General features: G+C 43.3%; 1 protein-coding gene across 2 annotated transcripts; it reads left to right on the top strand.

Moving 5' to 3' along the window:
• The first annotated feature begins 2020 nt into the window (after nt 1-2020).
• On the top strand, nt 2021-59957 carry waplb (WAPL cohesin release factor b). Of its 2 annotated transcripts, none has more exons than XM_063003211.1 (20): nt 2021-2074; nt 9039-9529; nt 17252-17900; nt 19432-19718; nt 23275-23396; nt 28488-28583; nt 30053-30217; nt 32287-32423; nt 32514-32625; nt 32797-33024; nt 35243-35354; nt 36319-36416; nt 39442-39518; nt 44477-44622; nt 44707-44822; nt 47314-47478; nt 48426-48636; nt 49229-49317; nt 55430-55525; nt 58143-59957. In XM_063003211.1, exons 2-20 carry the CDS (start codon nt 9061-9063, stop codon nt 58206-58208), a joined length of 3441 nt encoding a protein of 1146 aa, XP_062859281.1. In that variant the 5' UTR covers nt 2021-2074; nt 9039-9060; the 3' UTR covers nt 58209-59957. The 2 variants fall into 2 exon arrangements, with proteins under 2 accessions (XP_062859281.1, XP_062859280.1); XM_063003210.1 differs by having other exon boundaries at nt 19432-19742.
• The last annotated feature ends 62410 nt before the right edge of the window (nt 59958-122367 follow it).

The following is a 122367-nucleotide window of genomic DNA, read 5'->3' as shown; positions in this document are numbered from 1 at the left end:
AAATATTTGCAAAAATGTGAGGGGTGTACTCACTTTTGTGATACACTGTATATATATATAGAGAGAGAGATATTACATATATATATATATATATATATATATATATATATATATTTTATATGTATATATATACTGTATATACAGTGAGCGGACAGCGGACAGTGTTTTTTGGGTGTTTTCTTTATATTTTGTAAAATTCTATATTAAAATGGCCTCAAAGAATGTGCAGAGAAAGTGTAGTGGTGAGAAAATGAACAAATCTATTACATTTCAGACATCCCAAGTCTCCCGGAAGTTCCTGGAGTCTCCCGCATATACATAGCGGCTCCCTGATGCCCGCAAGTCAGATAAAATCTCCCGCAATCTACAACGAGCGTCCAAGAGCGCACACACACACACACACACGCACACGCAGGGACACAGACTTTTTTCCCGATTGCACTGTGTAGGGAACATAAATCAATTGTTTAATATACTGTCTACTGTGCGCTAAGTGCAATAAGTAGGGAGCATGAATTCATATCTAAAATACTATCTAGTGCACTATGTAGGGAACATAAATCCGTTAAAACACATTAATGTGTTTGTGACGCGAACACTTAGCTAAGTAGCTCAGTTAGCAGCTTCTAAAAGTTCTGTTATCACCCATCCTTTGATGTGTGCTAGAGCTTTTTTTTTAGCTTTTTTTTTTTTTGCTTTTTTTGGGGGTGGGGGGCGTGGTCCGGGGGTACCTCCCGGAAATGAGTTTTTGCAACTTGGGATGTCGGACATTTGTTGTTGTATAATTACTCCTGCCAGTAGGTGTCACTGTGTATCAGACAGAGGGGACAGTGAGTGAGAGAGAAGAAGGAATTCGTTGAGTAAAGTATTATTTCTTTCATGCAATTACACCTACAAAATACGACACTACTGAAATAAAGAAGGAAATAATAGAGAAATATGAGAGTTATTGTTGTTTCTGGTAGATAGATTTTATAAAAAAAGAAGGAAATGTATTATGGTGTATGGTGCAGCACACGTACTGCACTGAAATGTGATGTGTGTTTATGTACAGTACTACTGTGTATTGTTGTTTATTATTGTTTATTACAGGAATGTATATTCTATAATGTAAAATTTAAGGGAAAATATACTTGTATTTATATTAAAAAAGAGCATTTAAGACATTAGAGAGGTTAGGTAAGGGGGGTTTGGGAGGTCTGGCACGGATTAATTCTATTTACATTATTTCTTATGGGGAAAATAGGTTTAACTAACGAACATTTTGACTTAAGAACAGAACAGAATTCGATGATTTGGATAGGTAAGTGATTACTTTTGGCAATAAAGTGTGTATGCAATTTTTTTTTGTTTCTACCTGCTTTTCATACTGCTGTTATGAGTTAATCTCCTCAAGAGGATCAATAAAGTCCTATCTTATCTTATCTTTTACCTTATCTTATGACTAGTGTGCACGGAGCTGTAGGATTATTTACATCCTGAAAGGGGCGGCACGGAGGCTAAGTGGGTAGCACTGTCGCCTCACAGCAAGAAGGTCCTGGGTTCGATCCCCAGGTGGGGCGGTCCGGGTTCTTTCTGTGTGGAGTTTGCATGTTCTCCCCGTGTCTGCGTGGGTTTCCTCCGGGTGCTCCGGTTTCCTCCCACAGTCCAACGACATGCAAGTGAGGTGAATTGGAGACACTAAATTGTCCATGACTGTGTTCGATATAACCTTGTGTGAACTGATTAACCTTGTGTAATGAGTAACTACCTGTCCTGTCATGAATGTAACCAAAGTGTAAAACATGACGTTAAAATGCTAATAAACAAACAAACATCCTGAATGAACTACATTACCCAGAATTGAACAATCACTACGTTTACACGTCTCACGTTCAACTACAACGGACACTTCATCCAGCCAATCATATTGACGCTATGCAAATCTCTGGCTTGTGATTGGTGGAAATCGGACTGCGAGTTCGGTGACGCTGTGTCAATAGCGAGAGGGCAAAGGGAGGGAGGAAGTCGAATGGAGGCGGTCGGTGTGGAATCGATACAATCGACTAAGAAAGCAGCGCGGAAACCTGAACAAGTAGGTGATCATTCCTCCCTCCTGCTGCGGATCTGAGTGTGGAAGTGTCGCGGTGTGTGTGTGAGTGCGGGTCGGTGCAGATTGGCCGCGTTTCGGGGTGATTTTTCGGCTTGTTTATGTGCTGGAGTGGAGCTGTGGATCAGCAGGCCGAGCCGCCTGTAGCACACTGACAGCTGCTAGCGCGCGGCTAGGAACCAGGGCTGTGTCTCAATTCGCACACTACTTTACTACGTAGGGCGCTCGGTTAGTGCGCTACTACAGTAATTGATATACAGTTTCGGATTACTTTATAGTGTTTACTTTGCTGTTTGGGACGCAGCCTATAACTACCGTTAACTTTGTTCGGCTGTTTACAGAAATTGCTTCGAAGTTAACTCATACAGTTCAGAAAGCGATTATAATTCTTCAAGTTACATTTTAAACAACATAAATATTCGATCTGCCTGTTTTATTTCCAGACATTGATCATTTGTGCTGAGTTAGCTAGTTGGCTAGCTATCTGGCTAAAGCGTTAACCGCCTGTGGATGCGTCCCAAACCACAACATTGCGCACTACGAAGTGTGCTTTCCCACTGACGCCAGTATGTTCAAATTATTCTACTATACAGTACACAAGTTTGCGTATTGGAACACAACCCGTGTTTTCCCCAAATACAACTACTACAAACAAGACCAAAGCTAACAGGCTAACCGGCCTGAGCTGTGCTAATAGATTTAAAGATCGCTCATAATTCGCAATCAATAATACAATGGAATGAATTAGTAATGATTTTTATCTTCATATTTTTCCCACGTTCGTTTATATCAGGTTAAGAAAAACACGTCAAACAGAGTGCTAAAGACGTTAGCCTGCTGTGGCTAATGCATTAGCAAGTTGCTAAGCTAACCGTAGCTCCGCGTTCTGTGCAGGTATGTGTACTAGTTTAAGCTGCTGAGCGATACGATATAGACCTGTTATGTATCGCGATATTTCGGTTCAGCAGACAGGACAGAACATTATATTATATTATAGTTTCTTGTATTATTATCAGAATCATAAATCTCGATACGTGACGTATCACTTTATTGATGTTTTGTCAGTAGAACAGAATTGTGGATGTTTTGAACTTTACTGTTGATTAAATGCTACATTTTGGCCTGAAACCATGTAGTTAAAGGCACTTACATTGACTTTTTTGGCATTTAGCGGATACTTATCCAAAGCGACTTACAGTACAGTTACAGTATACAGTCTAAGCAATTGTGGCTTAAGGGCCTTGCTCAAGGGCCCAACAGTGGCAACCTGGCAGTGGTGGGGCTTGAACCAGCAACCTTTGGATTACTAGTCCAGTACCTTAACCACTGGGCTATCACTGCCCTATCAGCCGACCGGGCCTCTTTTCAGACAAGTTTCATTCAGGCTTTGTCTCATTCAAAGCACTGCAGTGGATTGGTGCCCTGTCCAGTGTACACTAGGCTACAACGGCCCTGTTCTACCACTTGAGTGGTGCAGCAGCCTATTACACTAGTCCACCATCGCTGGGATCGGGGTTCGAATCTGTGCAGTGCTATCATTTACATTTTCGGCATTTAACATTTAAAGCGACTTACAGAACAGAATTTTGAGCAGTTGAGGGTTAAGGAACTTGCTCAAGGGCCCAACAGTGGGCACCTAGTAGTAGTGGGGCTTGAACCAGCAACCTTTTGATTACTACTCCAGTATCTTAACCACTAGGCTACAACGGCCCTGTTCTACCACTTGAGTGGCGCAGCAGCCTATTACACTAGTCCACCATCGCAGGGATCGGGGTTCGAATCTGTGCAGTGTAGGGCTGCAACTATCGATTATTTTTGTAATCGAGTATTCTATCGATTATTCCAGCGATTAATCGAGTAATCGGATAAGAAATACTTTTGCTTTAATAAAGAGCAAAAACAAATACATATTAGATTAAACCTGAATCTAAATCTGAAACCAAACTGTACATTTGTATTCCTTGCATACAGGACAGTTTAACATTTTTTAAATGCAAAAATAAATCAATCAAAAATAAATCAATTTACTTTTAAAATGTAAACAGGCAACCTGAAACATCAGGTCATCAAGTCATAAATAATAATAAACAAAAATACATGAACATAAGCCTGTAATTTGTGCAACTTTCAAAACTCAAAGTTTCAGCTACAGCTCACGCAGAACATAAAGCTTTAATATTTTGTTGGGAGGTTTTGTGGTGTTTGTAGGGGGATAAAAATCTGTCAGGATTGGGTCTCTAGATGAGGTAGATCTGGTGTGTGTGTGTGTGTGTGTGTGTGTGTGTGTGTGTGTGTGTGTGTGTGTGTGTGTGTGTTTGCCTAAATCTTCATAAAAGCCTGTGGTGGTTGAAACGAAGTAAAGTCAGTAAACATGAGTAAAGTAAACACGACGCTCTGATGGTGTGGATGTTATACTGAGTTTTAGTTTTATCAGCTTAAAATGATCTCAAACTTTCTGTGGTTTTCTCTGTCCAGTCTCCTCCTGTTCGCTATTCTCTCTCTATATCTCGCAGTCCGCGCTATCAAATCTCGGCTGCGTCCTAAACCGATACGTTCAGTTCGCAGGAGCGGCGGACGTGTCCAAATACGTAGTGTTCATTAAACTGTCCGCAAAAAGAACCCGGATCAAGTCCTGTTAAGTTCTGTTTATGTTTCAGATATTTGGGACGCAGCCCTCAGATTCTTCACGTCACCTGCACACAGCGTTAAACACGCTGCGCAAAAGTGAAAGTCGTCCGTGTAAAACACCGTGAGCTGTATATGGTTGTGCGGATTAAACGATTCCTCGATGATTTTTAGTAATCGATTTACTCGAGGAATCGTTTCAGCCCTAGTGCAGTGCTATCATTTACATTTTCAGCATTTAACAGACGCTTTTATCCAAAGTGACTTACAATTATGACTGAACAGTTGATTATGATTTGAGCAGTTGAGGGTTAAGGGCCTTGCTCAGGGGCCCAACAGTGGCAACTTGGCAGTGGTGGGGCTTGAACCGGCAACCTTCTGATTACTAGTCCAGTACCTTAACCACTGGGCTATCACTGCCCTATCAGCTGACCGGGCCTCTTTTCAGACAAGTTTAATTCAGGCTGTGTCTCATTCAAAGCACTGCAGTGGATTGGTGCCCTGTCCAGGGTATTTCTGTCTTGTGCTCAGTGTTACATTTTTGGCATTTAGCAGAGCGACTTACAGAAGTGCTTCTATAGTAAACATTTCATTACTCTAGTTTAGGTAAGACAACAGGCCAAGAACACACATCTGCTGAAATTTGTTACCCACTGCGACCGTGATCAGGATAACGAGGTCGATGAACTGGAAGTTGTTGTTTGTGGCTCAGTGTTTGAGATACATGGGGAAGTGAGAAAAACACACCACGATGTTATGTTTGGTCACGTTTAAAAAACAAACGGTACAACGATGTTATAAACAAAACCTGGAATGGTTTGGAATGGAATACGCAACGTGACGCACAATTCTGAAACCAGATTGTTTATACCGGGGGTGTCCAAACATTTCTTGTTGGGGCCAGATGGGCAGTTGTAGCCTAGTGGTTAAGGTACTGGACTAGGAATCGAAAGGTCGCTGGTTCAAACCCCACTACTGCCAGGTTGCCACTGTTGGGCCCTTGAGCAAGGCTCTCAACCCTCAACTGCTTAGACTGTAAGTCACTCTGGATAAAAAGCGGTATGACCATGGTATCATGTATCATGGTATTTTTTAAGATTCTGGCGGTTTCATGGTATATCACGGTATGTTTTTTGTTGTTGTTGTTGTATGGCTGATTCCACTGTCATAAGTACGTAGAATATAAAGGTTTTAATTTCAGCATGTATATAATAAAGGGTTTGATACTATCCGCTTGTTAAGTGGTGACGTGTCGACCTTATGAAACGTCACATCCGGGTCCAAGTTGGCTGAGTCTCTCGTATTTTCAATATGCCACAGTGCTGTGTGCCGTACTGCTTCAACAGGTCCGAGTCGAACATAAACGACCCAACTGTCTTTTTACCGCTTTCCTTGCGATTAGATATCATGAAGTAATATTTTTGTTCATAATTCAATGTAAAAAGATAAACTGTCATTGTATATTCATTACACGTGTTTCAAGCTTTTTTTTAAAATTTCATATAATAATGTGAGATTCTGGATTTTTACTATATAAGCTATATTGATTAAAAGTAAAACCAAAGAGTTAGAAATGTCAGTTTTCATGTAATGAATTAAAAATATGACCGCTTACCTCTTGATGAGGTGACATGAAATGAAATAATGACATGAACTTTTCATGATATTCAGATTACCTGAAGTGCACTAGTGTACTGCACATCTTGTCTTATTTGTATCTTAATGTATGTTTCTAATATATATATATATATATATATATAATATATGTATATAATAAGACCTTTTCTCATCCAGACAGCTATTGAGAAGGACTAGACATTTATGACTCGGGTAATGTTTGTAAATCCAATTTCCAACGACAGCAACACGAGTTCCTTAAGTTTTCCACAAACAGAATTTATTTGAACTTTCTTCTTACATTGACTCATCCGTTAATCCAAGTTTCTTATAAAAACTCACTATGTTCGCAATTGGCGTATAACAAACAAAACTACGATCATAAATCTGTTGCTCCACGTCCTCTTTCTTTCCGTATATTTGATAAATATTGTCGGTATATAGAGTCAGTACAATTCTGCCCCCCCGCAGGCTCCACCAAAGAGGACTAATGAATAACAGCATACACTGATTACCAGGAAAAATCATCAATAGCTGAAATACCAAGTCACCTCAAATAAGTATTCTTTAACCAAACAGAAAATATTTATGACAATAAACATAGATCATTACAATTAGTGCAATATGGATCTTACAATATATATATAAAAAGGTTCACAGGTTTAGCCATAGTTGTTTGCGTTTGCGATTAGGTTAGTTTGGCCCCGGAAATGACGCGTGACGTCACACTTAACAAGCGAATAAGCTTTGCTCGGCCCCACGAAATGACACAATATGTAACAATATATCAGTCTGTGTGAAACAGTTGCAATAAATACAGTTTTTATTGTTTATTTAATATTTAAGTATTTTACAATTACCTTATAGCTCTCCCTTTAACAAATAAAACCATGTTTGCAAACCTGACCACTGGTCTGTTGTAAAAAAAGTGGACAATTTTAAATATCTCTGATTCCAGTTGGCTTATAATTGACCTGAAGTATTTTTGCCCTGTAAGACAGACCTGGAATCCAGTGTTTTAATTATCGCTCTGATAGCTTCTTTCTCGACTGTCTGTAGAGGAATCGTGTCCTTGCATATGTGGATTGTTACTGCGTTCGTAATGTCGTCGTTTGTAACAGCCGTGGCTGGACGCTCGCTGTAGATAATTATAGTGTTTTAGTCTGTTCTAAACTGCCCACACACCTCATTTCTTTGCCAAGTTCCTGTGGTGCATATTTGGTCTTCCCCTCTTCATCCTCCATCTGTTTTTGTTTATTTTCTTTCACCATTTCGAGAAAGCCTCTCTCATCTGTTAACACTGTCATGCCAAAGCTACCTGGCTAACTAGTGAGCTGTGTCCAATCTGCACGGCGCTCCATAGTGCTTTTAGCGGCGAACAGTATTATATGATTTGCTGCCTACTGAAGCCTACGGGGGGGCACGGTGGCTCGATGGGTAGCACTGTCGCCTCACAGCAAGAAGGTCCTGGGTTCGATCCCCAAGTGGGGCGGTCAGGGTCCTTTCTGTGTGGAGTTTGGATGTTCTCCTCGTGTCTGCGTGGGTTTACTCCAGGTGCTCCGGTTTCCTCCCACAGTCCAAAGACGTGCAAGTGAGGTGAATTGGAGACACTAAATTGTCCATGACTGTGTTTGATATAAACGTGGCCTAGTGGTTAAGGTACTGGACTAGTAATCCAAAGGTTGCTGGTTCAAGCCCCACCACTGCCAGGTTGCCACTGTTGGGCCCTTGAGCAACGCCCTTAACCCTTAATTGCTTGGAAAATATTCTGTCACAGCACTGTAAGTCGCTTTGGATAAAAGCGTCCGCTAAGTGCCGTAAATGTAAATAAATAACTACCGTTCCTGTCATGAATGTAACCAAAGTGTAAAACATGACGTGAAAATCCTAATAAACAAACAAACAAACAAACTGAAGCTTACAGCTGTTGTATTAACTGTGCTACGGTATGGCGGTATATTAAAAAATCGGTACGGTATGAGGAATCAAAGCTGGTACACCGAATAAACCGTCATACCACCCAGCTCTAGTGTAACGTTAATGTTTTGAGTCGGGGGAAAGAAGACGGGGAGAGTTTTAGATTTGTTTTACGCTACAGCGACACCCAGAGTTCAAAGAGTTCAAGCAGTTTTTTTAAAAACCTGCTTAATTTCTAAAATACCTCGTGAGTTGTTTCAAAAATGGTAACGGGCCGGTTTGGATACCCCTGCTGTACCATAATGAACATGCCACTGTGATGTGTTTTAAAATCTTTCTGTCCATAATCAGTGCGATGATTTTGAAAGTTCAGATCTGTGTTGAGCGCTGAATCCGTTTGTCTGAATGGGCAAGCCGTAGCCTAGTGGTTAAGGTACTGGTTCAAGCCCCACCACTACCAGGTTGCTGCTGTTGGGCCCTTGAGCAAGGCCCTTAACCCTCAATTGCTCAGACTGTATACTGTCACAGTACTGATGAATTTGAAAGTTCAGATCTGTGTTGAGTTGTTTGTCTAAATGGGCAAGCCGTAGCCTAGTGGTTAAGGTACTGGACTAGTAATCAGAAGGTTGCTGGTTTAAGCCCCATCACTGCCAGGTTGCTGCTTTTGGGCCCTTGAGCAAGGCCCTTAACCCTCAATTGCTCACGGTAATGTAAGTCACTTTGGATAAAGGCGTCTGCTAAATGGCTAAATGTAAATGTAATGACTGTCCCGTTTCTTCTTCCTCTGCAGGGAATATGAAACGCTCGCCAGAATGACCTCTCGAATCGTGAAAACCTACAGCCGCAAGGGCGGCGAAGGGACGTCCAAGTTCGACGAGGTCCTGTCCAACAAGCGCGCCACACTCAGCACCAAATGGGGCGAGACCACCTACAAAGCCCAGCTGGGCTCCAAGAGACACGGCACCAAATCCGATCAACCCGATCGGACCAAGAAGCCCAAGATGGTGGAGGACGACGGCTCCGAGGATCCCTTCGGCTTCGACAGCGACGAGGAGTCCAAGCCGGTGTCTTCTCGCGGCGCCTCCAAGTCTCCGGCCAAGTCGGGCTCCGTAGAGGTCAGCCTGACCCTGGAGCCTAATAGCAGAGTGAGCCAGCCCGCCAGCGTGCAAGCGGTGGCGCCTAGCCGGCCACCTAACCGCGCCTCGTCCACCCTCGCGGCCGAGAAGAGCGCCGTCCGGGTGCCGGACGATGGCGGAAAGTTCTTCAGCAGCTCCACAGCAGGTAAGCACACGCCTGTCTTTAGAAGAACTTTTTTTTTTTTTCTTCCCCTTTTTCTCCCCCTTTAGCGCATCCAATTGTTCAATTAGCATCGTGCTTCCTCTCTGTCTATGCCGAACCCCGCCCTGACCGAGGAGATCGAAGCTAACCAACATCCCCTCCGACATATGAGCAGCAAGCCGGATGCCTTTTGCCACCCACACATTTATGAGTTTGGCGCCACCTAGCGTTGCATGCGGAGAGACACACCCTAAGGGCACTCTTCCTCATCAGCCGGCAGAGGTCGTAATCGCATTCTGACAGAGAGAGACCCACATCCGGTTCTTTGTCCCGCCCCCCAACTGAGCAACCGGCCAATCGTTGCTCATACAGCCACTCAGCCTCGAGCCGGGGAAGCAGAGCTGGATTCGATACCATGTACTCAGAATCCAGCTCTGGTTGCAGCGTGTCTTTTTACCGCTGCGCCACCTGAGCGGCTGTCTTTAGAAGAACTCACATTGTTCTCAGAGTGGATTACTTGACTGATCTTAAAACCCCTTAATGTTCCAAGGGGCAAAAGTATAAGGACGCTTTATTCCAGGGTTCATGTCTGAACATTATCTCGGAAATCCAGACTAACCAATCACACCTCATGAGATCAAAGCTCAACATAATGATGGCAGTTGATGTGGGCTGTGTCCCAAATCACACAATTTACTGCAAATGGTATAGCTACACACTATGTGGCAAACAGGATGCAGTTTGGGACACAGCCAGAAAATCCCTTCTAAACAACGTCCATGTAAATAAAAAACACGTCACTTATCACTGGAAGCTGAGGTCTGAGCGCAGGGTCAGTTATTAAACAACAACCCTGGAGCCGAAAGGTTAAGGGTCTTGCTCAAGGGCCCAACAGTGGCTGCATGGCAGAGCTGGGATTCGAACACACAACCCTCTGACTTACAACCCTAAGCTCAACCTGCTGGGCTACTACTATTATACACCGATCAGCCATAAGATTAAAACCACCTCATGGTTTCTACACTCACTGTCTGTTTTATCAGCTCCACTTACCATATAGAAGCACTTTGTAGTTCTACAATTACTGACTGTAGTACATCTGTTTCATGCTGTTCTCCAATGGTCAGGACCCCCACAGGACCACCACAGAGCAGGTATTATTTAGGTGGTGGATCATTCCCAGCACTGCAGTGACACTGACATGGTGGTGGTGTGTTAGTGTGTGTTGTGCTGGTATCAGTGGATCAGACACAGTTTTTAAATATCGTGTCCACTCACTGTCCACTCTATTAGACACTCCTACCTAGTTGGTCCATCTTGTAGATGTAAAGTCAGAGACGATCGCTCATCTATTGCTGCTGTTTGAGTCGGTCATCTTCTAGACCTTCATCAGTGGTCACAGGACGCTGCCCACGGGGTGCTGTTGGCTGGATATATTAGGTTGGTGGACTATTCTCAGTCCAGCAGAGACAGTGAGGTGTTTAAAAGCTCCAGCAGCAGTGCTGTGTCTGATCCACTCATACCAGCACAACACACACTAACACACCACCACCATGTCAGTGTCACTGCAGGGCTGAGAATGATCCACCACCTAAATAATACCTGCTCTGTAGTGGTCCTGACCATTGAAGAACAGCATGAAACAGACGGACTACAGTCAGTAATTGTAGAACTACAAAGTGCTTCTATATGGTAAGTGGAGCTGATAAAATGGACAGTGTGTGTAGAAACAAGGAGGTGGTTTTAATGTTATGGCTGATCGGTGTATCGAGTAGTGCAGTGGTAAATCATGCTAGCCCACTACCGCTGGAATCCAGGGTTCAACTCCCCACAGGTGCCAGACAGACATCAGCCAGACAGACGTGATTGGCGTCCTGTTCGGGGTGTGTTACAGCATCGCGTCCAGTGAATCTGGAAATAACAGAAACACAGTGACACTGACCAGACTTAAGCGGTTATAAAACGTGAGAGAAAGATCAACACTCATTGAGCACTTTATTAGGAACACCAGTCTGGTCCATGTGTTCAGCGATTATTTGCTGACACTGTCAGTTTGGGGTTTTACTACCATTATTTTTGTTTGCAGAGACCCTGATCCACCTGAAAAGCACACACACACACACACACACACACACACACACACACCCTCATCCTGGCCCCCATGAACGTGTGTCAACTCCTAATATTATTAACTGTTTTTACAAAAACATCCTCATTCAGAACTGGAACTGATCAACAGGTCAGGATCCGGATCTAACGATGGGCTTCTCTCCTCGCTCACAGTCGAGCAGGTTTCTTTCATCCAGCTAATTCGTTCAGAGTGAAAGATCTGAGCATCATGGAAGACGTCAAGCTTTCTCGCTTCTCCGCCGCCGGTTTGAAGTGAGCAGAAACACAAAGCCTTTAAAGCCCACTGGACCTGGAAATGGATTTCTATTGGTCTTTTAGTTCCATTTCCGCTCCGTAACTGGTGTCGGCTCCACAACTGTCGGCTTCTCCTCCAGGCTCTCGGATAATGATCTGGCCGATTGAGCCGTCAATTAGCTGAAACACCGCGGCGGAAGAGACGCACAGTGAAGCTCTGTTAATAGAAGAACGTTTAAAGTCCAGTCGAGCAGGAACCCAGAGTGTCCGACTCTATTAGAGAGTAGATGATCCACGTTATGATCTGAACGCAGGGTTCTTCATAAACAAATCATAAACAGTATTTAATGTGAGATCCGTGGAACGCTTCAGCTCGTACCTGCAACTGAATCACCACATTTACATTTTTTGGCATTTAGCGGACGCTTTTATCCAAAGCGACTTACAGGTGTGACCGTATACAATCTAAGCAATTTCAGGGTTAAGGGCCTTGCTCAAGGGCCCAACAGTGGCAACCTGGCAGTGGTGGGGCTTGAACCGGCAACCTTCTGATTACTAGTCCAGTACCTTAACCACTAAGCTACCACTGTATCGTGATTTATGATTGCAGACGCCCTCTTGTGTGCAGTGTTTTTGTAGTGTGTGAGTAGTGTTTGTGTACTGTACTGTAGTGTAGTGTGTGTGTGTTGAGTGTGTATAGTGTTTGTGGTGCAGTGAGAGTGTAGTGTGTGTGGCATAGTGTATTATTAAAAGCATTTCACTGTACTATGTATGATCTGTATGTGACAAGATTTGATTTGTTTTTGATTTGATTGTGTGTGTAGTGTCTGTGTAGTTTGTGGTGTGAGCAGTGTGTGTGTGGCATAGTGGGTGTAGTGTCTGTGTAATATGGATAGGGTGTGTTTAGTGTGTAGCATTGTGTGTAGTATTTGTGGTGTAGGGATAGTGTGTGTAGTGTGAAATTGTGTGTAGTATGTATAGTGTGTGTAGTGTTTGTGTAGTGTGTGGCATTGTGTGTAGTGTCTGTGTAGTGTTTATAGTGGGTAGTGTTTGTAGTGTGTGGCATTGTGTGTAGTGTTTGTGTAGTATGGATTGTGTGTGTGTGTAGTGTTTGTGTAGTATAAATAGGGTGTGTGTAGTGTTTGTGTAGTGTGTGGCATTGTGTGTAGTGTTTGTGTAGTATGGATAGGGTGTGTGTGTGTAGTGTTTGTGTAGTGTGTGGCATTGTGTGTAGTGTTTGTGTAGTGTGTGGCATGGTGTGTAGTGTTTGTGTAGTGTGTGTAGTGTTTGTGTAATGTGTAGCATTGTGTGTAGTGTTTGTGTAATGTGTAGCATTGTGTGTAGTGTTGGTGTAGTGTGTGGCATGGTGTGTAGTGTTTGTGTAGTGTGTGGCATGGTGTGTAGTGTTTGTGTAGTGTGTGTAGTGTTTGTGTAATGTGTAGCATTGTGTGTAGTGTTTGTGTAATGTGTAGCATTGTGTGTAGTGTTTGTGTAATGTGTAGCATTGTGTGTAGTGTTGGTGTAGTGTGTGGCATGGTGTGTAGTGTTTGTGTAGTGTGTGGCATGGTGTGTAGTGTTTGTAGTGTGTAGCATTGTGTGTAGTGTTTGTGTAATGTGTAGCATTGTGTGTAGTGTTTGTGTAGTGTGTGGCATGGTGTGTAGTGTTTGTAGTGTGTAGCATTGTGTGTAGTGTTTGTGTAATGTGTAGCATTGTGTGTAGTGTTTGTGTAGTGTGTGGCATGGTGTGTAGTGTTTGTAGTGTGTAGCATTGTGTGTAGTGTTTGTGTAGTGTGTGGCATGGTGTGTGGCATGGTGTGTAGTGTTTGTGTAGTGTGTGGCATGGTGTGTGGCATGGTGTGTAGTGTTTGTAGTGTGTAGCATTGTGTGTAGTGTTTGTGTAATGTGTAGCATTGTGTGTAGTGTTTGTGGTGTAAGTTTAGTGTGTGGCATTGTGTGTAGTGTTTATGACATTGTGTTCAGTGTTTGTATAGTAAGGATACTGTGTGTTGTGTACAGTGTGTATTGTTTGTGTAGTGTGTGGAATTGTGTATAGTGTTTATGTAGTGTGTGTGGCACTATGTGTAGTGTTTGTACAATGTATAGTGTATGTATTCTTTGTGTATTGTGTGGCATTGTGTGTAGTGTCTGTGTAGTATGTATAGTATGTAGTGTGTGTGTAGCAGTTTGTGTAGTATGTGTGTAGTGTTTGTAGTGTGTGACTTTGTGTAGTATTTGTGTAGTATGTATAGTGTGTAGTGTTTAGTGTGTGGGACATTGTTCAGTGTATGTGTAGGAATAGTGTGTATTGTGTACAGTGTGTGGTGTTTGTGTAGTGTGTGACATTGTGTGTGGCAGTTTGTGTAGTATGTATAGTGTGTAGTGTTTGTGTAGTATGTATAGTGTTTGTGTAGTATGTATAGTGTGGAGTGTATGTGTAGTATGTGTAGTGTGTGGCAGTTTGTGTAGTATGTATAGTGTGTAGTGTTTGTGTAGTATGTATAGTGTGTGTAGTGTGTGTGGCTGTTTGTGTAGTATGTATAGTGTGGAGTGTTTGTGTAGTATGTATAGTGTGGAGTGTTTGTGTAGTATGTGTAGTGTGGAGTGTTTGTGTAGTATGTATAGTGTGGAGTGTTTGTGTAGTATGTATAGTGTGGAGTGTTTGTGTAGTATGTATAGTGTGGAGTGTTTGTGTAGTATGTATAGTGTGGAGTGTTTGTGTAGTATGTATAGTGTGGAGTGTTTGTGTAGTATGTATAGTGTGGAGTGTTTGTGTAGTATGTATAGTGTGGAGTGTTTGTGTAGTATGTATAGTGTGTGTAGTGTGTGTGGCTGTTTGTGTAGTATGTATAGTGTGTAGTGTTTGTGTAGTATGTATAGTGTGTAGTGTTTGTGTAGTATGTATAGTGTGGAGTGTTTGTGTAGTATGTATAGTGTGTGTGTGGCTGTTTGTGTAGTATGTATAGTGTGTGTGGCTGTTTGTGTAGTATGTAGTGTGTAGTGTTTGTGTAGTATGTATAGTGTGGAGTGTTTGTGTAGTATGTATAGTGTGGAGTGTTTGTGTAGTATGTATAGTGTGGAGTGTTTGTGTAGTATGTTTAGTGTGTAGTGTTTGTGTAGTATGTATAGTGTGGAGTGTTTGTGTAGTATGTATAGTGTGGAGTGTTTGTGTAGTATGTGTAGTGTGGAGTGTTTGTGTAGTATGTGTAGTGTGGAGTGTTTGTGTAGTATGTATAGTGTGGAGTGTTTGTGTAGTATGTATAGTGTGGAGTGTTTGTGTAGTATGTATAGTGTGTAGTGTTTGTGTAGTATGTATAGTGTGGAGTGTTTGTGTAGTATGTATAGTGTGTAGTGTTTGTGTAGTATGTATAGTGTGTAGTGTTTGTGTAGTATGTATAGTGTGTAGTGTTTGTGTAGTATGTATAGTGTGGAGTGTTTGTGTAGTATGTATAGTGTGTAGTGTTTGTGTAGTATGTATAGTGTGGAGTGTTTGTGTAGTATGTATAGTGTGGAGTGTTTGTGTAGTATGTATAGTGTGGAGTGTTTGTGTAGTATGTATAGTGTGGAGTGTTTGTGTAGTATGTATAGTGTGGAGTGTTTGTGTAGTATGTATAGTGTGGAGTGTTTGTGTAGTATGTGTAGTGTGGAGTGTTTGTGTAGTATGTGTAGTGTGTAGTGTTTGTGTAGTATGTGTAGTGTGGAGTGTTTGTGTAGTATGTATAGTGTGTAGTGTTTGTGTAGTATGTATAGTGGGGAGTGTTTGTGTAGTATGTATAGTGGGGAGTGTTTGTGTAGTATGTATAGTGTGTAGTGTTTGTGTAGTATGTGTAGTGTGGAGTGTTTGTGTAGTATGTGTAGTGTGTAGTGTTTGTGTAGGATGTGTAGTGGGGAGTGTTTGTGTAGTATGTATAGTGGGGAGTGTTTGTGTAGTATGTATAGTGTGTAGTGTTTGTGTAGTATGTGTAGTGTGGAGTGTTTGTGTAGTATGTATAGTGTGGAGTGTTTGTGTAGTATGTATAGTGTGGAGTGTTTGTGTAGTATGTATAGTGTGGAGTGTTTGTGTAGTATGTGTAGTGTGGAGTGTTCGTGTAGTATGTGTAGTGTGTAGTGTTTGTGTAGTATGTGTAGTGTGGAGTGTTTGTGTAGTATGTATAGTGTGTAGTGTTTGTGTAGTATGTATAGTGGGGAGTGTTTGTGTAGTATGTATAGTGGGGAGTGTTTGTGTAGTATGTATAGTGTGTAGTGTTTGTGTAGTATGTGTAGTGTGGAGTGTTTGTGTAGTATGTGTAGTGTGTAGTGTTTGTGTAGGATGTGTAGTGGGGAGTGTTTGTGTAGTATGTATAGTGGGGAGTGTTTGTGTAGTATGTATAGTGTGTAGTGTTTGTGTAGTATGTGTAGTGTGTAGTGTTTGTGTAGTATGTATAGTGTGTATTGTTCGTGTAGTATGTATAGTGGGGAGTGTTTGTGTAGTATGGGGAGTGTTTGTGTAGTATGTGTAGTGTGTAGTGTTTGTGTAGTATGTATAGTGTGTAGTGTTTGTGTAGTATGGGGAGTGTTTGTGTAGTATGTGTAGTGTGTAGTGTTTGTGTAGTATGTATAGTGTGTAGTGTTTGTGTAGTATGTATAGTGTGTAGTGTTTGTGTAGTATGTGTAGTGTTTGTGTAGTATGTATAGTGTGTAGTGTTTGTGTAGTGTGTAGCATTGTGTTTAGTGTTTGTGTAGCATGTATAGTGTGTGGAATTGTGTGTAGTGTTTGTGTAATGTGTACAGTGTGTATAGATTTTGTTTTGTGTGTGTGGTTTTTGTGTAGTGTAGTGTGTGTGTGTTGTGTTGCATTGTGTATAGATTTTGTGTAGTGTGTACAGTGTGTGTGTAGTTTTTGTGTAGTGTGTGTAGTTTTTGTGTAGTGTGTAGTGTGTACAGTGTGTGTGTGTTGTGTTGCATTGTGTATAGATTTTGTGTAGTGTGTACAGTGTGTGTGTGTTGTGTTGCATTGTGTATAGATTTTGTGTAGTGTGTACAGTGTGTGTAGTTTTTGTGTAGTGTGTGTAGTTTTTGTGTAGTGTGTACAGTGTGTGTGTGTTGTGTTGCATTGTGTATAGATTTTGTGTAGTGTGTACAGTGTGTGTAGTTTTTGTGTAGTGTGTGTAGTTTTTGTGTAGTGTGTACAGTGTGTGTGTGTTGTGTTGCATTGTGTATAGATTTTGTGTAGTGTGTACAGTGTGTGTAGTTTTTGTGTTTTGTGTGCCAGTGAGTAACCCCCCCCCCCCCCCTATATAAAAAGGATCTCCCTCAGTTCTGTAAGGTATCTGGCCACCAGGTACCAACATCTAACCTCAGCCTCTCCTCTCACCTTTCTTTCAGCCAAGACCCCCAGCTGGTCCAGCGAGAACACGGAGCGCCACAGCTACTCATGGTACAAAAACGCCTCGGAGAGCGACCGCAAACCGCTGGCACAGACCACCACCCTGAAGTCGGAGAAGTCCGAAGACAAGGATTCGTTCGATGCCTGGGGCGCCATAGTGGGACTGGGCTCTCGCTCCACGTCCCCGCCCTCCGCCCCCAGAGACTCTCCGTCCAGCACCTGGACGTTCGACAGCAGCGTCCAGACCGAACCTTCTGCCGTTATCAGTATCGACGAGGTGGGTCAGGGAGACACGGACGTCCCGGTGGAACCTTCGGAATCGGAGGACCACTCGCAGTCGCTGCTCAGGACCTCCAACTGCAGGACCTACTGCAGACCCAGTAAAGCCAAGGTGCAGGGATCAGGAGGCTCCATCGACAGCGACTCCTGGAAGCCCAGCAGCGGGGAGAAGGAGAGCAAAGCGCCGGTCCGGAGCAGGGCGAGGGATTACACCGTCCTGCATCCTTCCAGCACGTCCGCCTGTAACGTCACCATTCAGGACTCCATAGAGCGGGGCATGGAGGAGTACACGCCCAGCACCCCGACCACAGATCCAGGAGAAGCTGGAAGGTTAAAGAAGAAAGCTGAGATGGAAACCAAGCCGGTCAGGTAATGAGACATCAATCAGCTTTTTGGTTATCAATCTCAGTGGAGGGTAGCACGGTCACCTCACAGCAAGGTCCTCAGGTGGAGCGATCCGGGTCCTTTCTGTGTGGAGTTTGCATGTTCTCTCTTGTCTGTGTGGGTTTCCTCCAGGAACTCCAGTTTCCTCCCACAGTCCAAAAACATGCAGTCAGATTAATAGGAGATACAAAATTGTTCATGACTGTGTTTGATATTGAACTTGTTTCTCTGCATACTTTGTTAGCCCCCTTTCACCCTGTTCTTCAATGGTCAGGACCCCCACAGGACCACCACAGAGCAGGTATTATTTAGGTGGTGGATCATTCTCAGCAATGCAGTGACACTGACATGGTGGTGGTGTGTTAGTGTGTGTTGTGCTGGTATGAGTGGATCATACACAGCGACGCTGCTGGAGTTTTTAAACACCTCACTGTCACTGCTAGACTGAGAATAGTCCACCAACCAAAAATATCCAGCCAACAGCGCCCCGTGGGCAGCGTCCTGTGGCCACTGATGGTCTAGAACAGGGGTTTTCAACCTTTTTAGGCATGCGCCCCCCTTCGTGTGCCGAGCACGACTTGTGCCCCCCCCTCACACCACGCCCCCCTCCCCTTGGTGGAACAGCACTCGGTCGCGTGTACCAAGCGCTGCTTCCGCCACGTCCCCCTCCCCTGGATAAGGCACGGCTCGAGCACAGATGCCAAGCACGGCTTTCGCCACGCACCCCTCCCCTTAGTGGACCACGGCTCAATCGCGGATGCCTGCCGCGTCCTCCGCCAGTCTCGTGTGCCACCGGTTCATAATAGTAATCTCGTAGTGCCACGCCCCCCCCCCGGACAGCCGCTCGCGCCCCCTCGGGCAAGTACTCCCCACAGGTTGAAGACCCCTGGTCTAGAAGATGACCGACTCAAACACCAGCAATAGATGAGCGATCGTCTCTGACTTTACATCTACAAGGTGGACCAACTAGGTAGGAGTGTCTAATAGAGTGGACAGTGAGTGGACAGTGCTGCTGTGTCTGATCCACTCATACCAGCACAACACACACTAACACACCACCACCATGTCAGTGTCACTGCAGTGCTGAGAATGATCCACCACCTAAATAATACCTGCTCTGTGGTGGTCCTGTGGGGGTCCTGACCATTGAAGAACAGCATGAAAGGGGACTAACAAAGCATGCAGAGAAACAGATGGACTACAGTCAGTAATTGTATAACTACAAAGTGGTTCTGTATGGTAAGTGGAGCTGATAAAATGGACAGTGAGTGTAGAAACAAGGAGGTGGTTTTAATGTTATGGCTGATCGGTGTATATACAATATAAGACCTATAAAACACAGATTACTGTCGTAAATATCATAAATGTGACAGCATGGCATTATAAAAACAAACAAACAAACAAAATCTCAGTGACCATGTTTCCGTCGTTCTGTTGGGCATCTTCTGGTGCCAGCGTCTCTTCCCTGGTACAATTTTCCTTGTGATGTTCAGTCAAGTTTTCTCGCACCTTCCAGATTCAGAGCCGCTCCGAGCAAATCGAAAAAGGACAGCAAGCTGGAGCTTTTCGGCTTCGACGACGGAGACGCTCCGACAGAGGACGCCGACCAGGCGTCTTCGGGCACCTCCAACTACAAGATCAAATACTTCGGCTTCGACGACCTGAGCGAAGACGACAGCGACGGAGAGGAGGACGAGAGGAGGACGAGAAAGAGGAAAGCCATGTCCTCACAGGTGGAAAGTTTTGGAGAGGCCAGCGTTGACGTTTCACGACCCAGAGCATCTCAGGAGAGCCGCAGCACAGGTCAGAGACATGACCTCAAGCCAGGTCAGTATGAGATCTGAGCTCACACATGCAGCATCACATCTGGGTGGTGGTGGTGGTGGTGGTATCGTCCAGATGTTTATGGTGCAGAATAAAAAACACGCAGCACACCTCACTGATTCATCATTTACATTCAGTCTGATAAAAGTTAAAAGATCTTCTACCACTAATTGTCTTAAGATATACAATAAACAGACGAAAGTATTGGGACGCCACTTGTTTTTTGAATTAATGTGTTTCGGCCACAACAGTTGCTAACAGGTTTAATGAATAAATTATGTAAAGGAAATTACATGCTTCTACCGTTGCAGCAACAGTTTAGGGTTTTCTCCCCTATTCTAGTCGTGTCCAATTACCCTGACCGCGTCCTCTATACTGATTCGACCCCTCACCGCTGACTGAGGACGCCTCTCAACTGACATACGCCCCCTCCGACATGTACAGTCAGTACAGACTGCATTTTTCACCTGCACGAGTCGAGTTCATACACTTGACGGGCACTGTGTACGGAGGGCCACACCCCCATCTGCATTATTCCTCAGCCCTGTGCAGGCGCCAGCAGTCAGCCAGCAGGGGCCGCAGTCGCACCAGTTATGAGGACCCATGATCCGACTCTCTTACCCTCTAACCCTGAACAACAGCCAATCTGCCGCCCAGCCCAGGCAGAGCTGAGATTCGATACGATGTGTTCGAAACCCCAACTCTGGTGCGCTAGCGTACTTTGCCGCTGCGCCACCTGAGCGGCTGGCAAGGCCCTTTTCTTGTTCCAGCATGACTGTGCCCCTTTGCACAAAGCAAGCTCTATAAAACCATGAAGAAAAGCTAAGTTTAAAGACACTCCAGTGGTCGGTACAGAGTCCTGAACTCAGTCGCACTGAACAGCTCTGGAATGAACTGGAACATCAATTCAGGCTCAGTGCCCAGCCATACAAATGCTTTTTTGACCGAATGGGCACAAATTCCCACAGGCATATGTTCAACGTCTTGTGAGAAGCCTTCTCAGACCAGTGGCTGCTGTTATAGCTGAGCAGATGACATTTTAATAGCATTTGTTTTTAAAACGGGTTGTCCGACAAGCTCCTGGTCAGGTGTCCATATAGAGCAGGTAACAATAAAATGAGTGCATTAATATTAGGGTTCACATACTTTTTCAGTCTAATCTGGATGATGAATCAGTGTGGTGCTGGTTTAGACTGAATGTTCTGGTCTGTTATTGTTATTGCTAATGTCATGTAGAAGACCAGGCCATTCCAAGGGGTGCACAAACTTTTTGAGAGGTCGGTAATGGATCTAGTTCACATGCTGGTGGTGGTGTGGATTGGGTTGCTGCAACCAAAGCTCTTTGTGTGTGTGTGTGTACATGAGTGTTTTCATGTGTGAGTGTTTGTGTGTGCATGAGTTTGTGTGTGTTCGTGGGTGTGTGTGTGTGTGTTTGTGAGTCTGTGTGTTACTAAACGTGAGTGTGTTTGCATGTGTGCGTGCATGAATGTATGTGTGCATGTGTGCATATGTGTTTGAATGCATGAGATTGTGTGCGTTACTATGTATGAGTGTGTGTTTGCAAGTGTGTGTGTGTTTGTGGGTGTGTGCTAGATTGTGTGCGTTACTATGTATGGATCTATGTGAGTGTGTGTTTGCAAGTGTGTGTGTTTGTGGGTGTGTGCTAGATTGTGTGCGTTACTATGTATGAGTGTGTGTTTGCAAGTGTGTGTGTGTTTGTGGGTGTGTGCTAGCTTGTGTGCGTTACTATGTATGTATCTATGTGAGTGTGTGTTTGCAAGTGTTTGTGGGTGTGTGCTAGACTGCGTTACTATGTATGTATGTTTCTGAATGTGTGTGTGCATGAGTTTGTGTGTTTGTGGGTGTGTGTGCTAGATTGTGTGCGTTACTATGTATGAGTGTGTTTGTGGGTGTGTGTGCTAGACTGTGTGCGTTACTATGTATGTATGTATGTGAGTGTGTGTTTGCAAGTGTGTGTGTTTGTGGGTGTGTGTGCTAGACTGTGTGCGTTACTATGTGTGTATGTATGTATGTGAGTGTGTGTTTGCAAGTGTGTGTGTTTGTGGGTGTGTGTGCTAGATTGTGTGCGTTACTATGTATGAGTGTGTTTGTGGGTGTGTGTGCTAGACTGTGTGCGTTACTATGTATGTATGTATGTGAGTGTGTGTTTGCAAGTGTGTGTGTTTGTGGGTGTGTGTGCTAGACTGTGTGCGTTACTATGTGTGTATGTATGTATGTGAGTGTGTGTTTGCAAGTGTGTGTGTTTGTGGGTGTGTGTGCTAGACTGTGTGCGTTACTATGTATGTGTGTTTCTGAATGTGTGTGTGCATGAGTTTGTGTGTGTTTGTGGGTGTGTGCGTTACTAAATGTGAGTGTGTGTGCATGTGTGTGCATGTGTGTGTGTTAGTAACGCACAGTCTAGCACACACCCACAAACACACACACATGCACACACACACACACACACTCACATTTAGTAACGCACACACCCACAAACACACACACATGCACACACACATTCACATTTAGTAACGCACACACCCACAAACACACACAGTCATGCACACACACATTCAGAAACACACATACATAGTAACGCACAGTCTAGCACACACCCACAATGTATGTGTGTTTCTGAATGTGTGTGTGCATGAGTTTGTGTGTGTTTGTGGGTGTGTGCGTTACTAAATGTGAGTGTGTGTGCATGTGTGTGCATGTGTGTGTGTTTGTGGGTGTGTGTGCTAGACTGTGCGTTACTATGTATGTGTGTTTCTGAATGTGTGTGTGCATGAGTTTGTGTGTGTTTGTGGGTGTGTGCGTTACTAAATGTGAGTGTGTGTGTGTGTGTGTGCGTGTGTGTTTGTGGGTGTGTGTGCTAGACTGTGTGCGTTACTATGTATGTGTGTTTCTGAATGTGTGTGTGCATGACTGTGTGTGTTTGTGGGTGTGTGTGCATGTGTGTGTGTTTGTGGGTGTGTGTGCTAGATTGTGTGCGTTACTATGTATGTATGTTTCTGAATGTGTGTGTGCATGAGTTTGTGTGTGTTTGTGGGTGTGTGTGTTACTAAATGTGAGTGTGTGTGCATGTGTGCGTTTCTGAATGTGTGTGTGCATGTTTGTGTGAATGTGTGTGCATTTGGTGATGCGTGCAGGTGTGTAGGTGTGTACATGAGTGTGTGTGTGTGTGTGCATTCCTGATTTTGTGTGTGTTGCATATTGTACATCTTCATCTTCAGCATTTAGCAGACGCTTTTTATCCAAAGCGACTTACACAATGAGCTGAACACGATGAGCAATTGAGGGTTAAGGGCCTTGCTCAGGGACCCAACAGTGGCAACTTAGTGGTGGTGGGGCTTGAACCGGCAACCTTCTGTTTATTAGTCCAGTACCTTAACCACTGAGCTATCACTGCCACTGCCCATATTGTAAGCATTATTGATGGTCAGTTCTTCTTCTTCTTCTGCTGTGGAGAGTGACGTTTTTACTTCACCTGTACTATATATATATATTTTTTGTCCACCCCTAATTTGTTCAGATCCTCTGGAGATCCCCGAGGTGAACTCTCGCACCGTTTCTGAGGCACCAAAGAGGCCTCAGGTCAAAGCTCAGGAGAAAGCCAAGGAGAGCAGCAGGAGGATCTTCAGCGGACCCAAACGCGTAAGGATTCTCCTACTATAGTGCTGTTATAATATAAAAGCCTGACACGGTCAGTTCTACATGCTGATGTGCAGGTATTTCATCCTGTAAACACACACACACACACACACACTATATGGACAAAAGTATTGGGACACCCCTTTTAATTATTGAATTAACATGTTCGTCACAACAACTGATAATGTGTTTAATAAAGTAATCACATGAAGGAAATGATATGCTTCCAACTTCGCAGCAACAGTTTAGGGAGGGTCCTTTCCTGTTCCAGCATGGCTGTGTCCCTGTGCACAGACTAAGCTCTATAAAGACATGAAGAACAGGTGAGGTCAGCAGCACCGAACAGCTTTGGAATGAACCGGAATGTCAACTAAGGGTTTTTGGACTTGAATGCCCTGCCATACAAATGCTCTTTTGACTGAATGAGCACAAATTCCAATAGTTGTACTTGGAGATGCATGAGTACCGATACTGGTATCGGGTATTTTCCCGATACCGCGCTCATTAACTCGTACTCGTACTCGCAAACGAGGCTCCGATACTAAACATCCGATACCGTGAGCCTAGTGCACGTTGCTGCGTTATGCCTGGTTCACACTACACGATTTTCGCTCGGCGGCCGGTCGGCGCTATATTTTCCGGCTCGGGAGCAACTGGGCGTTCGCTCGGCGATCAAAACTCGGCTCTCGATCGCTATGTGTGAACTATCCAACAACTCGATCCGACCGGCTCGCCGAGCGCTCGAGTTTTCTAGCACGTCAGATATCTGATCTGAGATGTGCGACTGGGAATGAGGGACATGTCGAACAGCCAATGAGAACGCAGGATACGGTGTGAGGGGAAACGCAGGAGAGGAGTGTAAACAGGTGGGACAGGGGGATAATATAGTTTATATCAGAATACATCAGCACACACACACACGTTTTACAGTATTTCTGACCTGATCGTTCTCTACAAAACCAACATTGCAAAAATATTTATTAACCTCCAACTCACTACAGAACAATCCCTGCTGTTCGTGTTGCCAAATCCACTCAGATTCATTTATTTTTCCTCCTTGATTTCATCACGTCAGCGCACAAACACTTCGATCACTCGCTACTTGTTGACGTGCATTTTTGGACGTGGTATCATTAAACTTCTCGTCACTTCTCACGTGTGTTTTTGTTTAAAAAAAAAAAACGGTATTCTAAATAGGTATTGGTATCGGTATCGGCAAGTACAAAAATACATGTACTTGTACTTGTACTCGGTTGGGAAAAAATGGTATCGATGCATCCCTAGTTGTACTTCATCGTCTTGTGAGAAGCCTTCACAGAAGAGAGGTTGTTGTTATAGCTGATCACATACAGTAGGTGTCACTCTATATTAATGGGATGTTCAACAGGCTCCTGGTCAGGTGTCCTAATACTTTTGGACATATTGTGTAATTAGTTAACGTTACATCACAGCCGCTTTCAAAAAGTACAAACGCAATTCCTAAAAAGTCGGGACATTTAATAATAATGTTAATAACTTGTTACCTTATTAGTTAAATTTGATTGCTTTGATTCGTTTCAAAAAAGTATGGACCCTCCGTTTTTGTGATGCTGCTAAGAGAATTAACAAAAGCCTTAGTCCTTTACAAGCAAGGATGGGTCATATTGTGACATATGGCAGAAAACTGGGTGAGCGAATATTTCTATTGTTAAAAAATAAACATTACTCAACACACAATTGCAGGGAATGTATGGGTTTCCCCATCTACAGTCCATAATATTCTTAAAAGATTCAGAACATAAAATGACCACAGACTACCCTCAGAAGGTGCTACTTTGGGTCTGTCTGAAAACCTGGTGAGCTGCCTTGCTGCCTACTGCCTACCTGATCAGCTGCCTCAGCAGAGAGGATTCTAATAAGACATCGAACTCATGAGGCAGATTATTTAGACGCACGACTTGGACAGAGATTACAGCGACTACATCACTGCAGTTTTAGCCTACTAAGCTAACACAGTTAGCCTGAGGCTATTCAAACCAATGGGCTGAGGCGACACAACCCGCTAGAATGCTTCACTCCGTGTACCGAAAACGGTTAAACTGTCCCTGACGAGCCCGGAGTCGGCCGTGTTTCTCTATCTTTTCATACGGTGGCTCAGTGGGTAGCACTGTCGCCTTACAGCAAGAAGGTCCTGGGTTCGATCCCCAGGTGGGGCGGTCCGGGTCCTTTCTTTGTGGAGTTTGCATGTTCTCCCCGTCTGCGTGGGTTTCTTGCGGGTGCTCCGGTTTCCTCCCACAGTCCAAAGACGTGCAAGTGAGGTGAACTCATCCACGGGGGCTTTCACTGGGCCCGTTCCAAATCACTGTGGCCCATGAAAGACCCCTGAGCGCTACTTAATTACTGCAGATGAAAACCAGCCCCCCTTTGGAGCGGCACTTCTGGGGCCAGCTCGTGCCTCTGCCCTCATTCATCAGCGCTTAATATCCCAGCTGCAGATCCACCACGATCATCTCCCACCACACCGTTGCCAGGTTGTGCTTTTCTTCTCCTGCTGACTCTTTTCTGTGTAACTTGGCTGCCCATCTCCTGTCAGGTCCTGCTGTTTGAGAGGATCTGGCATCTTCTGCTGGTGTTTGAATGGACGCTGTTTGCTCCAGCAGGTCCTGAACGCTCTTCTGATACTTCATGAGCTCCAGACTCGGCTCTTGCAAACCGACAAAGAGTTTTAATTAGATCCTCGTTAAAGAGGGAGGTTGCAGATGAGCACGCCACGTGTGTGGAGGCTCCTGTTGCTCCTGTGTTTGTTTTGAGTTCTAGCTTGACGAGCTCCTGATATGAATGCTTGTGCTGACTACTTTTCCCAGACTCCTTTGAGCTGCTTTGTTTGTTCTTTACTATTTTAAATGAATCTGTTGATACACGAATGAAAATGGCGAGAAGTTAACAGGCCAGTTATTGAAGATTAGATGATCAGATAGCACTGAAGCATTTGAAAACGTGTGAAGATCTTATTAAGAACGTATGAAGAGCTCCAATAGTAGCCAGTAAACAGTTAGCGGAACCAGATGGTTCTCCATCTGCGTCAGTTCCATGCCTGTTTATAAAGGCTACATTTCTTGTAAGGTTTCCAACGTTAGTTATGCTAGTGTTGTGGATCCTATAGGGCAGGGGTTTTCAACCTGTGGGGCGCGTACTTGTCTGGGGGGGGGCGTGGCATTACGAGATTATTTTACTTCTAAAACTAAAGCAATTCATTTTTCACCCACGGGAGACATATTTCATTACTCTAACTGACCACGCTCACACGCACGTTTAATGTTATTCAGTTTCGTCTGAAAAAAACCTTCAAAATAGGGCTCACAGCGAAGATAACCGGTGTCGAAAGCAACGACCGCTGTTATAGGACGTGTTTGTGTCTTTAAGAGAGACGCTCTGTTCACAGTATCGATTATAAGTGACTCGGGAGTCATTTTAAGTGCAGCGTAAGTTTCTTTTCTCAGTCATCTCTCCGTGTTCACTGTTATAATAAATGTTGCGGTTGTAAATAAACACCAAATACTACAGAACATTTTGTGTGACTCGCTTACATTATAAAGCTCAGGCTTAATTATACTGAGTATTACCACAGAGTCAGAGTCGTTCTGCCTGTGGAGCTAAACGTTTTCAGTCAGAGCAGATGATCCTGAACTAACCAACTTAGTAATTGATGAACTTTTGTCTATGCTCTGTGAAGTAACGTTTTCTGCTCTCATCTACATCAAAAAGCAAGAACCGCTTATGATTTACCAAAGTGAACCACGAATTTATATAATGTGCACAACATTAATTACGTTCTTTTAGCTTGTCAGAAGCTTTCTCAATGATTTCTGTGCGGTGGTTGACGAAGGGGAGGGGGGGCGCAAGTTCACGGTTGGCACACGAAGGGGGGCGCATGTCCAAAAAGGTTGAAAACCCCTGCTATAGGGTATAATAAGGCTGGAGTGACCGTAAAACAGATATCATGATGTCATGGGTTCAGGTTTCACCTGCTGTTTTTCTCAGAAATGGCTTTGGGTGGCGCTCAGGTGCCACGGCGGTAAAACACGCTAGCGCACCAGAGCTTGGATTTCGAATGCATCGTATCGAATCTCGGCTCTGCCATCCGGCTGGGCTGGGCAGCTACATAAACAACGGTTGGCTGTTGTTCACAGGGTGGGATTAGCTGGACCAGGGCTCCTCATAACTGGTGCAATTACGACCTCTGCTGGCTGATTGATGGCGCCTGCACAGAGTCGAGGAATAATGCTGATCGGGGTGTGGCTCTCCATACACAAAGCTGATCCACATATGAATTCACTTCGTGCAGGTGAAAAGAGGCAGTCGGTACTGCACACGTGTCGGAGGGGGCATGTATCAGTTGTGAAGCTCCTCAGTCAGCAGTGGAGGGTTGTATCGGTAGAGGTGAAGCGTAACGCAATCAGGGTAATTGGATACGACTAAATTAGGTGGAAAATTGGGGGAAAAATCGGAGAAAAAGAGGAAAAAAAGAAATGGCTTTGGGCTACAAGATCTTTGTTTAAAGCTCTGTTTATTTAGAAGAAGCAAAGGCATCTTTACCCCTTTAATGGTCTGCTCAGCCATTTGGTTGATCTTACTTTGAGTCTAAGTACTTAAGTTAAAATAAGCTGTATTTGGCACCCTGGTGGCACAGCGGGATAATCTGCTAGCACGCCAGCGCTGAGATTCTGAACACATCTGCTACCGGTCGGCTGGGCACCATGTAGCGGACACAATTGCCTGCAGCAGACAAAATTGGCCTCCAGACTGCTGGGTGGGAAAAGGCTGCCGAGTCTATGTGGGTGGGGTCTTCCACTTTTTTTAACCTTTATGTCAACTTGAAGCTGGAAGCTGAAAAATCCTACATGAAAAGTTGCATCATTTTTCTGATCATCTCAACTGTTTGTTAGAGGCTTATTAAAAAATACTGTGTGCACTAGTAAAACAATATTAATTGTTTGTTGTTGGTATAGTCCCAAGAAACTGCAAAGAAATATTTTTTTAAACATTTTATTGAATCCCTGAAGGCACCGAGGAGCTGAACATCTAATGAACGTCTCGTTTCTTGTGTTTTTTCAGTCTCCGACTAAAGCTGTTTATAACGCAAGACACTGGAACCAACCAGAAGCTGAAGAACTTCCTGCTCCTCCACCTTCTGCATCACAGGCCACTCCGGTGAGTAGCTCCAGCATACACCCGCCCCCTTCTGGTATAACGTCTTACTCTATTCTGATCATCGTTTATATATTATTACTAGGATCAGGTTGGTTCCTCTATGAGCAATATCATGCTAAATACTGGTAAAGACTAGGTATGTAGCGATACACTCTACCCACGATACGATGCGATTCACGATACGATTTTTTCCGGATTTTTTTAAACAAAATTACATTGAAGACAAATGATGACAGTTTCCTGTTATTATTTCTCTTAAAAAAATAAAATACTGTATTTGTACTTATCTTTTATTTATCTTAATAATGAATGCCATTTTATTTCTGAGGTAGGTGATAAATCCCACATTAAATAAATAAATGAATAATACAAATAAAGAAAGTATCCTCACATAAATACATTTGGCTGGAAAATTCCGAACCTGGCCACCCTATAGTGACGTCAACCAGGCGAGGTGAATAGCGCCAGCGCCCTCTGCTGTTTAAAGTGAATATTGATTCATTATACATGTAAACCGATTTGAATCGTTACACATGTGAATCGATTTTTAACTGTCTTGTGGTGCATCGTTACATCCCTAGTAATAAAGACTTCTCAAACCGAATCTGATTACCCCTTCCCTCTTTCCCCTTCTTGGGCTTTTGAGGGGCACAGCAGTCTACGACTGGCTGGTCGACCACCACTGACTTTTCGTGCTTGTGAGTTTAAATTTCAGGCTGTGTTGTCGACCTCTCTAGCGGTCCAACAGTAAAACACAGTTTAAATACTAGTGTACAGTTCCAGTGTAGATTGTGCTTCCTATACATCTTTTACAGGTCTGTCTGAGGGGTTGTGTGATGGTCTGCAGCTCTCTTTGGTAGGGGTGGGGGTGGGGGTCTGTAGCCGTGTACTAAGTTACACTTTGGGAATTGAATATGACTAGATTATGAGAAAAATTGGGAAAATATGATTAAAAATTGGGCGTGTCTGAGGGTGTGAAGGTTGGAAAAATAAGTAGTTTCTTTTCATTGCTGCAGAAACAGCGACCTCTTTTGTTTGGTTGAGGCACTCATGGAGCATAGCGTAACACTGGCTGGAGTAAATAAGCGACAAACAGGGCGGCTACACTATGGGGTGGTGCGAGCATCAGAGATGTTGTAAATTGGGAAATAAAGGGGTAAAACAGCCTGTCCGAGTGGGTTAGCAGGTCTAGCCTACATGCGAATACACATGCTAATCATCTCACCTTGCTATTCAGCCACCATCGTGGGCGCCATATGGGCGTGGTAAAACAAACTGGCCACTCTTCGCTTTTTACAGCACTCTGAATCCTTTAAGTGGAAACCTGCTGGGACTGAAGCTACACAGTGAACAGTTTTGGCATCTTTTGCCACAATGTAATGGAGCGTCGACCACGGGTCCAGTGTGTCACTGCCAGTATAGACTCTAAAATGGTTTTGTTTTAACCGTGTAACCCCTGTCTCCTACAGGCCAGTTCATCAGGAAGCAGTAAAGAGTCCAACCCGCAGAAGAGTGATGAGGGTGTGTTCAAAACCCCTCCCCTGCCACCCAAAGTCATCAAATCCGTGACCGTTCCTACAGAACCGTATCAGGACATCGTCACCGCACTGAAATGCCGGAAAGAGCACAAGGAGGTAAAAAAAGAACATTGTTATGACTAGGGATGTCATTTTTTTTCCCAACCGAGTACAAGTACATGTATTTTTGTACTTGCCGATACCGATACCAATACCTATTTAGAATGATGCAATCTGGAGCATTATTTCGTCTGTTCGTTAATGCCAAGTTCACACTACACGACTTTCTGATTTGCCGGGTCGCTGTACAGTTCACACTACACGACTGATCGGCGATAGGGGGTTTCACACTACACGATCGATCACCAAGTGGAATCGCAGGTGAGCTTCTCTGGTCTCACAAATACCGTTTTGTTTTTTTAAACAAAAACACACGTGAGAAGTGACGAGAAGTTTAATGATACCACGTCCAAAAATGCACGTCAACAAGTAGCGAGTGATCAAAGTGTTTGTGCGCTGACGTGATGAAATCAAGGAGGAAAAATAAATGAATCTGAGTGGATTTGGCAACACGAACAGCAGGGATTGTTCTGTAGTGAGTTGGAGGTTAATAAATATTTTTGCAATGTTGGTTTTGTAGAGAACGATCAGGTCAGAAATACTGTAAAACGTGTGTGTGTGTGTGCTGGTGTATTCTGATATAAACTATATTATCCCCCTGTCCCACCTGTTTACACTCCTCTCCTGCGTTTCCCCTCACACCGTATCCTGCGTTCTCATTGGCTGTTCGACATGTCACTCATTCCCAGTCGCACATCTCAGATCAGATATCTGACGTGCTAGAAAACTCGAGCGCTCGGCGAGCCGGTCGGATCGAGTTGTTGGATAGTTCACACATAGCGATCGAGAGCCGAGTTTTGATCGCCGAGCGAACGCCCAGTTGCTCCCGAGCCGGAAAATCTAGCGCCGATCGGCCGCCGAGCGAAAATCGGGGCAAAAATCGTGTAGTGTGAACCAGGCATAACGCAGCAACGTGCACTAGGCACACGGTATCGGATGTTTAGTATCGGAGCCTCATTTGCGAGTACGAGTACGAGTTCATGAGCGCGGTATCGGGCAAATACCCGATACCAGTATCGGTACTCATGCATCTCTAGTTATGACACACTAGCATCTCTGAGACCTCGAGCTCTCCAACTCGAATCCCAGGCGGTGCTGTCCACCTGGCTGGGTGTCCAAACTGGCAGTGCAGTGCCATAGCGACCTCTGCTGTCTGCTCTGAGTGGGTAGCCTAGTGGTAAGGGTATTGGACTAGTAATCAGAAGGTTGATGGTTCAAGCCCCACCACTGCCAGGTTGCTGCTGTTGGGCCCTTGAGCAAGGCCCTTAACGTTCAATTGCTCAGATTGTGTTCTGTAACTGTAATGTAAGTCACTTCGGATAAAGGCGTCTGCTAAATGCTGAAAATGTAAATGGAAAATCCCCTACCTGGCAACTTTGTGAAGTGCTGTCAACCAGGTGATTTTTAACTGTCTTGTGGTGCATCGTTACATCCCTACCCCTAACCCTCTTCCCCTTTCTGGGCACTCGAGGGGCATGGCAGTCTAATTTGCTAGTCGACCACTGCTGACTTCTCGTGCTCGTGAGTTTAAATTTCAGGCAGTGCTGTCAACCTGTCTGGGTGTCCAGCAGTAAAACATGGTTTGAATACCGTCGCTTAAGTCGCTTTGGATAAAGGCGTCTGCTAAATGCTGAAAATGTAAGTATGGAGGACCACGCTACTCCCTCTGTATTCCTCCACCATTCATGCAGGAGCCTCAACCATACAGTAGGAGTCGCTGTTGCAGTCGGAAAGATGCAGTGCGCATATCAGACCTTTTTGTGTTTGTTTTGTCTGTTAATCGCACGGCTAGGCTGGTCCCACCTCTTGGACTTGAACCCGAGACCTGATACTTTTTTTGTTTACGTTTACATTTTCGGCATTTGGGAAACGCTTTTATCCAAAGCAACTTGCAGTACTGTGACAGTATATGGTCTAATCAATTGAGGGGTAAGGGCCTTGCTCAAGGGTCCAAGAGTGACACCCTGTCAGTGACGGGGCTTGAACCAGCGACCTTTTTATTACTAGTCTGGTATTTGAACCGCTAGGCTACAACTGCATGTATCTGTTTGTTTCTCTGTCTGCAGCTGTACACAGTGGTGCAGCATGTCAAACACTTCAACGACGTGGTGGAGTTTGGTGAGAACCAGGAGTTCACCGATGACTTCGAATACTTGGCCGCCGGCCTCAAGAGCGGTCAGCCTCTCAACACTCGCTGCCTCAGGTAACGTGGAGCTTATTCGGATCATCAGATCAGGTTTCATGTGCGTAGTTAGCTCGTGAACGCTAAGTAAGAGCGTTTGTGTCTGTGCAGTGTCATCAGCCTGGCCACGCGCTGCGCCCTGCCCAGCTTCCGCATGCACCTGAGAGCCCGAGGCAAAGTGGCTCAGGTCTTCAAGACCCTCAGTGATGCCCCCCAACACCCTGTAAGCACTTTGCTATCTCAGTGCATTTAGATCAATACCGTACACAGTCAAGCAAGCTTGAAATCGCCATGAGATTAGAGGCCGTGCATCCATGGTGACGTGAAGCTCGCTTGACCGTGATCATGCTGTTCTCGGTTTGTGTTTGACTTCCCCTTCCTCACGTTCTGACAGAATCTAGCTCTTTGCACGGCCTCGCTGATGTACATCCTGAGCCGTGACCGCTTGAACATGGACCTGGACCGGGCCAGTCTGGAGCTGATGATCCGCCTGCTGGAGCTCGAGCAGGACAAGACGGCCGACTGCCAGCTCTCGGCCAAAGAGATCAGCAAAGTGAAGGAGAGGATCCGCAAGCTCTGCGAGACGGTGCACAACAAACATCTGGACCTGGAGAACATCACGGTACGTCCATGCTGGATTCTAAAACCTCATTCATTCATTCATTCATTCATCCATTCACTCATTAACCAGGGGCTGATCTTCATCCAAATTTAATTCTATTGATTTAGACTTTAATGGCATTGATTCCTTATTCACTATCCAGTCTGGACCATCTACACTGTGACCAAAAGTATTTGGACACCTGACTATGAGCTTGTTGGACATTCTATTTCAAAATCAAATGCTACTAAAATAGTGACCCCTATGATAGTTCAAGCTAGAACATCAGCCGCTCTTCCAAGAAGGCTTCTCACAAGATTGAAGTATGTCTGTAAGAATTTGTACCCATTCAGTCAGAAGAGCCGTTAGATTGCTGGGCACTGATGTTGGTCAAGAAAGTCTGAATTGATTTTCCAAAGCTGCTCAGTGGGGCTGTGGTCAGGGCTCTGTGCAGGACAATGTCTTTATGTCTTTATAGAGCTTGTTTTGTGCACAGTCATGCTGAAATAGGAACTTCCTTTATATAATTGATTTAATACACCTATTAGCAATTGTTGTGGCACAAACTCATCATTTCTGTAATTAGAAGGGTGTCCCAACGCTTGTGAACAAATTGTAAATGTGAACCTCTGGGATGGAAAAGTTAGGTTGTAGAGGTGCCCAACCTCTTGGTGATTGGTTCTACTTTGCCTAGGAGTAGGAGTCTTGCAAAGATTACACCATGAGAACAAGTTCTTAAGACAAAATGCTGTTTGTTTGTAAACTACCACAACAAAAGCATCTGCATTGTACTGCAGATCAACACTAAACTGTTCCAACTGAGAAACTGTACAACATGGTTTGGGGTTGCCTTGCTTCTTGGTCAGCTTCAATCATTGAAAGAACGGTTTATATAAAATAGCATGCTGAAGTTCGACAGGAGAAAGTCAGGGTAAAGCTCTGTTTCCAGAAGCCTGCTGGAAAAGATGCTACAGGACCTTTACATTTACATTTTACATTTTCAGCATTTAGCAGACGCTCTTATCCAGAGCGACTTACAGAAGTGCTTCCATAGTGAACATTTCATTCCTTAAGTTTAGATAGACAACAGTCGAAGAACACAACTCTGCTAAAACCTGTTAGAACCAAAGTGCCTTTTTTTTTTTTTTTTTTTTAAATGGAAAAGATTGGAATAAAGTGTTAGTAAATAAGTACAAATCAGCCTAAGTGTTTAGTAAAAAGGTGTGTTTTTAATCGTTTTTTAAAGACAGCAAGAGACTCAGCTGTTCGGACAGACAGAGGAAGTTCGTTCCACCACTTGAGCGCTAGAACAGAGAAGAGCCTTGATGCTTGTCTTCCTTTAGTCCTGGATGGAGGCTCAAGTCGAGCTAGACTAGAGGCTCGGAGGTTGCGTGGTACAGAGCGGGGTTTGATTAGACCCCGAAGGTAGCTTGGGGCTGGTCCATTTTTGGCTTTGTAGGCGAGCGTCAGTGTTTTAAACTGAATGCGTGCAGCTACAGGAAGCCAGTGAAGAGAACGCAGCAGTGGGGTGATGTGGCAGTGTTTAGGTTGGTTAAAAACCAGACGGGCAGCTGCATTTTGAATGAGCTGTAAGGGTTTAATAGTGGCCATGGGAGCTCCTGCCAGGAGGGAGTTGCAGTAGTCCAACCGAGAGATTACAAGTGATTGCACCAGAATCTGGGTAGCTTCTCTGGAGAGAAGGGTAGCTTCCCTTTAGAAGAAGAACCTTTAGAAGAAGAACCTTTAGAAGAAGAACTTCAAAGTCCAAAACTAAGACTCCACACTGCTGAGCAACCTTAATACAAGGGTTCATATACTTTTTCCACCCTGGACTGATATTATTAAGTTGATTTGTTGATCTAGATGCTGCCATTACAAATCGATTTAGGCTGCAGATACCTGAGTTTGAGTCTCAGAGGCTCTACTGGCCAGGTGTAGACACAATTGTTTGATGTCTGGTGGAATAAAGGCTTGGTGGTGAATCTCCACCTTACTTTTGCAACAGTGACTACTATCGGTTAGTAGATGTATCAGTAGGAGTGGTGCAGAAATACAGAGAGTGTAGTGCATTCCGCCATACGTCTTGACGCTCTCTGTATGGAGTGCATGACTCTCTGGTAGCCGATTGGTGGAGGGGAATTGTTAAAAAAAAACAACCAAAAAAACCCCATGTCAGTTCATTTTAGAGTGTTTTTGTGAAGGTTGTTTATATCTGCTTTTGTTTCTCGGTTGTGCTTAGACGGGGCATCTCGCCATGGAGACGCTGCTATCACTAACCTCTAAGAGAGCCGGAGACTGGTTCAAAGAGGAGCTCCGCTTATTAGGAGGTCTGGACCACATCGTAGATAAAGGTGAGTCTGTGGGTTTGGTTAAATGATTCTGGATGAAGCAGAAGCTCTGTTTGGAAATGCGGCACGGTCACACGATGCTACATTGTGCTCTAGTAGAGGTGTGGAAATGTTGCATCTAGGAGTAACAACAGCTCAGCTTTTATACTAAAGGTTGCAGCACTTAAAATTGAGTTTTATGGACACCAGTTCCAGATCATTTTGTTCGTACTTTAGTTTTTTTTTTATGCTAGAAATCTGCCAATCTGGTCCGTTAATTTCATTTGTAGTTTTAATACTATGTTAGGTTAACGTCACCCTCTGCTGTTTTCCTATTGATGGATCATAGACGAGCATCACAGCTACGTTGGTCCACGTTTTCCAACCCAGCTAGAAGTTTTGTCCTTTTAAGGGACATAATTGAGTTCGTAGCTGGTTATATGACTCTAGACTAGCATTTTCTTATTGTTTTTTGCATCGTAAATAATCCAACACCTTCCATCAGCCAATCAGATCACTCTATTTCTGGCTCTTGGGTGGCACATCAGTCTATCACTCTAGCCCACCACCAGTTTGATCGGGGCGTTCTTCACACGCAGCTGGCCCTGGCTAAGCGAGAGGAGGTTGCATTTTCACTGCCACAGTGCCACTTGCTGTCTGGTCAAGGTTCCTGTACAAGGGTAGCAAATTACATTCACGCTCAAACTGAAGTCAATGGATCTGGACCGTTCTTCCCCAAAACAAACTCCAGCCCCAATGTTTTTGATCAGCACATGCAACGGCTGGCAGTCAATGAAAATTTGGGCATACCCTTTTCCCATTTCTAGAAACACCAACCCCATCCAGCATCTAAAAGGCCAAAGGCAAACTCGCTTCAGTCTGTTCCAAAATCCACCGTAAATCTTCCCAGAAGTTCGCAGATCCGAGGTTTTAGTTCATGTCGTTCACCAGTCTGCCGCTTGACACTTGTGTTTGGTGCCTCCTGCAGTGAAAGAGTGTGTGGAGAACCTGAGCTGCGAGGACGATAAGGAGAACCTGGTGGCCTCTCTGTGGGGGGCTGAGAGATGTCTGCGTGTTCTGGAGAGTGTGAGTATCACGCACCCGCACACCCACCTACACACGCCAATAACGGCCACGCTCTCCTGGCAAACGGAGATCATTTGAAGCTTGTCATAAACGCATTGGGAGAGATTAATCGCATCATGTTCACTCCAGCGCCCCCATTTGTGCCTGGCTGGTCACGGCTGTGTAATCTAATACAACAGTGAGTGGATCGGATCCTCGCCGCTCTCCGTCTCTGTCTGCTTCATGTCTTTTAAATAACTGCACCTTTCATATTTTCATTGAAATTCCATGACTAACGAGGCATCACTGTTTAAACTATTTCAGATCTCCAGATAAACGTTTTCTTTCCTTCATGCTTCTTTTTTTCATCTAATGAAACTTTTCATTGCTTTTTAGTACCAATAGAGACCTGGTTGTGTTTGTCCTCATTGCCCCGCAGCGGTGCTTTTCGGCCAAGATGCCAGTACAAACGTACACAATAGCGTGACTCTCTGAAATAATCCATTACTGGCTGGTTTAAAGATGCAGCCAACATCTTTACACTTGGAATACTGGATAGAAAAATGGATGGGGTGGCACGGTGGGTAGCACTGTCACCTCACAGCAAGAAAATCCTGGGTTTCATTTCCAGGTGAAGCAGTCTGGATCCCTTCTGAGTGGAGTTTGCATGTTCTCTCAGTGTCTGTGTGGGTTTCCTCCGGGAGCTCCGGTTTCCTCTCACAGTCCAAAGACGTGCAAGTGAGGTGAATTAGAGATACAACCATGTCCATGACTGTGTTTGATATAACCATGTGAACTGATGAACCTTGTGTAATGAGTAACTACTGTGTCTGTCATGAATGTAACCAAAGTGTTTAAATCATGACGTTAAAATCCTAATAAATAAGTAAATTAAAAAGTGGTGGGGGGTGCAAATTAGAAAAAAAAACACAGCCAGACGTACATATACATTTGTGTTTATTTTGTTCAGCCTTTTTGTTCCAGACGTGCCACAAATTGTTCCATCCAAATGTCACTATCATTTAAAAAAAAAAAAAAAAGAATAATCTCCACTGAATTTTGAACATTGCTATATGCAAACCTTTTAGGTGATGGTCATAATGTTTTGGCTCATTAGTGTATAAAGGAGGAATTTACTGATGGTGGTTTGTTAAGGAATATCAGATTAATGGGAGAGCTCTGACAAATGTATGACCAGACTTGTTTGGAGGCCATGACTAAGTCTGGAGAATGATATCTTATTGATTGCAAGCTAGCAGAATTCACTGCTCAAGCTCTAGCCTTCTTTAGGTTAACCACTAAGCAAACTGAATCTGTCCTTAATTAATGCAAGCTATACACTGACGAGGCATAACATTATGAGCACTGACAGGTGAAGTGAATAACACTGATTATATCTCTTCATCACGGCACCTGTTAGTGGGGGGGATATATTAGGCAGCAAGTGAACATTTTATCCTCAAACTGATGTGTTAGAAGCAGGAAAAATGGGCGATCCATGTGGACGTTACTTTGACACGTATCACCTACTAATGCCTAGTTCACACTACACGATTTTTGCCCTGATTTTCGCTCGGCGACCGGTCGGCGATTGATTTTCCGGGTCGGGAGCAACTCGGCGTTCGCTCGGCGATCAAAACCCGGCTCTCAGTCGCTAAGTGTGAACTATCCGACAACTCGACCCGACCGGCTCGCCGAGCGCTCGGCGACTGGATCGAGTTTTCTAGCACGCCAGATATCTGATCTCAGACGGGCAACTGGGAATGAGTGACATGTCGAACAGCCAATGAGAACGCAGGGTACAGCGTGAGGGGAAATGCAGGAGAGGACAGGGGCTTAATTAATATAGTTTATATCAGGATACACCGGCAGACACACGTTTTACAGTATTTCTGATTTGATCGTCCTCTACAAAACATAATACCCACGCTGCATTGCAAAACTTACTACAAAACAAGCCATATACTGTTCGTGTTGCCAAATTCTCCTTGATATTACGCTGCACATCAGCGCACAAACCCTTTGATCTCTCGCTACTTGTTGACGTTCATTTTTTTGGACGTGGTATCATTAAACTTCTCGTCACTTCTCACGTGTGTTTTTGTAAAAAAAAAAAAAAAAAAAAAGGGAGACCAGAGAAGCTCGCCTGCGATTCCAGTTGGTGATGGATGGTGTAGTGTGAAACCCCCTATCGCCGATCAGTCGTGTAGTGTGAAATATACACCGACTGAAAGACTCCCGAGTGCAGGAGATTGTCGTATAGTGTGAACTGTACAGCGACCTGACGACTTGGAAAGTCGTGTAGTGTGAACTTGGCATAAAGCGTTGCTGCAGACCGTGTCCACCCTTTCATGGAGACGGTATCCCTGATGGCTGTGGCCTCTTTCAGCAGGATGATGCGCCCTGCCACAAAGCACAAATGCTTCAGGAACGGTTTGAGGAGCACAACGAGTTTGAAGTGTTGACTTGGCCTCCAAATTCCTCAGATCTCAATCCAATCCAGCATCTGTGGGACGTGCTGGACAAACAAGTCCGATCCATGTAGGCCCCACCTCACAACTTACTTTAACTGTGAATTAAAGGTTCTGCTGACATATCGGTGCCAGATACCACAGCACACCTTTAGGGGTCTAGTGGAGTCCATGTCTCGACGGGTCAGGGCTGTTTTGGCAGCAAAAGGGGGACCAACACAATATTGGACAGTGGTAGCCTAGTGGGTAGAGCTTTGGGCTGTCAGCTGAAAGGTTCAGAGTTCGAATCTCAGCTCTGCCATGCAGCCACTGTTGGGCCCTTGAGCAAGGCCCTTAACCCTCAATTGCTCAGACTGTATACTGTATCTGTAATGTAAGTGGCTTTGGATAAAGGCATCTGCTAAATGTCGTAAATGTAAATGTTATGTAAATATTAGGAATAATAATGTTATGCCTGATCAGTGTAAAATAATGATGAAAGTCTGTACACACCTCTGCACTCTTTATTGTTCTCACAATGTCTTTTTTATTTATTTATTTTCATTTCTTCATCATCCCTTTCTTCCTTACTGCAGGTCACGTTGCACAACCCGGAGAACCAGTCCTACCTGATCGCCTACAAAGACTCTCAACTCATCGTCTCTTCTGCAAAGTAAGCCTGCCAACACACTCCAACCCCTCCTTCACACATCCACAATCACAAAGCATCTAAAAAGCACCGCAGGGACGCTGCTTAGCCGCCTGCCAGTGCCGTACAGTGCCAGAAGAACTGCTGGGTAGAACTGATTTTGCTCCAGCTTTGCACTCGGTGAAGAAAATGTGTTACCGGGCGTCCAGCTCTTCTCAGGTTCTATCACAAGACCATGAAGGTCTGAAAATGTAGATGTCTCAGAAAACCCCTATAATTATTATGTTTATTAGTATTAGCTAAATGAATTATATACACTGATCAGCCATAACATTAAAACCACTTTGTTTTTCATACTCACTGTCCATTTTATCAGCTCCACTTAACACATAGGAGCACTTTGTAGTTCTACAATTACTGACTGTAGTCAATCTGTTTTTCTGCATGCTTTGTTAGCCCCCTTTCATGCTACCGCAGAGCAGGTATAATTTAGGTGGTGGATCATTCTCAGCACTGCACTGACATGGTGGTGGTGTGTTAGTGTGTGTTGTGCTGGTATGAGTGGATCAGGCACAGCAGCGCTGCTGGAGTTTTTAAATACCGCTTACTGTCCACTCTATTAGACACTCCTAGTTGGTCCACCTTGTAGATGTGAAGTCAGAGACGATCGCTCATCTATTGCTGCTGTTTGAGTTGGTCATCTTCTAGACCTTCATCAGTGGTCACCGGCTTAGTGGCTGGATATTTTCGGTTGGTGGACTATTCTCAGTCCAGCAGTGACAGTGAGGTGTTTAAAAACACCATCAGCGCTGCTGTGTCTGATCCACTCATACCAGCACAACACACACTAACACACCACCACCATGTCAGTGTCACTGCAGTGCTGAGAATGATCCACCACCTAAATAATACCTGCTCTGTGGTGGTCCTGTGGTGGTCCTGACCATTGAAGAACAGCATGAAAGGGGGCTAACAAAGCATGTAGAGAAACAGATGTACTACAGTCAGTAATTGTAGAACTACAAAGTGCTTCTATATGGTAAGTGGAGCTGATAAAATAGACAGTGAATATAGAAACAAGGAGGTGGTTTTAATGTTATGGCTGATCGGTGTATAAAAAGTCTTTGATGTGAGCTTTCAAACATGAGCCAACTAACTGAGTTCCTGAGGTGCCGGGGACGTCAGTCACTGAAAACAAACAGCCTTAGTTCATGGCATACAGTGTCGACGCTGGAGTACAAAATGTGCAAACCATAGACGATAATCTTTGCTCAGTAATGTGTTGAGTGGGGTTGGGCATGAGGCACAAAGGTTGTGATTGGGTCATGATGATTTTTGCAATGTGGTCACTAGTCAGAATGGTTAAGAACCCCTGAAATAGAGTGTGGTCAGTGTCCTAGTGCAGCTTTTTGTTTAGTCTAGGTCAGCAGGCCACTAAAAGTAGGGATGCACCGATCGGATATTAAGATCGGATATCGGTCCCGATATTACCAAAATGAGATGGATCGGATATCGGATAATTAAACCGATCCATGGGGCCGATATACGTTCACTTTAATTCGTTTGCGACGCGTGCTAAGCCCATACAGGACGTGCTGCTGACGTATGGCGTATAACACAAACAAAAAGAGCAACATGGAGCGAGCCAAAGACTCAGCTGCATGGAGGTATTTCACTTGCTTGCTATGCCAACAAGTTCGATGGCAACATGTTTATTACTCAGGTTTAGCTGCTATATTTTATTTTGTATTACTGTTTGCACTAAATATTTATGGATAAGTTTATTTGAAAAAGTTATTTAAGCTACTACTGTTTTTCTCATTGTCAGCAGCTACATTCTGGGTGTGTTAGAAAACCTAAGGAGCTGCCTTGCAGTCTACATAAGCGGCTGCCTTAGTATAGAGGATTCTAATAAGTCATCAACTCATAAGTCAGGTTATTCGAACGCGTTACATAGCGATTCCATCGGGTTTAGCATTTAGCATCTTGCCATTAAAACCAGTGAACTGAGGTAGCACAGTGCTAACGTCAATATAACATTTCCCTTTATGTACCGATAACCGTTACATTTCCTGACAAGCTCGAACTTGCAAATAAAAACACTCGGTACAAGTTTATACAAGTTAAAAATCAATAATATTTTATTTACGTTTGATAATAACTCCATTCGTTTCTCCGCCCCGTCAGCTATGTTTATTTTTCTGTAAGAAAAGCGCACCCGACCCGCAATGAATGCTGGGATTGATTTGGTCACCATGGCAACGTCGGATGCTCACTCGTTGAGTGAAAATAACACTGAAATATTAAGATGCCTCAGTAGTGAGGATATTGTTTATTATTTTATTGACAAATAAATAGCAGTTCAGTACATTTATATCTGTGTTAATTATATTTTGTTTTGCAAACTTAGTAATGTTTAAGTCGATCCTGATGCCTTAAGTCTTTCCCACAAATTAAAGTATACAGTTTATTAATTCAACAATGGTATCGGATCGGTATCGGGTATCGGTCGATATGCAGAATATATGTTTCGGATCGGTTTCGGAACTGAAGAAGTTGGATCGGTGCATCCCTAACTAAAAGGCACACTTACGGTCTGTGGCCTTTAAGTTGAGTGAAGGTTCCTTCCAAAATGAGCAAATAATTTGCCAATCTACAAACACTTTCCCTTTCTTTGCCACTCGATTCCTCTGCACACTGATGCCGGCTGCCTGTCTCGTGACACCCTCACAGGCCGAAGTGGGTCACAGGCTAGCATTAGCCCCTACTGGGACAGACTGCTTCTTTAAAAAGAGGCTTTGTGCAAACTACTCTCTCTGTGTTCCTACATCACATTTGCCGGTGCCTCGAACAGACAGTAGGAGTCGCTGTAGCAGTGGACGAACGGGTTCCTTATTGGGTCTGCGACCGCAGCCCCTGCTGGCTGGTTGCATGAGGCGGGCATAACCTGTGTCTATAGGCGATACGGTTCTCTGTCTGACTCTGGTGACTCCCGTATGGTGAAGAACATATAGTTAGGGGAATGGAAATGACCAGATTGGGAAGAAAACTGCAAAAGCATATAAACAAATAAATAAATAGATTAGGCTGAATTTACTTTAAAGAGATCAAATTGAAATTCTGCTGATTCCTCATTCTCTTTTTCTGGAAGATTTTTGTATGACTGAAACTCTTCCGCTGCTAATTCAATTAACCGCTGGCTTCCCTCTAGCAAAGTCGGGGTCAGAACGCTGCCGGAAAAGCCGACAAGCCTTCTCACACACACACACACACACACACACACACACACACACACACACACACACACACACACACACACACTCTCTCTGACGCACTCACCCACACACTCTCACTTTGCTGGCCTGTGTTCAGTTCATGCTCAGAATAACGCCACTCTGTGTTAATAGGGTTCTTGCTTATGTAGGAACTCGCACGCCTCTGTGCTCCAGCTAACGACCCCTCGCTATGCTAATTGCATTATTTACAGCTGGCTGACGTGAAGTTACGAAAAGCGCTTGGAGGTCTAACGGAGGACAAGCTGGGAATTAATTTGCATATTTTATTTGCATTTAACAACGTCTTGCTTAGCTTTTATCGCAACGGAAGTGTAATGGAGCAGAGAGGTCCGTCAGAGGTACATCAGTGCATTTAAACAGCCCGGAGAGAGCTTAATTCTCAAAATAGAGAGTTTAGAACTAGGCTTACTGTTTGCTTAAGTTGTAGACGGGGTTTTCTGGGGTTTTTTTTTATGTCACTGGTGTAGCAGCACTTATTGTATGCTCTTCTCATAGCCAACTTCTGCAAAGACTCTCCCCAGACCTCTTATCTCATTGTAAATCACGTCTGATTTGGCAAGTCAATAAGCGTGCATGCTAATAAAATAAATATGATTTTGCAGTGCTACTCTACTATCAGGTTGTTGGTTCTTCTAGAGAGGTCACCAAATCCCCAAATGTTCTGTACCATGTCCTCAATCATACACTGCTCCTGCACTAGTCTACTCCTGGAAATGATATGTACAGCCTCCAGCACTGTGTCTAGAGATCTCCAGGTGTCCTACAAGCATACCACCCACCATACTCGGCAAACCAGTTCACCTAATTCAGTTGCTTAGTATCAGCAATGATGTGGGCGGCACGGTGCATAAGTGGGTAGCACTGTCGCCTCACAGCAAGAAGGTCCTGGGTTCGATCCCTTTCTGTGCGGAGTTTGTATGTTGTCTGCGTGGGTTTCCTCCGGGTGCTCCGGTTTCCTCCCACATTCCAAAAACATGCGGCCAGGCTAATTGGAGACACTGAATTGTCCTATAGGTGCCCAGCTGCTAGGGTGCATAAGCCAGTGCATTGTAGTGCCGGTCCCAAGCCCGGATAAATAGGGAGGGTCGTGTCAGGAAGGGCATCCGGAGTAAAAACTGCACCAGATCAATAATGCGGATCACGATCCACCGGCGACCCCTAACGGGAGCAGCCGAGGAAATTGAACTGAGTTTCAGCAATGATGTAGAATGGAAGTCATGTACTTGCCTTAAAATTCCTACAGGAACACTATGTCAGGATTTAGGGAAATGTAGGGTAGTGCAAAGAAAAATATCCTCAGTTTGAAGCTTCTAGGACTCTACCGAACCATAGTAAGAGCCAATATTTAGTGCAAAGGAAATCATACATGTGTTAAAAGTTTTTAGATTTTCGGCATTTAGCAGACGCCTTTATCCCAAGCAAGTTATAGTACTGTGCCAGTTTACAATTAGGTTTAAGGGCCTTGCTCAAGGGCCCAACAGCAGCAACCCGGCAGAGGTGGGGTCAACCCAATGACCTTTTGATTACTAATCCAGTACCTTAAGTGCTAGGCTACAACTACACACCAGACACAGTAACCAGACCTGACCAACCGTGTTCAAACACTGCTAGACGTCCCCCTTACGCTTCTCTCCCGCCCCTGTCCCGGGTGTCTGTGCCTTCATTCCTAACGTTTGTGTTCATCAGAGCCCTGCGCCACTGCGAGGAGATGATCCAGCGCTACAGCAGGAACACGCCCGGGTCGTCTCCGTCTCACAGCAGCGTGGGTAAAGCCGTGCAGGACTGCATGAGGGCCATCATCGGCATTCTGCTCAACCTCACACACGACAACGGTGAGCCGAGCCAGGACACTCGGAGTGGGATTGTGGGTAAATAAACAATGACGTGCTTTTGGCTAACTGTGTGTGTGTGTGTAGAATGGGGAAGCACAAAGACGGGCGAGCAGGAGGACCTGATCATCACGGCTCTCAACTGTGTGCTGAAGGTTCCTCAGTATCTGCCTCAGGAGCAGCGCTTCGACATCAGAGTCCTGGTGAGTCACCACGTCCTCCTCACCAGTCCTCGAAACAATGATGGGAAAATATTCAAGTATTTGATGCCACCTCACTGGTGCGGGTGTGGTTTAGCCTAGGTCAGCAGCAATGCGGGCAATGTGGTGCAGACCTTTATAATGCACTTGTGTCTCTGCGTTACGAGGCCCGGGTCACAGTAGTGACCACCAGGCGTGTGAAATGAGGTGTGTGCACCCTCTCTCAGCCACAGTAAAAAGTTTAGGTGTCACCCATTGCTATGTAGCGTATCGTTACTTGTGCCACCTTTGAACGTGGCACCTTAATGAGATGCCCAGCTAGTCCTATTATTGTAAGGTGTAAGCATCGTGTGTGTGTGGGGAGCAGCACTCAAGCCTAAGATTACCACGTGCAATGCCAAGTGCAGGCTGGAGTGGTGTAAACCCCGGCCAGTGTTCCCTCTCTCAGCCACAGTATAAAGTTTAGATGTCATCCATTGTTATGTAGCGTATCGTTACTTGTGGCACCTTACTGAGATGCCCAGCTAGTCCTATTATTATAAGGTGTAAGCATCGAGTAACAACAGCTGTTTAGATGTGTGTGTTGGGTAGGGTTGGGCGGTATGACGGTATTGCGGTATACCGCGGTATTAAAAAATGTTGACAGTATTTAGGTGAAGCGCTAAATTTCTGCTTCAGGTCTACCTTGAAAACGGAGACTTTAAGACCTTCGCGCATCCACAGTAAGGTGGGAGTGGTAGGTGGTTGGAGCTCACTGATTGGTTGTGGGGGTGCTCACTTTTTGAGGTGATAACACAAAAGCTAGGGAGCTCTCTGCATAGGGTGTGTTCCAACACCTAGTGAGCTGCCTTGCTGTCTTACTGCCTACATAGGCAGCTGCCCCAGTAGAGAGGATTCTAATAAGTCAATGACTTATTATAAGGCAGGTTATTCGAACGTGCTACTTAGACAGCGAATCCATCGGGTTTTGCTGGCTAAGCTAACAGTTAGCATCTTGCCATTCAAAACCATGGGATGGGGTGGCACAACGCGCTAGCATGTCAATATAACATCTTTGTGTACCGAATACGGTTACATTCACTGACGAGCCCGAACTTGCAAAAAAAACACACTTGTGCGAGTTTATACAATATAATATTATCTGTGTGTGTCGCGCTCACTCTTCGCGATACTAAAAGTGTTTCGGATTTGAATTCCGACAATAAACAGCTTTTATTATGACTGATTAATTCCCCATACTGATGTGAAGCAGAATGGGTGTATTACAGCCGATAAGAATGGCGCAAAAATGAAAACCTTTATATAGCGGCTCCCAGAGATGCGACTCGGTTCATTTGAAAGAGCCGTTCAATAGAATCGATCACTCGCGAACGACCCGTTACTAACAGAGAGACGCCCGCACCCCCCCGGTAATACCGTATACCGCGGTATTTTCTGATGACGGTATGAAAATCGGCAATACCGCCCAACCCTAGTGTTGGGAGCTGCACACAAGCCTCAGATTACCACGTGCAATGCCAAGTGCAGGCTGGAGTGGTGTAAACCCCAGCGAGTGTTCCCTCTCTCAGCCACAGTATAAAGTTTAGATGTCACCCACTGCTATGTAGCGTATCTTTACTTGTGCCACCCTTGAACGTGGCACCTTAATGAGATGCCCAGCTAGTCCTATTATTGTAAGGTGTAAGCATCAAGTAACAGCAGATGTTTAGATGTGTGTGTGGGGAGCTGCACACAAGCCTAAGATTACCACGTGCAATGCCAAGTGCAGGCTGGAGTGGTGTAAACCCCAGCGAGTGTTCCTCGTATACTTGTGCCACCTTTGAATGTGGAACCCTAATGGGATGTCACCTTTCTGCCCAGCTAGTGCTATTATTGCAAAATAGAAGCATCTAGTAACACCAACAGCTCAGACTGTTGTGTGTTGGGAGCTGCACACAAGCCTCAGCAATGCCAAGCCCTGGCCAGCGTTTCCTCTCTGTCACCTGAGTGCCCATTTCTATCGAGGTGCCCAGGTGGCGCTGGGATTCTGAACACCCCAGTTCAAATATCAGCTCTGCTACCGGTCGGCTGGGCACCATCCAGATGGCACAATTGGCAGTGCCTGCAGCAGACAGAATTGGCCATCGAGTCTACTGTGTGGGAAAAGACCGGACTAATAAAGTGGGTGGGGTCTTCAGCACTGTGTAAGGACCCTGGGTAACAGCCCGAGGCATCTGTGCAGAAGTGGAGGAGCCTTGTGTGCGAATTCACCGAGGCACGGGCGAAAAAGAAGTGGTTGAGGGACTGCACGTGTCGGAGGGGGCGTAGAACAGGCGAATATACCCTCCTCAAACGCAATCGGGATCCCCAGCAGCGGAAGATTAATTGGCGGAATGTTAAATTGGGGGGAAAAAGGAAGAAAATGCATCAATAAATAGAAAAATGAAATGAGCTTCGTGGGTGTGGTGACTGGTGTGTATCATAACAAATGAAATGTGTGTGTGTGTGTGTGTAGGGTCTTGGTCTGCTCATTAATTTGGTGGAGTACAGTGCGAGGAACAGGCACTGTTTGGTGGAGATGGAGATGGACGGAGGTGAGCTCTGGGAGACCATCTGCGTGGCTGACCAAGAGGAGCTGAAAACAGAGAGCTCACGAAGCGCCATCGCTGCACTGGTGAAGGTATGACCCTCTCACACAGGCTAACACTGAATTATAGTGTAGCTGCAGCCCGAGGCATGGATTCAGGTTATCGCCCGACACGCCGGCACTGGTCTCTGCTTTATAGAGGCTGATAAATGAAGTGCGGTGCGCCGGAGGAGATTCGGCTAATTGTGTGCGCTGTGTTTAATGCAACGCTGCGATTGTGAATGTGACGACTCTGATGAAATGGAGCGGAATGAGTGGAAATACGCTGCCAGCTGGGAAGACTGGGGGTCGTTTTTAGGGTGGAGGGTTTGTGACAGACTGTAGGACAGAAAGAGAAGAGACATGGACACTAATCATGCTCTGAATGTGTAATGTCAGGGCAGCACGGTGGCTCAGTGGGTAGCACTGTCGCCTCACAGCAAGAAGGCCCTGGGTTCCATTCCTAGATGGAGCGGTCTGGGTCATTTCTGTGTAGTTTGCATGTTCTCCCTGTATGTGTGTGGGTTTCCTCCAGGAGCTCCGGTTTCCTCCCACAGTCCAAAGACGTGCAAGTGAGGTGAATTGGAGATACAAAATTGTCCATGAGTGTGTTTGACGTTAAACTAGAATTGATGAATCCTGGGTAACCAGTAACTACCTGTTTTGTCATGAATGTAACCAAAGTGTGTAAAACATGACGTTAAATGCATGCACGTGAGGGTTAGGGCCTTGCCCAAGGGCCCAACATTGGCAGCCTTTCAGATGTGGGGCTTAAACCAGTGACCTTCCAGTTACTATTCCTGTACCCCACCCACTGAGCTACCACCGCTCTGAATGGTCAAGTTTATCTCTCGCTCGGTGTTGTGTGGGGTGTAAATACTTTGGAGGAATTTCTGCTCAGCATGCCTTGTGTGTGTGTGTGTGTGTGTGTGTGTGTGTGTGTGTGTGTGTGTGTGTGTGTGTGTGTGTGTGTGTGTGTGTGTGTGTGTGTGTGTGTGTAGCTGTTCCTCCAGCGTGAGCGCGCTGCCGTTCTCGCCGAGGCCCAGACGGACGACTTCATCAACGACGTTCCCAACGAGACCCTGGATCAGAGCGGCGAGTGGCAGGAGACGTCGGGCGAGATCCAGTGGGTGGCGTCGGAGAACAAGGGCACAGAAAACAACAACAACAAGAAGAAAGATGAAGACGAGGAGGAGCTGGACCTCAATAAAGGTGAGCACGGGTGAAATAGTTCTACTCAAAACACCTTCGCGCGCCCAGGTGGCGCAGCGGGATATTCAGCTAGCACACCAGCGCCGAGATTCTGAACTCTTCGGTTCGAAACTCAGCGTTGCCACCGGTCGGCTGGGCTCCATCTAGCGGGCATAATTTCCAGTGCCTGCACGGAGGGATGACATACAGTAGATATATATATATTTATATATATATATATCACCTTCAGTTTGTTTGGAAGCTGGTCTTCTTAAGCCTCTTCTTCATAAAGCTTAGAAGGTTAAATAGTGTTCCATAGAAGGTTAAATAATTTGGTTCTAACAGACCGTATAAGACTGGCCCCAAACAAAGCAGAACAGACCACACTGCTGTCCTGCCCTGTCTTTCAGCGTCTGTGTTTCTCTTTAGCTTGTTTTAAACGTGCTCTTGCAGAATGATGTGGTTACACTCGCACTGAAGATGTTGGAGATCAGATCTACATGGATCTAATCTTGCGTGGTTGATTTTAATGATCATCTGCTCAGTTTCACATCCTGGATTACAGTGGAAATGTAAAACAGCTTCTGTTTGATGTTTGCTTTGATGTCTGCAGCTCTCCAGCATGCAGGGAAGCACATGGAGGACAGCATCGTGGCCTCCTACACTGCACTGCTCCTGGGCTGCCTCTGCCAGGGAAGTCCTGTAAGTACACATGCACACACACACACACACACACACGTACATACATACACGCACAGACACACTTACACACACGTACATATACCCTTACACACACACTCACTCACTCACTCACTCACACACACAGACACGGGCTTGCACATGCAAACACAGAGACTCACTCACTCACACACACCAACACACACAGACTCACATGTACATACACACAGACACTCATTCACACACACACACACACACACACAGACATGCACATGTACATTCACACACACACAGACACTCACTCACACACACAGACACGGGCTTGCACATGCAAACACAGAGACTCACTCACACACACACACCAACACACACAGACTCACATGTACATACACACAGACACTCATTCACACACACACACACACACACACAGACATGCACATGTACATTCACACACACACAGACACTCACTCACACACACAGACACGGGCTTGCACATGCAAACACAGAGACTCACTCACACACACACACCAACACACACAGACTCACATGTACATACACACAGACACTCATTCACACACACACACACACACACACAGACATGCACATGTACATTCACACACACACAGACACTCACTCACACACACAGACGCACACATGTACATTCACACACACACACACACATGTACATACACACAGACACTCATTCACACACACACACACACACATACACACTCACACATGTACATACACACAGACACTCATTCACTCACACACACAGACACGCACATGTACATTCACACACACACACACACACACACAGACACTCACTCACACACACACAGACACACATGTACATTCACACACACACACACACACACACACACACACACACACACACACACATGTACATACACACAGACACTCATTCACACACACACACATACACACTCACACATGTACATACACACAGACACTCATTCACACACACAGACATGCACATGTACATTCACACACACACACACACAGACACTCACTCACACACACAGACGCACACATGTACATACACACACACACACGCACACATGTACATACACACAGACACTCATTCACACACACACACATACACACTCACACATGTACATACACACAGACACTCATTCACACACACACACACACACACAGACATGCACATGTACATTCACACACACACACACAGACACTCACTCACACACACAGACGCACACATGTACATACACACACACACACACACACGCACACATGTACATACACACAGACACTCATTCACACACACACACACACACACACTCACACATGTACATACACACAGACACTCATTCACACACACACACACACACGCACACATGTACATACACACACACACACACACACACACACACATGTACATACACACAGACACTCATTCACACACACACACACATACACACTCACACATGTACATACACACAGACACTCATTCACTCACACACACAGACATGCACATGTACATTCACACACACACACACACACACACAGACACTCACTCACACACACAGACGCACACATGTACATACACACACACACACACACGCACACATGTACATACACACACACACACACACACTCACACATGTACATACACACAGACACTCATTCACACACACACACACACATACACACTCACACATGTACATACACACAGACACTCATTCACTCACACACACACAGACATGCACATGTACATTCACACACACACACACACACAGACACTCACTCACACACACACAGACGCACACATGTACATACACACACACACACACACGCACACATGTACATACACACACACACACACACACTCACACATGTACATACACACAGACACTCATTCACACACACACACACATACACACTCACACATGTACATACACACAGACACTCATTCACTCACACACACAGACATGCACATGTACATTCACACACACACACACAGACACTCATTCACACACACACACATACACACTCACACATGTACATACACACAGACACTCATTCACTCACACACACAGACATGCACATGTACATTCACACACACACACACACAGACACTCACTCACACACACACAGACGCACACATGTACATACACACACAGACGCACACATGTACATACACACACACACACACACGCACACATGTACATACACACACACACACACACACTCACACATGTACATACACACAGACACTCATTCACACACACACACACATACACACTCACACATGTACATACACACAGACACACACAGACACTCACTCACACACACAGACGCACACATGTACATACACACACACACACACACGCACACATGTACATACACACACACACACACACACTCACACATGTACATACACACAGACACTCATTCACACACACACACATACACACTCACACATGTACATACACACAGACACTCATTCACACACACACACACACAGACATGCACATGTACATTCACACACACACACACAGACACTCACTCACACACACAGACGCACACATGTACATACACACACACACACACGCACACATGTACATACACACACACACACACACACACACTCACACATGTACATACACACAGACACTCATTCACACACACACACACATACACACTCACACATGTACATACACACAGACACTCATTCACTCACACACACACAGACATGCACATGTACATTCACACACACACACACACACACACACACACACACTCACTCACACACACACAGACGCACACATGTACATACACACACACACACAGACGCACACATGTACATACACACACACACACTCACACATGTACATACACACAGACACTCATTCACACACACACACACAGACACGCACACATGTACATACACACACACACACACACACTCACACATGTACATACACACAGACACTCATTCACACACACACACATACACACTCACACATGTACATACACACAGACACTCATTCACTCACACACACACAGACATGCACATGTACATTCACACACACACACACACACACAGACACTCACTCACACACACACAGACGCACACATGTACATACACACACACACACACACGCACACATGTACATACACACACACACACACACACTCACACATGTACATACACACAGACACTCATTCACACACACACACACACACGCACACATGTACATACACACACACACACACACACTCACACATGTACATACACACAGACACTCATTCACACACACACACATACACACTCACACATGTACATACACACAGACACTCATTCACTCACACACACACAGACATGCACATGTACATTCACACACACACACACACACACAGACACTCACTCACACACACACAGACGCACACATGTACATACACACACACACACGCACACATGTACATACACACACACACACACACACTCACACATGTACATACACACAGACACTCATTCACACACACACACACACACACACGCACACATGTACATACACACACACACACACACGCACACATGTACATACACACACACACACACACACTCACACATGTACATACACACAGACACTCATTCACACACACACACACACATACACACTCACACATGTACATACACACAGACACTCATTCACTCACACACACAGACATGCACATGTACATTCACACACACACACACACAGACACTCACTCACACACACACAGACGCACACATGTACATACACACACACACTCACACATGTACATACACACAGACACTCATTCACACACACACACACATACACACTCACACATGTACATACACACAGACACTCATTCACTCACACACACAGACACGCACATGTACATTCACACTCAACTCAACTCAAAAGAAGCTTTATTGGCATGACAAATAAGGACATTCGTATTGCCAAAGCAAGTTACAGGGAAATATAAAAATAAAAATAAGAAAAAACAAAAATATACAGAACAGTTACATGTGCAAAAAATATTATAAAATAGAATAAAATATTAATAAAAACAGTGCAAAAATAATAACAATAAAAAGTATAATATTTACAATAATGAGGTAGTAAAACGATCAGTTTGTGCGTGTGTGTGTGTGTGTGTGTGTGTGTGTGTGTGTGTGTATGGGACATGGTCACCCACTGTCCCTCACCTGGTGGCAGGTGTGTGTATAGAGTGCTGCTAGTGTGCAGCTCTCTCTGTGCTCCCCCAGTAGGTGGGGCAGTTTGTCGGGGTTTGGGAGGGAGGTAAAGTTGAGGATGATGTTATTAAATTTAGGGAAGAATTGGGAGCGGACGTGGTGGTACTTGGTACACCGGGTGAGGAAGTGCAGCTCCGTCTCTACTGTACTGAGAGTGCAGTGCTGACACAACCTCTCCTCCCGGGGCAGCCAGGACCGGGTGCGTCGCCCCGTCTCCACGGCCAGGTCGTGTGCGCTCAGTCTGTACCTCGTCAGGGTGTTTCTTAATTTAGGGTCGGATACTGTGCTCAGATAATCTGCTGCACTGTAGTGTCTGTTTAGGGCCAAATAACAAATAACAAATAACACTGCATTTTACTCTTGAGTTTTAGTTTCAGTTTCCCAATAATTCAGATATTTAGTTCGGAGTTTTTGTGTAATTTGGTTTATTCTTATTGGGTTTGCAGATTTCTTCTGTTCCTGAGTCTTTATTGTGTTAGTGTGTGTTAGTGGTGTGGCGGCGTGTGTTATTACAGTGTCTGTGTGTGTTAGTGGTGTATCGGTGTGTGTTAGTGGTGTATCTGTGTGTGTTAGTGGTGTATCTGTGTGTGTTAGTGGTGTATCGGTGTGTGTTAGTGGTGTATCGGTGTGTGTTAGTGGTGTATCTGTGTGTGTTAGTGGTGTATGGGTGTAGTGACTCAGGACCAGTTGGATTAGGGGACTGGTATGTTTGCTCAGCTCTTGGTGTTTCAGGGCTTTATAATGATAAGTTTGGGGGTCGCTCTCATTTAGATGGTTCCAGAAGTTGATTGCTCTTCTCTGTATGTTTATAATTAGAGGAAATCGGCCTAATTCTGCCCTGCACGCATTGTTCGTGGTGTGTTGGTGTGTGTTCGTGGTGTGTCTATGCACCTTTAGGATGCTTTTACAGAACTCTGTGTGCAGGGTCTCTAATGGATGTTTGTCCCAATTGTGGAATTGATGGTGTGTAAGCGAACCCCAAACTTCACTGCCATATAGAGCAATCGGTTCAATTATTGATTCAAAAATTTTAAGCCAGATTCGAACTGGAATTTCCACGAATGTTTGACGTTTTATGGCGTCGACGCCCTGCGAGCTTTTTCTCTCAGTTCATTTACTGCCGGATTAAAGTTTCCTGTGGAACTGATGTTCAGTCCGAGGTAAGTATAATCTTTAGTGTGCTCAATTTCGTGCTGTCCTAATTTATATGTGTGTTTGGTTCCCTGAGATCTGGCTCTTTTCTGGAAGGTCATAATTTTGGTCTTTTTGAGGTTGACGGTCAGGGCCCAGGTCTGACAGTATTGCTGCAGCAGGTCCAGTTTGTGCTGGAGACCCTGAGCGCTGGGGGACAGCAGGACCAGATCATCTGCATACAGCAGGAGTTTAATCTCCGAGTTGTGTAGAGTGAGACCGGGCGTGGCTGAGTGCTCTAACATGGAGGCCAATTCATTAATATAGATGTTAAATAGAGTTGGACTTAAACAGCAGCCCTGTCTACCTGAAGACGGTATGACGGTATGAAAATCGGCAATATCGCCCAACCCTAACGTGCATACACACAGACACTCATTTACACAGACACAGACACAGACTCACACATGTACGTGCATACACACTATATAAAGTATATAGACACCCCTCTTAATTATTTAGTTTAGGTGTTTCAGCCACAGCGTGTTCAGCCATTGCTAACAGGCTTATACAGCCAATTAGGAACAGTTATATGCTTTCATATTTGTGGCAGCATGTTGGGAACACCTATTTATTTCCATGACTGTATCTCTTTTCATATAGACATCCCACCGAACAGCTTTGGGATGAATTGGAACTGAATTGTATGTGCTACTGTTTGTGTTTCAGATGAACATCAGTACTGTGCGTGAGAACCTTCCTAAAGGAGATTTCTCCATAATGACGGAAATGCTGAAGAAATTCTTAAATTTTATGAACCTCACCGTAAGTGCTCACGCTAAACTCTGTCTGTCCTGTGTATTAGATGTGCATTAGTATTTGCCCCCTTTGGTACCAATTATAGTGTTTGTGTGTAACTGTGTTTGTGTTACTTGTGTAAATGTAGATGTGTGTGTAACAGTCTGTAACTGGTGGTGTGTGTGTGTGTGTGTGTGTGTGTGTGTGTGTGTGTGTGTGTGTGTGTGTGTGTGTGTGTGTATACAGTGCCTTGCAAAAGTATTCAGCCCCCTTGAACTTTTCAACCTTTTGCCACATTTCAGGCTTCAAACATAACGATATGAAATTGTAATTTTTTGTGAAGAATCAACAACAAGTGGGACACAATCGTGAAGTGGAACGAAATTTATTGGATATTTTAAACTTTTTTTAGAAATAAAAAACTGAAAAGTGGGGCGTGCAATATTATTCAGCCCCCTTGCGTTAATACTTTCTAGCGCCACCTTTTGCTGCGATTACAGCTGCAAGTCGCTTGGGGTATGTCTCTATCAGTTTTGCACATCGAGAGACAGAAATTTTTGCCCATTCTTCCTTGCAAAACAGCTCGAGCTCAGTGAGGTTGGATGGAGAGCGTTTGTGAACAGCAGTTTTCAGCTCTTTCCACAGATTCTCGATGGGATTCAGGTCTGGACTTTGACTTGGCCATTCTAACACCTGGATACGTTTATTTGTGAACCATTCCATTGTAGATTTTGCTTTATGTTTTGGATCATTGTCTTGTTGGAAGATAAATCTCCGTCCCAGTCTCAGGTCTTTTGCAGACTGCAACAGGTTTTCTTCCAGAATGGTCCTGTATTTGGCTCCATCCATCTTCCCATCAATTTTAACCATCTTCCCTGTCCCTGCTGAAGAAAAGCAGGCCCAAACCATGATGCTGCCACCACCATGTTTGACAGTGGGGATGGTGTGTTCAGGGTGATGAGCTGTGTTGCTTTTACGCCAAACATAACGTTTTGCATTGTGGCCAAAAAGTTCGATTTTGGTTTCATCTGACCAGAGCACCTCCTTCCACATGTTTGGTGTGTCTCCCAGGTGACTTTTTATAGATATCTTTGAGAAATGGCTTTCTTCTTGCCACTCTTCCATAAAGGCCAGATTTGTGCAGTGTACGACTGATTGTGTCCTATGGACAGAGTCTCCCACCTCAGCTGTAGATCTCTGCAGTTCATTCAGAGTGATCATGGGCCTCTTGGCTGCATCTCTGATCAGTCTTCTCCTTGTTTGAGCTGAAAGTTTAGAGGGACGGCCGGGTCTTGGTAGATTTGCAGTGGTCTGATACTCCTTCCATTTCAATATGATCGCTTGCACAGTGCTCCTTGAGATGTTTAAAGCTTGGGAAATCTTTTTGTATCCAAATCCGGCTTTAAACTTCTCCACAACAGTATCTCGGACCTGCCTGGTGTGTTCCTTGGTCTTCATGATGCTCTCTGCGCTTTAAACAGAACTCTGAGACTATCACAGAGCAGGTGCATTTATACGGAGACTTGATTACACACAGGTGGATTCTATTTATCACCATCAGTCATTTAGGTCAACATTGGATCATTCAGAGATCCTCACTAAACTTCTGGAGTGAGTTTGCTGCACTGAAAGTAAAGGGGCTGAATAATATTGCACGCCCCACTTTTTAGTTTTTTATTTTTAAAGAAAGTTTAAAATATCCAATAAATTTCGTTCTACTTCACGATTGTGTCCCACTTGTTGTTGATTCTTCACAAAAAATTACAATTTCATATCGTTATGTTTGAAGCCTGAAATGTGGCAAAAGGTTGAAAAGTTCAAGGGGGCTGAATACTTTTGCAAGGCACTGTATGTGTGTGTGTAACTGGCTGTAACTGTGTGTGTGTGTATAACTGGGAATGTCTCTGTAATGGTGTGTGTGTAGGAGTGTGTAACTAGGGATGTCTGTGTAACTGGGTATGTGTGTGAGTAACAGTGTGAATTCGCAGATGTGTGTATAACTGGGAATGTGTGTGTAACAGTGTGAGTGTGTGTGTAACTAAGATGTGTGTATGTGTGAGTAACAGTGTGAGTGTGTGTGTAACTAAGATGCGTGTATGTGTGAGTAACAGTGTGTAACCACAGATGTGTGTATAACTGGAAATGTGTGTGTAACAGTGTGTGTGTGTGTGTTACTCACACATACACACGTCCCAGTTACACAGTGTGAATTCGCAGATGTGTGTATAACTGGAAATGTGTGTGTAACAGTGTGTGTGTAACTGGGATCTGTGTATGTGTGAGAAACGGTGTGTAACCGCAGATGTGTGTTTCTCACACACACAGATCCCAGTTACACACACACTGTTACACACACATTCCCAGTTATACACACATCTGCGGTTACACACTGTATAACTGGGAATGTGTGTGTAACAGTGTGTGTAGCAGTGTGTGTATAACAGTGTGTAACTGCAGAAGTGTGTATAACTGGGAATGTGTGTGTAACAGTGTGTGTAACAGTGTGTGTAACAGTGTGTGTAACAGTGTGTGTAACAGTGTGTGTATAACAGTGTGTAACTGCAGAAGTGTGTATAACTGGATGTGTATAACTGGGAATGTGTGTGTATCAGTGTGTAACCACGGTCGTGTGTTTGCTTTACAGTGTGATATGGGAACGGCGGGACAGAAATCAATCTCCCGGGTGATCGATTATCTAGAGCACTGCTAATGTGAGAGGACCTCACCTCATCACACACACACACACACACACACACACACACCTCCCTGTCTGGACAACAGAACACAGAGACCCACCAGCACCTGCGCATTCTCATCATCATAATCATCATCCTCCTGACGAAGGTCTCGATCAGCCCTGATGATGTGACGTCCCCAACGACGAGTTTTCAGGAACAGCGGTGGATTGAGTTGCTTACATCTGATCACCAACACCAACGTTTTTCCCAGTGCACTGGGGTGCTGACATACACACACACACACACACACACACACACACACACACACACACACCTACCTACACACGCTCTCACTCACCCACACACACACATTCACTCGCTCTGGGCTGGTGAATGATGGTGAGTTTGAATGTAAATGAGCAGAATCGGGCTGAACTGAGTCTCATTAAACGTGATTTTGTTCGGCCGTGTTTGCGGTCACACAGGCTTTCGTTCCGAGCTCGAGGTGTTTCCACACTCACATGTTGGTCTGGAGCTCAGTTTTTAAATCTGTGACAAGTTTTCTCCTCAGATCAAACCTACAGTCCATCCTGAGTACAACACTGAAGGATTCAATAGTGAAAACACCCTAAATAGAGAAAAAAATATGTAATTATCATTTTATTAAGCATTAATAAGAATAAGAAACATATTTTACTGTTTGGAAGGAATTTGCTGGATATAAAAATGGTCCTGCAGGAGGCTTTGAGCTCCAAAAGCACCAAACATCATTAAATATGTAATTATAGTTTTAAACACATGTAGAACAACCCAAAAATGAATTTTATCCAAAAATAATGCAGTTCATCAACAATCCTGTTAAAACCTGAAGTGACCCCAGGATCGATCCTGAATACAGACTTGAAACAGAACTGAAAGAATTCAGTGTTTTTAATCATTCAGGTTCCTCTAAACCGGTCTGGATACGAGTGTGAGGACCTGACCCAGTGTTGCCATGCAGAAGAGTGCAGCGCAATTAGCTTAAACAGAAATATGCGCTACATTTTCCTCCTATGATTTTCATTCCTGCTTTTATTACTTGCTGATAAATAATTAAAACCAACAAAACAAGCAGCGCAGGATTTTTAATCAGATCCGAGCAGATGAATATCAAACCCTTCGGCATCTTTCATAGTTTTTATACTTTATGTTGTTTTCGGGTCGCTTCCCGTTCTCTGTGCTGCACACACACACATATACACACACATACACACTCACAATCCTCATTCTTTTATTTTAGACACAGAATAGTCATAAATTTGGACGGACTCGGATGGATTCACTTTCTACCGATGTGTATTCCCCAACACGTTTGGTTCTTTTTTGTGTCGTCTGCCGGCTTAAGTTGTGTGTTTGTTTGTGTGTGCGCGTGTGCGCATCGCCATACCGTACACCCAACACCCCCCGTACTAAAACTCACGATTTGAACAGAATCTGAACAGAACCACACAATTGTACATATTTCTGTAAATATCGGCTCTTGCAGATCTAGAAGCATAGACTACTTTTCAGAATCCGAGCTCTTTATTTTATACAGCGTTGCTTTCCTTGACTTTTTTTTTTTTTTTTTTTTTTTTTTCCCGTTGTTGGTTGTTTTGGTTTTGTTGAGTTAAAATTCTAAGTGGCGTCTGAATGCCGACTGCAGGAACCCTGGACACTTTGTACCAATTCAATTTCAGAAATAATGCCTTTGATTACTTGTACATAATTTGAACTCGAATAAAAAGTTGCTACTTTCAGTATTTTTTTATTCTCCACTTTTTATTTCGCTGCTTGAATGGCTTCATCAGTACAAAAACAATCAATCTCAGTGCCTTTTTTAAATGAACAGTACAAAATTGCAAAAATATACAATAACGACATTTGTAATTGCAAAAATAACATGTATTTAAAAAGAAATTTCTACTTCGCTCCGTTGCTGCGCTCAGGAAAGTTCATCAGCTCGTTTTGTGGACTCGTATTGTCTCCACGACACTCCTTCACTGTACACTGCGCGCTGTCCATCAGCAAGTCTCTAGCCTCCCTCTCTGCCTCCTTCGCACTGCCGTCGGCGTCTGCTATGACGTGCTCTGAATTCCCCGCATCCAGAGTGCCAAGCATCTCGCTCAGAGTTCCGATGTAGATCTGCGCCATCTGAAGGGTTTCGGATTTGGACAGCCTCCGGTCGTTCTGCAGCTGCGGGATGACGCTGCGCAGCCGCTCGAACGCCACGTTGAGTCCCAGCATCCTGCGGCGTTCGCGGGCGTTAGCTGCGAGTCTTCGCCGCCTGCGTTCGCATTCTGCCGGGAGGCGGAGCCTGGAGAGTGTCCAATCGGCTCCGTCGATTTCCGTCCTGCTCGGAACCTCTGGGAATGTCTGCCGGATGACGAAGGGAGTTCTGTGCTGAGCCGTTTCCATCCTTTTGGAGTGTCACTGATACCGAGGAGGTAGGTATTTATGGCCCAAAGTTCTCACTGAAACTCCGCCTACTTGCTGCTGGTCAGGGGCGTGGTGGAGGAGAAGCGTGTTGAAGAAGCGCTTGTGTCGAGGGGGTTCATGAATAGAAAACCTCCGGCTTTGATAATGGACAGCAGGGAGTCCATTAACTGAGTTCATCAAATGTGGATTAGCCGCGCCTCGGCGGACGCCAACGGGTGCGTGCCAGCTCGGCGGAGTCAGTGCCACGGCTTCACGGGCGAGCGTCATGGATGTGTCATTGTTTCGGTGCAGTGTGTGTACAAAAGGCCGACAGACACCAGAAAGCCTACGGCACCTTAAGAAGGTGACAGATTCTAGCAATAAATGCTCCTCCACTTATGGACTTCAGTTCTCTTCGTCCTTGTGAAGTGCGACCAGAATTTACGACTGATCTTCAAGCGCTTTACCATTTCCAGCACTAAGGAACAGCTCATTCAGGTCCTAATTTGACAGGCAGCATCCTCTTCGGCTTCTAATCCAATTAAAATCCCCACACTGCAGCCTGTGAGGCCACTTTCATCAAATTACATCGGACCCCTGCCCACTCCAGACTCCTCCAGCGCACCCCTCCGAAACAAAAGAGGATTCAGTCCTGACATGTGGCCTTTGGAGCGAACGGGAAGGGGTGGATAGCCGGCTGACAGTTTTGCCCGAGCGGGTCCTGGATCTTTTGGCACACTTCTGGTTTTGGAGCAAATGAAGCGGCTCATTGAGGACGAGGATCAAACCGAGTACCGGAGCGAGACTGAGCCGTGATAGAAACTTAAATGATCACCCGCGGGGGGATTAGTGACAGGGATGAACAGGGAAAACATTTCTTTTCACAGCGTGCCAGCAAAGCCTGAGATTTCCAGAAAAAAAGCTACATTTATTGGATGAGCTGTTGCCACTGATGTGTTTTATGGTTTTAGTGTGTAAGATAAGAGTTAAAAAGCTTAATTATTTAAAAAAGAATCATTTAAAGGTTTAACACTGATCCGTTTTTCCAGGGTTTTTTCCTCTTTTAAGTCACACCAGCGTCAGATCCACCTTCTACTGAACGAGACCCTGCTGGAGAGGTATTTTATTGTCTTAGTAAATCCTCAATAATTAAACTTTTTGAATTTTTCTCTTATGAACAAACCAATCAAAACGTCAACGTTTTAAACAAGGCTCTCATCTCATTGGCTGAAAAAGACCAGCGATTTCATGTGTAGGTGCTTTGCTGCATCAGTACCTGAAGAAATTAAAGAAAATGTGACGTCATCTGTCCCTGAGCTGAAGCTGAGGTGTAGTAATATTAATACACACAATACATTCCAACATCTCATCACCCTTTTAAGTACACTGATCAGCAATAACATTAAAACCACCTTGTTTCTACACTCACTTTGTAGTTCTACTGTACAATTACTGACTGTAGTCCATCTGTTTCTCTACATACTTTTTTAACCTGCTTTCACCCTGTTCATCAATGGGCAGGACCCCCACAGAGCAGGTATTATTTAGGTGGTGGAGGTGGTGACTCGTTTAGTAGTGCTGTTACCTTAATTAAATAAACCGCTTTATCGTAGAAAAAGGTCTCTGTAGGTCTGGTTCGCTCTGAAACACTGAGCGCAAAGCGGGAATACTCTGAACAATCTAACAGGTTTATTTTGAATAAAAGTATAATTTGTATGATTGTTTGTGTGGTGGGGCAGCACTGTAGCGCCCCCAGTGGATAAGTGGATAGCATCTGTAGAAATCCAGACTTGTCCTTTAGAATGGTAGTGAAGTGTGGGAATATGTTTCCACTGCTTTGTAGTCTAAACACGGGGCGCTGGGGCAGATCTAAGCATTTGCATTTTTATTTTTGGCATTTAGCAGACACTTTTATCCAGAGTGACTTACAGTACTATGACTATATTGTCTAAGTGATTGAGGGTTAAGGGCCTTGCTCAAGGGTCCAACAGTGGCAACCTGGCAGTGGTGGGGCTTGAACCAGCGACCTTTGGATTGCTAGTCCAGTGCCTTAACCGCTAGGCTAAAGCTGCCCTTTAAGCTGTCTTGAGGTGTCATTTTTTGCATCATTTTACAACAAATGATTACCTTATTATTTAATGTTTTTTTTTTTTTTCCCTTTTTCTCCCACTTTAGCGCATCCAATTTCTGCCCGTCAATCATCCTCTCACTGATGCTGGTCCCTGCTCCTGATTGGGGAGGACGATGCTGCTCTACGCCCCCTCCGACACGCGCACAGCAATCGAACATCTTATCACCTACACTTGACGAGTGCAGTGCGGTACAGCACTGTGTACGGAGAGCCACACCCTCTACCGCACTCCTTTCCCATCTCCGTGCAGCCACCATAAACCAGCCCGCAGAGGTCGTAATCGCACTTGTCTGAGAGTGAGTCCCCATCCGGCTTAATCCCGCCCCTATCTGAACAACAGGCCAATCGTTGTTCATGTGGCCGCTCAGCCTCAGCCGGCAGGCAGAGCCGACATGCGATACGATGTATTCCAGATCTCGGCTCTGGTGAACAATGTGTGTTTTTACCGCTGCGCCACCTGAGTGGCAATTATTTAATGTTAATAAGAAGACCTTCTGTGGACAGTGCAGCTGGTAGTGTGAGTGCTGCACAGCACCAGCGTACAAAGGACCTGGATTCGATCTTGTTTGGCATGGTGTCTTGGTGTGGGCTTTATCACACCTGTTACAAAGATTAGGAAGGTAAACTGGCTGGCCTAAATTACCTGTAGGTGTAAATAAGTGATAAACTGGTGAGGTGTGTAACGCCCTATGATTGGTACAGTGTCCCAGAGGGATAAAAAAAAAAAAATGATAAAAATGATCATGATCAGGGAAGGTTACTAAAGATACATGGTGTATTGGTGTATTTTTAAGAACTAATAATGTTTATTAGTGTTATAAGTAATGTAAAACAGCTACAGCTACAATGCTGCTGTATTCCAGAAGAAACTAAGTGGCCACTCATCCATTTTCATTAGAAGCTGATGTACTGATCCAGTAAAAAAGTGAGAACAGCTCAGAGTAGAGTCTCGACTTGAGCGCTTCAGTTCCTCTTTCTGTTCCTGAGGAGCTTTATGGTTTCATTGTTCACGGCCTAATTTCTTTTTGATTGATTCCTTTGCACCTGGGCGATCAGGAGCGGCGAGGCGAGCTTCAAACCATCCTCCGCTCCCTCACGTCTCCTCATTATTCTCTTTGCATGGAAAGACGTAAAGGGGTTCGTTTTATTTGCGATCGGCCGTTTGTGACTAACTGCCTCCGCAGCTCCTCTGAAGTGCCGCTTCCGAATAATCATCAGGCCCTGCTCATGCTGAGCCCTCACCTCTCGGTTGCCGTGTCGAGCGTTTCTCTGCATTTTTGTGTTTTAAATGGCCGTGTATGAGGAATCGGTGATGATTCTGAGCCAACCTGAGGCCTGGCGTGTCGTTCGAGTGGCTGCACGTCGATGTGGTTAATGAGGTTTGAAACGGGAGTCTCGGCCATGCTCTCAATTTAACACGCAGCCGAGGAGTTCCTATTACTGTACAACGAGAGGAGCAACACGCCGGGTCAGACGGTTCATTTATAACCAGGAGGGAAAACGATACAGATATACAGACACCATGAGTTCATGCTTGCATTACAAACTAGATTCATTTCACTAATTAAAACCTTCATCTGTTATTAATTAATACAAAACTTAATAAAACCCCTGTTATTTTACAGGAAAGGATCATTAAGTACTACGTGCACACAGAATTACAGCTGGATGATTATCTGAACTGGCTGGCATGGTGGGTTCCAGATGTTGGTGTATGTTCATTGACGCTGCGTTTCTGCAGGACAGATGTTTACATATCATATACATTACTGGTTCTAATCAGACAGGAACATTTAAAGCTTCATTTTGTTTACTGTAAACACTGAGTGTCTTCTGAGGACTCCAGTAGCTTGATTGTGTTTAACACAGTTTTGTCTGTCATTGGTGTTACATGATCAAGTGTCCATGGTATTACTAGATTTTTGGTGTTACAAATGGACGGTGATGTAACAGTGACTGGTGGTACAGCATGTTTGGTGTTTTAAATGGGTGTCACTGGTGTTACAGAGTGTGTCTGGTGTTAGTGTCAATGGAGTTACAAAGCATTTTGCTGGTGTTTCTTTGGGTTCCTGATGCTACATAGTGTGTTCACTGGTGTTATGAAGTGTCTGTAGTCTTACGCTGTTACTGTTTGTCACTGGTGCTACAAAGCTCGTCTTAATAGTTTTACAAATGGTTGCTGGTGTTACCGTGTGTCACATGTCTCTGGTGTTACCAAGTGCCTCTAATATTAGGCTGTTACTCTGTGTCACTGGTGCTACAAAGCTTGTCTTAATAGTTTTACAAAGTGTTGCTGGTGTTACCGTGTGTCACATAATGTCACTGGTGTTACAAAGCGTGTCTGGTGTTACCAAGTGCCTTTACTGTTAGGCTGTTACTGTGTGTCACTGGTGTTACAAAGCCTGTCTTGATAATTTTATAGGGTGTTGCTGGTGTTACCATGTGTCACATAATGTCACTGGTGTTACAAAGTGTGTCTGGTGTTACCAAGTGTCTGATGTTACAAAGCCTGTCTTGATAGTTGTGCAAAGTGTTGCTGCTGTTACAAAAAGTGTCTGGTGTTACCAAGTGCCTCTGATGTTACGCTGTTACTCTGTGACAGATGTTACAACGCCGGTCTTGATAGTTTTACAAATGGTTCCTGCTGTTACCATGTGTTACATAATGTCACTGATGTTACAAAGTGTGTCTGGTGTTACCAAGTGTCTCTGATGTTACGCTGTTACTCTGTGTCGCTATTGTTACAAAGCCGGTCTTGTTAGTTTTACAAATGGTTGCTGGTGTTACTGTGTGTTACATAATGTCACTGGTGTTACAAAGTGTCTCTATTGTTACGCTGTTTCTCTGTGTCACTGATGTTACAAAACCTGTCTTAATAGTTTTGAGTAGTAGTTTAACAAATGGTTGCTGGTGTTTCATGCTGTCACTGGTGTTACCAAGTGCCTTTACTGTTAGGCTGTTACTGTGTGTCACTGGTGTTACAAAGCCTGTCTTGATCATTTTATAGGGTGTTGCTGGTGTTACCATGTGTCACATAATGTCACTGGTGTTACAAAGTGTGTCTGGTGTTACCAAGCCTCTCTGATGTTACTCTGTCACTGATGTTACAAAGCCAGTCTTGAGAGTTATGCAAAGTGTCGCTGGTGTTACTGTGTGTTACATAATGTCTCTGGTGTAACCAAGTGTCCTTAATGTTACGCTGTTACTCTGTGTCGCTATTGTTACAAAGCCGGTCTTGATAGTTTTACAAATGGTTGCTGGTGTTACCGTGTGTTACATTTACATTACATTTTCAGCATTTAGCAGACGCTTTTATCCAAAGCGACTTACACAATGAGCAATTGAGGGTTAAGGGCCTTGCTCAGGGACCCAACAGTGGCAACTTGGTGGTGGCGGGGCTTGAACCGGCAACCTTCTGTTTACTAGTCCAGTACCTTAACCACTGAGCTATCACTGGCCCTGTCACTGTTACATAATGTCACTGGTGTTACAAAGTGTCTATTGTTACGCTGTTACTCTGTGTCACTGATGTTACAAAACCTGTCTTAATAGTTTTGAGTAGTAGTTTAACAAATGGTTGCTGGTGTTTCATGCTGTCACTGGTGTTACCAAGTGTCTAATGTTACGCTGTTACTCTGTCACTGATGTTACAAAACATGTCTTGATAGTTTTGCAAAGAGTTGCTGGTGTTACAAAGTGTGTTTGGTGTTACCAAGTGCCTCTAACGTTACACTGTTACTCTGTGTCACTGGTGTTACAGAGCCTGTCTTGATAGTTTTATAAAAGGTTGCTGGTGTTACAATGTGTGTTACATAATGTCACTGGTGTTACCAAGTGTCTCTAGCATTTATAATATTGTTACCGGTTTTCTCTACAAAGTCTAGCTGGTTCTGAACTTAGAATATTTAAATAAAATATTTGTGACACGAGAACCTGAAATATGCAATAAAAAAGGCAAATGTAATTAACGAGCTTCTATACAATGAAGCATCTCGTAAAAAAAACAACATGAATTTAATATAACATGAATTTAATATAATCTAAATCTATTTCCTCTGTAAAATATCCAATATTATTTTGCACTTCTGGCTTTGCCTCTTTGCTTAAATCTTTACAGAAATTAAACTGAAGGAGATTTTAAAAATAATTAGAGATTTTAAATGCATTCCTTGTTCTGCCTCCTCGACGGCGGAGCAGATTTCTGATGGGTCTCTGATGAGACGCGGTGAGACATTTCAAGGCCGTTTCAGGATGGAAGATCCGTCAGAAGAAGCAACACGTACCTCGGCCTCATAAATTGGTAAGCAGATGTGGAGGTGCGGATTTATTTATCAGGGCATGTCGAGATGTGGGGAGAAAGTGCGAGCCAATTAAAAGCACAATCAATATTTGCTAGTGCTCGCTCAACCTTGTATCTGTTTCTACGTGATCATTACTCTCGTCTCGCTCCTCTTTCTCCCGAGACTCTCCAGCGCTTTATTATTTCTACTTCAAGTGCTGAGGAGCGTCTCGTCTTCTAAAGCGCTTTAGCTGAATGTCCACCGGCGAATTTCGGATTAATTATCACTCGTGTTTCTAATCAGGTGGAACCTGAAGGTAGAAAATGATCGACCTTTATTAACACGTACAAAGTAAAACATTTAGATCTGATCTATCAGGGTTACTTTGGTGGGTAGCACTGTCACCTCATAGCAGGAAGATCCCGGGTTAGTTTCCCAGGAGAAACAGTCTGGGTCCTTTCTGTGTGGTGTTTGCATGTTCTCCCTGTGTATGTGTGGGTTTCCTTCAGGTGCTCTGGTTTCATCTTACAGTCCAAAGACGTGCATTCAGGTCAATTTGAGCTACAAAAAATGCCCTAAATGTGTGATTGACTGAACCTGTGATGGACTGGCAACCTGTCTGGAATGTTTCCTGCCTTTCGCCCAAAGAATCAGACCCACCAAGACCCTGACCAGGATGATGCAGTCGTAAAACAGACAATGAATGAATAAATGTTCCACACAGTTGGGACAATTTAGAGTATCAATCCACATATTGGCATTTTTTGCCATTTAGACATAGAAGAACCCATGCCAGCCTCTGCACCTAGGTACTTCTCTGTACCTGGAAGCAAGGATCAAACCCAGGTCCCTGAAGCACCAACATCTGCTCCTGCACCACCTTGCCAACCAGAAAAATCTCATGACATCTTCTGTCCTTGTTGAAGGTGGTGGTGAGATCAGGCTGAGATAATGAGTCGACTTCCACCAGCTCCTGCTGAATGACTCCCAGCCATTCATAAACCATCTGAGAGATTTAATCCCCGGTTTCTGTCCTGTGGGACGAGCAGTGGGAACTGACCACTGGACATTCATGAGATATCTCGTCCAAGGCAACCTGGCTAACAAAATATAGTTCTGCTGCTTGTAACCGGACATAACATTAAAACCACCTCCTTGTTTCAACACTCACTGTCCATTTTATCAGCTCCACTTACCATATAGAAGCACTTTGTAGTTCTATAATTACTGACTGTAGTCCATCTGTTTCTCTGCATGCTTTGTTAGCCCCCTTTCATGCTGTTCTTCAATGGTCAGGACCCCCACAAGACCACCACAGAGCAGGTATTATTTAGGTGGTGGATCATTCTCAGCACTGCAGTGACACTGACATGGTGGGGGTGTGTTAGTGTGTGTTGTGCTGGTATGAGTGGATCAGACACAGCAGCGCTGCTGGAGTTTTTAAATACTGTGTCTACTCACTGTCCACTCTATTAGACACTCCTACTTAGTTGGTCCACCCTGTAGATGTAAAGTCAGAGACGATCGCTCATCTATTGCTGCTGTTTGAGTCGGTCATCTTCTAGACCTTCATCAGTGGTCACAGGACGCTGCCCATGGGGTGCTGTTGGCTGGATATATTTTAGGTTGGTGGACTATTCTCAGTCCAGCAGTGACAGTGAGGTGTTTAAAAACTCTGTTTGAAAACGCTGCTGTGTCTGATCCACTCATACCAGCACAACACACAGTAACACACCACCACCATGTCAGTGTCACTGCCGTGCTGAGAATCATCCACCACCCAAATAATACCTGCTCTGTGGGGGTCCTGTGGTGGTCCTGACCATTGAAGAACAGCATGAAAGAGGGCTAACAAAGCATGTAGAGAAACAGATGGACTACAGTCAGTAATTGTAGGACTACAAAGTGCTCCTATATGGTAAGTGGAGCTGATAAAATAGACAGTGAGTGTAGAAACAAGGAGGTGGTCATAATGTTATACCTTATCGGTGTACGTCACACAGCAAAGCTCCTGCTTTACAACCAAGGATTGGTAGTGACCATAAACCTCATGCTGCTGATCAGATCCACTTGATCTAGCTTCTTATTTATTTAATTATTTATTTTGTTTGCATTTTCCCAATTTTCCTCCCAACGTAGTCGTATCCAGTTACCCGATTGCATTTCACTTCCTTTCTATTGCTGCTGAGCTCCACTCCTTACCGAGGACTGACGAGTCGTGACTAACACACGCCCCCTCTGACACGTGTGCAGTACCTGACTGCATCTTTTCACCTGCGTTTTACCACTGCGCCACCTGAGCACCTGATCTTGCTTTTTTTTTTTTTTTTTTTTTTTTTTTTTTTTTTTTTTATAAATCTATTTTTCCCCACTTTTCCCCCCCAATTTTTCTCCCCTATTCTAGTCGTGTCCAATTACCCTGATTGCGTCCTCTATACTGATTCGACCCTTCACCGCTGACTGAGGACACCTCTCCCCCTCCGGTACGCACAGTCAGTACAGACTGCATTTTTCACCTGCACGAGTCGAGTTCATACACTAATGGACGCTGTGTACGGAGGGTCATACCCCCATCAGCATTATTCCTCAGCCCTGTGCAGGCGCCATCAGTCAGCCAGCAGGGGCCGCAGTCGCACCAGTTATGAGGACCTATGATCCGACTTTCTTACCCTCTAACCCTGAACAACAGTCAAGCATTGTTCATGCTGCCACCCAGCCTACTCGGTCGTGTAGAGTCGAGATTCGATGCGATGCATTCATGCCACCTGAGCGGCTCTGATCTTGCTTCCTATTCCATCTTGAGGATCTTAAGCTCCTTCTCAGGAGAGAACCACGGCCTTGGCATTTGAGGTTCAGAATTTCACCTCAGCCATTTCACAGGAGGAACCAAGAGGACAGATTCATATGCTAATAACTCAGATGTCCTTCAGTCTTTTATGTCTGGACTACACCTTAAAATATCACCTCCACATCCGGTAAGTCAGTCGCTCCACAGACATTATTCATTTCAATAATTAATGATGTTAAGTATTGTAGAACATTGTTCAGGAGGTTTTACAGTCCGTGCTCAGGAGTTGAAAATGTTTAGTTCTGTTGATGTCGGGGGATTCACAGCCTTCAGTTACACAACAGAGCAGAACCTCGGTGGAGCAGAACATCACTTCGGTAAATGTTTTTCCCGTATGAAGGGAGGAGGAATTTATCTTTCGCTTGGTGAAATAGAAGCACTTTGTCACGGCTCTCCAGAGACGGGATGGTTAAAAAATTAATGATGTGCGCTTCGGTCCCTGATGTGCTTTTATCGCTCTGCTACATTTTTATTTGTGGGTAAGCGCTCTGTTCTACCAGACGGCGGAAAGATCCGTCAAGATGAGAGCGCTTTCGGCCGGAGAGAGAGACGAGGGTTGGGGAGACCAAAGTTCTCTCATTTTGACGGATCTCTCCGGCGTTTCGACCCTCGAGCGATTAAAAATGCATCGCTGCGTATAAAAATGATGCGAATCCACCTGTCGGCCGATTGTTCTCGCTTCTCCCTGAACGAGTTCAAATCTTTTAGTCCTGAAGAATCTTCCAACACGTCACTCAGTCTGCATTTCAAATCCCTGCTAATAATACATGAGGTGTGTGTGCGTGTGTGCGTGCGTGTGTGCGTGCGTGCGTGCGTGCGCGTGCGTGTGTGTGTGTGTGTGTGTGGGGGGGGGGGTGTGCGCTGGCACAGCGGCTCATTCGCTCTCGGTTTTATTGATACTTCACTCCTTACATAATCACTGTTAAATTATACGCTTAAAAGTATGTGGACACCTGACTGGGAGCTTGTTGAACATAACATTGGCTATAACAGCTTTCACTCATCTGGGAAGGCGTTCCACTGGATTCTGGACTGTCTGTGGGAATTTGTGTCCATTCAGTTATAAGGGCGTGATTTTGTATTGACTTGGTTTAGTCTGATTTCCAGCTTGTTTTCTTTTTGGTCTGGACTTGTTTTAGCCTGGGTTTGATTTGAGATTGTTTTCATTTTGGTCTGGACTAATTTTAGCCTGGGTTTGATTTGAGATTGTTTTCATTTTGGTTTGGACTGATTTAGCCTGGGTTTGATTTTAGCTTGTTCTCTTTTTGGTCTGGACTAATTTTAGCCTGGGTTTGATTTGAGCTTGTTTTCATTTTGGTCTGGACTAATTTTAGCCTGGGTTTGATTTGAGATTGTTTTCATTTTGGTCTGGACTAATTTTAGCCTGGGTTTGATTTGAGATTGTTTTCATTTTGGTCTGGACTAATTTTAGCCTGGGTTTGATTTGAGATTGTTTTCATTTTGGTCTGGACTAATTTTAGCCTGGGTTTGATTTTAGCTTGTTCTCTTTTTGGTCTGGACTAATTTTAGCCTGGGTTTGATGTGAGCTTGTTTCCATTTTGGTCTGGGCTGGTTTCAGCCTGGGTTTGATGTGAGCTTGTTTCCATTTTGGTCTGGGCTGGTTTCAGCCTGGGTTTGATTTGAGCTTGTTTTCATTTTGGTCTGGACTAATTTTAGCCTGGGTTTAATTTGAGATTGTTTCCATTTTGGTCTGGGCTGGTTTCAGCCTGGGTTTGATTTGAGCTTGTTCTCATTTTGGTCTGGACTAATTTTAGCCTGGGTTTGATTTGAGATTGTTTCCATTTTGGTCTGGTCTAATTTTAGCCTGGGTTTAATTTTAGCTTGTTTTTATTTTGGTCTGTTCTAATTTTAGCCTGGGTTTAATTTTAGCTTGTTTTTCAGTTGCTTTCAGTTTTTATTTGTAATTTGGACTGGTTTTTGTTTTTTTCTGGCTGGGTTTAGCTTTGGTTTGGTCTGGTTTTAGGCTTGTTCTGGAATGAGTTTTGGTTTTGAGCTGGATTTCTCCCTGGTTTGGGTTTGGACAGGTTCTGTGCTGGTTTTTGTCTGGTGTTAGTGGTACTTTGGGGTTGTGTTGAACTGTTTGTGGCAGTTTTGGAAGCATTTGGTTTTTTTGAAGACCTGATTTTATGAAGGAACTTAGTTCATCAGAGCTACCAGCCAGAATCCACATTCTACACCCACCAGACCCAGAGCACCAATCAGGTCCATTTATTTTGAGATATTAGTTCTGATCCATGAATCTAACAGAAGTGAGAACGTGCAGGAGGTTTCATTCTTTCTCCTGTTGGACTGATGGATCGGTCACTCCCCCGACAGGAAATTACTGCGAGTGTGAAGTGAAGCAACAACTTCACCTCAACAATCAGCCAGCTGGTGAGCAGCCCTGTTGAGAAGCGATCGATTCTGGGCTGGATGGAAGTTCATCAGATCAGAGCTCACACAGGCCGCTCAACACATGCTTACTCCACTTTATTATCCGTATATAAATAAAAAATCTGGCTCTGACATCTTCAAAATTGTTTTTATTACTTCAGCTATTAAAGCCCAACTTTTACACTTTATACACAGTGCTATGAAAAAGTATTTGCCCCCTCCCCTGCTTTCCCTGTATTTTTACACACTTTAAAAGTAAAAAGAAGTGAATTTGTGCAGGAGAAATGAAATTTGGGACCGTTTCTTCACGTTTCTTCATGAATATTGTTATTCAGGGTGAGCAACATCACCGTTCTCTGCTTTCCATCTGTCTGAGCGAGGACGGGCGAGAGAGGACCTGTGAGGACCCACATTAGCATAGACATGCATTATTTAGCCTATTAGTCTAGCAATGAGAGGAATCTGCACTCACTACATCTCACGCTCGACCGTATTTATTCATGTTACATCCCTCGCACGGCCTTCTCGCCTACTTACAGAGCGTGATTTTACATATTCTACAAGTATGTATATGAATTAGTTAACGTTTCATGTCAGCCAATCAGCCGCATTTGGGTGCTCGGAGTGAAGTTAGTCTTAGTGGTGCTCCTGACCTGGTCGGGGTAGTTGTAGCCTAGCGGTTAAGGTACTAGGCCCCACCAGCGGCAGGTTGCCAATGTTTGGCCCTTAAGCAAGGCCCTTAACCCTCAATTGCTTAGACAATATACTGTCACAGTACTGTCGCTTAGGATAAATGCCAAAAATGTAAATGGTCGGACTCTTCACAGACACACTTAGGTGTTTTGATGAAGGGAAGGTTTGATATAGTTTCTTCTCATTACTGCTGCAACAGCGACCCCTGCTGTCTGTACGAGTAGTTGAGGAACACACAGAGCTCAACGTGACCCTTCTTTTGTAGTACGACTCTCTATAAGAATCCACTGCTGGCTGGTTTAAAGAAGGAGCCAGCGACTTCACACACATTGAAGGAGCTGGATGCCAGTCTGTGGCTCTCCTCGACTATGTGAGGGTGCAAGCAGCAGAGGAATTGTAAGAGCGATGCTCTTTGCTCATTTGATTGGGCGTCGGTGGGCAGTACTGACCTCTTGCTTACAGGTGGTGAAAAAAGTGTCAGCATTAAGAACTCCATTACTCCACCTCCTGTTGATTTTGTGTCATGACAGGTCACAGGCAGACATGCCATTCTACCTGAGGCCAATTCTCACACTGGAGCTGGATCTCATGGTCTCATGCCACGCCTCTTTATGTATTATGTCTGTCTGGTGGCTCGCTAGACATCTTTGCAGAGTGTTCACTCCTGGGTAGAGTTTATTGTAGAGTTTGGACCATGCAGGTGTTTAGAACTGATTGGGAGGAGTAAGTTCAAAGTTTGTGTGGATTTTTATAGGATGGGGTACCTCCACAACCCACACCTTCATGATCTGTTTAAATAGATGCATTTTACATCATCCTACACTCCTGAGAGAAGGGCGTGTCTAAATTCTTAGATTCCTTAAAATACTCCTACTGTGGTGCCTTAATCCTGAGTGATAATCTGACTGAATAACGAGGGAGCGTCCGACGCTTCCTCAGCGCTGAAGGCAATCCCAGCATTCAGTGCTGCACGACTTTTCTCACGAAAAATGACAAACATGACAAACAATGTAATGTGGAGCAACCAATGGAGTTCTTTTGGAGTTCTTTTCAAATGTAAATAAATTCTCATTGATTTTTAATCTGTATAAAAATGCACGAGTGTCGTTTATTTGTAAATTCAGGCTCGTCAGGGACAGTTTAACGATTTTTGGTACACGGAGGGAGACGTTAGCTGGTGTGCTAGCAGGTTGTGCCGCCCCAGCCCATTGGTTTGAATGACTTGAGGCTAACTGTGTTAGCTTAGTAAGATAAAACTGCGTTGACATAATCACCGTAATGTCTGTATAAGTAGAGTGTCTAAATAATCTGCGTTATGAGTTCGATGTCTTATTAGAATCCTCTCTACTGAGGCAGCAAGAAGGGCTGGCTCACAATAAACATTCCAATTCATCCCGAAGGTGGTAGATGGGGTTGAGGTCACACCAAAGCCTCCTCAGACCTTGTCTTCATGGACCAAGGGTGTCAAACTCATTTTCACCGAGGGCCACATCTGCATCATGGAGACCCTCAAAGGGCCGATTGTAACGTATCCTGCTGTGTGTGATTGCTCTCTGCCTTTTAATTCTTGTACAGTTTGTTGTTTTTCTTGGAGGCTAAATTCTGTGTTTGGTGTCAAAATGCCAAATTTATTCTGTATATTTATAATGTTTATCTACATTTATATTGTCCTCCTTCACCACAGACACGCCTCATAACACAAGAGACGTACAGGTTTCTCTTCTTGAAGCACAAACTTGTTTTCACTTTATTATCCATCTTTCATTCAATCTCCTCCTTCTGCTTCAATTTTCTCTTCTTGTACATTTTGGGATTATTTGTAAATATTTCTCAACATCATCTAGTGGCGGGATGCGGTCACTTTGTGGGTCACAAAATCGGCATGCATTGTGGGAGATGCAGTTTATGTTTATGTTTATGATTTTAAGACGAGTGTTCTGCCCTCACTTAGAGTTTTTCCCCCTTTCTCAGACAGACAGACAGACAGACAGACAGACAGACAGACGACTCCCTCCAAAATACAGTTACGTCGGTTTTATTTGCTTCCCAGCTGTGTGATACACTGTGTGCATCAGAATGGAGTCAAACTACAAAATACAAACAATAAAAACAATAAAACTTAATACAGTACAGGCACATAGCTGTAGTCAAGTGTTGCATCTGGTACAATATGAAATTCAACCAAACGTAAAATAGCGCTAACGAGTTAGCATTTTGTGTAAAAATACTAATTGCTGTAGTAATGGTAACAACCGTATTTGTTTACGGAATTACAGTAAATTCGAAAAAAAACTGAAACGCTGTAACGAACAACTGTGAATATAAACGTCTACTACTTACAGACGATGCTTCTGTACTGGATTGCAAGAGAATTTAACGTCTATTTATTATTGTTTACACTACTGACTACGCTACCCCGCGTTCTTTTGCTGCTAAATTGTAAAAGTGACATGGCTTCTTAGCGAAGGTCAAAGTTAGTTGCCATGACTGATGTCAACGGTGTCTCATTAAATTATAAGTGCGTCTCTGTAACAACTCGAACTATCACAACAATCATACGTCTTTTAAGCTCTCGTGGGCCACATAAAATGACGGATTTGGCCCGCGGGCCTCGAGTTTGACACCCCTGTTATGGACCCATAACAGTGATACAGTCATTATACAGGAACAGTAAAGGACTGTTCCAAACCGTGATCTGTTTCCACAAATTTCAGAAACATGAACTGATTTTATACACTTGTTAGTGAAGTGTGTGGCTGAAACAGCTCTAGACTTTAATTAGAAGGGGTGTCCACATACTTCTGACCTAACAGCAGACCTCCTGTGTGTGTCGTTATATAATTAAACTAGAGTTCAGAAGTCGAACACTTTTGCCTCCTCTGTTCCTCTGGCTGCTAATCCCTTAGTTCTTGTTAGCCAGCAGGGTTCAGCTCAGAGTTCACCGCGGCACTAACCACAACACCGCCATATTTAACCTGGAAACCTGATGTTCACTTACCGGCGTGAGCTGCCGCGTGAAATTCTGAGCCTCGCATCAATTAAATCGAAACGACTCAATTACAGGGAGGGAATCTGAAGCACCCTCGGCGTCGGTCGGTTTGAGTGGCACATTCAGCACTGCGTTAGCATTGCAGCGGAGTGCTAATGCTCCCTGACGGATAAATCAAACGCGGAGCCTCGGGTACAGATCTAGTCGACTCTTTAGCGGAGTGGGTTTGCTCCTCGCTCAGCTGTTTTGTGCTCTGCTTCAAAGCTGTAACACAATCAGGAGGGTAAAGAAACGTGTGTAAGCGCTGGATTAGCCGCTAGCAGCTTGCTTTCTGATGTAGTCAGCTGGAGGGAGGCTAATATACTTCAGAAAACTGATCCTGAATGATCCAAATTAAATTTTTTATTAAAGCTTCATTACTACAACACATACAAACACATACAAACACCAAACACTGTGCCTTATTACAACCCCAAATCAGTAAAAGTTGGGACAGCATGGAAAAATGCAGTTACTTTGACTTTTATTTATTGCAGACAGGATGAAGCTGAGATATTTCATGTTTTATCTGCTCAACTTCATTTAATTTATTAATAAACATCCATTCCTGCATTTCAGGCCTGCAACACATTCCAAAAAAAGTTGGGACGATAAAACATTTACCACTTTATAATGTTGCCATTCCTTTTCATCACACTTAAAGACGTTTTGGCACCAAGTGATTTAGTGTTTCAGCTTTTATTTTGTCCCGTTCTTCCTGCAAACATGTCTTAAGATGTGCAGCAGTACGGGGTCGTTGTCGCATTTTTGTTTCAAAATTCTCTATTGGGGACAGGTCAGGACTGCAGGCAGGCCAGTCCAGTACCCGTACCCTCTTCCTCCACAGCCATGCCTTTGTAATGTGTGCAGCAGGTGGTTTTGCATCGTCTTGTTGAAAAATGCTGGACGTCCCTGGAAAAGACGACGTCTTGAAGGCAGCACATGTTGCTCTAAGATCTCAATTTACTTTTCTGCATTAATGCTGCATCACAGAAGTGTAAATGACCTTTACCAAGGGCACTGACACGCCCCCATACCATGACAGACCCTGGCTTTTGGACTTTTGGTCCTTTTCCTCTTTGGTCCGGAGCACTCGGCGTCCATTTGTTCCAAAAAGACCTGGAATGCTGATTCATCTGACCACACTACATGTTTCCACTCTGTGATGGTCCATCCTAGATGTCTCCAAGCCCAGAGAAGTTGACACCGCTTCTGGACATGGTTAACATAAGGTTTCTTTTTTGCACAGTAAAGTTTTAAGTGGAATTTGTGCAACTCTGTGTTGTAGTGATTGACAAAGGTTTGGATGAATGGATGTGTGGATGGATGGATGGATGGATGGTTGGATGGATGGATGGATGGATGGATGGTTGGATGGATGGATGTGTAGGTGAATGAATGAATGGATGGATGGATTGGATGGTGGGTGAGTGGATGGATGAATGGATGGTTGGGTTGATGGATGATTGATGGATTGGATGGTTGGATGGTTGGTTGGATGAATGAATGAATGAATGGATGGATGGATGGATGCATGTGTGGCTGGATGGTTGTGTGGATGGATGGATGGTTGGTTGGATAAATGGATAATCGGTTGGTTGGATGAATGGATGGATGGGTGGATGGTTGTGTGGATGGATGGATGGTTGTGTGGATGGATGGATGGATGCATGATGGATGTGTGGATGAATGGATGGTGGGTGGATTTATGAATGGATGGTTGGATGCATGATGCATGATGCATGATGGATGGATGAGTGGATGGATGAATAGTGGGAGGATGGTTGTGTGGATGGATGGATGTGTGGATGAGTGGATGCATGATGGATGGATGGATGGATGGATGAGTGGATGGATGGTGGGGGGATGGTTGTATGGATGGATGTGTGGATGGATGGATGCATGATGGATGGATGGGTGGATGGATGGTGGGGGGATGGTTGTGTGGATGAATGGATGGTGGGTGGATTTATGAATGGATTGTTGGATGCATGATGGATGGATGGATGAGTGGATGGATGAATAGTGGGAGGAGGGTTGTGTGGATGGATGGATGGATGTGTGGATGAGTGGATGCATGATGGATGAGTGGATGGATGGATGAGTGGATGGATGGTAGGGGGATGGTTGTATGAGTGGATGGATGGTAGGGGGATGGTTGTATGGATGGATGGATGGATGAGTGGATGGATGGTGGGGGGATGGTTGTGTGGATTAATGGATGGTGGGTGGATTTATGAATGGATGGTTGGATGCATGATGGATGGATGCATGATGGATGGATGGATGAGTGGATGGATGAATAGTGGGAGGATGGTTGTGTGGATGGATGGATGTGTGGATGAGTGGATGCATGATGGATGGTGGGGGGATGGTTGTATGGATGGATGTGTGGATGGATGGATGCATGATGGATGGATGGATGAGTGGATGGATGGTGGGGGGATGGTTGGGGGATGGTTGTGTGGATGAATGGATGGTGGGTGGATTTATGAATGGATGGTTGGATGCATGATGGATGGATGGATGGATGAGTGGATGGATGAATAGTGGGAGGATGGTTGTGTGGATGGATGGATGTGTGAATGGATGGATGCATGATGGATGGATGGATGGATGGTGGGGGGATGGTTGTGTGGATTAATGGATGGTGGGTGGATTTATGAATGGATGGTTGGATGCATGATGGATGGATGGATGAGTGGATGGATGAATGAATAGTGGGAGGATGGTTGTGTGGATGGATGGTTGTGTGGATGGATGGATGTGTGGATGGATGGATGCATGATGGATGGATGGATGGATGAGTGGATGGATGGTGGGGGATGGTTGTGTGGATGGATGGATGGATGGATGGATGGATGGATGGATGAGTGGATGGATGAATGGATGGATGGATGGTGGGTGAATGGATGAAAGCATGGTTGGATGCATGATGGATGGATGGATGAGTGGATGGATGAGTGGATGGATGGTTGTGTGGATGGATGAGTGGATGGATGGATGAGTGGATGGATGAGTGGATGGATGGATGGTGGGTGGATGGATGTAGCCTAGTGGTTAAGGTACTGGACTAGTAATTAAAAGGTCGCTGGTTCAAGCCCCACCACTGCCAGGTTGCCACTGTTGGGCCCTCAATTAACCCTCAGTTTTTGTTTAGACAATATACTGTCACAGTACTGTAAGTCACTTTGGATAAAAGCGTCTGCTAAATGGCAAAAATCTAAGTGTAAAGGTTTGTACTGTAGACTGTAAAATGCCTAATTTCCCACTGCAATCCTACATTTAGGGACATTGTTTTTAAACTGTTGGACGGTTTATATAAGCGTTGTAACTTTGACCCCTCCTAGCTTATAAACAGCAGTTGCCTTGTGCTTAATGTTAAGTGGTTAGTGAAAACTAAATGAATGATTAATATTTTTGGTTCAGCAGCACTTTAAAAAAAGGCTAAAACACACCTTGTTTGTGCGCTGACAAAACTAAAGAGGCATTAAAAAGAGGTGCAGCTTCCGAATCCTTCCCCCCTTTATACAGTACTCATACAGTAATTACTACCCTCGTTCACACAGTAATGGGCCACTTCATCTCACCAATGCCCAAACACAGACTTGCTGGCAGGGGGCAGGAGGACGCCTGTAGGACTAAATTTGACCCGACTGGGGTGGCTGAGCCGACCAAGATCCATAAAACCAGCCGCTGTGTTCCAAACACAGGATGTGTTTTATCATTTAACCATCGAACGGTGCTGCAAAACCCTTCCAAAACAACTATAAAGAATGAAGGGGGAAAGCTTGCCCCCCTCTGGGACCAACAGAAAACATCAGAAACGAATCAGGGCGGTCGTTTCTGGTGCAACTCACTCTCCAAAATCTACCAGCCTTTTCAGTGCACCTTAAAAACAAAAATCAGATACATACACTATATTGCCAAGAGTATTCACTCACCCATCCAAATCATTAAATTCAGGTGTTCCAATCACTTCCATGGCCACAGGTGTATAAAACCAAGCACCTCGGCATGCAGACTGCTTCTACAAACATTAGTGAAAGAATGCGTCACTCTCAGGAGCTCAGTGAATTCCAGCGTGGTACCGTGATGCCACTTGTGCAACAAGTCCAGTCGTGAAATTTTCTCGCTACTAAATATTCCACAGTCAACTGTCAGTGGTATTATAACAAAGTAGAAGCAATTGGGAACGACAGCAACTCAGCCACATAGAGGTAGGCCACGTAAAATGACAGAGCGGGGTCAGCGGATGCTGAGGCGCATAGTGCACAGAGGTCGCCAACTTTCTGCAGAGTCAATCGCTACAGACCTCCAAACTTCATGTGGCCTTCAGATTAGCTCAAGAACAGTGAGTAGAGAGCTTCATGGAATGGGTTTTCATGGCCAAGCAGCTGCATCAGGTCTATAAAGGTCTATAAAGACGTGGATGAGTGAGTTTGGTGAGGAAGAACTTGACTGGCCTGCACAGAGTCCTGACCTCAACTTGATAGAACACCTTTGGGATGAATTAGAGCGGCGACTGCGAGGCCTTCCCGTCCAACATCAGTGTCTGACCTCATAAATTCGCTCCTGGAACAACGGTCGAAAATTCCCATAAACACACTCCTAAACCTAGTGGAAAGCCTTCCCAGAGGAGTTGAAGCTGTTATAGCTGCAAAGGGTGGGCCAACATCATATTAAACCCTATAGATTAAGAATGGTGGGCGAACGTGAGGCTGAGGGATCATTAGATGTTGGGCTGATGGTGGTTCCTCATGGTTGATTGCAGCAGATCTGATCAGCATAAATACTTAAGGGACTTTGATAAGGACCAAATCGTTATGGCCAGACGACTGGACTAAAGTGTCTTCCAAACAGCAAGAGGTGTCACAGGAAGCAACAGTGAGCACCCACTGACAGTGGTCAACCGCTGACGGGTTGTTGGGCGGCCAAGACTCACTGATGCCAGAAGACATGAGGGCTGTGGCGTCTGGTCCAGACCAACTAAAGATCTGCTGTGGATCAACATACAGATTTTAATCCTGGTGATGAGCTGAACGTGTCACAACACAAACCCTCCTGTACCAGTCAAAGTGCCCATGCATCTCCTGTCCACTGAAAGCACCTACAATGGTCATGCATGGGGAAAATAGGGACTGGACTTCGGAGCAATAGAAGGTCGACTGGTCCAGCATATGTAACATTAGGGGAGGTCCTTTATTCCTTTGATCCAAAGAAAAGGACATATATTACTTCCAAAAACAGTTCAAAAAGTGGACTCGTGAGACGGCACGTTTCTGCCTTACATCAGATCATCTCAGAAGAGTCTGAGCTCAGAGAAGTCAGTAGCGTTTATGGATGTTGTGTTTACTGATGAGGGTTTTCCAAATAATTCAAGAGTCTACGTGGTTCTATTGATTACAGAAGCATGTCAGTTTTTATTGCAGTGTCTTCTGAGGGTTCAACGGTTGATCAGTATTGGTTTTCAGCCTTGCCCATAATACACTGAGGTTTTTCTTTAAATAAAATCTTTTAATAATGTTATGGACTGTAGATGTTAAAGATCCTGTTCATCTCCTTTCCACGTCCAAAGTATTTACAATGGGCATGTATGGGAACAACTGGAACTGGACATCAGAGCAATAAAAACTTGGCTGGTCCAGCACATGCATTGTTTACTCTCAGAAGAGCTGGAACCAGGATGCTGTGTAGGACAATACACCTTGTACAAGGTACAGAAGGACAACCTGGTAACATTCTGGTACCAGATACCACAGGACAGCCTCAGATGTCTTATGGAGTCTATTTAGAGAGCATTTGGTAGGTGTAGTTCTGGCACATGTATGTATATAAATACACCGATCAGCCATAACATTTAAACCACCTCCAGGTTTCTACACTCACTGTCAATTTTATCAGCTCCACTTACCATATAGAAGCACTTTGAAGTTCTACAATCACTGACTGTAGTCCATCTGTTTCTCTACATACTTTGTTAGCCTCCTTTCACCCTGTTTCTCAATGGTCAGGACCCCCACAGTGTAAGTATTATTTTACTTGGGTGGTGAATCATTCTCAGCACTACATGTCAGTGTCACTGCAGTGCCGAGAATCATGAAAGTAGGCTAAAAAAGGTTTGTAGAGAAACAGATGGATTACAGTCAGTAATTGTAGGACTACAAAGTGCTTCTATATGGGAAGTGGAGCTGATAAAATAAAAAGTGAGTGTAGAAACAAGGAGGTGGTTTTAATGTTATGGCTGATCGGTGTATCTTTATCACTTAAAATAATGATTTAAAATGAAATATATTTGTGCTGTTCAACACCTCAGAGCAGATTATTGTTTCACGTTGTGCATTTGATGCCAGGGCTCGTCTCAGGACGATTACAGGAGCTTCTGAGTAAACCTTGTAACTCGACTCCCCTAAACTAGTACCCTTAAACTCGACGTGTGTGACTGCTGCTTTGTTCAGCGCTCGGCTTGAGCGGTGCTGTAAAACCTCATCAAAGTGCGAATATGAGACGAATCTACATTTGTGTGGAATAACCATCAAATCCAGTCTGAAAGCTCCACATGTATCTGTGTTTATCTGTATTTTCTTCACTGTTTCACTTTTAAACTTGTTACAGCTCAAGGTTCTGAGAAATTGTGAGAATCAGCTTTTCTGAGTCAAATATGCAAATCATAAAAAAAAAAGCTTAACGTGACTTAATGTATTAAAAGAACAACACAGAAACACTAGACTTCTCGTCATTATTACTGCTCATAAGTATCTCCACTAATGAAATTCCTCAGTCATTGTTTTAGTACAATAAGTCACGTTAAGTTTTGTGCACCGCCGACACACTTCATAGATAATAACGGCACAGCAGCGCAAAAGCGGTTTTTCCGCTTCTCATGTGAATGCGCCGGTACTGAAAGGAATACGATATTCCAAGATCAAGCGTCTCCATGATTAAGAAGCATAAGGAAACAATAAAGAAGGTTTTATTGTATTTAACTGTTTTTAATTGTATTTCAGTGTTTTTATATTATATTTGTGTCAAAAACAACCTCATTAGTTTACATTAGACTAAAATATGTGCAGTTCCACGGGACCATGGGGGACCATTAACTGTTATGGGGAAAAATACCTTGAAACTCAACGTCTTTTAAACTCGATGCCACTCACAGTACTAACTGACGTCAAGTTTTAAGGTACCATTGTACTGTATTTCTCTGTGAATGTTTATTTCCTCCTGTAGTGTAATCGTTTCCAGTGTGCGGACGTCGTCTCTCAGTTCTGCTGCTCTCCTCATTTATCTGCACCTTTGTAGAAGAGACCTGCTGAGTCTGCAGCTCGGGACGTTATTATTATTCTATGAGGTGAAGGAACTGATTATTCTTTCAACTTTTCTAAATCAACACTGCATAAAAAAGAAGATTTGCACAACAAAACACGACCTGGTTACTTTCTGCTCCTGCTGACGTGGTTCAGCTCGGCCGAAAAGGCCTCGGTGTGAATGTTTATTATGTTATGTAAAAGATTCAGTTCAAGCTCAGCTGAATCAGAGGTACTGAGGTGTGGTGTAATGGTCATATTGCACATTGTATTTCTATTTTCTACTTTAAATTGCTTCTATTTTTATTTCAATCTATATTTAATATTTTCTCATTTTTTGCCCACATTTTACATTAAAAAACATTCTAGGCCCCCAGCTGGCGCAGCAGGATATTCTGCAAGCACACCAGCGCCGAGATTCTGCACTCCTTGGTTCGAAACTCAGCATTGCCACCAGCTAGCGGGCATAATTGACAGAGCCTGCAGCAGACACGTTTCTGCTAGAGCAGGATGACCAGGCTATGTGGGTGGGGTCTTCATACGCTGTGTAAGGACCCTGATTAGCATAGAGAGACGCCTGTGCGGAGTGCATAGGTGAAAAAGGGTTCCACTAAGGGCTGCATGTGGGTCAGGGTAGGCGTGAGCAGCAATATACCCTCCTCGACTACAATCAGGGATCCCCCAGCAGCGGAAGACAGATTGACCACACTGAATTGGGGAGAAAATGGATACAATAAATAGAAAAACTAAATTTCTATTTTTGAGTAATATACACCGATCAGCCATAACATTAAAACCACCTCCTAGTTTCTACACTCACTGTCCATTTTATCAGCTCCACTTACCATATAGAAGCACTTTGTAGTTCTACAATTACTGACTGTAGTCCATCTGTTTCTCTGCATGTTTGTTAGCCCCCTTTCATGCTGTTCATGCCCTTTCAACGCCGAGTTTCAAACCAAGGAGTTCAGAATCTCGATGCGGGTGTGCTAGCAGAATATCCCGCTGTGCCACATGGGTGCCCAAGTATTTTTTTTTTTTATCTAATTACTAATGTGTCCGAAAAGCATTTTAGTGTCTGGAATATTTACATTTTCAGCATTTAGCAGACGTCTTTATCCAAAGTGACTTACAGTACTGTGACAGTATACAATCTGAGTAATTGAGGGTTAGAGGCCCAACAGCAACAACCTGGCAGTGGTGGGGCTTGAACCAGCAGCCTTTTGGTTACTAGTCCAGTACCTTAACCACTAGGTGAACTGCTGGATTAGAGCCCTCACTGTTTTGTTTTCACCCTTTCATGCCGTTTCAGTCATTTTCAGCTCTCCAGGAGATCCAGCACCGGCTTGGTTATACGTGCTGCTAATTACTTTACTAATTCAGGGCGCTAATGGATTCATTAGATGCCGGTTTATGACAGAGGAGGTGGCGCATCACGTGTGTGTGTGTTTTGTCCTCCAGTTCCCAAGTGATCCCAAAAGATGTGAGTCAGCAGAAAGAAAAGAAAAGAACAAATACATTTTATTACCATTTGATTACATTTGGCTATTTTTAGCCCTTTTCCTGGCTAACAGGTGTGCGGAATTAAGCACACAGCCATTCAGTCTCCGCAGACAAGCATCAGGACTAGAATGTGCTGCACAGAAAGATCTCAGGGACTTTCAGCATGGCACCATCATCCGTTTGGTAAATTTGTGCCCTCGCTGAAGCTGCTCTAGTCGACTGTAATTGTGCAGTAAGTGAAAGTGAAACGACATCCGGAGGCACCACAGCACAGGAACTGTTTTGAGTTTATAGCACATCCGACAAGCATTATCTTTCAGCAAACTAACAGATGATGATGAGTTGGTTTGGCATGTAGCAGCAGAAAATTAAAGGCGACTGGAAAGTTTGGTGAAGGAGGAATAATAACCGCTGATAAACTTCTCACCTCCGAGTAGAACCAAAACCTTCTCTATTCAGACCTTCTACTGTCTGACTGACTGTCCTTTCACCAAAACGTAAGCTTCACCCTGACTCTGCCCATAACTAGTGTGTGTAGGGTGTGTGTAGTGTGTGTGTGTGTGTGTGTGTGCTGGGGGAGTGCACGTTCCAGCAGATGGCAGCCTGGCTAAAGGATAATGAAGGAAAGAAAATATGAGCCGGAGGAATAGAGGTCGCACACACACATTCTACACACACACATACGACCTTGTATTGGTGATTGATGGAGTGTGTGATAAGCTCTGTATTACTGTTTGATTACACATCTGCTCCACCGCTATCCGACCGCATCATAATTACAGTTCAGATCAAAATAAATAAATAAAATAATACAACACAAATAAACCAAAATACAACCAGAACAGCTCTCCAAATTATTATTATTGTTATTATTACTATTACTATATTATTTTTATTATTATTGTTGTTGTTTTTGTTGTTGTTTTTGTTGTTGTTGTTGTTTCTAAATTATTACTATTATTACTATTATTATTATTGTTATTATTGTCACTGTTGTTAGTAAATGATGATTATTATTATTATTATTACTATTATTATTATTATTATTATTATTATTATTACTATTATTATTATCATTATTGTTATTATTGTCACTGTTGTTAGTAAATGATTATTATTATTATTATTATTATTACTATTACTATATTATTATTATTATTGGTACTATTTTATTATTACTATTATTATTATTACTATTATTATTAGTGTGATTGCTGAAGGCAAGCACACTATTGTTATCCGAAAGTCATATTATTATTATTATTTTTAATTTTATTATTACTATTATTATTATTACTGTTATTATTATTATTATTACTATTATTATTATGACTATTATTATTATTGTTATTATTATTTTAATTATTATTATTATGACTTATTATTGTTATTATTATTTTAATTATTATTACTATTATTATTATCATTATTACTATTATTATTATTGTTATTATTATTTTTAATTATTGTTATTATTATTTTTATCATTATTATTATTATTATTGTTATTATTTTTAATTATTATTATTATTTATTATTATTATTATTATTGTTATTTTTATTATTATTTATAATTATTGTTAATATTATTATTGTTATTATTATTATTTTTATTTATTACTATTATTATTATTATTATTACTATTAATGTTATTATTATTATTTATTATTATTATTATTCTTCTTCTTCTTCTTATTATTATTATTATTATGTATAATACTGAAGACTCTTCTTATTAATCAGTAACATTAAAATTTTGCTCTGACAGTTTATGGTGTAATAAGGGACTCAATATTCCCTGAAGGGCCAAAGTTCCTACTGAAGCTCTTGTTAGTTTGTATTTAACCCAAATACGCTATAAATTTGGCCGCTTGTCAGGTAGCTGTCACTGGCTGTTTCACTTCCTTCAAAAAAATTCTTTATTTTCAATAAACTTTTATTGCTTTACAGTGTCTTGGCGGGACTTTCTGAGCCAATATCGATTTGGTTTATTTTTCACATCTGCCAAACAGCAATGTTTCTCCAGGGTTTGTCCAGTATGAAATATAAACATGAGCTGTGTAAATGTGATCAATGACATGAAACTAAGAAAAACCCAAAACAAAAAGATATAATTCTTGTTTTTCAGAGCTCTATCACCCCACCTGCTGGTGAAAACACGCCACACTGTGTGTAGGTCTCTGTGTGGATGTAGTAGATGTTGAAGAAGTACCTTGTAGTTCCTCTCCTCACTGTTTCCATGGCAACACCTACCCATGCTAACAGAAATGTGTTGGATGTGATGCTCACAACTTCTGAAGCATCTCACCAGCAAGAAAGGAACCATCGTCTTTAAGGTAGAGCAGCAGGTTGTGTTGGTGTCACACAACTCCACTGTCCTGCTTTTTTTCATTAACCTGAAAACATGCAGAAGGTGTGCTGGCTACTTTAAATGACTTTAAAATGTGAGTGTGTCATGGAGTATCGCTCTGTTCAGGGTCTGTCTGTCTTTAATTGTTGTTTGTTGTGTGGTGATCATGTGACCTGTATTCGGGTGGAGCTGGAAGACAAACATATAAAGACAGAATTTACTACCATGATTATTATTCCTCTCCGGTTCATCTAGAGTACAAAAAAATAATTCAGTTTCAACGTTCAGATGAGTGAAGAAAACTAATCCCAGTCAATACTTTCTGTCTCCAGTGGTGAGAGGGGATTTAGAATTCCTTTTTGAGAATCTGCAGCCAGAGAATCTGCTGTATGTATCAGTATATATATTTTCTATATATTTCCCCACGGCTGATACAGAGAATGATGCTCAGCATGCACTTGCTGAATCTCCAGAGTTTGACTGACTGTTGGTGTAGTTTGAACGAGACACGAAAAACCAGCAGCTAAAATTTACCTCGAGATTTTCACTTCAACCCGCTGGGCAATGTTAGCATTAATCAACATGCAGTTGGCATTCAGAAACTAAGAAAGCAATAAAGTGTATTAAACAAGCTAGATAACAGCTACTTACATTAACATACAACTGTGAAGGCAAGCAGAAGAGACCAGAAATGGTACGGTCCACTTTACAGGTGTCTAAAACACATGAATATGATTAATGTCACCGCACTTTTATATTTTGGTTATAAGCGGTGAGGGTATAGTAGGAGGAGTAGTAATAGGTCGTGTCTGAGAGACGCTTATAGTCCAGATTTAGCACCATCTGATTTCCACCTTTTTGGACAATCAAAGAAGCTTTAAGGGGAAGAAAATTTTTATGTGATGATGATGTGAAAGCAGCGCTGCATCAGTGACTACAAGCTGAACCGGAAACATTTTTTGCGATGGCGTTAAAAAGTTGGTACGACGCTGGAAAAAGCATTTTTTTTGTAATTTTTCCTTCAATTTTCTCCCTAATCTAGTCATATCCAATTACCTGATTGAATTATGCTTCCCTTCTACCGATACAACCCTCCACTGCTGATTGTAGAAAGCGAGACTGACACACACCCCCTCCGACACTTGTGCAGTACCGACTGCATCTTTTCATCTGCACAAGGCGAGTTCATATGTGGATCAGCTTTGTGTACGGAGAGCCACACCCTGAACAACGCATTATTCCTTGACTGATCAATCAAGGCAGCAGAGGTTGTAATTGCATCAGTTATGAGGAACCCTGGTCCGGCTCCCACCCTGTATAAACAACAAGCAAATCGTTGTACAGTACATGTAGGCGCCCAGTCCAGCCAGATGTCAAAGCTGAGATTCGAAACACAATATGTTAAAAATCTCATCTCTGGTGTGCTAGTGTGTTTAACTGCTGCACCGCCTAAGTGCCATGTCATTTGTATTTGAAATTCTTAATAGACTTAAAAAAAAAGCATGTCAACCACCCAATTGTCACTGTATAATTCACACTCTGTGATCATTATTATAGACAGTATCCAAGTCTATATTTCTCTTTGAGAAAGAACATTCCAGAAGTGTAGAATCTTAGTAGAATAGCGTTACATGCTATATAGCAAACTTCTGCAGGTTCACCGCTCAGGCTTTTCTAATGTTTCCACTGCTAACCATCCACACAAACGTCAGAAAGATCCAGTTCTGGATTGGAAGAGTTTATATGGGGGTCGGTCTTGCACATGGAGAGTCATGCACTGATCCCCATTTTCCCCCGTCTCAGATGCAAGCGGCATCAATCAGCCAGCAGAGGTTGTAATTGCATCAGTTATGAGGTCTCTATCCAGCTCCCACTCTGTATGAACAACAAGCCAATCGTTGTTCATGTAGCCGCCCAGCCCAGACGGATGGCAGAATATATATACGTATACTGTATATACACACACACACTGATCAACCATAACATTAAAACCACCTCCTTTCTACACTCACTGTCCATTTTATCAGCTCCACTTACCATATAGAAGCACTTTGTAGTTCTACAATTACTGACTGTAGTCCATCTGTTTCTCTACATACTTTTTTAGCCTGCTTTCACCCTGTTCTTCAATGGTCAGGACCTCTACAGAGCAGGTATTATTTAGGTGGTGATCATTCTCAGCACTGCAGTGACACTGACATGGTGGTGGTGTGTTAGTGTGTGTTGCGCTAGTATGAGTGAATCAGACACAGCAGCGCTGCTGGAGTTTTTAAATATCGTGTCCACTCACTGTCCACTCTATTAGACACTCCTGCCTAAATGGTCCACCTTGTAGATGTAAAGTCAGAGACGATCGCTCATCTATTGCTGCTGTTTGAGTTGGTCATCTTCTAGACCTTCATCAGTGGTCACAGGACGCTGCCCACGGGGCGCTGTTGGCTGGATATTTTCGGTTGGTGGACTATTCTCAGTCCAGCTGTGACAGTGAGGTGTTTAAAAACTCCAGCAGCATTGCTGTGTCTTATCCACTAACAACACACACTAACACACACTATCTGTTCTGGTCCTGGGAGAGTCCTGACCATTGAAGAACAGGGTGAAAGGGGGCTAACAAAGCATGCAGAGAAACAGATGGACTACAGTCAGTAGTTGTAGAACTACAAAGTCTACATGGTAACTGGAGCTGATAAAATGGACAGTAAGTGTAGATACAAGGAGGTGGTTTTAATGTTATGGCTGATCAGTGTACATTAGTCGTGTCTAGTTTCCCAATGCACTGTGGCATTCATTCCACATTATCAGAACTGGAATGTTTTCCTTTCATATTTAATATAAATATAAATGTTGATTAATACGTTCCAGTAAAGCTGAAGTGCAACATTTATATAAAAAAGGAAAGAAATCAATGGTTTTAAGATGTTTTCAGTGTAAAAGAAAGTAATGATCGAGTGTATTCCAATATAATGCACTACATGCTTTGATTTGGTGACGCACTCGTGGGTACAGCACTGACCCGGTGATCCCAGTTCTAACTTTTCTTTTCTTCAAGTTCTAGTCATTTCTCTGTGTTTCTTCATGTTATCACTGTTAATATAAGTATGTAGACTAAACTCTTCATTTCTCTTTCAGTTCAAAGTGCTCAGCTATGAAAAGAAGAAGAAGCTTCTCTCAGTCCCACAGGCTTTTTATATCAAGATTTGCTTTAAAATCTATATTTTACATTTTTCAGCTCCCTCAAAGAGTGCTGCTATTTATTTATCCTTTCCTTCTTATTTATTTCTTCTAATCTTAAGAACAAAATGAAACCCTGAGCTGTTGATCTTCTCTCGTTTCTGTGGAAGACGGCGAGGAGACGGCCGCGTTCAGGATTTTCTGTCAAGAACAAAAGGAAACATGTTTCAGCCCGAGTGCTGCATTATTAACTACATGTTTCTCCTCTGGGTTACGCCAGGAATAAAGAAACAAGAACCCGGACGTGATTGGATTTTAATGCAGAGCAGAGAAAGCAGAAATTCATCCATTCTGAGCGTGTTTACATGCTGAATGCTAATCAGATTATACTCGGACTGAGAGTAATCTAATCTTATCAGATGGTCATGCTGTGTTGCCCTGTGTCTGAGGAGGGGAGGGCTGGATGGAGAATCAGCTTCTTTGCTATTTCTCCAAGGGCTCAGAGACAACTTTTCCAGAAACTTTAAAAAAGGTACTCATAGAAGTGGAAGCACAGAGAAGTTTCACTAACCGAGTAAAACATCAGAGCTTGTCTGATATTTTCTGACAAAAAAAGCACCTGGATGATCCCCAGACATTCTGGAAAAACCTTCTTTGGACAGACCGATCAAAGCTGGAACTCTTGGCCGCTCAGGTGGCCCAGCGGTAAAAACACACGCTGGAACCAGAGCTGGGATCTCAAATACATCGTATCGAATCTCAGCTCTGTCTTGCCGGCTGAGGCTGAGCGGCCACATGAACAACGATTGGCCTGTTGTTCATATGGCGGGACTAAGCCGGATGGGGTCTCTCTCTGATGACTGGTGCAATTACGACGCTGATTGATGGCGCCTGCACAGAGATGAGAAAAAGAGTGCTCTCAGGGTGTGTCCCTCTGTACATGCAGCTAGGCTGCACTGCACTCATCAAAGTGTAGGTGATAAGATGCATACGGCATGCTGCCTACTCAGTCAGAGCAGGGATCGGCATTGGTGGGGAGGAAGCATGATGCAATGGGGCAATTGGACGCTCTAAAAAGGGAGAAAAAGCAAGAAAATGCATAAAGAAAATATATATAAAAAAAGCTGGAACTCTTTGGGCAACAAGAAGCAAAGAATTTACATTGTAAAACATTGCACCAAGAGTGAAATGTGGTGGTGGTAGTGTAATGGCGTGGAGGTGCTTTAAAGCAGTGGTCCCCAACCACCAGTCCGCGGCCTGGTGGTTCATTTCCTACCGGGCCGTACAGAAAGAATAAATAATTAGAGATCGCTACATCAGCAATGAAAACACTACTTTTTTACAGGTGTTATTGTCCCAATCACCCCTAGGTGGGAGCAATGTCTCGTTGCAGCGAAATCCCCCCACCACCGCCGGTCCGTGAAATTATATCTTATATGTAACCGGTCCGTGGTGCAAAAAAGTTTGGGGACCGCTGCTTTAAAGCATCAGGACCTGGATGACTTGCTATTACTGAAAGAATGATGAGGAACTCGAGAAACTCACTCTTGAGCAGAATGTTGAGGTGTCATTGGCTTCAAAAAAGCAAGTATACATTGGAATGTATGTATTGGAAGAAAAACAGAATACAGCTGTGCCTTGAAACTCAACGTCAGTTGGTTCTGGGAGTGGCGTCGAGTTTTAAAGACGTTGAGTTTCAAGGTATTTTTCCCATCAGGATCAATGGGAAACCTGTTAATGTGTTCCATGGTCCTGTGGAACTGGACATATTTAGGCTCATGTAAAATAATTATGTTGTTTTTGACACTGATATACTAAAAATAACACAAATATAATATAAAAAATATGAAATGAATTACAATTAAAAACAGTTAAATACAATAAAAGCTGCACTTTAGCTTCAATTCTTTATTGTTCCCTTATGCTTCTTGATGGTGGAGATGATTGATCTTGGAATACCGTATTCTGTTCAGTACCGCCGCATTCACATGAGAAGCGGCAAAAGCGCTTTTGTGCTGCTGTGCTGTTATTATCTATGGAGTGTAGCGCTGCACAAAGCTTAACGTGACTTATTTGTACTAAAACAATGACTGAGGAATTTCATTAGTGGATGAACTTATGAGAAGTAATAATGAAGAGAAGTTTAGTGCTACTGTCTCCTTCTTTTAATACATTAAACCATGTTAAGCTTTATTTTTTATTAATTTTTGTATTTTGTTAATGCATTTTCTCACTTTTTCTCCCTTTTAGCGCGTCCAATTGCCCGATTGCGTCATACTTTTTCTCCACCGATGCCGATCCCTGCTCTGATTGAGGAGAACGAAGCTAACCCACACCCCCCCAACACGTGAGCAGCAGCTGTATGCATTTTATCACCTACACTTTGACGAGTGCAGTGCAGCTCAGCGTTGTGTACGGAGAGACACACCCTGACAGCACTCTTTTCTCATCTCTGTGCAGGCGCCATCAATCAGCCAGCAGAGGTCGTAATTGCACCAGTCATGGGAGAGAGAACCCCATCCGGCTTAGTCCCGCCCTTCTGAACAACAGGGCAATCGTTGTTTTTTAACAATAAGCGTTTTAGACTCTGGGAAAAGCTGATTCTGATTCTCACAATTTCTCAGAACCTCGAGCTGTAGCACAAGTTTAAAAGTGAAACGGAGGAAAATCCAGATAAACACAGATACATGTGGAGCTTTCAGACTGTATTCGATGGTTATTCCACACAAATGCAGATTCGTCTCATATTCACACTTTGATGACGTTTTACTGCACTGCTCAAGCCGAGCGCTGAACAAAACTGCAGTCGCACACACGTCTGGTTAAAGGGAAACGTCGAGTTTAAAGATACAAATTTCTCAACAAAGGGCATCAAGTTTAAGGGATGTCGAGTTACAAGGTACCACTGAAATCATCCCGTAGGACTGACACGCACCGACTGTGGCAGTCCTGCAGGGGGCGATTACTTTTTCACACCATTATTTGACTCAGTTTTTCACTGGGTGAGGGAAAGCTGAAATCTAGGAGCTGTACCAGCTGGGTTGCCGTCTGTTCGCCGGGAGCTTTCGGCGTGAAATAGGAAAGAAAGGAACTCGGCGCCCACGCGAGCGCTCGCTGCGCCGAGTTTAGATGTGAGTCATGACCTGCGGTGCAGTGGGTCTGATTCCCTAACCTGACCTTGGCAGCGGTTCTGTATTTTATTTGCAGCACACAAAGAGCAATAGAGAAGAGAACAGATCAACTAGAAATATTTCAGTCTGATCACCAACCTGATTTATTTAGAATCGTTGTCAGAATACAGTCATCATCAGAAGTATTGGCACCCTTTATTTATTTTGTACCACTTCCCTTTGCAAACGTGCAGTTGTGGTTGAATGCTTAAGTACACTTTTCATAGAATCTCTCCAGGTTCGAAAAATTCACAGACACCAACTTAGATGAATAATTCAGCTGTGTGGGGACTTCTCCAGTCAGTTCATTTTCCGCATGGTCTCCTAATTCCTCATTTCTGATAAGCCTGGCGACTAGATGAAACCCAGGTGGGCACTAATATTGCTGCGCGAGAACCAGAGTACCTGCTGCGCCAGCAGAACGCTCTCATTGTTTTTATTCATGGCTGTCTTTGTTCGGCTGTGATTTGACACCCTGACCCCCAGCGGTTGGTAAATTTTGTGATTTGGTTCCTCAGGGGGAGGATGAGTTTGAATTTCTGGAGTTATGTGATGAATGTGCATGGAACAGTGGTCCCTTTGCCAAGGTTGGGGTGACCATTATTATTACCTGATATGCATGCTTTATAAAACTAATATTTATATAATACACATGCACCGATCAGTCATAACATTAAAACCACTTCCTTGTTTCTACACTCACTGTCCATTTCATCAGCTCCACTTACCATATAGAATCACTTTGTAGTTCTACAATTACTGACTGTAGTCCATTTGTTTCTCTACATACTTTGTTAGCCCCCTTTCACCCTGTTCTTCAATGGTCAGGACCCCCACAGTGTAAGTATTATTTTACTTGGGTGGTGAATCATTCTCAGCACTGCAGTGACACTGACATGGTGGTGGTGTGTTAGTGTGTGTTGTGCTGGTATGAGTGGATAAGACAAAGCTGATGGAGTTTTTAAACACCTTACTGTCACTGCTGGACTGAGAATAGTCCACCAACCAAATATATCCAGCCAACAGCGCTGTAACCACTGATGAAGGTCTAGAAGATGACCAACTCAAACAGCAGCAATAGATGAGCGATCGTCTCTGACTTTACATCTACAAGGTGGACCAACTAGGTAGGAGTGTCTAATAGAGTGGACAGTGAGTGGACACGGTATTTAAAAACTCCAGCAGTGCTGCTGTGTCTGATCCACTCATACCAGCACAACACACACTAACACACCACCACCATGTCAGTGTCACTGCAGTGCTGAGAATGATCCACCACCTAAATAATACCTGCTCTGTGGTGGTCCTGTGGGGGTCCTGACCATTGAAGAACAGGGTGAAAGCAGGTTAAAAAGGTATGTAGAGAAACAGATGGACAACAGTCGGTAATTGTAGAACTACAAAGTGCTTTTATATGGTAAGTGGAGCTGATAAAATAGACAGGAAGTGTAGAAACAAGAAGGTGGTTTTAATGTTATGGCTGATCGGTGTACAATCTAAGCAATTGAGGGTTAAGGGTCTTGCTCAAGGGCTCAACAGTGGCAACTTGACAGTGGTGGGGCTTGAACAGGCAACCTTTTGATTACTAGTCCAGTACCTTAACCACTAAGCTACAACTGCCCTACGATATCAACAAGGGGGCATTTACTTTTTCCACAGCATTATATCTTCTATATAAATTCTGCAGATATGGGTAAAACACTCCAGCACACCAGAGCTGGCATGTCAAACTTGTGAGTTTGAATCTCAGCTCTGCTACCGACATGCTGGGCGCCTAGACAGACAATGATTGGCTCGTTCATCAGGGTTGGATGTCGGAGGGCTTCCTCCTAAATCATAACTGATTCAATTACGACCTCTGCTGGCTGATTGATGACATTGCACAGAGACGAGGGATAATGGGGATCCGTGCGTGACTCTACATGTGCGAGACCGAGCCCCATGTGAACTCGCCTGGTGCAGGTGAAAAAATGCAGTCGGCTACTGCACACTTGTCGGAGGGGGCGTGTGTTTGTCACGGCTCTCATTGGTCAGGAGTGGATGTCAGCAGCAGTAGAGAGGAAGCGGAATACAATCGGGTAATTGGATATGACTAAACTGGGAGGAAAAGAATCAGCATAAATGTTCAATTCTATTACAAATGTACTGCATGGTAGGATTTCTTAATCGTATCCTGTATAGAAGCGTCTGCACTCGTGATGTTTCTCCCCTCGTTTATTCCGCTGTTTTCCTTTAATGTGTCGCTCTGTGGAGAATAAATAAATCAGCGCATCAGAACGAATGAGTGAAACTGAGTAGCTGCGAGCATTCGCCGCGCCCGCCGTCATCAAATTACATTTCACAAATGCTCAGCGAGTCTCTCGTTCTCGCCCAGCGTGAGTCTAAGCTGAAACGAGCTGGAAAATCCTCGCCTAATTGATGTGGTGTTACCCAGCCTGCTACCATCCCCAAACTGTTTACTGAGCTAATAACCCGGGCCAACCCGAGCCAGCTCTTCCATATTTTTTTTTGCTGAATGATTTGCCTCTTGATTGGCATTTGCCTCTTGATGACCCCATCCTCGTGTCTTACCGCGGTACAGATCGATACTGGAACGTCTCCTGAGGGTTTGTGCTGAAACGGCTTTCTGTAAATCCAACCAAAGATTTTCTACAGGATTTAAATCTGGACACTGAGAAGATCCACTCTTCACAGGATATTCCAGGACTAAATCTTTAACCAAGCTTTGGTTGACCTGGAAGTGCCCTTGGTCTTGTCCAGCATGGTCCAACTACATCATCCACCAAGGTTCAATTTCTTGACAGGAGGCAGAAGATTCCTCCTCAAATTTCTTGGTATATCTGTGAATCCAAGATGCCAGTCGAGATCCTGCAGCTGAAAAACTTACATCATCACTGACCCTTTCTATGCTTGACCATGGGGATTCTTCTGGTCATAAGTCTAGGACAAACTGCTGATCCATACATCCAAACAGGTCCAGTTTTGGTTAGTCGCTCCATCAAACTGCGTCCTCCTACACTCACTGGATTAGAGATGTTCTGGCTTCTCAAACAAGTGGAGTGAAGATATGGAGCCCGTTTCTCCGGTTCTTGAGAGGGATGAATCTTCCACTCACTCCTGACTCCTGAACACTACTGCCTAGTTGGTTGTTTGACTGACTATAGATAAATACATACGAGGGTTCTTCAAAAAGTTTCCGCACTTTTTAAACTCTATGTATTACGAATTTTAAAAACAAACTCCATCACTGTTCTACATCATCACCTTCTGGTGCATTTTTCTAGCCTCGTACCAACTTTTTAATGCCATCAGCAAAAAATGTTTGTGATTGAGCGTGTAGACACTGATGCAGCGCTGCTTTCACATCATCATCACATGAAATTTTTCTTCCCCTTAAAGCTTCTTTGAGCGTCCAAAAAGGTGGAAATCAGATGGAGCTAAATCCGGACTATAAGCGTCTCTCAGACACGACCGATTACTCCTCCTCCCTGGGCAGCACGGTGGCAAAGTGGATAGCACTGTCGCCTCACAGCAAGAAGATCCTGGGTTCGATCCCCAGGTCCCCAGGTGAGGTGGTCCGGGTCCTTTCTGTGTGGAGTTTGCATGTTCTCCCCGTGTCTTAAACTGATGAATCTTGTGTAACCAGTAACTATCTGTCCTGTCATGAATGTAACCAAAGTGTAAAACATGGTGTTAAAATCCTAATAAATAAATAAATAAAATAACCAGGATATTTTGTGGATACTTTGTGCGACTTGGAAGTGCCCTTTGGTCTTGTCCAGCATGGTCATACTGGACAGTCCCAACTATCATCCACCAAGGTTCAATTTCTCCACAGTAGGCAGAAGATTCCTCCTCAAAATGCCTTGATATACCTGATATTCATGATGCCAATCAGACAGTCAGGAGTGCCAGATCCTGCAGCTGAACAACACTTCCACATCATTGCTGACCCACTTCCATGCTTGACCATGGGGATTCTTCTGGTCATAAGTCTAAGATAAACTGCTGATCCGTACTGCAGTTCCATGGAGCAACTAACCGGTCCAGTTTTGGTTAGTCGCTCCATAGAACTGCGTCCTCCTACACTCGCTGGATAAGACTCCAGCTTGGACTCCACAGACTCCACACTTGGCTTCTCAAACAAGTGGATTGGAGTGAAGATATGGGGCCCGTTTTTTCGGTTCATGAGAGGGATGAATCTTCCACTCACTCCAGACTAACACTACTGGCTAGCTGGTTGTTTTACTGACTATAGATGATTATAGATATTATGCGTGGTGAGCTGACTGTTAAATGTTTTTTTTTTTTTTTAAATACATAATTTACTGTAATTTTTTATTGTCTTATTAATTTTAATTATTATTTGTTATGAATATTTATTAAAAATTCAATAAATCTGCGTTCCAGAACTCTTCAAGTGTTTCCAGATTCTTTCTGGTGAATTAAACTCAACTCTTCCTGTTATTCTTGCATTCATGGAGTCCGGCCATGAAGTCCTTGGTTGAGAAGTGAGCTTAGTTGTCAGATCATGCTGTAAGTCTTTGGCAGAAACATGAGGCTTTGTCTTTATTTGTCCTGATATGACTGCATGACTGCTAAAGCCTCTGGATAAAATGTTGGACTTCCTCTGACAGCCAGGAACTCCTGGACGAACTCCCATGGTGTCTCGAGGAATGTTTGAGGTCTTGGAGATGTTGCTCTTGTACTTGTTGCTCTTTTGGTGCAATGAAACGATCTCCTCTCTTAGCTTTTGTGAGCAGCGTCTTAATTCTTGTAATGGTTATAATTTTAGGTCCTACAGACTAGCAGTAGGTAGTATCTATCTATCTATCTATCTATCTATCTATCTATCTATCTATCTATCTATCTATCTATCTATCTATCTATCTATCTATCTCTCTATCCATCCATCCATCCATCCATCCATCCATCCATCCATCCATCCATCCATCCATCCATCCATCCATCCATCCATCCATCCATCCATCCATCCATCCATCCATCCATCCATCCATCCATCCATCCATCCATCCATCCATCCATCCATCCATCCATCCATCCATCCATCGTATTTATCCATCCATCCAGTTTATTTATTTATTTATCCATCCATCCATCCATCCAGTTTATTTATTTATCCATCCATCCAGTTTATTTATTTATCCATCCATCCATTAAGTTTATTTATTTATTTATTTATCTATCCATCCATCCATCCAGTTTATTTATCCATCCATCCATCCAGTTTATTTATTTATCCATCCATCCATCCATCCATCCATTCAGTTTATTTATCCATCCATCCATCCATCCATCCATCCATCCATCCATCCATCCATCCATCCATTCAGTTTATTTATCCATCCATCCATCCATCCATCCATCCATCCATCCATCCATCCATCCATCCATCCGTCTGGTTTATTTATCCATCCATCCATCCATCCATCCATCCATCCAGTTTATTTATTTATTTATCCATCCATCCATCCAGTTTATTTATTTATTTATCCATCCATCCAGTTTATTTATTTATTTATCCATCCATCCATCCAGTTTATTTATTTATTTATTTATCCATCCATCCATCCATCCAGTTTATTTATTCATCCATCCATCCAGTTTATTTATTTATTTATCCATCCATCCAGTCTATTTATCCATCCATCCATCCAGTTTATTTATCCATCCATCCATCCATCCAGTTTATTTATTTATCCATCCATCCATCCAGTTTATTTATCCATCCATCCAGTTTATTTATTTATCCATCCATCCATCCAGTTTGTTTATTTATCCATCCATCCATCCATCCATCCATCCAGTTTATCTATCTATCTATCTATCTATCTATCTATCTATCTATCTATCTATCTATCTATCTATCTATCTATCTATCTATCTATCTATCTATCTATCTATCTATCTATCTATCTATCTATCTATCTATCTAAGATCAGCAATATTATGTAGGGGCTGAATAACTGTTACATGGAAGTAATAACAAACTATTCTGCTACTCCAAAATACTGCAATATTTGTTTTCTTTCTTACTTTCCTGCAAATTCCAACTAATAAGCACTTAAGCTGAAAACTAACATGCACTTACTAACCTCACTAAACCCTTTGTTCTAACAGGGTTTTAGTGGATTTGTATCCTTGACTATCCTGGACTGTTGTTTACTTAAAGTGGAGTACAGAAATGTTTACTGTGAAAGCTCCTCTGTAAGTCACTCTGGATAACAGCATCTTCTAATTGCTCAAAATATAAATGTAAATGATAAACATGTTAGTTCAGCTTTGTGGAAATATTCAGAATTATAAATCATGATTTTCTTTGAAGGGGGCACTTGAATATTTCCAATTGCAAAGGTACATCAGCACATTCATAATTGATGACTAGTGACCGTGTCTAGGAGAGAAGGTTGGATTAGAATAATCAGTGCCAAAAAATGTGCATGTCGATTCTGCAGCACTGGTACATGTGAGACTGAGGGATCTATTAGATGTCGAGCTGATGCTCGTTCCTCGTAGTTCACTGTTCAATGCAGCAGATCTGATCAGTATAAAGACCTGGGGGACTTTAGTAAGGATTGAAGTTGGGTTGAAGTATCTTCCAAACAGCAAGGGGTGACAGAGTATCCACACACCGTGCTTCGAGGAGGGACGAGCCACCAACTGCCAACAGGTTGTTGGGTGGCCAGGACTCAATGTTGTGCTGTCTGGTACAGACCAACAGAAGATCTACTGTGGGTCAAACTACAGATGATTTTAATCCTGATGATACACAGAGCATCAAACCCTTCTGTGTCTAGTTGTACCTCTACCTCTAGTTGTACCTGTACCTTCACCTGTATTAGATGTCTGGCTGATGGTTGTTCCTAGGTAAATGCAGCAGATCTGATTAGTATAAAGACCTGACAAGGATTACAAGTTGGGTTGAAGTACCTTTTAAACAGCAAGGGTTGACTGAGTACCCACCCACAGCGGTCCGAGAAGGGACGAGCCACCAACCGCTGACATGTTGTTGGGCGGCCAGGACTCAATCTTGTGCTGTCTGGTACAGACCAACAGAAGATCTACTGTGGATCAAACTACAGATTTTAATCCTGATGATACACAGAGCATCAAACCCTTCTGTGTCTAGTTGTAGCTCTACCTCTACCTGTACCTATACTTCTACATGTACCTCTACTTCTTTCTGTACCACTAGTTGTACCTCTACCTGTACCTCTACTTCTGCATGTACCTCTACTTCTTTTTGTACCTCTATTTGTACCTGTACCTCTGCCTCTATTAGATGTTGGGCTGATGGCTGTTCCTAGTTGAATGCAGCAGATCTGATCAGTGTAAAGACCTGAGGGACTTTGGTAAAGATTGAAACTGGGTTGAAGTATCGTCCAAACAGCAAGGGGTGACAGAGTACCCACACACTGTGCTTCAAGGAGGGACGAGCCACCAACTGCCAACAGGTTGTTGGGCGGCCAGGACTCAATGTTGTGCTGTCTGGTACAGACCAACAGAAGATTTACTTATGCATCATTTAGGACGATGGGTGTATGTGATTTTCATTGTTTCCCTTATTTTAGGGTATTTTATTCACATTTATTGAAAGAGAAGTGCACGTCTAAAAATTTAACACAAAACATCAATGTTTCTGAAATAGAAAATTAGAAATTTTTAAAAGCAAAAATAAAAAGGCTGTTCTGATTCTCAGTTATGACAATTAACTCTGATCGCTGGTAAATTGTGAAAATGAGCCGCGTTCTTTCTGCCGTACGAGTCAGTTATTAAAATTCCATTCCGTTCCCGCTCAGGTAAATGAAATCAATCTCGAACAGAAGCTTTGGAGTATGTTTCATTACACCGCGCACAAAGAAACAAGTGCATTATTTTCCTAAATGTCTTTTTCACATTTTATTTATTTATTTATTTTAAATTTTTTGGCATTCACAGAGACTCACGATCGTCCCCGGCTCTGAACTCTATAATTTGTCCAATATCGAGCACTATAATAGATGACAAGTAAACAAGTTTTCAAGCGCTCATACAAAAGGACAGAGTTCATTGTCCCGGCCTCCAGACGCCGACGTCTAATTCATTAGCGCTTCAGAGACGAGTCCTGCTCCGGTTCAGACAATAAACCCAAGAGGATTTAGTATTCCCGAACACTGGGCATGGCTTTATTGATGGAGGCACTCGTCTCCCACTCAGAACCCCCCCCCATCACCCCCGGCTCACTCAAAATCGAGGGATGAATAGCGACGCATGAAGAGCTTTTGTAGCCTCTGTATTAAATATTGTATTTCTGATGATTAGTCAGATCGATGCTCTGTTGTTGTTTGAAGTGTGCGCTCCTGAAATTCGGGTGACGGCCGCCGCCCCGTCCATGCGTAACATCTCATTTTCAGGTCCGCTGTTCCACCTCTCGTCTCTGCCGTTATGTTTTCTTACTCACATGCGTGATTCCGTTAATAATCTGAAGAAAACAGAAAGCTCGGTGTGTTTCCTACCTCTGGCCCAGTAAATTGCACCCACCACGACCCTGAAAAGAAAAAAGCGGTGGTGAAAAAAGAAGGACGTTTAAAGGACGTTCAAGATGCAACAATTTACAAAATTCAGAAAACGAATTCTTCATTCATTTGGTACCTTTACCTCCACCTCTTTCTGTACATCTACATATACAGTAGTGTTAAAAAAAAAATAGCAGTGACTTTAAAAAAGTGAATAAAGCACAAAATCATTATAACTTATGCATAATAAATGCAAACGCACTGAAAATACTACACTTTCAATTCTAAATCAAAACATTAACTAAATGTAGCCAGTTTGTGTTAATCCTTTACAGAAAGTTAAGAAAAATGAATATTAGGCTGTTCAAAAAAATAGCAGTGCCAGCATTTTTCAATAATTTATCTATAACATGAAAAAATGTTTGAGGTTTCACTTTACTTTAAATTACTGAACTAATATTCAGTGGCATAACAATTGTTTCCGAGATCTGTGTTGCATGGAGTCGACCAACTTCTGGCACCTCTGAACAGGTATTCCAGTCCAGGATGATTACACTACATTCCACAGTTCTTCTGCAATTTTGGGTTTTGCCTCAAAAAAACGTGTTTCAGACGTCAGAACACAAGTTCTCTATGGGATTGAAGTCAGGGGATTGGGCTGGTCACTCTATTACCTCAATCTTGTTTGTCTGTAACCAAGATGTTTTGGGTCATTGTCATGTTGAAACACCCGTTTTAAGGACATTTCTTCTTCGACATAGGGCAACATGATCTCCTCAAGTATTCTGATATATTTAAATTGAAAATACTCTACCTCTAGTTGTACCTGTATTTCTACCTGTACCTCTAGTTGTACCTGTATCTCTACCTGTACCTCTAGTTGTACCTGTATCTCTACCTGTACCTCTAGTTGTACCTGTATCTCTACATTACCTGTACATCTACCTCTATCTGTACCTGTACCTCTACATTACCTGTACATCTACAGTGTATCACAAAAGTGAGTACACCCCTCACATTTCTGCAGATATTTAAGTATATCTTTTCATGGGACAACACTGACAGAATGACACTTTGACACAATGAAAAGTAGTCTGTGTGCAGCTTATATAACAGTGTAAATTTATTCTTCCCTCAAAATAACTCAATATACAGCCATTAATGTCAAAACCCCCGGCAACAAAAGTGAGTACACCCCTTAGTGAAAGTTCCTGAAGTGTCAATATTTTGTGTGGCCACCATTATTTCCCAGAACTGCCTTAACTCTCCTGGGCATGGAGTTTACCAGAGCTTCACAGGTTGCCACTGGAATGCTTTTCCACTCCTCCATGACGACATCACGGAGCTGGCGGATATTCGAGACTTTGCGCTCCTCCACCTTCCGCTTGAGGATGCCCCAAAGATGTTCTATTGGGTTTAGGTCTGGAGACATGCTTGGCCAGTCCATCACCTTTACCCTCAGCCTCTTCAATAAAGCAGTGGTCGTCTTAGAGGTGTGTTTGGGGTCATTATCATGCTGGAACACTGCCCTGCGACCCAGTTTCCGGAGGGAGGGGATCATGCTCTGCTTCAGTATTTCACAGTACATATTGGAGTTCATGTGTCCCTCAATGAAATGTAACTCCCCAACACCTGCTGCACTCATGCAGCCCCAGACCATGGCATTCCCACCACCATGCTTGACTGTAGGCATGACACACTTATCTTTGTAATCCTCACCTGATTGCCGCCACACATGCTTGAGACCATCTGAACCAAACAAATTAATCTTGGTCTCATCAGACCATAGGACATGGTTCCAGTAATCCATGTCCTTTGTTGACATGTCTTCAGCAAACTGTTTGCGGGCTTTCTTGTGTAGAGACTTCAGAAGAGGCTTCCTTCTGGGGTGACAGCCATGCAGACCAATTTGATGTAGTGTGCGGCGTATGGTCTGAGCACTGACAGGCTGACCCCCCACCTTTTCAATCTCTGCAGCAATGCTGACAGCACTCCTGCGCCTATCTTTCAAAGACAGCAGTTGGATGTGACGCTGAGCACGTGCACTCAGCTTCTTTGGACGACCAACGCGAGGTCTGTTCTGAGTGGACCCTGCTCTTTTAAAACGCTGGATGATCTTGGCCACTGTGCTGCAGCTCAGTTTCAGGGTGTTGGCAATCTTCTTGTAGCCTTGGCCATCTTCATGTAGCGCAACAATTCGTCTTTTAAGATCCTCAGAGAGTTCTTTGCCATGAGGTGCCATGTTGGAACTTTCAGTGACCAGTATGAGAGAGTGTGAGAGCTGTACTACTAAATTGAACACATCTGCTCCCTATGCACACCCGAGACCTAGTAACACTAACGAGTCACATGACATTTTGGAGGGAAAATGACAAGCAGTGCTCAATTTGGACATTTAGGGGTGTAGTCTCTTAGGGGTGTACTCACTTTTGTTGCCGGTGGTTTAGACATTAATGGCTGTATATTGAGTTATTTTGAGGGAAGAATAAATTTACACTGTTATATAAGCTGCACACAGACTACTTTTCATTGTGTCAAAGTGTCATTTTGTCAGTGTTGTCCCATGAAAAGATATACTTAAATATCTGCAGAAATGTGAGGGGTGTACTCACTTTTGTGATACACTGTACCTCTATCTGTACCTGTATCTCTAGTTGTACCTGTATGTCTCTACCTGTACCTGTACCTCTAGTTGTACCTGTATCTCCAGCTTCTTCGACATAGGGCAACATGATCTCAAGTATTCTGATATATTTAAATTGATCCATGATCCCTCGTATGTGATAAATAGGCGTAACACCATGGTATGAAAAACATCCCCATATCATCATTTTGTACCACCGTGCTTTACTACCTTCACAGTGTACTGTGGCTTGAATTCAGTGCTCGAGGGTCGTCTGACAAACTGTCTACGGCCACTAGACCCAAAAAGAACAATTTTGCTTTCATCAGTCCACAAAATGTTGAGCCACTTCTCTTTGGAACAGTCAATGTGTTCCTTGGCAAATTTGAACCCATTCAGGACGTCTTTATCTTAACAACGGGACTTTGCCATGAGTTCTTGCTGGTAAATTGGCTTCACTTAATCATCTTCTGTACTTACTGGTAACTTCAGATGTTCCTTGATCTTTCTGGTGGTGATCATTGGCTGAGCCTTTGCCATTCTGGCTATTCTCTGATCCATTCGAACAGTAGTTCCACGCTTCCTTCTGCGTCTTTCAGGTTTGGTTGTCACTTTAAGGCATTTTAGCTGAGCAGCCAATAATTTGCTGCACTTCTCTGTATGTTTTTTCCCTCTACAATCAACTTTTTAATCAAAGTACGCTGTTCATCAGAACAATGTCTGGAACAACCCATTTTACCCAATATTTCAAAAGGAAATGAGCTATGACCAACCTGTGCAACATTTGCCACCCTCCTACATTAAATAAGGGCCAAAATTGACACCCGTTCTTCTGCAGAATGAATGACTTCACCAATTGAACTCCTCACTGCTATTATTTTGAACAACCCCCTTTCAATCAATGCTTCAATTACTCAGAATGAGTGGGATGCATGTCCTAATTGTTGGGTTTGTTTTGTTTTCATTACTCTACTACACTTCCAAGTGAATTTTTTGCTATGTAGAAATATCACTTCTACTAAAAACAGTGATTCATCAGGTTAATGGTGTTGGACTGCTATTTTTTTTAACACTACTGTACCTGTACCTCTATCTGTACCTCTACCTCTATCTGTACCTTTACATTACCTGTACATCTACCTCTATCTGTACCTGTATCTCTAGTTGTACCTGTAAGTATCTATCTGTACCTGTACCTCTAGTTGTACCTGTATGTCTCTACCTGTACCTGTATCTCTAGTTGTACCTGTATCTCTACCTGTACCTTTACATTACCTGTACATCCACCTCTATCTGTACCTGTACCTCTAGTTGTACCTGTATGTCTCTACCTGTACCTGTATCTCTAGTTGTACCTGTATCTCTACCTGTACCTTTACATTACCTGTACATCTACCTCTATCTGTACCTGTATCTCTAGTTGTACCTGTATCTCTAGTTGTACCTGTAAGTCTTTATCTGTACCTGTACCTCTAGTTGTACCTGTATGTCTCTACCTGTACCTGTACCTCTAGTTGTACCTGTATGTCTCTACCTGTACCTGTATCTCTAGTTGTACCTGTATCTCCACCTGTACCTTTACATTACCTGTACATCGACCTCTATCTGTACCTGTATCTCTAGTTGTACCTGTATCTCTAGTTGTACCTGTACCCCTAGTTGTACCTGTATGATTTGAAGAAAAAATAAGAGCTGCCCTGTGATGGACTGGCAACCTGTACATCTACCTCTATCTGTACCTGTATCTCTCTACCTGTACCTGTATCTCTAGTTTTACCTGTATGTCTCTACCTGAACCTGTATCTCTAGTTGTACCTGTCACATGACTGTGGCTGAGAATAAAATATCAATAATAAAAATCTGTATGCTCAGTGTAGACGTGTCTCATATCGAACGAACTCACCAATTCTTAACTTTAGGACAAATAAATATAAATAAATATAAATACATACAAATAAAAAAACTGTCGATATTTAAATTCTGACCCCCAGAACAGAAATCCAGTCGTGTCCACATATTAATGTTTCACTCTTCTTTATTAATCTTCAGTTCCGTCTGAAGGTCGTTTACAGGACGTTCAAAATGCAACAGTTTACAAAAATCATTAACAAAATTGTTCATTCATTTGGTACCTTTATCTCCACCTCTTTCTGTACATCTACCTGTACCAGTATCTCTACTTGTACCTGTACCTCTACCTCTAGTTGTACCTGTATTTCTACCTGTACCTGTACCTCTAGATGTACCTGTCTCTACCTGTACCTCTAGTTGTACCTGTATTTCTACCTGTACCTCTACCTCTAGATGAAGCTGTATCTCTACCTGTACCTCTAGTTGTACCTGTATCTCTACCTGTACCTCTAGTTGTACTTGTATCTCTACCTGTACCTCTAGTTGTACCTGTACCTCTAGTTGTACCTGTATCTCTACATTACCTGTACATCTACCTCTATCTGTACCTGTACCTCTACATTACCTGTACATCTACCTCTATCTGTACCTGTATCTCTAGTTGTACCTGTATGTCTCTACCTGTACCTGTACCTCTAGTTGTACCTGTATCTCCAGCTGTACCTCTATCTCTACCTGTACCTCTGTCTGAAACCTGTTTTTTTTTACCTGTACGTCTATCTGTACCTCTGCCTTTATTTTTTACCTGTACCTCTACATGTACCCTTACCTCTACCTGTACCTGAATCTCTATATGTACCTGTACCTCTGTCTGTACCTCTACCTCTAGTTGTACCTGTAGCTATACCTGTACCTCTATCTGTACCTCTACCTCTAGTTGTATCTTTATCTACACCTGTACCGCTATCTGTACCTCTACTTTAGTTGTACCTGTTCCTCTATCGGTACATCTACCTCTGACTGTATCTCTACCTGTACCTCTAAATCTACCTGTACCTCTACTTGTACATGTACTTCTACCTGTACCTGTACCTCTATCTGTACCTCTACATTACCTGTACATCTACCTCTATCTGTACCTGTATCTCTAGTTGTACCTGTAAGTATCTATCTGTACCTGTACCTCTAGTTGTACCTGTACCTCTATCTGTACCTGTACCTCTATCTGTACCTCTACATTACCTGTACATCTACCTCTATCTGTACCTGTATCTCTAGTTGTACCTGTATCTCTACCTGTACCTTTACATTACCTGTACATCCACCTCTATCTGTACCTGTACCTCTAGTTGTACCTGTATGTCTCTACCTGTACCTGTATCTCTAGTTGTACCTGTATCTCTACCTGTACCTTTACATTACCTGTACATCTACCTCTATCTGTACCTGTATCTCTAGTTGTACCTGTATCTCTAGTTGTACCTGTAAGTCTTTATCTGTACCTGTACCTCTAGTTGTACCTGTATGTCTCTACCTGTACCTGTACCTCTAGTTGTACCTGTATGTCTCTACCTGTACCTGTATCTCTAGTTGTACCTGTATCTCCACCTGTACCTTTACATTACCTGTACATCGACCTCTATCTGTACCTGTATCTCTAGTTGTACCTGTATCTCTAGTTGTACCTGTACCCCTAGTTGTACCTGTATGATTTGAAGAAAAAATAAGAGCTGCCCTGTGATGGACTGGCAACCTGTACATCTACCTCTATCTGTACCTGTATCTCTCTACCTGTACCTGTATCTCTAGTTTTACCTGTATGTCTCTACCTGAACCTGTATCTCTAGTTGTACCTGTCACATGACTGTGGCTGAGAATAAAATATCAATAATAAAAATCTGTATGCTCAGTGTAGACGTGTCTCATATCGAACGAACTCACCAATTCTTAACTTTAGGACAAATAAATATAAATAAATATAAATACATACAAATAAAAAAACTGTCGATATTTAAATTCTGACCCCCAGAACAGAAATCCAGTCGTGTCCACATATTAATGTTTCACTCTTCGTTATTAATCTTCAGTTCCGTCTGAAGGTCGTTTACAGGACGTTCAAAATGCAACAGTTTACAAAAATCATTAACAAAATTGTTCATTCATTTGGTACCTTTATCTCCACCTCTTTCTGTACATCTACCTGTACCAGTATCTCTACTTGTACCTGTACCTCTACCTGTTCCTCTACCTCTAGTTGTACCTGTATTTCTACCTGTACCTGTACCTCTAGATGTACCTGTATCTCTACCTGTACCTCTAGTTGTACCTGTATTTCTACCTGTACCTCTACCTCTAGATGAAGCTGTATCTCTACCTGTACCTCTAGTTGTACCTGTATCTCTACCTGTACCTCTAGTTGTACTTGTATCTCTACCTGTACCTCTAGTTGTACCTGTACCTCTAGTTGTACCTGTATCTCTACATTACCTGTACATCTACCTCTATCTGTACCTGTACCTCTACATTACCTGTACATCTACCTCTATCTGTACCTGTATCTCTAGTTGTACCTGTATGTCTCTACCTGTACCTGTACCTCTAGTTGTACCTGTATCTCCAGCTGTACCTCTATCTCTACCTGTACCTCTGTCTGAAACCTGTTTTTTTTTACCTGTACGTCTATCTGTACCTCTGCCTTTATTTTTTACCTGTACCTCTACATGTACCCTTACCTCTACCTGTACCTGAATCTCTATATGTACCTGTACCTCTGTCTGTACCTCTACCTCTAGTTGTACCTGTAGCTATACCTGTACCTCTATCTGTACCTCTACCTGTAGTTGTATCTTTATCTACACCTGTACCGCTATCTGTACCTCTACTTTAGTTGTACCTGTTCCTCTATCGGTACATCTACCTCTGACTGTATCTCTACCTGTACCTCTAAATCTACCTGTACCTCTACTTGTACATGTACTTCTACCTGTACCACTATCTCTAGTTGTACCTCTATCTGTGCCTGTACCTCTGACTGTCTCTCTACCTGTACCTCTACATCTACCTGTACCTCTACATCTACCTGTACCTCTATCTGTACCTCTACCTGTACCTGTACCTCTACCTGTCTATATTACTGTCTAGTCTGGAGAACAGAATCACTTTTTCATTACCCAGACTGATGCCTTCAGGCAGGTGCTTTATTAAGCAGCACCGTGTGAGAGAGAGTGTGTAGTGTGTGTGTGTGTGTGTGTGTAGTAGATTTACTGAATCGCTTGTGCTTTGCAGTAGATGACACCCAGCAGTCGTCCTCTCTCTCTCTCTCTCTCTCTCTCTCTCTCTCTCTCTCTCTCTCTCTCTTCTCTTTCTCTTTCTCTTTCTCTTTCTCTTTCTCTTTCTCTTTTTCTCTTTCTCTCTTTCTCTCTCTCTTTCTCTCTCTTCAGTTTAATGTTATGGTAAGAAAAATAATAGATGGAGACGTCCGTCCTGATATAAATGAATGTTTGCAGGCTGTGAGGATCAGATCTGAACCAATTTACTTCCTCCTTCACACGAAAACATCTTCAATTCACCTCAGAGAAAATACCTAACGCCATGAATCAACCTCTTACAAGAACAATAAAACAAAAACCCACCACTTTCTACTGGAGTCGTAAAGGACGAGTACATTTGAACTCTAAGCCCATGTAAAGTAATGCTTGCTTGGCTGTGGACAATATCTACATCTTTCAGCAGCTTTGGTGGTTTCTGGATTATATTCGACCAGTCAGATAAATTTTCTTTCAGTATAAAACCTTGGAGCTGTAAAGTCAGACTCGCCCTGTTTATATGTGCACAGAGAAGTCACCTACTGTCATCAATCATAATTACTAATGAGGAATTAGAAAGCCATGTCACAAATGAATTGACATCCATCTGACCACCAAATGCATCACGTAAGTAGCTCTAAGTGCTTATAGTGTAGTGGCAACAGTTTGGGGAAGGCCCATTCCTTGTTTCAGCACGACTGTGTCTCTATGTGCACTGGTCACAAGTCGAATGATTCTGCATTTCTTTATTTCCTCAGCAGTTCTGTCCTACAAAAAAGACCTACAACCTCCCAGTCCCAATAACAATCCCAGTTCCAGTCCCAATCACAATGCTAGTGTCAATCTTATTCCCATTTCCATTCCCAATAACAACCCCAGTTCCAGTCCCAATCACAATCACAATGCTAATATCAATCTCATTCCCATTTCCATTACCAATAACAACCCCATTTCCAAACCCAGTCCCAATAACAACCCTTCCCCAGGTCCCATTCCCAGTTCCATTTCAACTCTAATCCCAATCTCATTTCTAATAACAATCACATTCCCAGTCCCAATAACAATGTCAGTCCCAATGACAATGCTAGTTTCAATTTTTGCTACCACAGTCCCAATAATGATCACAGTCCCATTATAAACCCCAGTCTCAATCCCAATCCTAGTCCCAATAACAACCTCAACCCCATTCCCAGTCCCAGTAACAACCTCAACCCCTTATTCCCAGTCCCAACCCCAAGTCCCTTTCCAACTTCAGTCTCTTTCTAACTCCAGTCCCAATCCCAGTCCCAACCCCAATCCCAACCCCAATCCCAGTCCCATTTCCAACCCCAGTCCCAATCACAGTCCCAATAAAAACCCTAACCCAGGTCCCATTCCCAGTCCCATTCCAGCTCTTGTCCAATTCCTATTTCCAATAACAATCAGTCCCATTCCCAGCCCCAGTCTCAATTCTAGTTCCAATACTGATTACAGTTCCATTCCCAGTCCCAATAACCACCCTATTCCCAACCTCAAACCCAGTCCCAATAACAACCTCAACCCCATTCCCAGTCCCAGTAACAACCTCAACCCCATTCCCAGTCCCAGTAACAACCTCAACCCCATTCCCAGTCCCAGTAACAACCTTAACCCCATTCTCAGTCCCAATCCCAGTCCCAATAACAACCTCAACCCCATTCCCAGTCCCAACCCCTAGTCCTTTTCCAACTTCAGTTCCTTTCTAACTCCAGGCCCAATCCCAGTCCCAATAACAACCCCATCCCCAACTCCAGTCCTAATCCCAGTCCCAATAATGATCACAGTCCCAGTTCCAGTCCCAATAACTATTTCAGTCCCAATCACAATGCTAGCATCAATCTTATTCCCATTTCCATTCCCAATAACAACCCCATCCCCAAACCTAGTCCCAATACCAGTCCCAATAACAACCCTTACCCAGGTCCCATTCCAACTCTAGTCCCAATCCAATGTCCAATAACAATCAGTTCCATTTCCAGTCCCAATAATGATTTCAGTCCCAGTCCCAATAACAATGCTAATTTAAATCTTATTGCCATTTCCAATCCCAATAACGACCCTAGTCCCATTACTGATTACAGTCCCAATCCCAATACCAATCCCAGTCCCAATAACAACCCCAACCCAAGTCTCACTCCCAGTCCTAATTCTACTCCCAATAACAACCTCAACCCCAGTCCCATTCCCAGTCCTAACCCCCAGTCCCTTTTCAACTTCAGTCCCTTTCTAACTCCAGTCCCAATCCTGGTCCCAACCCTAGTTTTAGTCCCAATCCCAGTCCCAATAATGATCACAGTCCCATTTCCAGTCACATTCCAAACCCCAGTCCCAATCCTAGTCCCAACAACAACCCAACCCCAGTTCCATTCCCAACCCCAGTCCCGACCCCAGTCTGATTCTCAACTCCAGTCCCAATAACAACCCCATCCCCAGTCCTAATCCCAGTCCCAATAACAACCCTAACCCAGGTTCTATTCCAACTCTAGTCCCAATCCCATTTCCAATAACAATCACAGTCCCATTCCAAGTCTCAATCCTAGTCCCAATACTTATTACACTCCTATTCCCAGACTTAATAACAATCCCAACTGACAATCCCAACCCCAAACCCCAGTCCCAGTACTGATTACAGTCCTATTACCAGTCTCAATAACAACCCTAATCCCATTCCCAGTCCCAGTCTTACCCCTTGCCCCAACAACCCTAGGGCTGTCCATACTGGAATTTATTCACCATGGTAAACTTCTTCAGTGTTTGAGACCCTGAGTTCTGTGGTAATGTAATAAACTCTAGATGTTTTACCGTATTTATTATTTGGACTGAACGCTGTGGTATTAAGACTCCCTCCGCGCTCTTTATGGCAGGTCGGTTATGTAGAATCAATAAAAATCTAATGTTCTTACCATCAGCTGATCAGCTGCAGAGTGATGATGAGTGACTGCACTAAAGCTGGAGGACTTCCCAAACATCCCCGACCCCACAGACCTGCTACACCACACAGCCTAAAGTATGTGGACAAGGTGTTCAGTGGATTAAAGGTAAAAACTCTTTACATTTATTTATTCATTCTCTGTCAGCAAGATTCCAATCCATTACATCATATTACACACCAAATCATTCATTCATTCATAAATTTATTTATTCATTCATTCATTCATTCATTCATTCATTTATTTATTTATTTATTTATTTATTTATTCACTCATTCATTCATTTATTTATTCATTCATTTATTTATTCATTCATTTATTAATTAATTAATTTATTTATTTATTTATTTATTTATTTATTTATTTATTTATTTATTTATTTATTTATTTATTTATTCATTTATTTATTCATTTATGTATTATTTATTTATTCATTTATTTATTTATTTATTCATTTAATAATGAATTAATTAATTAATTAATTAATTAATTCATTCATTTATTTATTCATTCATTTATTTATTTATTCATTTAATTATTTATTCATTTATTCATTAATTAATTAATTTATTAATTTATTTATTTATTCATTCATTCATTCATTCATTTATTCATTCATTTATTTACTCATTTATTCATTCATTTATTTATTCATTCATTTATGTATTTATTTATTTATTTATTAATTCATTCATTTATTTATTCATTCATTTATGTATTTATTTATTTATTTATTTATTAATTCATTCATTTATTTATTCATTTATGTATTTATTTATTCATTTATTCATACATTCATTTATTTATTCATGTGGTTCAGTTGTTTAAGCAACACACACTCATAAGCTTCCAACTTGCGGACAATAGTTTGGGGAAGGCCCTTTCTTGTTGGCTCTATAAAAATAAGATTTGATGAGTTTGGTCCAACACACTTTCAGTGTCCTACACAGAGCACTGATCTCAACCCCACCAAACACCATCGGGATGAATTGAAATTCTTCGGATCCAACATCAGTGTCTGACTTTAGCAGAGTTCTTTACAACGAAGAGGCACAAATTCTCACAGAAATACGCTAAAATCTTTTTAAAAAGGCTGTTATAGCTGCACTGGAGGAGCAACTGAATATTACTGTCCAACAGGTTCATGCTCAGGCGTCTACATACTTGTGATCAGACAGAAAGTGCATAGCAACAGATTCCACGTTTTGCACTAAAACAGAAAAATAAAGCAGTCAGGGAGGAAAGTGCAGAAATGAAGAACAAAAGAACAGGAAGGAAGAAAGCTTCGCTGGCAGCGAGCAATTCTCCAGGAACGCTCCTCTCCTCAGGCTCCGCGCTCCTTTTAATATAAGTTCAATCACATCAGGTGTCTGACGCCTTTATTTTCCTTTCAAATGATAAATACTGTACATGCAACAGCAGTTCTACAACGTTACTGAACGTCTATGTATCACGGTCACCCAATTTCTTATTACTGATAATGATTGACTACAAACTAGACTTCTCTGTGAACATATAAATAGGGCTAGTTCTGCTACAGTTCAATCACATCAGGTGTCTGACGCCTTTATTTTCCTTTAAAATAATAAATACTCTAAACAGCAGCTCTACAACGTTACTGAACGTCTATGTATCACGGTCTCCTAATTTCTTATTACTGATAATGATTGACTTTAGACTACAGACTTCTCTGTGCCCATATAAATAGGGCTAGTTCTGCTACAGTTCAATCACATCAGGTGTCTAACGCCTTTATTTTCCTTTAAAATAATAAATACTCTAAACAGCAGCTCTACAACGTTACTGAACGTCTATGTATCACGGTCTCCTAATTTCTTATTACTGATAATGATTGACTTTAGACTACAGACTTCTCTGTGCCCATATAAATAGGGCTAGTTCTGCTGCAGTTCAATCACATCAGGTGTCTGACGCCTTTATTTTCCTTCAAAATAATAAATACTGTACATGCAACAGCAGTTCTACAACGTTACTGAACGTGTATGTATCACGGTCACCCAATTTCTTATTACTGATAATGATTGACTACAGACTAGACTTCTCTGTGCCCATATAAATAGGGCTAGTTCTGCTGCAGTTCAATCACATCAGGTGTCCGACGCCTTTATTTTTCTTCAAAATAATAAATACATGGAACAGCAGTTCTACAACATTACTGAACGTCCATGTATCACGATCACCTAATTTCTTATTACTGATAATGATTGACTTTAAACTTCTCTGCGCACATATAAATAGGGCTAGTTCTGCTGCACATATTACAAAGTATGTGGAACAGTGGTCTTTTAACTGAAACCCTAACTGTTACATTATGCTGAGAGGACCAGGCGGGGGTGGAGGGGTAAACAGTAAAAATATTCAAGAGCAGTTCCTGAGGGTTCCTGAGGGGGCTACCAAAGTATTGCTGTTTTAAATAGCTGTACGTTTTTATATGTTAAACCAGTAATACAAAAAATGGCCTGTAGATGGCACACTGTCTTTAAAAACAAGCTTTGGGAAATTATGCCATCAATCTTAATCAACTGTAACAGTATTAAATAAAAATAATTGTAATAACTGTGTATAACTGATCAGGCTGGCTGACACACAGTGAGGAACCAGACAGATAGGGTACAGCCTCATTGGCGCCGCAACAGCGACTCCTACTGGAGGTGCTTGGTCCCCTAAGTTCCCGATGAGGCTTCCTATAAGAATCGGTATGTGGTGTCATGCAGCCAGCAGAGGTCGCCAGAGCGTGCAGTGGGAAGCGAGTACGCACGAAGACGGTTAAATTGACGTTTCATGCAGGTGGATTTATCCTGACGTCTCGAAACTCGCACGACGCAGCTGCATAAATTAATTTAGCGTCCAGTTTGTTCGAAAGCACTTGAGACGCAAGTGACGTCCATTTTCATTATCCAGCAAACCGAATGTTGATTGTGCCAGACCGCGAGTCTTGCCAGGCGATACGTGTGAAGGATTTGTTCCATCGTACGGCGTCTCTTCACCCTGTCTGAGCTGAAATTATGCAGAGAGAGACTCTTGATCTCCTGCCAGCCTACGCACCAGGCTGGATCCATTTGTGAAGCCTCTCGGCCGTCCGACTCGTGGCCGCCGTCCATCAAGCGGAAGGCGCCGGAGATCCGCCGCCATTAACTTCCCAACATGTCTTGGAAGAGTCCCTCAGGCGCTAATGGCATGCTTGGCAGGCGAGGAGGGTGGCGACGCGGTTCTCGATTAGCTTAGGGTGCTCTCGGTTCTGATGAAGTTGAGTCAGTCATCGCTGATGAGCTTCGTGTTCGACTCACTTTAGCGCGAGAGCGGCTCAGGTAGCGTGAAAAGGGAAGTGAGCGTGGAGACGGCACGTCTTCAGGTCCTCAGGGACTCGGTTCTTCAGCACTTCTCCATCTGTTCTAAACATCTACAGTACATCTGCTGGCTACGACATTCAGTAAACATCAGCAGCAGATCTTCTCGAGGAGCATCGTATCAGCTCCAAGAAATACGCTATATGATCAAAAGTATGTGGACACCACAGTACAACAAATCATTGTTCAACAAACAAGGTTCAACCTTCAGTAAACATCAGCAGCAGATCTTCTCAAGGAGCACCGGAACAGCTCCAGGGTATACACTATACCATCAAAAGTATGTGGACACCCATACACCAAACCATTGATTCACTGATTCATTGATTCACTGATTCATTGATTTATTTAGTAGGGCCAATTATGGGTTCAGGTGTTTAAGCCAAACACACACACACACACACTTCTAGCAGGTGTATAGAATAAAATCCATCAGTTACTGAATAAAATTACTATGCGTCCAACATGCTACTAACAGTTTGGGGAAGGCCCTTTCCTGTTTGCTCTATAACAAACAAGGTTCAACATTCAGTAAACATCAGCAGCAGATCTTCTCAGGGAGCACCGGATCAGCTCCAGGATACACGCTATACCATCAAAAGTATATGGACACCCAATATACCAAAACATTAATTCATTGATTCACTGATTCATTCAGTAGGGCAAATTATGGGTTCAGGTGTTTAAGCCGCACACACACACACACACACACACACACACATACTTTTCACAGGTGTATAAAATAAAATCCATTAGCTATAGAATAAAATTAGTCATATGCTTCCAACTTGCTTGCAATAGTTTGGGGAAGGCCCTTTCCTGTTTGCTCTATAACAAGGTTCAACATTTAGTACACATCAGCAGCAGATGTTCTTGAGGAACACCATATCAGCTCCAGGATATACGCTATATCATCAAAAGTTAGTGGACACCACAGTACACCAAACCATTGATTCACTGATTCGTTGATTCACTGATTCAGTGATTCATTGATTCATTCAGTAGTGCCAATTATGGGTTCAGGTGTTTAAGCCAAACACACACTCACACTTCTAGCAGGTGTATAGAATAAGATTCATTAGTTCTAAAAGACAATTCTAAGTCACACGCTTCCAACTTGCCTGCAATAGTTTGGGGAAGGCCCTTTCCTGTTGCCTGAACTCGCAAATGCCCACAAACGCACTCCAAAGCTGCCAGAGAGATGGAAAGAACTCCATACTGGATGTCCAACAAGCTCATGGCGGTGTGTCTACATACTCCAGAGGGCCAAAAGTATTTGGACACCTTACCATGAGCTTGTTGGACATCACATTTTAAAAACAAATGCCTTTAAAACAGAGTGATCTCTGTGTGATCTATTCAGCTTGAACAACAGCTACTCTTATGAGAAGACTTCATACAAGACTTTGAAGTATGTATGTGGTAATTTGTGCCCATTCAGTCAAAAAATGACTATGTACACTATATTGCCAAAAAGTATTCGCTCGTCTGCCTTCACACGCATATGAACTTGGGAGTGACGTCCCATTCTTAATCCACAGGGTTTAATATGATGTCGACCCACCCTTTGCAACTATAACAGCTTGAACTCTTCTGGAAAGGCTTTCCACAAGGTTTAGGAGTGTGTTTATGGGTATTTTTGACCGTTCTTCCAGAGGCGAATTTGTGAGGTCAGACACTGATGTTGGACGAGGAGGCCGGGCTCACAGTCTCGCAGTCGCTCTAATTCATCCCAAAGGTGTTCTATCGGGTTGAGGTCAGGACTCTGTGCAGGCCAGTCAAGTTCTTCCACAACAAACTGGCTCATCCATGTCTTTATAGACCTTGCTTTGTGCACTGGTGCGCAGTCATGTTGGAACAGGAAGGGACCATCCCCAAAGGGGCCGGGCCCAACTCCTGAAAAACACCCACACACCATAATCCCCCCTCCACCAAACTTTACACTCGGCACAATGCAGTCAGACGAGTACCGTTCTTCTGGCAACCGCCAAACCCAGACTCGTCCATCGGATTGCCGGACGGAGAAGTGTGATTCGTCACTCCAGAGAACACGTCTCCACTGCTCTAGAGTCCAGTGGCGGTGTGCTTTACACCACTGCATCCGATGCTTTGCATTGCACTTGGTGATGTAAGGCTCTGATGCAGCTGCTCGGCCATGGAAACCCATTCCATGAAGCTCTCCACACACAGTTCTTGAGCTAATCTGAAGGCTACATGAAGTTTGGAGGTCTGTAGCGATTGACTCTGCAGAAAGTTGGCGACCTCTGCGCACTATGTGCCTCAGCATCCGCTGACCCGCTCTGTCATTTTACCTGGCGACCACTTTGTGGCTGAGTTGCTGTCGTTCTCAATCACTTCCACTTTGTTATAATACCACTGACAGTCAACTGTGGAATACTTCACGACTGGACGACACAGGTGGCATCCTATCACGGTACCACGCTGGAATTCACTGAGCTCCTGAGAGCGACCCATTATACCACAAATGTTTGTAGAAGCAGTCTGCATGCCGAGGTGCTTGGTTTTATACACCTGTGGCCATGGAAGTGATTGGAACACCTGAATTCAATGATTTGGATGGGTGAGTGAATACTTTTGGCAATATAGTGTATATGGCTGCGCACTCATGTTGGTCAAGAAAGCCACAACTGATGTTCTGGTTAATTCCAGAGCTGTTTAGTGAGACTGAGGTCAAGGCTCTGTCAAGGCCACCGGACTTTCTTCACGTCTTTATAGAGCTTTCTTTGTGCACAGGGCCAGTCATGCTGGAACAGGAAAGAACCTTCCCTAAACTGTTGCTGCAATGTTGGAAGCATACAGTTTCTTATAATTGATTTATTGCACCTGTTAACAAATGTTGTGGCTAAAACACATTAATTCAATAATTAGAAGTGGTGTCCCAATACTTTTGTCCTTTTAGCGTACTTTTGACCACATGCTGTCTAATCCACTGTTAATAGAACCAATACTGGCATCAGAAAAGCCTTGATGTTCCCCACATGTCTTCCTGACCATGGAACCTCCTACTTGCACCCACTGTTCCATTTTGCTGAGGCTGTTTGTTTGTTTGATGCTGTCCATGTTTGATGTTCGTAGCCCAGAGACGGTGACTCGAGTCTCGCACACAAAGCGACTTCAGACTCGACTCGGACTCGTTTCAAATGACTCGGACTCGACTCGTGCACAACAAGAGTCCCTAGCGTCATCATGTGTTAACGTTAGTTACCTGTGACAATTAATTATTTATTACATTCTGATAGTGTCATTTTCTGCTCTCTAATAACGCTTCAGCCATTTTAACTCGCAATGCACGCAATGAGTAAATGTGCCAGCTTCCGGCGTAGTGATGAAGCGTCGCTCCCTACCTTTGGAATCTCACTTAAAATGGTGAAATACCCTATGTAGTGCACTTCACAGTAACAGATAATGTGAATGGAACGCGCCTACAGAATTGGCGCTAATGGTTGGAAGAACCCCTTTCTGAGCCAATCAGACCTTCTGATTGTAATTGTTAGTAAAAAATGTTGTTATTTGCATTCATTTAGTTTGCAGCGTCACACAGATGATGTGTCAGTGAAACGCTTGATCGGCTTTCTAACAAGTTCGTGTTTTACTTCACAACCGGGAAAAGTTTGGAGGTTTTTAATTATGAGCACATTTACAAAATAACGGATTCTATTCCTAATGGGACACACGCTTATAAATTTAATAGCATCTGGAAGAACATAAACTAAGGTGAGCAGCGGTTATTTTGGCCGCTGTGCTGTGATTTATCGCACGCTTTTGTTTTGCAATGAAAACAGAACGTATCAGTTGAAGCTTTTAACTGGAACCTTCTTGTTACGAAAATTACATTCATTTGCACAATGACAAGGAAAGTAAAGGCACGAAGTAAAACGGCAAAATACACTCGCTAATCTGTTGTTGTATTTTATCTGAACTTACAGATTATTTGTTTATTTCTACGCTACATTTCCAATATATGTTTTGAGTTTATTATATTGACTAGTGACTTGACTCGGACTCTAGCCTAAAGACTCGTGACTTGACTTTGGACTCTAGCCTAAAGACTTGTGACTTGACTCAGACTTTAGCCTAAAGACTTGAGACTTGACTTGGACTCTAGCCTAAAGACTCGTGACTTGACTCAGACTTTAGCCTAAAGACTTGAGACTTGACTTGGACTCTAGCCTAAAGACTCGTGACTTGACACTGACTTTAGCCTAAAGACTTGAGACTTGACTTGGACTCTAGCCTAAAGACTCGAGACTTGACTTGGACTCTAGCCTAAAGACTCGTGACTTGACTTTGGACTCTAGCCTAAAGACTTGTGACTAGTCTAAAGACTCGTGACTCGACTCGGAGTCTCGCCTAAAGACTCGTGACTCGACTTGGACTCCAGCCTAATGACTCGTGACTTGACTCTGTCTCGTATTTTGTGACTTGTGAACGTCGTAGCCATGACCAAAGTCTTTTTAACCTAAGCTCTTGCAGTTCGGACATCGACCGTTTGTCTAATAGGAACTGGAAGCAGGAGAAACACCGAGCAGAGAGAATGAAGGTAGATTTCGTTGTAGGCTAACTGAATTGATTAGCCTCAGAATTGATTACAGAATCTCGCTACAGACTCTGCTATTGACAGGCTGCGATGGATTTTTGAAAAGCTCCAAGTTTAGAATCTGGATTCGAGCGCAGACACGGCGCTCATTAGGCCCACGTTCAGTCTGTTAGCATTAGCGCTTGAGGTGCGCTTATTAGCAGAAATGTTCTGTATGAACGTCAGGATCCTCGTCCTCTTCCGGATTTTTATATTCATGTCGTGATCAATAAAACGAGGAAAGAAAAACAGATCCGGGAAATGTAGTCAAAACTTTTAGATATTTTTGTCTGTCTACAGGAAGCAATCGGACCTTCCCAACCCCAAACTCAAGTCAAGTTTCAAGTTTCGTTGTCATTCGTACAAACTTTATACATCGATCAGCCATAACATTATGACCACCTCCTTGTTTCTACGCTCACTGTCTATTTTATCAGCTCCACTTACCATATAGAAGCACTTTGTAGGTCTATTTCTATTTCTCTGCATGCTTTGTTAGCCCCCTTTCACCCTGTTCTTCAATGGTCAGGACCCCCACAGGACCACCACAGAGCAGGTATTATTTAGGTGGTGAATCATTCTCAGAACTGCAGTGACACTGACATGGTGGTGGTGTGTTAGTGTGTGTTGTGCGTGAGTGGATCAGACACAGCAGCGCTGCTGGAGTTTTTAAACACCTCACTGTCCCTGCTGGACTGAGAATAGTCCACCAACCAAAAATATCCAGCCAACAGCGCCCCGTGGGCAGCGTCCTGTGACCACTGATGAAGGTCTAGAAGATGACCAACTCAAACAGCAGCAATAGATGAGCGATCGTCTCTGACATCTACAAGGTGGACCAACTAGGTAGGAGTGTCTAATAGAGTGGACACAGTATTTAAAAACTCCAGCAGCACTGCTGTGTCTGATCCACTCATACCAGCACAACACGCACAACACACACTAACACACCACCACCATGTCAGTGTCACTGCAGTGCTGAGAATGATCTACCACCCAAATCAGCTTTGTGTACGGAAAGCCACACCCTGATCTCCATTAATCAGCCAGCAGAGGTCATAATTGCATCAATTATGAGCTCCCTATCCGGCTTCCCACCCTGGATGAACAACAGCCAATCGTTGTTTATGTAGCCGCCCAGCCCAGATGGATGGCAGAGCTGAGATTCAATACGATGTATTCGAAATCCCAGCTCTGGTGTGCTAGCTTATTTTACTGCAGCGCCACCTGAGCGGGTCGAGATGATTATTATAGAATGTAAAAAATGACCAAGATTAACCAGTTTTTTGTGCAGCGATTTCTGGTGCGACTTCGATTATACAAGCTACATAAACACATGTACAGTACAACAACATTATTTCTTCGCATATCCCAGCTTGTTTGGAAGCTGGGGTGAGAGCGCAGGGTCAGCCATTGTACGGTGCCCCTGGAGCAGAGATTAAGGACCTTGCTCAAGGGCCCAACAGTGGCAGCATGACAGAGCTGGGATTCAAACTCTCAACCTTTCAGTTGATAGCCTAAATCTCTACCCACTAAGCTACCACTTTCCTCTTTACCACTTCTCTGTTCTTTTAATTACATTATTTTATAATTATTTTCATTGTAACACTGATGTCAGTCTAACAAAGAAAAAAAGTCAAACAATAATTATTACTGAAGGATAATCATGCA

The sequence above is a fragment of the Trichomycterus rosablanca genome, chromosome 10 (genome assembly GCF_030014385.1).
Source record: "Trichomycterus rosablanca isolate fTriRos1 chromosome 10, fTriRos1.hap1, whole genome shotgun sequence".
NCBI lineage: Eukaryota > Metazoa > Chordata > Actinopteri > Siluriformes > Trichomycteridae > Trichomycterus > Trichomycterus rosablanca.
The sequence above is the reverse complement of the archived record's forward strand: the minus strand, read 5'-3'. Positions and strand labels throughout refer to the sequence as shown.

Coding starts and splice junctions, on each gene's coding strand:
- waplb (XM_063003210.1), top strand. CDS start 9,061: ATGACCTCTCGAATCGTGAAAACCTACAGCCGCAAGGGCGGCGAAGGG. Junction 32,424..32,513: donor CTCAACACTCGCTGCCTCAG/GTAACGTGGAGC, acceptor GTGTCTGTGCAG/TGTCATCAGCCTGGCCACGC. Junction 36,417..39,441: donor GTCTGCGTGTTCTGGAGAGT/GTGAGTATCACG, acceptor TCCTTACTGCAG/GTCACGTTGCACAACCCGGA.